We start from the raw sequence: 139358 nt of genomic DNA, 5'->3' as shown, positions 1-139358 counted from the left end.
CAAAACATTATTATTATGGTAGTGATGGGTGAAAATAGCCTTTCAAAGCTTCGAAACAAACCCATGAGCTATCTGCACAGCTAGTATTCTTCAGCATATGATAAACTTTCGGTAAAAGTGGTCCGATCACAGCGAACGCCATTTTACATTCTAAATACACACTACCCTGCCTTTGTGTGAGGTGTGTTAAGTGTTCATCATCCTGATAGCCTGAGGGAAGAAGTTTTCCTTCAGTCGGCTGGTGCGTGACCGGATTCTGCAGAACTGTCTGCCTGAAGGTAGCAGAGAGAAAAGTCTATGGCTTGGGTGGATAGTAGTGATGGGTTGTTCATGAACGATTCGTTCATTTTGAATGAATCTTCAATATGACTCAAGAACTACGAGTCCTCTCAGAAAGTGATTCATTCATCCACCTGTGCGCACATTTGTGCAGGTGGTATAATTCATTTCAAGTATTTTGAGTCGTTCATCGCAGAAAGGCAGAAGGCAATCATATGCGTTTAGAGCCGGAAAAAGGATTGATCCATTCATCTCTCAAGTCCTCTATTGCCTTTGAGTCATTAGTTCCTCATGGGCTAATCTTTGAGTTTAGAGCCGAAAAAAAGAATTGAACCATTCATCTCTCGAGTCCACTATCAGGTCTGAGTCATTTTTTCCTCACAGGCCAATCATAAGTATTTAGGGCCAGCAAAAGTATTGAACCATTCGTCTCTCGAGTCCTCGGGTTTGAGTCCTTCTGTCACGTGATGGACGAAAGACTCAAGAACCAGAAGACTTGAAAGGTGAACTAATAATCATGGCTCCTATCGACTCAGACTGTGTACGTTGGTTAAGATTATATGTGACTGTCAGTGTAACTTGAACTAAACACTGACATTTGAGGACATGAAGAGGTGAGCTGAGCAAAGAGACAACAATACTTTCATAGACAAAAGAGCAGATAAACATTGAATTATTATTATCTCCTTATAGTATTCTATTTATGCAGACTTGCCAACCCTTATGCATTTGGCGTGAGAGTCACGCAATTGACTGTATTCTCACGCTCTCATGCCACACATCACTTTTCTCATGCAGTAAAATCATCTCCGTGAAATATTTATTCCGTTATAACAAAGAGGGTTTTAGAGACATTTATCATTATATTAAGATGTTATTCTCTCTTTGGAACCGAACCAACACTGGTGAAAGCAATGTAATCAAAAACAAACTGACGCATGCGCGCAGAAAACATCGCACCGTGCCTCTCGCACCGCTCCTGCTTGACGTGCTGCTCGCGTTCCGTCTCCTGATATAAATCCTGGTCACACAGCACAGAAAAAAATATGTGCTGCTCACGTGCCGCTCATGCCTTGTGCTACAGGTGTTGTGCCGAGAAATGCATCCCTGCAGTAGGATGCACCCCTTTCAAACTTTTATTAAGATTCTCAGTCTACATAAAAACCAATGTAGGCCATAATTGATTAAAATGTAATATGATTATCTTGATGGATAAAGCAAAAACAACAAGTGAAACGCATTTTAAAACGCACTAGGTTCACAAATAAATTCGATAGATCAGTCCTTCTCCACACACGCAGCAATCTCAGATCAGTTTATCCAGACATTCTAATCTGATTCGCGAACTTGTTTGAAGAACCAAATTAGCGAGAGATCAGTTATCAAGATTAAAAGATCCAGGATCTGCCAAATCATCTTAGATCATTTAAGCGAGGTACGAAAAACGGACCCCAGGGGGCTATTTCATAAAAGTGGTTAAGAAAACCACTTTTATGAAAAAAAGTGGTTAAATTAGAACACATTTCTATAGTTCCTAACTAGAAATGTGTTATACATGCAACTACAATCTCACATGCCCTAGGTGGAGTCACTCTGAGATGCTTCAGGCACTGGAACCTTGACTTGATGAGCCCAAAAGCCATCTCTATACGACCTCTTGTGCGTGCATGTGCAATGTTGTAGTTGTGCTGTGCTTCTGTCTGAGGCTCTTGATAGGGAGTCAAGAGATAAGGCAAACATGCATATCACTTGTCTCCCAGAGAATTACCTGTAAAAAAAGCATTATTTTTATATATTTTTTATTTAATATTTGACTGTTTTTGCCATCCTTTAAGTGACAAACATACTTCTTGTCATTTTCTGGGAGGGAGAAGAGGCCTGAAAGATTCTGGAGTCGTGCACAGAACCCTGCCATTTGGCCTCTACGTTTGTTATTATGCAATCAGCATCACAGATCATCATAAAAAAAAAATAATAAAAAAACATGTAGGTGACTACACTGGAATTATGTTATACATATAAAACATGAGAATTGTTATTACATTTATTTGTCATGAACAGAACACTAGTGCCCAGCTTATACACAAATGCTTAAGTAAAGCCTTTAATAGCATGTCAGTGGGAATGCACCTGTACATTGACGCTGTGTGCTGATTTTCTGTTCACAAAGTCTGCTTCGTGTGGTCCAGACGGGCACTTTCTATGCACATGGGTGCAGTCCAGTGCACCGATAACATTTGGGAAACCTATAGAAAAATTAAATATGGAATTTAAAATATCATGTGTAACATCAGCAGTCAATGAATATATCTGTGTTGACTTATTTGAACTTACCAGCAATTCCATAAAAGGTATGTTTAATGGTTCGAACTGCTCTGTGCCCAGGGAATGTAATGAAAATATTGAGGTGTCTTTTTAAAGAAAGGAACACAGTTCGTACAGAGCGGCAAACTGATGCTTTGCTGATGTCCTCTGCATCTCCAACAGTGTACAAAAATGTTCCACTGGCAAAAAATCAAAGTGCAATGCACACCATCTGCAGCACTGTAAGCGCTCTATTGCGGCATGTGCTATTTGCAATGTATGGGCTCAGTAATCTACAAATATACACAATCCCATCTCTTGAAAACCTATACCGTTCATATAGGTAATTGTCATAAAACTATAATGGGTCTGACCTGTCCCTGGAAGTTCATTCTCTTTGAAATGCCCTTCGCACGATAATGGCTCCCTCATCCACAACCTCATCAATGGAAGGACACGTCATGGTTAAGTTCAGAAACATGAACCCTGAGATCCCTTTTATACACTTTTAATTAATTGGCAAACTTACACCAATTAAACACTTTAACTGCTAAACTTTTCCTTGTGTTTTTTTAATTAACCTTGTAATTTTAATTTGGTACAATTATTGGAGATATTATTGACAATTATTAGTAAATTGTTTCCTTAATTGTTGTTTTTGTCATTTATTACTATTAGTATTAATAGTGGTTAATTGAAATAAAATTGTATGAAATTACCAGCAGGTGAGCTTTAGTGTTCTGGTTAGGCTTAACCTGACAGTTAGCCTGCCCCCGACCAGGTTAGTTTCCCAGCATAAGTTGTCATAGTAACTGAGCTTGAACTATCGTAAATTTGATTCATGAAACAGAATCGGCCATTAATAAACCTGACTTACCAAAATAAGCCTGGCTTTTTCTGTAAGCTTGGTTTATGGAATAGCCCCCAGTTCTCTTTGCAGTAGGGATTACAATAGTAAACAAACTTATAAACATTGTATTTTTTTTTTACAAAATAATCACTGACATAATGTCTTTATGATGCCTCTATGATGATTTTAAGTGGATGCTTTAGATTGTGTCTGACATGAATTTCACACAGAGCCAGGAACACTAACCAGAAGTGACTAAACAGGAAGTAACTTACAAATAAAAGTATTTCTTTTTACAAATATAACTGATTAATTAATTAGTAATTATGAGTTTCAAATTTTAACAAAATTAATATGTATAAAACAATATTTAAAGAACATACTTTAAAGCAAAACTCCTAAAGGGCAACACACACATAAAAAACAATCAGAAGCAAATTACAAATATATTAAAGGGCACATATGATGCAAAATCAACTTTTGTAAGCTTGTAGTTGTAGTGCGTTCCCAGTCACATTGTAGTGATAGAGACAAGTCTCTGATGTAGGATTTTAATTTTTTCCACCCAACTAATTGTTTGACAGGAGTCTATTAACATGTCTCTATAATAACACGTATACACGTCCTAAAAGAAATTGGGATTAAAAGATCTGTTCAACGCTCCATTATCAGCTGCACCTCAAGAATGATTTTTACAAGATTACGAGTGCTTTCACCATTACACTTTTGTTTCGGAACCTGTCTCATTTGCCCAGTTAGCGTGGTTTGTTTGGCATGTGTGAAACCACCAATCGCGCTAGGATCTGTGCCAAATCAATTGCTCCGAGATCGCTTGAATGAGGTGGTCTCGGCTCGATTGAAACAAACTTTGGAGCTGAACGATTGCAGTGAGAAAGCGATACGATCTGAGCGCGGTTATATCACAGTGTTTTATGGATATGTAATAGGCATACGGCTATATGAAGAAAAGCTTATGAGTAGGGCGGGAAGTCTCCCGGATGCGTATAAACGAGGCATGATCTCCCGGTAATCTTGCATCTCCCTCCCGGTCCTCAAAACCCTTCTTACCCCTCCCCACCGCATCTCTCCTCACTCTTCAGACACATCGCACGCACCTTGTCAAACACCACCAAACCACCACCTCTCCTGACAGCTGAGCAGGACTCTGCAAAACAAACCCTGACACTGACCAATGTGAGGAGAGTTTACTCACACGTGACTTGTTTTAGCTCTTTTGGTCTGCTTAGAAACTTTGCAGTGTGAAAGTGAACCGCTCCAAGAGCAAAGAGCAACAATGGAACAATTGTAATCTCTGTTTCGGGACAACTGAATCTATTCACAGGTGTGAAAGCACCCTAAAAAAGTGCATGTTTGTAATAAAGAAGAGAATATCAATTCGATATTCACTGGAATCACCACAGCTTCTTCAGAGGATGCTTCAAACATGAAACAGGAGTGTAACAAATTATAATGTAGATTACAGTGCTCGCGTATCTTCTGCACCATTATATATAGCGGATTAGCTTAACGGGAGGAGGATTCATTTAAATGGGGCTTCAAACGAATCGACTCTTTAGATCCAAACAAACGAATCATCCATCGATCATTTGAGTGGACAGTCCTTTTTTTTATGGCTATTGCTATCAAAATAAAAACCCATTTATGTTTGAGCAGGGTAACAAGATTGAAGTTTTAGACATTAGATTCATAAATATACACAGCACCTTTCTTTACACAAAATTTAACTTTATTGACTAATCTAACAGAAACTAACACCTAACACAAACACACATTCATACAAGCGTAGAGAAGGGTAAAGAAAATTAAGAGGTTGAGTGAATGTAATAATGGGAAAACCTCGGATTTTGTGAGAGCAAACCAAGCGAACCAAACATAATTTAACCTTTCTAGGGTCTCTTTAGGGTTACATTTAGTTTACACCAGTTCAGGTGGAAGTGTACTTGTGTTTGTTCGTGATGTATAGAAGCTCCCTTTCTCGAGCATGTGGCTGGCTGGTTGTTTTTTTTGTCCTCGCGAGGTAGACTCTCGATGGAAAATAAAGAAAAGGTATCTGAAAAGTGAATGTCCGAGCTGTGTAATAAACCCTTTCCGTCTGGGTCTCCGCCAGCTTTCTTGGAGGTTTCTCTGCTTAGGTCTCGTTCTTAGGTCATTGCTATGACTTGAAGAGTTGAAGAGAGAGTTACTTTTTAGAAGAAGAGTTGAAGATCGAGATGAGTTGCAGAGGGAGAAGAGAGGAGAGTTGAAGAGAGCGTTGACTTGCTTAACTTGAGAAAAAGAGAGGTTAAAAAAGAGTGGGCGTTGCTTTGAACACAAGCTTTATAGGGAGGGTTTGTATCCACCCTCCATGGAAAGTTGACCAATCAGAAACTAACTTCCCTGAATCATGGTTTCTCTTTGTCCAAAGTAGAGGAATTTGCATAGGCAAATTTGCAGAAGAGAGAATAAAGTTTACATTAAAACATCAGTCTTAGAAACTTAGAAGCTTATATAAATCCTGATCCGGTCTCTGTTCAGGGCTGTGTGGCACAATCCTTTGGGTCATAAATACCTTGGGATCAGATTACAACTGAACATCTAGTCTTCCCTGAACAAAAGTTGGCTCATTTGTTGAATAAAAGCAAAATAATTATGTGTCTGGTGGGCCATATTTGTTACAGGAGTCTGGGTTTGTGGATGTTAAATCTGATTTGTTTTGTACAGTAGCATAATGGTACAGCAGTCTACATACTGTACATCTTGTTATATTTGCCTGAACTAGACATGGAAAAACAGTGTTAAACGTTGTGCAAACTTTGTAACTGCATTTGTCTGTGACTTATTGCAAAAAAAAAAAAAGATGAAACCTCACAACAAATACATCAAATAAACCACACAGAACATTTTATTTTGGTCTGTCAATAAATGCCATTTGGGGATTCATTGTCAACTTTACCATCTTGTCTCAACATCATTTCACTCTCCCCGGGTGGAGAATGTGAACCATTTGAGTGAAATTACATACTTTGTTTACATTGTGTGTTACAGAAGATAACGCCCGCTCTCTCACCTACCCTGCCTGATCCTTGCCAGCAGTAAAGAGGAGGTAATATTTATTCTTACGTCATTGACAGCAGGACAACAGCAGTTTGCTGAACAGCTGGCAGTGCAGCAAGAAAGGACAGCAGACAGACGAAGGACAGAGCAGACAGTAGAAAGACTGAGGCATGCAGTTGTATGCACTCTGCTTATCAATCCATGCATCATCACCCATTCACTTAACAAAATTCAGTGACCTGGATGAGACTGAAGCTTACCTCCATACCTTCAGGATTACTGCTGATCACTGGGACAGAGCTGAGTGGGCACATTTGCTGGCACCCTTTTTGACAGAAAAAGCAGAGCTTGCATGTTAATCTTTACAACAATATTATTGCATATTAATCCATATTACCCCCCGCCTCCCCCCACAGGGCAAACACAAATTGGAGCCCCCTGAGCAGTAAGCAGACCCGCAGTCCCCAGTGTATCCATACGTGACCAGCTTTATAGTTCTTTGCTAGATTCCCACTGGAGTGCCCAGACTTAGGGAGCTTCATTACCCTAGTGCAGCCCAGTATAGTCCCATCTCAGCCAAAGCAAAGTCAGCATCCCCTCAACTCGTGTACATGAAGACACTCGCAGCTTTCCAGGCTCGTAGAGTATTGATATCAGCCATCTCGGGATCCTGTCGGTTGGAAGTCGGAGTGGTGAAAGACTTATCCATCCCTCTGCTACTGGGAAGAGACTAAAAACAAACTTACACTTTGGTAAGTTGTGACAGAGAACAGTTAAGAATGGGACCTCATGGTTTCCTACATGCTCTTTGGAGTATGAGACGATTTAGCTGGGTTCAGCACCTTCAAACTCCTCGTCAGCTGGCACATTTGAAGACTAAATGACTACAGACTGGTGGTGCAAACATCTGAAGGACATCACCAAACCCTCACTAGACTCTCTTCAGTTTGCATAGAGAGCAAAAAGGTCTGTGGATGATGCAGTCAATATGGGACTGCATTGTGCTCTGCAGGCAGACCAGGGACCTATGTGAGGATTTAGTTTGTTGACTTCAGCTCGGCTTTTAACACTATTATCCCAAAACTTATCCTGTTTATAACAAATTAACTCAACTCTCTGTGCCAAACTCTGTCTGTCAGTGGATCAACAGCTTCCTAACGGACAGGCAGCAGCTGGTGAAGCTAGGAAAATTCTCATCCAGTATCCACACTGGGTGTGTCCTCTCCCCACTGCTCTTCTCCCTGTACACAAATGACTGCACTTCAAAGGACTCCTCTGTCAAACTCCTGAAGTTTGCAGACGACACCACACTTTCCACCATCTCATTCAGGACGGTGATGAGTCTGCTTACAGACAGAGGTTAAGGAGATGGCTGTCTGGTGCAGTCACAACAACCTGAAGCTCAACATGCTCAAAACAGTGGGGATGATATTGGACTTCAGGAGATATCTCCCTGCTCTCCCCTAGTGAGCATAATGGACAGCGTTGTGGCAGCAGTGGGGTCATTCAGGTTCCTGGGCACCACCATCTCTCAGGACCTGAAGTGGTACACTCACATTGACTCCATTGTCAAAATAGCTCAACAAAGGCTCTCTTTCTCAGTCAGCTGAGGAAGTTCAACCTTCCAACACTTCCATCATTGAATCAGTCATCTGCATGGCAATAACTGTCTGGTTTAGCTCAGCTACTAAATTCGACCTCAAAAGACTATGTCGAATAGTTCAGACTGCTGAGCAAATCATTGGCTTTACCCTCCCTACTCTTCAAGAATTGTACTTATTCAGAGCGAGCAGAAGGGCTGCCAAAATCACTCTGAACCCCTCACACCCAGCACACTGCCTCTTTGAACTTTTACCTTCTGGTCAACGCCACAGAGCTCTGCGTACCAGAACAGCCCGACACAGAAACAGTTTCTTCCCTCAGGCAATCCATCTCATGAGCACTTGACGAAAGTAATTGTGGAACAAACACTGCCACTTGTTATACACTTTATATACAAATATACACTTGTTTAACAACACACTTTACATGCTAACTTGCACACAACAGCTGCACATATAACGTTGTATACAGTAATTACATACAAGTGTCAATTTGTATATTAGCATTAACTACTTCTATTTTTAAAATAGATTTATTATCTGTTTTTTGTCCTGTCTCTAATTTGTTGCACTGTAGAAGCTCTGTCATAAAAACAAATTCCTCTTATATGTGAACATACCTGGCAATAAAGCTTTTCATGATTCTGATTATATATGTTGCAGGGAAACATGGAAGTACAGGAGCCCACTCCACAATGGTCAGTCATTGAGCATGTGTGGAACATGAAGGAATGCATTGATAAAATCATGCTATTGTCACAACACCTGATTTCCAGCAAGCTCAAAAGTGGTGGTACCCTCCACTTCTGCAATGATTTTGTTGGTAAAGTGCTACCTATGCAGTCAGTATTGGAGCGTCAACTGGCAGGTATAATCTCGATAGGGTGATATTGTTGCATCAACAGGCTTTCCAATTACTTGTCGCTGTCTGGCAACTGTACGGGACCTCCTGTAAGTGTCTGTGGCTGAGTAGGATCGGAGCTGAAGAACTCACTCATTAAAGGGATGCCGCCACACCGGAGGACGACACCTCTGTGAAGAGCTGTGCACCCTCTGGCAGTAGAGACCCAATCAGGTTCTCATTGCCCTTACCATTAGTGTCTGAAGTAACTCCTGTCCCACCTATCCCGTATTTGGCTATGTCTGTACTCCTGATAGACCAACTATCAAAGCCCATCACCAGAGCTCCTGATGGATGACCATCTCCTTCTGGTACTCCATAAGGTGGTGGGTTTGAGTCCTTCCCTCTGCTTTCTCTAGCTCGGCCATCATGACCATGGGTATATTCATCCTCACTAGAGCATTGCAGGGATCGGGCCCACCGTCTTGCACCCTGATTCTGTGAACCCTCGTCAGCTGACCCCTCCCTACCATCAGTCTCTTAATTATAAGGACCATACTGGTTCCACTCACCAGGGTAACCTGCACCATCATCGTTGTCGTCGCTATCATCGTCGCCTCTGCGTGGTCCTCATGGATAACCTGGTCACCTTGGGCAGGGCGGTTGCCGTGGCAAGTTGTCTAGGTGCCTATCCATGCGTGCCATCCCGTCCAAATTTGCTGGGTACATTGCAACCTGATCAGCCATTGCTGCCTGGTGCATGACCTCTTCATCTGTCAAGAGGACGATCTATGTCCACGCCTTCCTTACACTTGGCGGCAACATAAGGGTCAATCAATCGTCTCCATGTTTCAGATCTCACTCTGTCTTCAACAAAGCCCTGATATCTATCCAACGAGCAATCCCCCAACGCCATCAATAATCGAGATTTCTGAAATGAACAGCACGCATGTCCGTCAGATCTCGCCTATAACCGTAGTAGGGGTTGTTACCCACCCGTCGCATGGCTCTCCCCGCATTATCCCACTGCTCGGGATACATCCTTTGCAGTATGACCCAGGGAAAGTTGGGATTCTCGTAAATGGTGGCCGCAATCACGCCTAACGAAGTCAGTCCTGATCCCGCAGCCTGCGCTAGCACCACTCTAATAAGCACTGCATGTGCTGGTACAAATCCCAGCCATCGTCTCAATATACGCGGCATTGCACGGTCATCCACTTAATGACCAAAGTTGGCCCAAGTTAGATAAATATCAGTGACGTTTAGCGCTTCACCGATTAACGGAGATGTTGGGGTGAGCTCCATTATGATGCGCGTGACCTTGGCTGTTGATAGTGTTCCCCACACTGCAAAAGACACACAATGGTCAATTTGATCGAGCCTACTGCGATGTCAAGGCAGCGATTGTCCAACAGCATTCCTGCTATCAAATACCAGAAGCTTCCACCCTCTGGCTTTGGCCTACGTCCCAGGCATCGACGCCCAGTGGAGCATTCTGTCCTGCACGTCTAACTTGCTCAAGACCATCCGCGAACCAGAATGACTCTATCAATGCCACCACATTATTAAGCAGATGTTGAGGCTCTTCTTGTGCTGGTCCCTCTGCTAGAATGAGCTCCTCAGGCAACTGAGGGACCATAACCTCCATTATCAATTGTTGCTTTCTAAGACTAGCCTGACCAAATCTTAGATAGCAGAAATAAACTTGCAGTAGTCAGTCCTTGAATGTCAAGAAGGTTATTATTAATGACATCTAATGTGAATGGTTCAATATCCATGTCGCGAATAATAGACTTCAGGACCCTTTGCGTTGTCTGTGCTATGTGGGGTTGCTTAGTGATCATAAATGCATTTTTTTTTTTCATTTTTGCGCCATGGAAACACCGCGATTCATTCAGCAACTGTTTGATTTGTAAATTTAATTCAGTAAAAAGAATGCTAGAGCCATTTAAGCACCGGCAAGAGCTTTCATTTGAGCTATAACTTGTACATGTGTCATATGAAAAATATGAAAATGAACCCATGTAAAATACCTAGCTCGGGTATCCAAAATACTGTTTATTGAAGTGTAAATAACTTTTGTATAGTAGAGTAAAAACCAAAGCATATGTGCATAAAATAAAGATTCTACACTTTCAAACGAAACCACTTATGGGTGTCTGGTGTAATGCTAGCCCTTTAAATCTTAAAGTGAAAGTCGATGACGTCACGACCCGGTACTGGGTCCGCAGAGTTTATATGGTTAAAGAATATCTGCTGTTAGCATGTGGTACTGTTATTGTTTTATGATCCTGTATTTGACAAACATACATTTGTATATATTATAGATCTCTCTATACATGTGATATCTGAAATGTCATGGCTTTTAATGCCATGTGTGATTAAAGTGAACAAAGAGGACAGCACAGTTGAAGACCAACTCTGTTTCTCTTTTTTATTTTATTTTAAAGACCTCCAGAGTGAGGTCTGCAACAAAAGTGACATCTCCACCTTTGGGGGTTATCCCATGCAATGGGTGGATGTACTTCTGGAGTGGCTTAGCAGGGCCTGGTTCATCAAATTGATATTTGACATGACCAAGGGATATTGGCAAGTTCTACTATCACCTATGTCATGTGAAAAAATTGTGTTCACCACCCCTAGTGAAAGATAAAAAAAAAAAAAAATCGGCACACTGCCACTTTAGCTCTCAAAAAATCTTTAATGTGACAACATTTCGACCGACATAGTCTTCATCAGGTAAAGAATTACAAATGGGAGCACTCAAGAAATAGTGAAACAGCTTTACACAGCACCTGCAGTCAATCATCACAATCAGCTAACAAGCTGATAAACAGAAACATTTATATACAATAATATACACATGACAATATGAGATACATACATATCATTACAAAAAACATTTAAAATCCAAATCCAAATTTTCACTATTGACTTCCTCTGAGACAGAGTATTCAATATATAAATATAGCGCATCACACCTGCACAAAATCACATCAATCAACCACAAGGCCAGTTAGACCTAGGGAAAAAAAAACATTATGTACACATATTTAGTGTACAACAGTATATATTAACACACTTACAAAAAGGATTTTAAACAAAATCCAAATTTAAACCTCTCGGAGATAAAGTGTTTAGTGTGTAAATGTAAAACGCTTCCCTCTGTAATAAAAGTCTGTCAATGACCCCACCCCTTCTCGCCACCTTCACTTGTACAATGCCAATATATCGTAATGTCGCAAGGTTATGTTTCAATGCATTAAAATGAACGGAGATAGGATTTATTTGATTGTTTAATCGTATATTACTTCTGTGTTCAGCAATTTGTGTTTTTAAACACCGTCTTGTTTTACCGATGTAGGCTAAATCACAAGGACATTTAATCATATAGATCACATTTTTTCTGTTGTATGAAATCACACCTTTAATCTTTAATTGCTTACCTGAATGGGGATGACTAAAAAACATTGACTAAACTGACATTGGTTGTAAAATTACACTGTGCGCATTGACCACATCTATAATTACCTTCAGGGACTGCAAAAGGATTATCTGACTGATCGGAACCTTGATCTGCTCTCACTATCATTTGTGGCAAGTTAGAAGCTCGTTTAAAAACAATTCGTGGAGGATCTTTACAACAATGTTTCATAACAGGATCTGAATTTAAAATATGCCAATGTCTACGTACTATATTTGCAAACTCATTACTTAAAGCCGGATATTAGGTTTTGGTGTTTTTTGAACCAAGGCTTCTCTGTGATCCATATTTTCGAAACTGGCCGCAGCTTCTTTTATCCATTTTGTAGAATAACCTCTATCATAAAATTGTTGACATAGTTACTTATGTTGTTTATCAAACATTTCCGTATTAGTACAGATCCTTCAGATTCTTTTAAACTGACTAATTGGCAAGCTTTTCGTTAAATTAGTAGGATGGAAACTCAGACCAAAGGTATTTTTATCGGTGGGCTTTCTATACAAATCTGTCACCAATTTACTCTCATCTTTTATTATAAGAAGTCCAAAAAACTTTCTTGCGAGGAGTTGTACTTGATAGTAAATTTAAGATGTTCACTACTGTGGTTTGAAAATTGCTGAAAAACAAGCAAATCATTTTCTAAGCCACACCAGATCATGAAAATATCTATATATTGCCGCCACAGAAGAATATTAGACAAATACGAATTAACCGTTGGAATAAACACATATTCATGTTCAAAAAAGCCCATATACAAATATGCATAATTAGGAGCCATAGTGCTCCCCATTTGCAGTACCTTTAATTTGTAAAACAGTCATCTTTATACATGAAATATATTTTTGTAAGTACTAATTTAGTTAATTTTTTAAGATATTTAAGACATAGGTTTCTTATCACTTAAAAACTCACAGAGAAAAAAATCAATTGCTTGTATACCGCAATCATGTGGAATGTTGGTGTATAACGTTTCGACATCTAAGGTCACCAGTAATGTTGGATTTTGTGGCAGTGAGACAGACTGTAGTATTTTAATCATATCCTGTGTGTCCTGTACAAAAGAGGGAAGATTTTGAACATGAGGTTTTAAAAAGGAATCAACAAACACTGACATTTTCTCAATTAGAGAGCCCATACCAGCAATAATGGGTCTTCCAGGTGGTTTCGCAAAATTTTTATGTATTTTAGGTAGAATATATATTACCGGTGTAATTGGATAGTCAACTTTTAATAACTCAAATTCTTTGTTGGTCACATCTCCTCTTTGAAGAAAAGCTTGTAAAGAGTCATAAATTTATTTTTTAATTAGTCGTAGGATCACCTCTTGGTTTAATATAGAAAGATTGATTTTGAAGTTGTCGATAATTTTTTTGATATGAACAATGAGTATCCATCACCACAATTGAACTTAACAAAAACAAAGCATTCCTTTGAGCTACAGGCAGATTGCTAAAATCAGAATATTCTCGTTTTTTGTTAAGAAGTTGTCTCACATCTCTTAACCAATCTGCAATATGTCTCAACAGAAAAGTTTTTATTTTAGAAAGTAAAAAAATTTGATTTGGTAAATGAAATGCATTTTTTTTTTTTTGCTGTTTGGAACAGAACAAACACTCATTTGAGGGATGGTGGGTCTCTAGCACAACAAAGTCAGTTTGATGGGGTTGGTGGGTCTCTATCACAACAAAGTCAGTTTAAGGGGGATGGTGGGTCTTTGGAACGACCGCTGGCAAACGCTATGGATGCGCTCACCAGGGGCGTTGACAAAACCCAGGCCCGAGCCCACCAAGCCATGCCTGAAGATAGACCACCTTTCTACCACCTTTCTCGGCATGTCCTGCGCCTGGAGGTGCGCGCGTGACGGTGGGTTTTTCTGACCTACCGTCGAGGTTTCGGTGAATGTGTAAAAACGGGCAGGCCAGCAGCCCCAGGAGGCGCGCTCGAACCCGGGCAAGGCAGGTGTGCGCGTCCCTGGGAGTCAGGGGCCCGCGGCTAAGCTGTTAACCCACGCCAAAGCTTAAGTATCCCCGCAGGTCAACGCGCGTCCTGGCACTCTTAGCAGGGGGTCTATGGCCCGGCGTCCGTGCCAGCTTGCTCCCATCAAACGCACTAATCCCCGTCACCAGGGCGAGTCAAACACAGGATTTTATTATCCCTTGAAGCAAGAACTACATGCCGTTGGTGCCCCATCCACACCCCCAAGGCCAGTTGGGTCACCAGTGGTACATCCTGGCCAGTTGGGTCACCAGCGGCACGTCTGTCTTGCCAGTATGGTATGGCGAAGTCAGTGTCCCCAAGCTTAAGAGTGGGGTGCCCGGGCACTGCTGGTGATCAGGTGTCAATCCAGAGGGTCCTTTGGAACCAGCGCTTGCCCCCGGAGAGTGGGGGGTCCCTGGGCAGAGAGCGTGACATAAGTCCTTGGAGGTCAGTAGCTCCAGCCCAGCGTGGAGCTTGGCTGCCCGGAGAGCGTGGGGGGTCCTTGGGCAGAGAGCGTGTGACATAAGGCCTTGGAGGTCAGTAGCTCCAGCCCAGCGAGGAGCTTGGCTGCCCGGAGAGCGTGGGGGGTCCCTGGGCAGAGAGCGTGAGACATGGGTCCTTGGAGGCCAGTAGCTCCAGCCCAGTGTGGAGCTTGGCTGCCCGGAGAGCGTGGGGGGGCCCTGGGCAGAGAGCGTGAGACATGGGTCCTTGGAGGCCAGTAGCTCCAGCCCAGTGTGGAGCTTGGCTGCCCGGAGAGCGTGGGGGGTCCCTGGGCAGAGAGCGTGAGACATGGGTCCTAGGAGGACAGTAGCTCCAGCAGTTGTTCACCAGCGGCACCGTTTACACATCTGGAGCGAGATAGGTCCAATAGGAATACATGCTGCCAGGCGCTCACCGGGGCGTTGTTTAGGCCCAAGCCCACCAAGCCATGCCCGACAGGAGACCACCCTTTCCGGCCTACCTGTCGGGACGTCCCGCGCCTGGAGGTATTTGCCCTGGTACTGATTCGCAGGGAGGTCAGAGCTCTCATTCGTGGCAAACGCCAGCGTGTCGTCGCGCACGAGGTCAGAACCAAGCAGGCGAAGGAAAGCAGACTGATAGCTAAGGTCAGCCTGGTGCACTGTCACCAGGCCGCTGGAAGGAAAATCCCTGCCCTCCTTGGTATGTGAGCTGTCCACCGGTCAACGTTTCCACCTTTTCGTTCCTCCGTTTCTGCTCCAGGGGACCAGCAGCTCTTGGTTAAACCAGCCACATCAGCCCGCCCACCTTCCCCCCGAATGGAAGCCCAATCTGTTGTGGCTGGTTTAGCTGGGTGAACCAAGAGCTGCTGGTAACCCGGAGCAGAAATTTTTTTTTTCCGCCCCCCCCCCTTTGCTTTAGGGCACCAGCAGCTCTTGGTTAAACCAGCCACGTCAGCCCGCCCACCTTCCCCCCGAATGGAATCCCATTCAGGGGGAAGGTGGGTGGACTGACGTGGCTGCTTTAGCTGGGTGAACCAAGAGCTGCTGGTAACCCGGAACAGAAATGGTTTTTTCCCGCCCCCTCCCTTTGCTTTAGGGCACCAGCAGCTCTTGGTTAAACCAGCCATGTTAGCTGGGTGGACTGAGAGCTGCTGGTGCCCTAAAGCAAAGGGAGGGGGCGGGAAAAACAAATTTCTGCTCCGGGCCGCCCCCTCCCTTTGCTTTAGGGCACCAGCGGCTCTTGTTAGGTTAAACCATTGGTGGTCTAATTTGTCTAACCTTACTGCCTTCAGATAGCCTGGAGTCCAACCCAAACACTAGGCAACAATGGCGCTTTTATGGCTTTCTGACTGGTTACCTAACCTCCATCTTGGGGCACCGCTGTGGAGTCTTCCAGAATTTGACCATCCAGGAGGTTAAAGAGCCCTTAAGAAGCCCGGACGAAGGCTCTCTGATTGTTCTCTGACGCCAGATCACCACGCATAAGAAAAACAGAGCCTTTGGGGCGGCGCAGTTGTCTCTAAGCAGGGAGGAATACAGCTGGTTCCGCAGGTTCTTGGCGCTGCGGTCTGGTCTCCCTGGAGGGAGACAGGCTACCTATTTCTTTTTCACTTCCAGAGCCAGTCCTTGTCAGACCCCAAACAAATACTTTTAATCTGCGTGGACCAGCATGGGGCTTCCCGGCAAACCAACCTTTACTGACGTACGGACTGCCATCGCAACCCACATGAGTATGCATGTGATGCCCCTGTGACTACCACCAGCAGCTTTGATCCTAAAAAAGTTCTGCCTGTCTGTCTCTCTCCGACGCAGGGAAAGAATGCACAGTCTTCAGAGGATCACCGGAAAATGGCGCAATTCATGTACCATGACACTTCAACCTCAGATAAGTTCTATCCACTTCACCTCAGACCTCTCCAAGCACGTGAGCGCAGCAAACTATTTGAAAAGGCCCTGTTGGAGGAGGACGGGGAGGAGGAGGGGGAGGCAGCGGGCACAGAAAGCCCCTCGCGGTAGGGGCGCAACAGGACAGAGATTCCCGGGTCTACCCTGGTAAATCAGTTTCTTTTTGCCATGCATGCAGAATGTGTGGCATTGGCTAATTGGCCTTTTATGTGTCTCTTTTCCAGGAGGGAACCAGCAGGAGGATGCTGCCATGGCGGCCTGCCAAGGGGAAAAGCCAGGGGGCTCGCCCACTCGAACCAACAGAAGACTCTGAATCGTCCTGAATAAATATTATACACAATAACGGTCATATGGTGTTCAGTGTCTTTATTATTCCTCTATCTTCCGGTTTGAAATGAATTTTTGAAGCTGCGTCACGGCCATGATATAATAGCGTTGTATTCCAGCGTGCAGACTGGAAATCCATGCCAGAGTGTGTCTTATTACGTCTTACAGTGTGATGCATTAATGCATGAGTAAGGCTTGATTCAAACCAATCAGCGCGCTCTATTGTGCAACTTCATTAATATTCATTACTGTCACAGTGTTTAGACGACAGACACACCCCATTGTATTGGCAAAACAAGCGTGATGTGTTGCTTTTATAGTTTGCTGAAGTTAAGTTTTGTTTTCATTTTCTCTCTGTGAGAGCGCAGCTGGAGTTATGTGTGGATTACAGTGTACGTGACGCTCGACAACAATAACTTACGTGTCTAAGGAGGATTATTGTTTACCTGAGAGCTGTTCTCATCTGCAAACGCAGAGATCCGGATTCGCTTGAAGTCTTCTCTTAATAAAGATGCGGCTCTAGTTGCTGGTAATTGTCCTGTCTCTACAGATTTGGTAAGTGAGCGACCAGTGCTCTTTGTTTATTCAGTTTGTTCGTATCGAACTAAGTTAACTATTGCACAGAGTGTAAACATGTTAGCACCACAACCAAACTTTAACCTCGTGTAGGATTTTCACTGCATTTTGTGACCGGAATAACACACGCAGCTTTCTGACGCTACCTGCTGTGTGCTTCTTAGTTTCCGGGAAATGCGGAGGGTTTTTTTTTCTCTCATTCGCCGTGCGGTATCAAACATTGCATGAAAAATACACGCTTTGAGCAGCTCCTCGAATCAAATATATTGTTTGTCCCGAGGGGCATGAATGAATTCCCTAATTGAAAGAGCCAAACTGCTGTTAAAGTCCACCATTTAATAATTTGGCAAATACTTCGACTACAGATGTCCATGTAAACACCATCACTTTCTCCTGTGTGTGTGTGTGTGTGTGTGTGTGTGTGTGTTTGTGTTTTGACTCTGAAACTCGCGCGTGCCCAAATAGACACTCCCACACCATCCCACTTTAGTTCCTCCGACACTCCCCCCTAAACAGAGCTGGACACGCCCACTTTTCTGACTTTTTCCAAAGTAGAGGTGTGAAAACACCCTGCTGAAACAAGGGGGTTTCATGGCCCTTTAAGACATAATATTTAAAAAATGTTTTGAAAATCTAGAAAGACATTAAATTCATTACAATATGTAGTAGGTACAAAAGACAAACCTTTCTCAAGAGCTTGTAAACAGTCGGATGGTAAGGGTTTACTGGAAAGGTTCACTACATTTTGACAGTTCAGTGAGGAGGCAACTTGTGACGTGTCCCGTATTGGTGATCTCTTCTTACCCCTTCTGCATGCCTTCTTCCTCGTGCTCTGCGAGGGTGATGAGTGAAATGAGAGGCGTGCCTTTTCATGTTCTCTCCTGAAAAAAGATGACGAGGAAGAACCTATGCTTTGCGAATCAAAGTCTGTGTCGTTACCAGATGTCAGTTCGGGTTCAATCTTTCTGTGGTAGTTTCATGCACCAAGAGTGAAATTACCTTGTCTCCAGGTGTAGCCCCACTGCATCTTGTAGTTTTCTGCATCTCGATGGATTTTTTTCCTTGCCTTTAAATTGGCTTCAAGTTGTGTTTTGTGTCATTCACATTCAGCAATGATATCTTTAAGTTTGTCTGTATCATTAAAAGAGTTCTCAAAACTTTCCTGTTTCGACTTGATATCTTTACGAACGTCAGACAGCAGCTCAGTGATTTCTTGAATAAGCAGTACCATCAAGTCAAATGAGCATTTGTTTGTGATCTCACACCAATTGTCACAGAAGGCCGTGTTGTCCATGCCCAAAGTCTGTCCTTTTTGAATTCTAAATCCTCGTGGAATTCTTTTATTTCGAAGATAATCACTCAATGTCACTGCATGCAGGAAAAGTTTTGTTTCTCTAGTGAAAAGATGATTAAATGTGCTTTTTACCTCTTCGTTTCAGGGTTAACTCAAATGTAGAGCTTGATGCCAACGTCACATTAAAGATTTTTTGAGAGCTAAAGTGGCAGTGTGCCAATTTTCTTTGGATCTTTTGCTACAAATGTTTGTTTTCTGATCGATCACCTGCCTTCATGATTTTCTAGATGTGCGCACATTTCTGTTTTTTGCACCACCCCTAGTGGTCACTGGCATTATCGTGTTCTACCATTGGGTCTGGAAGGGGCCCCAGCCACATTCCAGCGCATGTTGGACATATTGCTAAGGCCACGCTAGGAGTACAATGCTGCCTTATGAGATGACTTTGTCATTCACTTGTCAACATGGGAGGAACATCTGGCCAAGTTGCAGAGGGTGCTATTGGAATTACTATGGGCAGGGCTCACCACTAACCCCAAGAAATGCAACCTAGGACAGTACCTGGAGAAAAGTACCAATTTATAACTTACCATTCGTATTAAAAATCCTAGAGAAGGTAGCATCTATTCAGCTATTACAATTTTAGAGCTAAATGAAGACTTCGAATCTTTTCAGTCTGGTTTTAGGAAATATCACAATACAGAATCTACTCGTTAGGATTTCCCAATGCCATTTTGTTATCTGTTGACTCAGAGCATTCAGTAATTCCTCTGTTGTTGGATCAAGTGCAGCCGGTCGATCATGACATTCTTTTTTCTCAACTTGAACATTGTGCTGGTATTAGAGGTGTGGCTGTTGGTTTAAATGAACAAAAGAACCTTTTCATTTTGTGTTAATGGATGTTTATCCTCTAAAGCACTTTAACTTGTGGGGTTCCCCAAGCCCTGTATATGCTTCCTTTGGGCTCAGTATTTAGGAAACATGGAGTATTTTTCATTTTTATGTTGATGACACTCAAATGTATGTGCCCATCAAACAAAATGATAGTGCTGTCAAAATTAATGGCTTTATAACCCTGCTGAATTTGAGAGTAATACATGCATTTATCTTCACGCTTGGACGACTGGAACAATTTTGTATTGGTCAGCCCTAAATAAAGTGCCTACGAGTGGTTCAAAACACAGCTGCTAGACTTTTTACTGGCACTCGTAAATTTAAGCACATTACTTACTGCACTAGTTGCCGAAGTTTCAGAATAGAGTTAAAATTTTCGCTTTTTGTTTTTAAGGTTTTAAATAGTCTGGCACCTTTTTATCTATCTGAACTTATGCCTGTTAAAACATCTGCTAGATGTTTAAGGTCATCAAGTCAGAAATTGTTTGAAGTTCCCAGATCAAAGTTAAAGAAAAAGGGAGACGGGGCCTTTTCCATTGTGGGCCCCAATTTGTGGAACGGTCTACCTCGTTTTATAAGAAGAATCTCTACTAAATGTTAAATCGTGTTTAAGGGGAAACTGAAACTTCTTTTAGAAAAAGCTTTTATACTGGAGTAAACTGAGCTTGCTGTTTTCTGTTTCATGTTGAGTATTGTATGTTGTTTTATTTCCTTTGATCTTATTTGATAATTTTTAACACTTTATCACAGCACACTGGACAACAACTGTTGTTATATTGCACTTTATAAATAAAGTAAGTCTAAGTCTCATAGTATATGTAACTAGAATGCTTATTTTACCCCTGGTTTACCATACATTAACATTTATATCACTTGGGAATTGGTGAATTTATTTGTATTAAATCCAGCTATTAATCTATGCACTCCACAGCATGTGTGTCCATCACCCATCATAATATGCATCAACACATTTTTGTAACAACACAGCTTGTCACAGATCTAACATTAGTATTAATTATTATGAAGATGTTTAATATACATACATACAATTAATTCATATACCATGACTGTCTAGCTGAACTGCATAATTTCCATGCCTCTAGGCATTAAATTACTGGCCACTTGGTATATGTCTGAGTGGTAACCATGGCTACCGCCTATTAACTACCAGTGGGTTTGGTTTTTTTCAGCTGATGAAGAGGCATTTATTTGTAGGACATATTGTGTATTAACATTCCTGTAGTAACCTTGGTTATAAAATTCCATTAAATGGGAACAAGTCATTTTGTCATACTGAATGTTTTCATAGCATCAACATTAAGAAGCATGATTTCATCCCAACATCAGAGAACTAGGTTTTATAATCATTTGACTTTTTTTGTTGTTGTTGTATAAATAATTCATAAAGGATTAATTTTTGTTGTTAAAATCAGTACAATTTTCTGCACTAAAACTTCGTACCTGCGGGATCAAGGGGTGGTCCAGGACCAAATTTTGCAGGTGCTCGCGATGGCGGGCAACACCACCAGCAACAGGCCGGCCCAGGCCCTCGTCGTCCCCGAAACTGGCAAAATGCGGATGATGAGTTTACCGACCGCATGCTCGATATGATGGCAGACCTACGCGTGAGAGTGCCTCGCACTGGGTACATACGCACCGCCTGGGAGGGGCAACATCACGACCCACTGACACCGCATCAGCATGGCCGTGTAGCTATTGCACCTGCAGACAACCCTATCATCTTTGACGCTATCGGGGGGGCTGGTCGCAATCTGCGATCAATGTTACGATACCTAGATCTGGCGCCATTCACTCTGCAGGTAATGACCCATTATCAAATGGATGTACTCACGCTTACAACAGCAAGTTTTATCTGTTACCTGAAGCACAACCGTGCTGACTTAAGAAAGCAACAGCTGGTGTTAGAGACAATGGTCCCCCAGCTTCCAGTGCGTATGATTCTGCGATCGGCGGCAGCCCGTGAGGAAGTTGGTCGACTGCTTGATAATGTGCAGGCACTCAGGGATGCCTTCTGGTTTGCGGACGGGCTGGAAGCCATCCGCCGGGCAGGTCAGAATGCTCCCCAGGGTGCAAACCTATGGGACCGACAGCTGGCGACTTGGCAGCCTAGGATTACATTAGCAGGGAAGCTTCGATTTCTACATCTGATGGCTTTCATGCTACAGGAACATCGCGCAAGGGAGGTGGCTGTTGGGGCCATTATCCTGACACTGGTGTCATTTTCTGTTCGAGGTAACATGTCCGCTGCAAAAGTGACCCGTTAGGTCGCAGATCAGTCCGGGAAGCGAGTGCCAGCCGAACAAGTGTCACATAAATGGACTTCGCATCAGCAACCGTCAACGAGTGAAGATGATTCACTTCCAGTTGTGAGCACTCCTCATGATGCAGCAAGAGAGCGACTGGCGACTTACCCTCAAGTGACAATGACCACACCCAGGTCTGCAGCCGTGACAATTCGTAGCGCAAGCTCTGTGATTGATCAGGTAAGACCTCAGGTAAGACCAGAGGTAAGCATGATCGAACACCCAACGAGGGGGGAGTGCATGCTCAGAGCCTGGGAGCTAATTAGCAGGCCAATCAGAAATAATAAATAACACCTGTTTATACTAGTGATTGGGCCGGATACACACCCTTCTTAAGGAGAACAGAAGGAGCAGCCGGGGGAGGAGAGAACACACACACACACACACCTACCTCTTGACATATTGTGTTAATAACGAAATAATAAAAACATTTATTTACCTGAATTGCCGACCCTGTCTTCTTCCCTCAACAAAAATTTTTACTACAGTCAGCTTGGTAGAGCTAACGAGTGTGGCCGATGTAGTCATTGTTTACAAGCTTAAGTGTAAGTTAAAGTTGTTGCACGTCTGCTGGCTCCTGCCTTTAAATGAGCGAGTTTGAGCCACATTACTTTAACCCTCTGGGGTCTGAGGGTGTTTTGGGGCTCTGGAGAAGTTTTGACATGCACTGACATTTGTGTTGTCTTCAGTATCTTAAAAACATATTAATGGCTAAAGTGTGATAACACTGTAAACAGCACAAGTTGGGCTACAATTATAGAAGGCGTGAACTATCATTACTATGCAGTGAGTCACACCTGAGGACAAAGAACTGCATAATGAGCTGCATAATGAGCCATCAGACAGGTACAGTATGTGAGGAAGAGTTTCAAGAAGGAATCAGAGAAAAGTTTATATACTTTTTTGTTTGCAGTTTATTTCAAATATATTAATCACACAAAATAACTTGAGATACTTTTGTGAGAATCAGTACACTCTATAAAACTCTGCAAACTTTTAAACTTACACATAGCAAATCTACTTTTTTTTTTTTGTAAATGAAGAGTTTAGTTGCAAAATGAGATTTATCCATTGTGAGAAATGTTGTTTTTTTACATTATTATTTAAGACATCAACAGTCAAGCTCATTCACAATTTTATACATTAAACTATTAAGCTCAGTGAAGTCCAGGAACACAATATTCTTCAAAACCCAGGATATTTTTTTATTTAACTTTATGTCTATAAATAGTTTATAATTAAGTAAAAAAAAACATGCCAAAATGCAACATATTATCTTAATATTGTCAAACATCTTAAATTGGTTAAAAAAAGCAATACATCATGAATATATGGAATAGTATATAATTTTTTTTTTATTATAATAATACGATTCTGAGTTAGTTTTGGTAATCTCATATTAGAGCAATGTTATTTTAAAGAATGATGATTAATCCATAATAACAAAAATAACTGAGCAAAAGAAAGCAGGTGAAAAACAACACCATGTGCGATAATGAAATCTTTTAAACAGTCGAGCGCATCACAGCAGCTTTTGGTGCAAGTGATCATCCTCTCATTCAGTATTCACGGTAATTATTTAAAGAATAAACTTACAAAGGACACTTAGAAATGTAGTCTTGCAGACAGGTATCTTGTGATGTGGAGGGGTGCAGGAAAAAGGCAGTATTTCACAGTAACAACTGGCCTTCGTCTTGACATCAGCGGAGACTCATACGCAGGATTATTTGATCCTGGTCCACTTTTGTAGTGTTTTTATACATTTTTGTAGCGTTGAAGGCTACATCTTCATCTAACAGTTTGTCGGCATAACACAGACCATCATTACTCGCATTATACTGACCAAACTCGGAGCACTTCTTGTCTACTTTAGCTCTCTTTGCCACTGGTCCTTTACCTCCGTTGTTTTCACATCTGGATTTACATATGAAGCGCGCTTACTGAGAGGCGGGACCACGCTGCTGTAATGAGGCGATATAGGAAAATCGGTACAGTCCTTACTTTTATAGGGATTACATAAAAAGAGATCATTTGTTTTCGACTTGAATTGGTTAATGCAAAAGTAGACATATCGAGCTTTATATAGATATCATAAATCATAATTTTTGTTGACTATTTGCTGAGTTTCCTTTCATTTTAGTGACGTGTTTTTCTGACCACAGTCTGCTTGCGTCTTTAGACGCTTGTAATAACAATGCCTCTTGGGCATGGTCACATTAAAACTAATGAGATCAGACTGAGAAACTAGACATAGCGTTGATTTCATACTGATTACTTTATCAAGCAATGTTTGTTTTCAACATGCATAGCTACGTTTAAAGGTATACACTTTAAGCTTTCTAGAAATACATGTCTCATATGTGTGCGTTTTGTATTCGCAGAGTTCCAGCGCATTTTACTGATGCGTTTCTAAAAGCAGTTTACGAAGAGAGAAAAGACAGAATGCCTACACTGTTTGTTTTCCTTATTTTGCAAAAGCACACACGTTTGTTGTTGTTGTGAGTGTACACAACAAAAAGTAGACACATAACAGATTCGATTGATGTATTGATCTTGGGCCTGTTTCAGAAAGCAGGTTAAGAGAAAACTCAAGAGTATTTTAACCCTGAAATGAGAGAAACTCTGGGTTTTCTGTTTCAAAATGGCAGGTTTGTTAAACTCGAGAAATCGGGGTAAGTCAAACCTGTTTCTGAAAGAGAGGTAACTTTAACTCAGAGTCAGTTACCGTGGTAACTTACTCTGTGAATCTAACCTAGTCCGGAGCAGGTTTTATTCTCTAAACTCTGAGTTTCTCTCGGTCTCCTCCCCTTTTTTAAAGATGAAGCGTATTTCTCGCCTTAGCCTTACATTTCTACACACCTATTTTAGAGCTCATTTTGGAGATGCCCATAAAAATGATTGATGGAAACGTCATGATTCACATAACTTTTGAAAATACGCATAATAAAACATGTGCATAACTGAGTAGATTAAACTTTTATTTGATAAGAAAAGATGTGCATAAACTAAGTGCACTTAACAAATTACAGTATGTGCATTAAAAAAAAGTTTTTTTAGAGATGATGATAAAAATGTGTGTGAATGGACAACCCAGCAGACTGAGTACACTGTAGAACATCTTAAATGTTGTTTTGGTCATTCTAAAATGCCTGAACTGTTTCAGTATTAGTGTATATTATTACCTCCGAGCGTCTGGAGCGTGTCAAGATCTCCGCGTCTGGCTTCAAACGCCCCCACGTGTTCATTGTGTGTCAGCATTGTCTTCTGTCTCTGAGGCGCAAGTACATTTATTAAATAAATAATTTATTGACGCAGCTTCTTCTGCCACAGTAAATTCTGTTTTTACTGTTGATATTTGGCTCAAGTTAATCAGGAGGTGACGATTGTGTTCTCTTTGACTCATTGGATAAAAACGCTGCTTTATTCACATCCTTTATGCAATATTCCAGTTTTGCACAAATTTATGTAATATATTTTGATGGAAACTTAGATATCTCCTACATTTTTATCACACACAGAACAAAGTCACGTACGAGGCTTGTCCTTTTTCATAAACAATTAGCTTAACCTTTGACATGTACTGTAACTAGATTAAAGGGATTATTATTCTTTTTAAAAATTATTTTTAGCACTTACCTTCTAAATGTTATATCAACCTCTTTCACTTGATTAATAGAAAGGCAGACACACAAGTGCACTTTTAAATCTATTAAAACTGATCAAAGTGTATAAAAGTTTAGAAAAATTTTATAAACGTCAAACATTATATTACTTATTTTATTATACTTAAATATTTAGATATTTTAAATTACAAAGTACGCATTAACTTGAGCAGCTGTTTTCCCAGGCTAATTGTCTCTGTTTCACTGATGGTTGCTTATTTTCAAATATATACACTCATATTTGCTATAGCTTTGCATGAACAGATCAAATTCAGCCGGAGAAAGAAATGCTGATCTGTTTTTTTAAGATGTTGCCATGGTCACTCGTAATATCTGCGCTCCATTGATAATGCCTTTTTATAGTCACGGTGTGCGCGCTTAACTCTGAGTTGGTCTACTCAAAGTTGATTGACCCAGCTCAGATCCGCTATTCTGAAACTGAAAACTCAGAGTTTTTAATCTCTCGGTAAATCAACTCAGAGTTCAAGTTTAAACTCCGAGTTGTTTGAACCTCCTAACTGAAACAGGCCCCTTATCTGTACGATCAAAACTGAAAATGTAATTTAAGTTAATTTCAGCAGTTTGACGACACCACTGGTCAAAACGCGTATACGCGGTTTTCGACCCCAGAGGGTTAAGGAAGCATTCAGAAAAAAAACAAAATACCAGCAAAGAAATTTTACACAGAGGAACACAAACACCTCACTGCCAACCTAGCGTTTCGGAAGTGTTATTGCAGAGGGACACAGACAGGGCTGAAGGAGTTGGATTTCTACCTTCAAATCAATCTCAACAAATCAATGTTTATACTTTTTTTTCAACATCCTGTTTCTCATCACTTTTTATTAAATTTGATTATTTGAATGAGTGTTTAACTTTGAATTGATTTAACTAATGAATAAGTTAACACTGCTTTACGTAAGAATATTCAGTGCATTTGGCTGTCTGTGTAACTTTTTCAGGAGCCACCAAACTAGGTCAGAGGTCACGGATACCTTGCGTGGAACTGAGGGCTGAGGACTGGAAGCAACTGTTTCTATTGTTATTTCTAGTAGTTATTACTATCTAAAATGTCTAAAGTGATTTTGCTATTTTTACAGTTAATTAATTTTAAAGTAATTCCTTTTTATGTTAGATAGATAATGTGTATAGTGAGGATATTGTATCCGAATGTTGATGGAACCAGTCTTAAAACAGTTTGATAAAACATCTGAACGGACAAGAAACAACCTTAAGTTTCCACAACTGATTATCTCTTGTGTCTATTGTGTCCCTGGTTTAGCTTTTCACATGTCGGAGATCAGCTCTTAATAACTTAGGGTTGGCTTAACTCCCAGGAACCATGTCGCCATCCATATCTGGAGTTGTGTATGTGTATTTTGTTTATTAAAAATGTTTAGACTCCAAAAAATCTATATTTCCCGAAATTAAGCTGAGCCAAAGCATCATTACTTACGTCATTATCCAGCACTGACCCTGAAATTTGGCCCCTTGATTAGATTGTAAACAATGCGTTTCGAAAGCGAACACAGCTATTTCAAAAGATGTGAAAGAAATTTGAGGAATTTCAAAAACCTTGGTCTCACTCTGTCTAACAGACATCAGATGTTGCAGGCTTAACTATCAGTAGGCTGTCTTAAAAATTAAAGGTGGTTCTCCATTCTACTCAACACTGTACAGTAAAGGCATTCAGGATGCAGTCAGACAATATGGATTGACTGATACCAACACAACAGTAAGTGTAGAAATGGTTTTTAAAGGAACAGCCTACGAGAAAGGTCAGTTCCTTGTCACAGGGGATACTGACTTGGTAGAGTTTGGTGAACTTGTGCTTATTTTGTTACAAAACAACACTGTTTATCTTTTGGTGTCAATGTACACAGCAGAGTTCCTTCCTCAGTAATCTATGTACTCAGCGAGGAAAAACAATGAAAAGATGCAGTGTTTTAACATCTGTGACATGACTGATTTCTATCCATTGGCTGCTTACATAAAAGATGGACAATGACTGGTTCCATTGAAACACAGTGTTGTGTCACACCAATGATGTCTTGAGCTGTCTAAGTTGTTGAGTCTTTTTTTTTTATACTCAGGATAGATGACATAGAATCAAGCAACATAAGTAGTGTCATTACTAATGTGTAATGAGGCCTACCAACCTCAATTCTAAATATTGTATTGGAGACATTACAGTCTTTAGGTGTGGGAACCACTGAGGATTTACAGTATATTCAGGAAGCTGATCTGCTTACTAAGACCAGTTCAAGTTATAAAACTGTTGGCTGCCTGGAAACAATCCAGTAAGTACATTATGCAGAAAGTTAGCTTTATTTCTAAATTAAGATAAAAGAAATGTCATTATCTACATTTGAATTTCAACTTATTTTACAGCAGAGACAACTGAATGCCATAGTCAGTCAACATTTACCTCTCCAGTGTCCTCGTTGTGCTCCTCAGTCTGTCACCCTCACCCAGACACCTGATTGCTACTGCAGATTAGATCGATAGCTTCCAGATTCTATAAGAGAAGCCCCAGAAGCCTTGATGCAGTGTTTGGAGGGAGGGAAAAGGCCAAGCCCAAAGTTATGCAGAGAACGGATCCGGGTTGTAGTTTCTGAAATGATGCATGCCTCTTCTTCTCCTGGTAAACAATACTTCATAGAGGTTGTGAAGAAAATGGGTGCAAAGTATCCACTGTCGCTGCAAGATGTTATAGAAGGTGATGTGGTAGGAACAGGATATCACTCATTTGTCAAGCAGCTGCAAGCACAAATTGAAAATGGAAAGCGGTCTTTAGTACCAAGAATATTGAAGCGCAGACGGGGGTGAGATGAATTTGACAAAGATGAAATCTCAGCTGAAAAGAGGGCAGCTGTTCAGGACACATATAACTGTGTGGCAAGGTGTGCAATTTTGGGCTTGGTCAGCGTGTGATTGGTAGACCAATGAAGAGCAAGCAGTCTGACTATTTAAGGACTATTTCTTCAGTAATGTAAAAAAAGGAAACATGTTTTAAACTTCATCAGAAGTGTTTGTACAGAAAAAAAAGTAAACATGTTTTGCAAGCGGTTACAAAAGCTGAAAATTCTGAGAGGACAGCAGGAGGGATGCTCAGAAGACGTAAGAGATCCGATGCTCCTCATCCTCTCCTATAATGAAAAAGAGGAGGACTTGTTTTTTATGTGGGAGAAACTTGCATGACAAAAAGAAGTGGAAGTGGAAGGTTTGCCTGTGATACCATGCATCATTGTATGTGGTAAGTTGATCTGTTTTTCTGAAAAACCCATAGCTTATGTAAGGAAATACTATATGTGTATGTCCTGACTGTTGTGCAGTTATTTTCTAACTGTGTTTTCTTGCAGGAACGTGTTGACCAGAAAATTGTCAACTAATTCATCCCCACCTTCATCTCGGCTGTTTGCACGATGTTTGCAACCTACTACTGCCTCAACATTCACTATCCTGTGGGTCTGGGCTCCACACTTGAGTTTATTCAGAGGTAAATTATTTTATTTATTCATTTATTTATTTTAAAGAAATCGCCTGATCTAGTGATTAATTTAGAATTTTAGCATTCAAAAGGTGTTTTTTCAACATCAATCCTGAGAAGGGCACAAAAGCGGAAACTAAGAAAAACAAGAAGCAGCTAACAGTCAATCCAAGAGTCCTCACACTCATTGCAGATCTCTCAGATCATGATTCATGTGTGGAGAGAGGCGTGTTAATTACGGACTTTCAGTTCATCATTTGAAGTGTTAACACAACACTTATACAGCACTACCCGAGTTTTCACTTTACATTATCAGTAACACTTCACAATAACAGTGACTGTCACAATAACAATGACTGTTATGTGTCGAGTGTTTCGTGTAAGAATGGTGGTATATTTCCTGTCTGGTATTTTTGTGTGCAGTTCATTTGACCATGTATTATTTTTGTTTTCTTTATTTAAATGTGTATTTTGTTTATTTATTTGTTTCTTCAGATTTACAATGTCATGTTCTATAATGATTTGTAACAAGCTCACACACACACACACACACACACACACACACACACACACATATATATATATATATATATATATATATATATATATATATATATATATATATATATGTGAAGTCAGAATTATTAGCCCCCATTTATTTTTTTTCCCTAATTTCTGCTTAACGAAGAGAAGATTTTTTTTCACCACATTTCTAAACAGAATAGTTTTAATAACTCATTTCTAATAACTGATTTATTTTGTCTTGTTCATGATGACAGTAAATAATATTTGACTAGATAGTTTAAAAGACACTTCATTACAGCTTAAATTGACATTTAAAGGCTTAGCTAGGTTAATTAGGTTAACTAGGCAGGTTAGGGTAGTTAGGCAAGTTATTGTTTAACAATGGTTTGTTTTGTAGACTATCGAAAAATATAGTTGAAAAGGGCTAATAATTTTGACCTTAAAATGTTTTTTTTTACTATTAAAAACTCCTTTTATTCTAGCTGAAATAACACCAATAAGACTCTCCAGAAGAAAAAATATTATCAGACATACTGTGAAAATTTTTCTTGCTCTATTAAACATCATTCGGGAAATATTTGCCCTGGCTGTACCCTTGACAATACAGTTTGAGATTTTGACAAGATTCTACTGAAAAAAGAAAGAGTGAGACCTTGAGACAGATGCTTGCATTGGCAATAAAACAGCCTGGACTCATTTTCCACTGAGGTGTTGCCTAGCAGCAGTAATATGTGCTGTATTTGTGTGTTGGTCTGTGCAAAGCATGCATGGATATGTCAGTGAAGTGATTATTGGCAGTAGCCAGAGATGTGTTCATCCTTTTCATTCTGAACATGCAACACAGCAAAGTTAAAAAAAAAAATTAAATGTGCCTATATGCAAAAATGCTGCAGTGTTTTACATTTACTTTAGTTTGTTTTCTTTCGTTCAGTATCTATAAATGTGTAGTAATTTAGAGTATATGTTACAGTATATGTTAGAACATTGGTGATTTACCTCACCAATATTATTTTTAAATGGCAGAGTTTCTATTTTAAATATAAAAATATTATATCAATTACAGTCTGAAGTCTGAAACGCATAGACATCATCAGACGCTGGGTTTCATTTCCTGGTGGTGCTCTGCCAGGCCTCTAGAGCAACCGTCTTTAGTTCCTGCTTGTTCTTGGGACATTTTTCCTTCTGTTTTGTCTTTAGCAAGTGAAATACAAACTCAATCAGATTCAGATTAGGTCATTGACTTGGCCATTGCATAACTTGGGTGCACGGAGGCTCAGTGGTTAGCACTGTCGCCTCACAGCAGGAACGTTGCTGGTTCAACAAACAAACAAAATTACACCACAACCCCCCTCCAATAAACGTTACATTTGACACAAAATAGTCAGGCAAGAAACATTCTCCTGGCAACCGCCAAATCCAAAGTTGTCCATCAGGTTGTCAGGAAGTACGATAACTTCACTTCAGAAGTCCAGAAGAATTCAGTGGCACCATGCTTTGCATCAGTGCATTACACTTGGTGATATAAGGCTTGGATGTAGCTGCTCAGCCATGGAAACCCATTTCATGAAGCTCACTATGTACTGTTGTTAAGCTAAGCTAAATTACACACTAAGACTGTTTCTCAATTCCAAGAATGCAGAGAACGGACTTGCATTCTCATGGAGGCTGTTATCTTTGAAAACAAACTAGGGAGGCCGCGAGAACACACAACAAATCCTCTGAGAAATAAGATGCTGTGTTCTTCCTGAGGGCTACATGACCTTCACAGATTTTTAACAGAAAGTTATTTAAACATTACAGCATTTATACAACAATTTTTTGTTTTTATCCTTTTTAATATATATAACTTGCACAAAAGCCATACAAATATGCATTGCATAAAACAAATAAAACAGACTTTAATATGAATTTCAGCAAATAAACACCCTTAATGTGTTTATGCACATTTATTGATCTCATTTTGGGAAGTTCCTGAAATAATTAAATTATATCTCTGAAATTTATCAATAGAAATGCTGCTCTTCCCATCTCTTTTATTCAGCTGCAATCACATCTGGGACTTCTAAAATGAGTACTGTGCTGATGCATCTGAGTACATTCAAGGTCCTCCGTTCTTCTTGAGTTTTGGAACTAAACTTTAGCTGTTGATTATGGCATTACACAAGAACACTAGGACACAAGAACGGATAAGAATGCATATTGAGAAACAGATAAAGTATGGAGGCCTGTATATATTAATTTAGCAAGAAGTTGGGGACTTATGCACACTATGTGCCTCAGTGTGCACTTACGCTAGTCTGTGATATAATGCTTTGAGTAATACATTGCAAGTAGCTGTTGTTCCCAGTTCTTCCACATTGTTATAATACTATTAACAGTTGGCTCTATAGTATTTAGTAGAAATTATAGATCACAAATGGACTTTTAATTAGGTAGCCGCCTATCATGGCAAGGTAAAGTTTAATGATTTATTTTTTTTATCTCAGAGTAAAATAAATATCTGCATGGAACTTCATATCAAAGATTTAGCTTTGACTACTTATGTATTATATTGATAATTATATTATATAAATTGGAATATAGAGGCTTAATTTTCCAATGAGCCAACATTATCTGTATCACTGTAGAGTATTAACATTATGGAGCCAAGAAAGAATCTAGTAATGGTGGTCTTGCACTGAATGAACAACTGCAATGAACCTCAGAAGGCCATTTGTTGATGAATCAATTCTCTTCACCTGCCTCTGTGTTAAATGGGGTTTGCGCTGGTTTCCAATCAGCTGATTAAAAGCATTGATTTGGCATTCTGGCACATATAGATATTAGACATTTTCCATTTTTCTGAAGATGTATGCCCATTCCCTTTTGATTCATTTCAGTTTATGAAATTATCAGAAATTGTTCATCCCCTCTGGTGGTAGTATGGTTTAAGGATTGAGAAAAGTTTTCTGCTATCACCGTTGACTGAAATAATGTCATTACATTATTACTAGTGTTGGGGTGGGGGAAGTGGTGGAGAGGGTTTATCATGTCAGGATATAAATCCAGTAATTGATTCCCATTCTTTGTTGCTCACATAGGGGAAAAAATCCTACAGTCAAATGTAATTCCAAAAGATCACAAATGGTATTTAGTTAATTCATGGATTTCATACAATATTATTTATGGTCTCATTTATTTATGGTTTAATTTTGAATATTACAACATCCAAAATTAAAAGACTAAAAGGGATTATTAATATTTCTGACTAATTACTACCTTATTGTATTGACTGATTTTCTATAACTGTTTCCCCAACCTTTTTTTTAATTTGTGGCCCATTAAATCTGTCATGCCTGGACTTTCTCAGGAAGGCAAAGGATCGCAAGAGTTATCAAATATGTAGAATTATTTACAAACACTTACTAGAAGGACACTGGAAACACAGGAGACGGAGGGAGAAGACAAGGAGGAGGAGTGGTCGCTGACTCCAGGGGGCTGACAGTAGGAGACGCCATAGCTGGAGGTGTAGCCCAAGGAGGTCCCGAAGGGCCGGGGTGGAGCGGTCTGCTCACCCAACCGAAGCGTCGTCACAGGACCGGAAGCCCGCAGTGGAGCCAGAGCAATAGAGGACCAAGGCGTAGCTGGAGGGATGGAGTAGCTCAACGTACCTGGCCGGACGGAGGAACGAGGCGTAGCCAGAGGAGCAGGGTTCAGAGGTGGAGGCAGTGCGACGACTGACCAAACTGGATCCCAAGGGACGAGGGAACCTGGTGGAGCTGATGGGCTGATGGCCCACAGAGGAGAGGAGTGAGAAGAGAGCCAACATGAAGCCGTAGAGTCAGAGGGCTGAGGTGGAGATGACGTTGGGCGACAGCCTCTGGTAGGCGATGCAGGTAGGCAGACCCTCAGTGAGATCTACTCTCCTTCAGCTAAAAGATGAGCTAGGGGACTGGCTGACTGTTTCATCGCAGAAGTGGGCTGCATCGCTGTAGCCGGTGATATCAGCTAAGGTGAAGATGGTGGGATTCTCCTCATTATGCTGAAGCTATCGTCCTCTAGGATCAAAGGGGCAAAAAGACTATAAAAATTAAATGGGGGGAAAACACGCTGCACTTTTTCTGTTTGGGTCTGGTATTGTCTTGTCTGGCTTCTGTCTAGAAGTCAAAGGATAGCAGGAGTTATCAAACACGTAGATTTATATACAAACACTCACTAGAAGGACACTGGAAACACAGGAGACTCAGGAATGACATGAGGTGTAGACAGAACATAATGCAGAGTACCGGACAATAGACTAACTAAACACAGGGCTAAAAATACACATGACTTGATAGAACTAATGACTAACAAGGGTGAGTACAGGTGAAACTAATGAACATTATGAAACGGCGGGAAACAGAACAAATGAGCACTTGGGGAAGGTCGCATGATGAAAGCATAAGCACATGGAACACAGGACCAGACAAAACCAAACATGTATGTTTTCATGAACCCCTTTTATATTTGTGGCAGGTTAGTTAGACAAAAGACTGTTAAATTTCTTTAATGATTAAACTCCCAATGATTTGAATAAAAATAAAATGCACACAACATCTCTGCAAACCCAAATAGATTCATGCTGAAGGTTTTTAAATAAAACAGGAAAACCAAAATACAGGCAAAAGTAGGTTGCCCATTAACAGAGCAGTCAGGAACAGACCGTGTGGGTTTGGACTGGACCTGTGCAAGACCAATTTTTTTTTTTGCCTTGTTACATGCAACAACCGTGTAAGATTTTAATAAAAACAAATGTGACCTTCTTGGGATGAGATCGCTACCAACTAGAATGCTCTCCTGCTTCATCACTCTGATTCAGCAACATTGTTTTGAATACAACCCTTAAAAGATAACCATTTTGTCTTCCCTGTGCGAGATCATGACAGGATACCGGCCCAGAAGACATACACACGGCTATGGAGACTAGCGCTCTGCTAACTGGAAGCTGCTACTGGAACACTGCTTTCTGCTCCCTTGAGCGCTGCTACAAACCTGGTGGCCATCACGAGCACGCCTCTTGCTCGTCCTGTGAGCTATTTGGGCGAACCAAGCACCTGCAATGGTTTACTCCTACAATGCTCACTTTATATGGAAGCTAATGCTCACTAGTTCCCCAATGAAAAGTTGCTTTCATAATTTCCTTATTTACAAGACAAGCTCTACAATGGGCGGATGCTCTCCGGAATGCCGGCAGTCCGGTGATGGCCCCCTCCCAAACCTTCATCAGTCACTTGAAGGAGGTATTGGCAGTTCCACTCACCTCACTCTCAGTACATGATGAATTAATCAACCTTCGTCAAGGAAATCTATTGCAATTCCGAGCACTCGCCACAAGTAGTATTTGGAAAAAGATGGCTCTGCTTGCAGCTTATCTGAAAAGTTTGAAACCACAAATTTGCGAGCAGATGGTTATTCACGATGACAGTGCCAATTTAGAGACTTTTATCAAGAAAACCATCAGTGTCACAACATCTCTCTACCTGTCCCACTTTTACGTCTATTAACCATGTGTCACCCATCAGAGCTCCCTCACCAGCACTGGACACAGAGGATCAAATGATAACGGATGCATAGTGCTTGGAATATTTCGAATTTCAACGTCGGATTCAAAATCGGCTCTGCCTGTATCAGGGCAGTTGTGTGACTCCTTTTAAGCCCTGGGGTTTCAATCCTTAGACCGGCCCACCTCAGTTCACGACTGACTTTATTAAAACAACATCATTTCCTATTCAGTTTCTAATGACACTTTCACGTCTTTTTCAAGGAAACAGCTGCTTTAGAACTTCAAAATTTCATACATATGACAACATTAAAGGGTAGCTAAATCTCCAACACTTCTTTAAAACAGGTAAAACAAAAGGCAAAAAATAAAATAAGTAAATAATAGGGTCAGAATGTGGTAAGATCTGAAAGTGTGGTAAAATCCAGTTGGCCATGAAGGCTAATTTTTTTCAGGGTTGGTTTTGAAAATGCTGTTGGTTGGGTTTAAGGAAGGGGGTGGGTGGGTGGGGGCATTGGTCCGTCAATCAGTTAGTCTGTTGACCAGCCTCTGGTGAATTTTAATAAAACCCTGCATCATTGACTTTAAAGCAGCTTTTTGTTGGTCTGGCCCAGTCTATTTAATTTGCCTTAAAATAGCATCAACAACGTGCCTTAACTCGCCTCATTTCCAGTCCAGCATGCCCATAAGTGGATAAAGTGGTGCAGACGGATTTGCTTTTAAAACAATAGCAAAAAATCATGTCCTACACGCCTGGCATCATATTGCGCAGGGTGTATGATTGGGCACTATGAGTCGATAAAACACAGGAGACAAAGGGGCAAGAAGATAAAGTGGCCTGGAGATAATAAACTCATAATTCTCTTATAATAAACAAATCCTCTTTGTTTATCAATTGCTGCAAATCCACCTCCAAATACACTGTGTTGCCTTGGTTTTCCATTTCCATTTCCTAGTCTCCAACCTGGGCTCCAACTTTATCAGCTACAACTCTGTCAGTGGCTCTTCCCTCCCTAAACTTCACTGTGAGCCACAATCCTGGCTGCTCTCAGAGTCCTCACCTGGATCCTTCAGCTCCTGGCTTTTTCCTGATTCCTTCTTCCATCACCACCCTTGATATTATAGTTGTAACCTGGACCTCAACATCAACCAGCCCTTCTTACTTTTACTCTTGTGAAATAAAAGGTTATCGTGATGGTTGTGCCAGCAGTACCATTACACAGCTTCAAAGTATGGTGTGTTATGAGAAATGTGATGGCGTGTAGGCTTAAAGAGTCATTGGGGCGGAACCCTAAGGTACTAAGATGTACAGTTTAGAGCAAAATAAGTTACAGCAATTTTTACAGTCATTTTTAACTTTTTAACCTTGTATCATGATGTTCTGCTTCTCTTACAAACCTTGTACACTTTTTTGTAAGTGGGCGACACAGTGGTACTGTAGGTAGTGGTTAAATGGTTGCCTATAACTAAACTTTTCTTTTGACATTTTGTGAATGGAGCATTGACTAAAACGCTCATCTGTTTTCTGTCTTTGGCTTTCACAAACAAGGCACAGCACACACAGAAGGCACCATCAAGCTTAGAACTGTACACCCACCACCAGCCATATTCTTCCAACCACCCATACTTGATTGCCCTGTTGCAAAAAGCAAGGAATTGTATTGGGAAGATGGTGTTCAGAAGGCCTTTTGTGGTTCCTGAGTAAATTGTATTTTCTGGCCATCAGACTTTTACGCACACTCTCTAAGATTTCATCAATTTATTTCGGGGCATGAATCAAAAACCCCAGATCACCAAACAATTCATCTTGAACTTTAATGACAAGGAGTGGGTCCTCCTGATTTTCCTTGAGATGTTGTTTCCCCCTTGTTCTTCCCTGAGATGCTGCATTCTCACTTGTTCTTCCCTGAGATGCTGCATTCCCCCTTGGTTGTCCCTGAGATGCTGCATAACACCTTGTTATTCCCTGAGATGCTGTGTTACCCCTTGGTCTTCCCTGAGATGCTGCATAACCCCTTGTTATTCCCTGAGATGCTGTGTTTCCCGTTGTTCTTTCCTGTATTGCTGCATACCCCATTGTTCTTCCCTGAGATGCTAAATACCCCCTTGTTATTCCCTGTAATGCTGCGTATCCACTTGTTCTTCCCTGAGATGCTGCGTTCCCCCTTGTTCTTGCTGAGATGCTGCATAACCCCTTGTTCTTAACTGAGATGCTGTGTTTCCTCTTGTTCTTCCCTGAGATGCTGTGTTTCGACTTGTTCTTCCCTGAGATGCTGCATATCCCCTTGTTCTTCCCTGAGATGGTGCATACCCCCTTGGTCTTCCCTGAAATGCTGCGTACCTACTTGTTCTTCCCTGAGATGCTGCTTTCCCCCTTGTTCTTGCCTGAGATGCTGCATACCCCCTTGGTCTTCCCTGAAATGCTGCGTACCTACTTGTTCTTCCCTGAGATGCTGTTTTCCCCCTTGTTCTTGCCTGAGATGCTGCATACCCCCTTGGTCTTCCCTGAGATGCCGCATGCCACAGCCATGTCACCCTGCAGCCCAAGACCGTTTACTCACTGAAGCTAAGCAGGGCTGAGCCTGATCAGTACCTGGATGGGAGACCACTAGGGAACACTAGGTTGCTGTTGGAAGTGGTGTTAGTGAAGCCAGCAGGGGGCGCTCAACCTGTGGTCTGTGTGAGTCCTAATGCCCCAGTAAAAGTAATACCCCCTTGTTCTTCCCTGAAATGCTGCGTACCCACTTGTTGTTCCCTGAGATGCTGCGTTTCCCCTTGTTCTTGCCTGAGATGATGTGTTCCCCCTTGTTCTCTCCTAAGCTGTTGTGAATCATCTGTAATACATTATAAGCATTAGTTATGTGTAGTGCACTTAATTGTTTCATCATCTGGAATACACTTGTATGTTATTTTCCATTTTCCATACACTTGTATGTTATTTTGCATAAATAACTAAAACTTCTCTACAAATACTGTACACATCACAAATGCTAGACCTACTGTAAGGTGATATTTTTGTTTTATTTCATGCTCTGCAACTTGATTTAAAGTCAGTCAAATTATATTGGTATTTTCTAGAATCACTAACATACAATTTGTCTGCAAACTATGCTTTAATTATGTTTTAAACAGTAAAGATGCTTTAAAACTTTGCCTATTGCATGCATGTACATGTACAACAATGGAGCCCTGACATGTAAAATATAATTGAATTTAATTATATATTGTATGTTGATGTTTGTTTGTTAAACTCACATGTTTTACATATTTTACTACTTAAGTTTAACATTTTAAATACATTTTTAATTATTTTGAAATATTTAATCATTATCAAAATATTAGTATAAACTGCAACTGTATCAGTACCAGCTGCAACTGAAATTACATTTACTTACTATTGCCAATAAAGTATGCAAACATGTACTAAATATATTTTCTAATAAATCTACAAAGATGTACTGTATTAAAGTTTTATATTACTGCAAATAATATGTTAAGATTAGTGTTTCAAATATATACGTTTAAATAACTACAAAGTGTGGGTATATATATAGTATAGTGACAATGATAAAACAAAAGAAAAAGGTTAAAAAAAATCGTCAAGGGAGCAGGATTAACATGTCACTAAACTAAAAGGTGTGAATGTTTATTGTTTTATGTTAAGATGTTCAGGCAGGTTTTTTAAGATATACATGCTCAGATGTTTTTGTAAGTTGGCTCTTTTTTTGTGTGATAATTCTTCTACAATAAACAATAAACAAGAATAACCTATAATATGCCTCGTATTCAGAATAAAGTGACACTTTTAAGTAGACTACTTGTTACTTTAATTTCCCAAACAGTAATTTTTGGGCAAAGTATCGGTATTGGATTGGTATCGCCGATGTTCATCTTCATTTGAATTGATATCGGATCGGATAGGAAACCAGTGGTAGCACACATCACTAGTGCTGTGTCACATGTTATAGCTGTCTGTAGCATCCAGCTTGTTTTTTTTTTTTTTTTTTTTGGAGGTTGAACCGCTATATATTTTACATTCTTTTTTGGCCCAATATAACCTCACCACACACTAAGCATGGGCCGGTATAAGATTCTGACGGTATGACAACCTTGGATAAAAATATCACGGTATCATGGTATTATGCTTATTATATTATATTGCTCTAAAATATATATTTCTTAAATGTCTGGGTAAAAAAAACTAAAACTTTTTTCCCTTTAAACACAATACATTTTATTTTTTGAAGGATTTATGATATTTTGGATCAGTAAACATGTCAGGCTAAATAATTCAAATTAATCATTGACTTCTGTCTTCATTAGTTTCAAAAACACAGATTTCTTTACAAATTAAAATGGCATCTTTGGAGATAAAAAAGAAAACAAAAAAATATAATTAAAAAAATCTTACACACACCTTAGAAACAGTATAATAGAAAATTCTGTCTGTTTTAAAACCTTACTTTTCTAAACCACGGTATACCTTGAAAATGGTTATCGTCCCATGCCAACTGTGCACACACACACACACACACACACACACACACACACACACACACACATATATATATATATATTATAGCATTGCTAAAATATTATTGTAATTATTAGAGGACTTTACTTAATACATAAACCTCTATTTATAAACTTATTGATTTATTGACTGCTTTTGGTGTTTGACACTTTTATTAATAGTTTTTCACAAGTCAAGTTGTAAAAAAAGTAGGGATACAGAAGCCTTTGTGCTTTACTTATAATAAGGCAGGCTCCATGAGTACTGCCATTATAGGGTCAATTATTTTTTGTATATAACATTATCTTCCCCCCCAAAAAAATTGCTTTTAAAACAAAACATTATATTGTCTGTTATTTTTCATCTGTTTTCAAAGAAGTACAAGTGCATGCTGCACATTTGTAATGTAGTGTTGCCATTTGATATAAATTGAAAATTTTAATTTTATCATTTCAGTATACTACAAATAAAATTAATTAAGTGAAAGAAAAATATTAACAAAATGCAACAGATAATTAAACAAATTAAAGAAAAAAATATGATGAATTAAGTCAAAAGCCAAAATAAAAGCCAAATGTAGTTAAATTTCACAGGTTATTTATTTAAATTTTTTTTTGGCAGATGAAGAAAAGTTAGAACACATGTTTTGTGCTTATAGTAAATATGTTTTTAATAGAATTTTGCACACTTTAAGTATGTTTGGCTCTACAGGTTTTTCTCTAACAGGCGCAGATCAGATTTTTTCCAGATCATCATTTATTTTATTTATAATAATTTTGTCTAAAAAATGATTAGACCTGTCCAGTTTCATCTAGAATGCATCCCAGATCACCTTCTGAAGTTGTTTGAGCGATCGGATTTATATTCCAAACAGACTCAAAAACACAGACGTGACAGGACTAGCGCCTTTTCCTTTGAAGTGACATCTGACGGCTGAGGACTTCGCTTGCCATTACAGTCTTCGTCGGACAGTTATTTAAAAAATAATGGCAAAAATAGGGAAAGGCAGGGCATGTACTGGACAAGTCAATAAATACACAGGACTTCCCAGCTAAAGCAGCCAGTTAGCCTAGAACCTAATGGATAGGTACAGATTCTCATTGGAAGTAAGTAACATTACCCTTACCCTGTTTGGCAGTCTTTTTGAACATATATTCAATATTTTGCGATAAACACGTCGCTGCCTGCTTTCTTTTCCGCCTCTTTTGCTCTTTTCGACCGACAGCGTTACTCAACATGAATGAGGATTTTGCATCAAAGATTCAAACATTAGCAGCACTCGGTGGGTTGTGACATGACTCGCGTCACATTATTGTGGCTTTGAGGCTCTATAGGATTCGAATTACTGGCCAGTTATTTAAAGTTACACTTCATTATAAAATATAAATATTTTTTAAATTACATAAAATAATGAAAAGGACAAATTCTGAACCTTTTGTTCAAACCACCTGAACCCCCCCTGGCTATAGGCATGAGGTCATTGGTTCGAGTCTTGGCTGTGTCAGTTGGCATTTCTGTGTGAAGTTTGCATGTTCTCGCTGTGTTTGTATGGGTTTCCTCTGGGTGCTCCGGTTTCCCCCACAAGTCCAAAGACATGCAGAGTAGGTGAATTGGGTTAGCTAAATAAAAAAATAATATTAATAAATAGTGTATGTGTGTGAATGAGAGTGTATTAGTGTTTCCCAGTGAGGAGTGGCATAAAACATATGCTAAAACATATGCTGGATAAGTTGGTGGTTCATTCCGCTGTGGCAACCCCCTGATTAATAAAGAGACTAAGCTGAAAAGAAAATTAATGAACATAAGTCTAATAAGTTATAATTTTTTATGATTTAGGTAGTTTTAATTGTGGCAGTCCTTTCCGCTGTGGAGACCCCTGATAAAAGGGATTGAGCAAAAGGAAAGTGAGTGAGCTAGTTATAATTGTATGACAGGAAATGGCTGCCTGAAGGCATGAAAGCTGAGTGAACTGACTTGACGTCAACAGGATTAAAGTCAAGGATTATTCTCTAATAAACCTCTCCTCCAGTGGAATGTTTGTAGTTAATTTGGAATATCTCAATGTTGATTCATTCATTACTTAGATTGAATCAATCTGACTACCTTTGTTAACTGGATCAGTCTCTTCACTGACAAAATAAAACCTAATAATTGTTTTTAATTTAATTCTTATTACATTAACTTTACATTACAATTTAGTTGTTTAACATTACGAGTCAATTGTTTGTAATTTCAATGCTTTACAATAACTTAAGTCAGTTTCATTACAAGAGAAACCAGTATATCCTTTATCTTATGGGGGTGATTGATTTTTTTATTTTTTCATGCAAATTAACTTTCATGAAATATCCTTTACACTTTGCAGTATATTCAGGATTAATTGAAAATTTCATGATGCAGTTTCATCATTCTTCAGCTCTGGGAAAGAAAACATTTCCATTATGGGCACTATATATTCTACACTATAAATAACTGACTCATGTAGATTTTAATTCTGTACAGCAACTCACAGTGTGCAACCACTATGTGTAATTGTTTATCACACCTCATGACTGTGTGATTCATCATTTGTCCACACTTGTCGATATTAGTTTTTTTCAAAGTATGAAGCGGAACATTCTTATGCCAGGAGCAATAATATGCTTGTATTATACTGTTTCGGAAAATCAGTGAAACTCTTTGTGTCTGCTGTGCAAGACAAAGGCATCAAAAAAATCTGAAAAACGGTAAAATCTTGTTCAAAATAGTTAAATAATTCAAAAGTTCTAATTAGACTGTTTGGCTTTATGAAATTTCTTAGAATGTGTTGTCATCTGTGATCTGAAAATTAAGTCATGCAAATTTTGTCTAGAATACTGCATTCTATTCGAAGTCAGGTGTGTATCAGACTTCTTAAAATGTAAGTTTTCTCACTAATTATGTCGCAATACACTTCACATAAAGGTCACATTGACCCCTAACCTGTTCTGGCTTAGCAGACTTTTTAGAAAGATTTTGACCACTTCTTTAGATGTCCATCACTTTAAACTAGCAAAGGCCAGCCTTCCAGTATAAGCTTGGTAATGTAATAATACCGCTGCAAACCTAATTTCTTACAGATAGCCTTGTACCTGACTCACTGTATGCTTTCAAAGTGGTTTGCTTACTAATCAAGAGCACAGGAATAAAGCAAATGAATTTTTTTTAGAAAAAAGCAGTGCACTCTAATATTACTAGCCCTCAGAGAAAAAAATGTTCCTTTGCAAAAGAAAGAGCTGAGAACCACTTTTCCAATTAAAGTCCCTGAATGAAATCTGTGGCAGTGCTCATTTGAAAGTCTTGATCTATAAGAGCTGTCTGTAGCCAGCGGCAGACACTGTGACTCACTGAAGTCCAGCAGCCCACTGTTGAAGTCTGAAATCAAACCTTGCCAATGGTGTCTATATCCTCTGTCACATTACAATGTGAGATTTGAACATCAATATTTTATCAAAAGTGTTTTGCTATTCTTATTTTCTTCAGAAATTTACTTTTCCTTTATTTGTTTCTGTGACATTGCAAGAATTTTGCGACGATAATATTCATTGTAATTATCCTTCCATGTTGAATTATGACACACGGTCAAATTTATTCTTAGTACGAGCATTAAAAAGCTCAATTAATGGGAATTGCAAGTACTCTGTGATTAACTCTAAGAATTAATAAAGGCACTGTCACATAAAAACTAGGCTGACCCCATTAGCCTGTTTTAACAAATGAACATTAGGCCTGGGCAACATTGAGCTATTGGTCTAAATGAGCCTCAAAGAGCTTAGAGGAGAAAAGAAGACTGCTCTGTGTTCAACTAAAATCATACTGAATTTAACTTAATTTATGCGTCGATGGATTTCTGCCCTTGAACTTTTATTCTACTGTTCTAGCTACTGTGCAAAGCACAAAAAGTCAATAAAGCTTGAACATGCTCCGCACAACATGAAATTGTTTGAAATACAACATCTAAAAGTTTTAAGTATTTCTGATTTAGATATTTATATATTTTAACAGTGTAATTGAATCACATGGTGGCACTGTTTGACAGTTCCTTAGAATACAATGTTATACAATTACAGTTTTATATAGATTGTTTTCCATCATGCTGATGACATCTGCTTGAGAGGGCTTTGCGTAGATGCAAGGTAAAAGCTTTGTGTAGGATTGCCAGGGACAGATACTGAAGGGTGAAATACCTGTCCAGGCAAGTGGATCATTTGATTCAGAAAAGGTTAAGAGTAGGTATAGACTGTAACAATAGTTACTCTAATCTAATCTAATGTTACTGCCACAGCCAAACTGTGTGGAAAACAAAGAACAGTGCAGATCTTCTTTATTAATTCTACTGTAAAATTGACCATGCAAACCAAAGTGTAAGAACAGAGTAAGAAACTTGCCCTAAAGGTACGGCTCAGTTGGTACACATACTGTGTGTATATGCACACATGAAAGTTCAGAGGTCACTTAAAAAAGAAAATGTGCACGTGTTTCTCAGACTTGACTGACTAACTTTTATTCAGTATTATATGACCTAAATTCATTTGCATTTGATTTTGTCTATTTTGAGCACATCTTGACAAAAATTGCCACAACTAAACAAGTTTCTTTGTGTAGATGGCCCACATCTAACATAATATTATAAGATTTAGGCCCTAATATATATATATATATATATATATATATATATATATATATATATATATATATATATATATATATATATATATATATATATATATATATATATATATATTAAGGGTGGAGCCGAACCCGAATACGGTATTCGGAAAGGCACGAATAGCGTGTTTTTACGAATACTTAATTCGAACAAATACTTGAAAAATTATTTGTATTCGGGAGCAAGAAAAACACTATATCAAAAAGCAGCGTTTCCTCATGAGACCACAGTGCATGCCCGCATGAGTGAGAGTGAGTGAGTGAGTGAGAGAGAGAGAGATAAGAGAGAGAGAGAGACGCTCAGTCAGAAGTCGGAGGGCGCTTCTCCACAGCAACAGACAGAAGGCTCGGCTGAGTGAAAAAAATACTTCACTGCATCATCATTTTTGTTAAATAGATTTTTGTACCTTAACTGGGTTCCAAAGGCAGTTTATAAACTTGTAGCGGAGTTGAAGCGGAGTTTGATCGGACGTCTGCAACCGGGTGCTCTGTTTACGCAACGTTAGCTCTGTTAGCGCGGTAATTTAGACAATAGACTGTTGCCAGAGTAACGTTAACGTTCGTTTATAAAGGTTAAAACGATGCTTTTGCAGTTGTGTCGAATAGTATGCACCTATGGGAGTTATATGGTACGTCTACATTACTGTCTTTTGCAGACAGCAAGATATATGCTATAGGCTAGTTAACCTTAGCATAGCTTCCCGTCACTTTTTATTAACTTAAAACTCCTCAAATACATTTTGGCACTATGAAAAAATGAGACTGCTGCTGAGCCATTTCTTGGTCCTCCACCAGTCAAAAGAAAAAAAAAAAACCTTCAGGTTCTGTGTGGAAGCATTTTACAGTCAGTGGTGCTGCAGATAAAACAAAGTGATACTGTATAATGTGTGCAAAAGTGAAATCAGCAGAGGCAGAGATATTAAACATCTGTCAACATCTTCTATCCATAATCATTCATTAATTTCTTTTCGGCTAAATCCCTTTATCAATCTGGGGTTGCCACAGTGGAATGAACCACCAATTTATCCAGCATATGTTTTACGCAGTGGCTGCCCTTCCAGCTGCTACCCAGCACTGGGAAACATCCATACACTCTCTTTCACGCACATACAATAGGGACAATTTAGCTTACCCAATTCACCTGTATTGCATGTGTTTGGACTGTGGTGGAAACCGTAGCACCCGGAGGAAACCCACGCCAACATGGGGAGAACCCAGTCGGGGCTCGAACCAGCAACCTTCTTGCTGTCAGGCGACAGTGCTACTCACTGTGCCACCGCGCAACCTTCTATGTAATGTATTATCACATGTACTAAAAGCATCCTCTCCTGATACTGTCTGTGAACCCCCCACAAGCATCAATCCCCTCAATCAGCACAGCTATGCTCTGGTAAATCCTCCACAAGCACCAAACCATCAACAAAGCCACATTCTGCCCCAGCAAGTCAGTTTCAAACATAAAAAAAAAAAAACACTTTGTGTCTGTTTTGTGGCAGGCAGATGACAATAGCAGGGCTGTATCTTTTAGTATTATATAGAATACTTTTGTTCTGCCAGATCTCCCAGGCAGGGTTTTATTTAGATTTATTTAGTTAATTTTAGTTTTTGGAATTCTGTGCATTGGAAAGAAGTTCTTTCAGAAGAAGAACAGTTTTTTGAAGTATTATTTGTTTTTATTCTGTCTATTCAGTTTCAAGAACGGTGGTGGTGGGGTTCATAATATTCACAATGGTATTTTATTAGTTGTTGGTTTAACCATGGATGAGGTAATGTTATTTTCTTTTCAATGACATTTCTTGTCACATGTTCAAAAACAACAACCAATATTGCATATCTATAATTTATATAATGGGTATAATTAAACAATAGTTTAACTATAACGTAAATTAGAAGTGTTATAGAAAAAATATATATTTTTGTGCCATTTTGAATTTTACTCGAATACAAATACAAATACTTTTCCCCCCTCAACAAATACAAATACCGGCTGCTCCGCACATCCCTAATATATATATATATATATATATATATATATATATATATATATATATATATATATATATATATATATATATATATATATATATATACATATATATTGCAGTACCTTATGTAGTCTAGTAGTTATTAAAACCGCAAGTCGCTAAATACAACTACATAAAAATTATAATAATTCAAATATATATATATTAGGGATGTGAGGAGCAGCCGGTATTTGTATTTGTATTTGTTGAGGGGGGAAAAGTATTTGTATTTGTATTCGAGTAAAATTCAAAATGGCACAAATATATATATTTTTTCTATTACATTTCTAACTTACGTTATAGTTAAACTATTGTTTAATTATACCCATTATATAAATTATAGATATGCAATATTGGTTGTTGTTTTTGAACATGTGACAAGAAATGTCATTGAAAAGAAAATAACATTACCTCATCCATGGTTAAACCAACAACTAATAAAATACCATTGTGAATATTATGAACCCCACCACCACCGTTCTTGAAACTGAATAGACAGAATAAAAACAAATAATACTTCAAAAAACTGTTCTTCTTCTGAAAGAACTTCTTTCCAATGCAAAGAATTCCAAAAACTAAAATTAACTAAATAAATCTAAATAAAACCCTGCCTGGGAGATCTGGAAGAACAAAAGTATTCTATATAATACTAAAAGATACAGCCCTGCTATTATCATCTGCCTGCCACAAAACAGACACAAAGTTTGTTTGTTTTTTTTTACATTTTTTTATGTTTGAAACTGACTTGCTGGGGCAGAATGTGGCTGTGTTGATGGTTTGGTGCTTGTGGAGGATTTAGCAGAGCATAGCTGTGCTGATTGAGGGGATTGATGCTTGTGGGGGGTTCACAGACAGTATCAGGAGAGGATGCTTTTAGCGCATGTGATAATACATTACATAGAAGGTTGCGCGATGGCACAGTGAATAGCGCTGTCGCCTCACAGCAAGAAGGTTGCTGGTTCAAGCCTCGACTGGGTTCTCCCCATGTTGGCGTGGATTTCCTCCGGGTGCTCCGGTTTCCCCCACAGTCCAAACACATGCAATACAGGTGAATTGGGTAAGCTAAATTGTCCCTATTGTATGTGCGTGAAAGAGAGTGTATGGATGTTTTCCAGTGCTGGGTAGCAGCTGGAAGGGCAGCCACTGCGTAAAACATATGCTGGATAAATTGGTGGTTCATTCCACTGTGGCAACCCCAGATTGATAAAGGGATTTAGCCGAAAAGAAATGAATGATTACGGATAGAAGATGTTGACAGATGTTTAATATCTCTGCCTCTTCTGATTTCACTTTTGTAAACATTATACAGTATCACTTTGTTTTATCTGCAGCACCACTGACTGTAAAATGCTTCCACACAGAACCTGAAGGTTTTTTTTTTCTTTTGACTGGTGGAGGACCAAGAAATGGCTCAGCAGCAGTCTCACTCTTTTTCACTCTTTTTCTGGGTGCCCAAATGTATTTGAGGAGTTTCAAGTTAATAAAAAGTGACGGGAAGCTATGCTAAGGTTAACTAGCCTATAGCATATATCTTGCTGTCTGCAAAAGTAATTTAATGGTAATTAAATGGTCATTTAGACGTACCATATAACTCCCATAAGTGCATACTATTCGACACAAAAGCATCCCAGATAGCAGGCAGTAATCGGCAGTAAATATATATATATATATATATATATATATATATATATATATATATATATATATATAATTGCAGAAGTATAAAGTCAAACTTATTTTTAAATAAACTTGAACAGAAAAAATTGGACAAACAGCAAGACATGAGTGAGATGATTATACATTTCATATATATACACGTCTTTTGCAATTTTATATTTATAATTTTTATTGTATTACGTTTATAGATAATTTATCAAGATGTTTCTTCAGAATTTGGCGCGCACACACACACACACACACACACACACACACACATATATATATATATATATATATATATATATATATATATATATATATATATATATATATATATGTGTGTGTTTATTATTATTTTAATGTTTTATTGAAAAATGTTCCAAGATGTTTCTTCAGAATTCTGCAGTTCTTTTTACAAGTTTGACTTGTATATTTTACGGATTGTCATTGGTATTTTTAAGATGTTTCTTGCTATATCTTAAATTGGTTTATATAAAATTTTGCTGTTTCAAGATGTGTCTTGTACAAATTTTTCATTCAAGTCTATTGGGAAAACAGGGTTGTTTTAAAAACGTCTGTGTTTGTGTGCAATTTTTAGATTTTTTGTTTAAATCTTAATGTGTGTCTTTATTACCCTCGGGCCGATTCCGGCGTGGATGCGGCAGCGTCGGCTCGCTTACAGCCGCCGCATCTGGCCCAATTGATTCGGCTGAATCAATTGAATCGAATCCGGCTGCCGAAGTCGGGCCGAAGGGTAAGTCTCCGGCAGGCGACAATCTAGCCGGAACTGTCCCGAGTGTATTTTGCTATCTGGGATCGTTTTAACCTTTATAAACGAACGTTAACGTTACTCTGTCATCAGTCTATTGTCTAAATTACCGCGCTAACAGAGCTAACGTTGCGTAAACAGAGCACCCGGTTGCAGACGTCAAAAATGCAGCGTAATGGAATATCCCGATCAAACTACGCTACAAGTTTATAAACTGCCTTTGGAACCCAATTAAGGTACAAAAATCTATTTAACAAAAATAGTGATGCAGTGAAGTATTTTTTTCGCTAAGCCGAGCCTTCTGTCTGTTGCTGTGGAGAAGCTTGTGCCAGACACCTCCGCCCCGCCCTCCGACTTGTGACTGAGCGTCTCTCTCTCTCTCTTTCTCTCTCTCTCACTCACTCACTCACGCGGGCATACACTGTGGTCTCATGAGTAAACGCTGCTTTTTGATATAACGTTTTTCTTGCTCCCGAATACAAATATTTTTTCAAGTATTTGTTCGAAATAAGTATTCGTAAAAACACGCTATTCGTGCCTTTCCGAATACCGTATTCGGGTTCGGCTCCACCCTTAATATATATATATATATATATATATATATATATATATATATATATATATATATATATACAACAATTCTGTCTGGTTCTTTAATCTGATTGGCTGTTAACTGTGCAATATTATGCAAAAACAGCATTTGTACAGCCTCCTCACTCTTCTGTATTACTTCTGCCCACATACAGCAGTTTGACTTTACAGCTTGACAATAGGGCTGTAACGATACACCAAACCCACAATTCGGTTTGTATCACGATTTTTGACCCACGATTCGGTTCGTATCACGATTTTTTTATTATTATTTTTTTCGTGTGGGGTGGGAAAAAAATTATTTTTAAAACTATTTTTTATTAAATAACATTTGAAAAATCTTTATAAACTAAACATCAAAGAACAATATTAACTATGCAAATTATTAACAATATAAATAGCCATATATAAAATAAATAAATAGCCAAAGCTATATCACTTCTGTTTTCTTTGTAACAAAATACTGTTGAAAAACCAAACAGAACTACACTCCATTGTGTAGATGGTTCAAGCATGTTGAAAATTCTTTTTCAATCAAGTTCTCTTACATAGAAAAAGTAAATTAAATAGCTACTAGGGATGCTCATTTCGTTAATTTTGCTAACCAACAACCGCCGCTCATCAATCGGTTATTACCGGTTAACTAGTCAGATTACTATTAATTTTATATTAAACAAATTGACATGTCTATTTTGTGTCTGACACTTTAAATATTGCATTTTAAAATACTGATTTATTTTTAAATGTTAGAATATCAATAGCGGAACAGAACAACAGAGCATCTTCACGCACCTGCAGTGTTTAACACAGAAGAGCAGAATAATCTAAATAAAATGAATAAAATAAATAGAACTGCCCTAAATTATTTTCACTTAAATAATTAATTTATATTACAAAACGAAAATACTGACTCATTCTTTTTAATAACCGGCATAGGCTTTTTTTCCAATCATATGCTTTTTTCTTCCGTCAAATAAAAATCGCAGACTTCCTCAAATTGCCCGCTTCACGGAAAATATGCATTTATTTAATGCCCCGCTGTTATTATTATAATAACAAAAACATTTACATTTTAATAGAAATCATTATTTTAAAGATTATGTCCTGATATAACCTATGCTATCCTCTCTCTCCCTCGCGGTTCAAGTGCGCGTGCTGCGTGATGAAAAGACAGCAACAATGCGCTCAGACTTTCTGTAAACAGTTTTGTTGTTTAAATATGATATTGCATTAATCTGCGTACATGCTTTATAAGCTGTAAAATAAAAAGTAAAGCCTATTTGTTGCGTTTATTACGCAGATCCAGGTCAACATAAGCGCTGGTTAAGCATCAACAGGTCTGTATCAAACAGCAATATTCTTCTTCCATTTTGCTTCTTTGGCAAATGTGTCTGTAGGCACGGGTTACACGTTATGGTCCCGCAAATTAAGTATGCCTTGCAGTTAAACAAGGGGCCGAAAACGAGGCGCACCTCACTGCCTTTATGTTGACAAGGAAAAAAGAAGAGGCGCGGTCCTCTTATGAAACAACTGAATCAGCTGGGTATCGATTGTGCAAAAGTGTTGCTGTCTGTGTTGCTACAATTGTAATATTTAATACTATTGTGATATTCAAGATTTGTATATTCATACAGCTCTGGATAACTTAAAACAGCGATTAGACCTTCAGAGCGGCGTTAATGCGTCCTGAAGTAAAGCGAAACGGCTATAAACTCCAGCAGGATAGAGTGATTATATGCAGAGCCATATACCTTTATCTCTAAATAAAGTATAACTATAGCAACTGTGTTCATCTTAACTGAAAGCTTTGTCGTGTTTTCTGACCTCACGCATCGCACCTGTCAGTCAGCACTCTCAAAGGTTCAAACAGAAAGCGCACAGCACGGTTACAGAAAAGTTTGCGCTGTTACCTGACATCTGGTGAACGCCCATCCCTCTCTGCGCAGCCACATTAACAGTGTGAGCAAATCATCGTATATGCGCTGAAAATCCGGCCGCTTTGACAGCATTGGTAATGTTTCTGGTGTTATCGGTTGTCATGCGGGGTTAAGTTGGTTTTGTTTTTGATATCCCATTCAGACGGTCCCTTACTAAGAGCTCCGTGCGAGCTCTCCTGGCTAAATATTGCGAGGGCTTAAACGGAGCAGTGCTTGTAATGTCAAACGAAAAAAAGTGTTAATTAGCTCAACTTTTGCAGGCATGCGTGACGTTATTGGAAAGGTATCACGGGGTGTGTCGCGATTCTCCCTTATCACACCGCGACACAGGATCGTAGATCTGAGTGTCACGATTTCGATTTTATATCGTGTATCGTTACAGCCCTACTTGACAAATATTGCAGCTATTGGACAACATAATGTACTTTTGAGTTTTTTTTAGTCGAGAATGTAGTTGTTTAAATTGCAACTATGCAGTTTATTTATAAGGATAGTGCCTATTTCAAAATATTTATAATTTCTGAAAGACAGTGTATGAGAGGCTTAATTATCATATGCATTTGTTTATATGGAAAAACATGTCTTTTTGACTCAAGAAGGTGCATACTGACTCTCCCTCCCTCTGTGTCTCTCCTTCTACCTCTGGTAACTTTAATTTTACATTTAAGCTGGGTATAATTTATGTCATATATTTTATCATTTCATATTTTATCATTTTATACAGTTATTTTGTAATTAATTTAGTTGTAACCAGAGAATTATTGTCATTAAATCATCTCATCTTCAAGTATTTGTGAATTACTTTTGATTTAACATCAACATTTAATTGTTCCTTGTTGCAATACAATACAATCACATAATATAAACGCTCTCCCACATTTATAGCTATTAATACTGCTCTTATTTCCGTTTTTGGTATGAGATTGCAGAAGAATGGTTGGACTAGAATGATCAGTTTTTTGCCATCATCACTGATAACTTTTTAGTCGCTCGGCAGAACTACAGTTCAATCCGCTGTGGTTAAAACCCATTTTTACAAGCGCATCGTTGTCCATTAGACAAAGACGGTTGATGTTGTCTATCCACAAGATAGCACCAGGACCGCATAATAAGCCCTTGCTTAGAAGATTAAAACAGCATGCTTTCTAACTACTGCTGATCAAATCATTATTAAACTGGTAAGTGATATTCTAAGTCAATCTCTCTCTTCTGTATAGATTGCAACTATGCAGTTTATTTATAAGGACAGTGCCTATTTTAATACGGTTACTTTCCTATCCTGGTTCTCAACAGTGTTATTCAGAGACCTCACCCCCGAACTCCCTGGTTTCTGCTGTTTTGACATCAGCTGCAGATGTGAATGAATGGCGGAAGAAAGTAGTTCCTAATACAAAAGGGTTTTTAGACTCCATGTTTGATTTTCTTTTTAGATATATACGATATTTTAGATATATTTTAGATATATTTTGAACAGTTGAACAGTTGTATAAACGCAATATCACACTCGTAGCAGTGCGAAATGGCTGTATATCAGCACTTTTGGGATGCTAAGGCACTCGACCTGCGGCCTTTATGCCAGTGCATGGCTCCCACCAGTGCTGATATACAGCCATATCGCACTGCTACGAGTGTGATATTGCTCATATATTCAGTTCAATTCAATTGATCTTTATTTTACAATGAAGATTGTGTCAAAGCAGCTTACATACATAACAACTTACAAACCATATCAAATTACACTGTTAGTCCAGTTTTCAGAGTTGAAGGTCAATTTAGTTCAGTTCAATGTGGTTTAATTTTCACTGCTGAAACTGTGTTTGCAGTGTCCAAGCACTGAAGAGCAAATCCATCGATGGGCAAGCTCTACAAGCCTGTAGAGAAATCAGGCTCAGTTGGGCATGACCATTTTTACTCTGGAAAACTTCTTGTGCAAAGCTGCAGTCTAGGCGCTGGAGACTGGAGCATGTTGAATGTCCATAGTGGAGAAGCTGCTGTATATACTGTTTAGTTTTACTTTCGGCTTCTATCACTGTACAAAGTCAAGTAATATAGATGCAGTTTCTTTCTGTAGCTGAGTTAAATATTAAAACCTTAATATAAGTCTGAAAGTGCTTTAATTTTACTAGCTCTATTTTTTTGTGTGCAAATATTCAAGGGTCATTCTAATATTATCAGTTTTACACCACCTGTATTTTGTTGTACAAACATCATTATATTAAAGGAAGCGCCATCTCTCTGTTCATTAAATGAGCTCAGAGCTTGCAGTTTCTTTGGTTGTGGTAAACTGCAAGACTGTGTTACCTTTTTTTAAGGATGTTGAACTATAGATTAATGAAGTGAAATTGCAAGTCGACCCAATGCCTTTTACCCATTTAACTAATTCTGAGATCCTAACTGACCTTCCTGCTTGCTGTGTCATTGACAGAGGATTCAGAGTTTTCCTCAAGTTCTTAGAGATGTACCTAAACAAAACAATGTGCCTTATGACAATATTGATGTTCACAATGCCAGTAATGCCCATAAAGCAACGTATCATTTGGTTATCATTTCAAACTGTTAAGTAAACTGCCATAAGGCAGGAAGTAGACTATTTGTTGCATGAGGGTTTTGTAAGACCAAAGCTGCGTCTCAAATGGTACACTACACACTATGCATTCATGCACTGTGTACTTATGCACTTACACACTCCACAGGATAGTATATGTATGTAGTGTCGTCCCAAATGACACACTAATGTTTTTTTTTTACTAAGCGGAAATTCAAACCGTTTCCCTGATGACGTTTGACGGTCGCCAAATCAGTGAAATAAATTACCAAATTATAAAATAATACCTGCCATGAGTATAACAGCATTCAACATCAGAAGGCGCTATAACCACTCTCATTGGAGAATCTTGCTTTCACCATCCAAAATAAAGTTATCCAACATTTGCGCCCGATAGCTCCGCCCCTTCTGTTACGTGAGCAAAACAGGGGTCCTTGAGTGTGTAAAGTGTCCATAATTACACACTTTATTTTACTGGCTGAATGAGTGCATCATCCAAGTAATTAAAGTAATTAAGTGCACTTATTATTTTTAGAGTTTTCAGTGTTAATGCATTGCTTACACTATTTATACTACAAAACAGCGTAGAATAGTGCATAAGTAAGCAATTTGAGATGCAGCTCAAATGGTAATTCTTGGAGTTCTCCATGTGTGTTGGTACCAAAACTGATGGAACTTTTTGATTCTGTACAGATTGTCTTAACGTTAATTCTGTAACTGTACCTGATTAATTTCCACTTCCAAGGAAGGAAGACTGAATTAACAGTGTGGGCTCTTTTGTCTTTGTTAGGAAGCTGGATATGCTTAAAGGCTTTTGGCAATTATCATTGACACTAAGAGCTTCAGACATTTCAGCTTCCATAACACCCAATGCCTTTATCCAATATAATGTTATGTCCTTTGGCCTGCGAAATGCTCCAGCAACGTTTCAAAGGTAAGTTAACATGGTGCTAGCAGATGTATCTAATTGTGAGGCATGTCTGAATGACCTGCAGTAGATACTTCAACCTAGCCATTGCACTTGTCTGTGTTATCTAAAGTTTTCCTGCAGCTTGCTAATGATTCTTTATCCTTGAACTTAGCACTTTAAACTCCTTGGGTTAAATGCTAGAAAGATTCATTTTTACCTGTTGAAGCAAAAGTTGCTGCCATTCAAGAATTTCCAGCACCCAGTACTGGGTGTAAGTTAAGGAGGTTCTTGGGTAAGACAGGGTATTACAGGTATTACAGGGCATTTTTTCTCTGTTGCCAATTCCCTGACTGATCTGCATTTATTTGTTTAGTCAGCGGAAAGACAGGCTGCTTTTGAAATTATCATGCAGTTACTTTGTAGTTCACCAATGATATTAGCTCCAAACTTTACTCTTCTATTTTTTTAATTAGAGGTAGATGTCAGCACAGTGGGGGCAGGGGTTATGTTGTTGTAGGAGGATGGGGAAGGCATTGACGATCCAATTTGTTTCTTCTACTGAGTTGGTACCCCTTCAAAAGGTTCAAATTTGTACCTAAAAGTTCCATATTAATACATCAGGGGTACATATTAGTACCTAAAAAGTACAAAAGTGTTCCTCCTAAAATTTGTAGGTACTAATATTTACTTTTGGGGTACCAATATGGACCCTTTAACTACAAATGTGTACCTTTTAAAAAGATACCACCCCAGTTCCAGCTCACGTACCTTTATTTCTGAGAGTGTAGGAAGTTTAATAAACAACTGTAACTATGAACTTTGGTGATGTTGTTGGCATTACAACAGGTGTACATTGGTGTATATATATCCAGTGATCGTATACACAGGCAACAGTCTTTGTGTCAATGTACAAGCAGAATTACAATCCTTTCTTGTGTCAATGTACAAGCAGAAACACACGCTGATGTGGTGGGTTTTAGTGGTTCAAAATTACAACATTGAGATTTGACTCATGATTCAAAAGGAGTCGACAACATTGTTGCTGATGCACTTTCTAGAGGATAATTAAATCCACATTCTGTTGTATGCACAAACATTATTATTAAGTGTATAATTATAAGGGGTGGGGTGTTCTTTGCTGTTTCCTTCTCCTCTTTGTGCGATTATTTACTGTCTGCTATTCTTTTAAAAATCAAGGTGTTTTGAGTTTTCAAAGGTGGAACCATGGGGAATGGATGGGTGTCATTTAAGTACTCCAGTGACAACTCCGACCAGACTGGGAGAAATCCTTCATCTCTTGTCACCGCTCTCTGCCTTTGTTTGATTCTTGTGCATAAGCTGCTTTCTGTGGTTTGCTTCATTGTTTTGAGTTGCATATTTTTGAGTTGTATATGTATATGGAAAGTCCTAAATAAACTTCTTAAGTCTATTAAGAGGAAAGTGAAAGCATGTCACATTACTTACATCTTAGGGTAGTACTCCACCTCGGCTGCACTCACACTGTATTTTACATACCGAGCCTAAGCATGTTTACGTCCTCGATCATGCAACTGCTCAGTTTAACAGAAAGAGAAGTACTCTTGCTCAGTACAGTAAAGATAACTTTAATTAGATTGTTTTCTATTACTTTAAGTCGTTTGTGATGTGGTGACACACAGGAAAGTATTTTGCTGAGAAGATCCACCACCTTTCATAAATTCATTGTGCTGCACATATTAGGAGGTTTCCTGAAGGTGGCAGCTGATGTGCAGCGAAGGGTTTGCACCTTTGATTATGTTTGACAGTTTGTGTTCATTGAAAAGTAACAATGATTCATAAATCCATATGATACAGCCCTTAAAAGTGACAGGTCTTTAGTATCACACTCAGGCATGCTTATGCTCAGTGCCATGTAGATGATTCGCTGTTAATACATTAGATAAAAAGCATGTGCCACTCTCTGTGTTTGTTACCTTTTTTTCTTCTCTTCATTTATTCAGAGGTGGAAACGGTTTAGTTGATGTGTGTTTAATTTTTTTTTTTTTTCTTTGATTTGGCACCACTTATTTTTCCTCCCTCTTAAATGTTTCTTTTAATTAGCTTGTTCAATTTTGTTTAGCATTTATTGCACACATTTGTAAATATACTGTGCTGATTGAACATTAGGGCGAAGCAGTGGCGCAGTAGGTAGTGCTGTCGCCTCACAGCAAAAAGGTCGCTGGTTCGAGCCTCGGCTCAGTTGACGTTTCTGTGTGGAATTTGCATGTTCGCGTGGGTTTCTTCTGGGTGCTCTGGTTTCCCCCAAAGAAATGCGGTACAGGTGAATTGGGTAGGCTAAATTGTCTGTAATGTGTGTGTGGATGTTTCCCAGAGATGGGTTGCGACTGGAAGGGCATCAGCTGTGTAAAGACTTGCTGGATAAGTTGGCGGTTCATTCCGCTGTGGTGACCCCGGATTAATAAAGGGACTAAGCCAACAAGAAAATGAATGAATGATTGAACATTATTATTTTTCTTTCTTCTTTTTTCTTATTGTAAATAAAGTGAACCACTTTTTGCTATGTCCATAGACTGTTTTGATTCATAGCAACTAATGTCTGAGAGGAATTTAAAAGTTAAAAACATGTCCTTTTCCATCCTCCAAGCCGCATGGGGTATAACACATTATCAGGTAAGCCCAACTTTAACAAAATAAAGCACAATCTCCCAGCAAAAACGAATATACATTTAGAACATATCTAAATACCTGAACCCATCCAAAACACCACAGAGACTGACTTCAACTGAGAACAATGAAAAAAATGATGGACCCTCTCTTGAGACTGGGTTAGTTACAAACCATTTAGTTACGTTTCCATTACATCACATGTTTACCTGTACAAGAACCTGTGGACAAGTAAAACAGCCTGTCAAGTGCAATAATTGAGTAGTTTTGTTAAGGACTACTATTCTGAAGAAAAGGATTTTCCTATATGTTCACTTCTGTGGCAAACTGTAGGCTGTTGTGTTTCTGTTGTGTTAAAGAGATAAACTGCAGCACACAATGAGTAGTTGGACAGGTGTAGCTAATACATACCTGTCAACGTTGGGATTTAAAAATAAGGGATATGCCCACCATCATAAGGGATTGCCCCGACCCGAGACCAATAAATTGAAATTAATTTAAATAATTAAATAATAATTAAATTAATAGCTGTTATAATGAAATAGAATCAAGTTATCAAATCTCCCAAACCAAATCTCCCAAGCCAGAGCAACAAATGAATCTCTTATTTATTCAGATTTTTTTTTTCTGTTGGATTACATTTAATAACAGAGATATCATTTTAAAAATGCACAGATCTAACGTTATAATGCAAGCATTCGATTGCTTTCCTAACTTTTTATGCTCATTTGGGACAAAATTAGTTGTGTTTGAAAAATAAAAACCCACCAAGATCGACATCTTTAGATATTACTTTAAATAATTATGTGTATATGTCTGTTTAAACATGCACCTACTGTAAACCTCGACCCTTCAATCAGCTTCAAATCGCGTGTACAGCATGCGTTTGGGAAACAGCATCTGTTTATCGCTATGGAGCGCATCAGCTGACAGTCATGCATTTTGAGGATTGCATATGAAGGCGAGACGGCAGCTGTAGTGTAAAGGAGAGAGAATTCAGTCATTGTGATATTTATTTCAAAGTGTTTTCATGCCTAAACAAACCGAAAACACAGAACAGACTCACATTTAAGAGCGAGGGGTGGCCCCTGGTGGTTCGGCGGTATGGGTTGTGTATAGGGAGGCTCGACTCTTTAATGTTTATATGCCACCCTTCAGAGAAAGACTAAAAATAAGAGAGAAATGCAGGAAAAACCTTTACGGGGTGATAACAGGATTGAACTTTAAAATACGGGAGAATCCCAGGAAAAACGGGAGGGTTGACAGGTATGACATAATAAGGTATGACATTTTTCTAAAATGTTTGTATGAAATGTTCCTTTAAACCTTTATTTATTAACAAATATAATACTATATATATCATACTATATATATATATATATATATATATATATATATATATATATATATATATATATATATATATAACAAAATCCAAAAATTATAATAAAAAATTAAGTAGGGGTGTGACGAGACACCTACTGAGACGAAACCAGACACAAGATTGGGTGCACGAGAAAAAGACGGGATTTTTACACTATTTTAAAGAAATCCTTAATGATGAAACATATGAATGGAATAGTCTTCAAATATTTTGCTAATATATCAATTGAAAATAGCTTTTTATATAAAAAATGTTTTTTAAATCACAAAATGCAAAACAATTTAAGTGTTTTTATTTTTCCTGTATTGAACTTCCATTTTTTAAGGATGCAATTTCCATAATTATTCCCATACTAGTTTATATTGAATTCTATGCAATGAACATCCAAACACTGCAAAATATTTGTTAATATATAAATGGAAAATAGCAAACTCTATTGACTGGCGTTTGCCCTATAGAATTTCAGAATATTTACATTGCAGATATTGATGGTCAATTCGAATTTTTTGACAGTATCTAATTTTTTTGATGACCTGCTTACATTTATTATATTTTAAAGGTGACTTGGATCCGATTTTCTGCATTTACAAAGCACACGGCAAAAGGCGCAATGACCAGAAAAAAAAGAGCAGGCGCTGACTGACAGCAGATAATAAAAGAGCGCTCTTTTCTCTATTCCTGTGTTTATTCTGTTCGCATGGTTTCATTTTTTAATTTTCTTTTTGACAAGATGTTTTCCTATAAATTATGACAAGCGCTCTCATTTGGCCATATTCTTTTTTATCTAGGCCTTTTTAAACCAGTAGGCATCTTAATGCAATGCCCATAGCGTGATCTATGCACGTGATGCATCCAACAGTATTTTTTTAATATTGGTTGCGTGGTGAATACTGCGCTCTTTCTATCTCGTGAACATGCTTAAATACTTGTGGTACATGACAATATAAAAGCGTTTTTTAGTCCTTGTGTAGAATTTGGTCACTTGAACCATGAAAAGAAACATAAACGTGTTTGGTAATGATGAAGGTGCGTGTGTTGTGTGTGCGCGCTTAAATATGTGTGTAGGTGCCGAGAATGTAGTGTCAAACAGCTGTGTGGACTGTGCTGTCGCAAAATGCAGCTGGAAGTCCTACACGATGGTAATAGTTTGAATGAGGTGTTTACTGTACTGCACTTCAATAATGCGGCTTTCTGCACATCTCACTCCGGTGAGAAAAAAAATAGATTCGTCACACCTGCCCGCCCAACCGAGTGACATGTGCATCACAGAGGCCAGCCTTACCAGGTGTATGCAAAGCACTTGATTTGCAGTTCAAATTCAATCCTGCTTCCAAACTTCAATGCTGATTTCCCCCTCACGCTCCATCATGCTACCATCTCAACTCAAAAGACAACTTTTTACCTTGACGAGAGATTTCGTCGCGATTTAGTCTCGTGAAATCTCGTGACACCCGTAATATTAAGAGTTAATTTTAAGGTATCTCGCGGCCCACCTGCAGGATCGTTGAGGCCCACTAGTGGGCTGCGGCCCACCAGTTCAGAATCCCTGATTTAAGTGACTTTTAATGTGGCATGGTTGTTGGTGTCAGATGGGCTGGTCTGAGTATTTCAGAAACTGCTGATCTACTGGGATTTTCATGCACAACCATTTCTTGGGTTTACAGAGAATGGTCTGAAAAAGAGAAAATATCCAGTGAGCAGCAGTTCTGTGAGCGCAAAGACTGGTTCAAGCTAATAGAAAGGTCAGCTAAGAACAGGAAACTGAGGTTACAATTCAGGCATTCTTACCACAATTGGACAATAGAAGATTGGAAAAATATTGCCAGGTCCAATGAGTCTCAATATCTGTTGCGACATTCGGATGGTAGGGTCAGAATTTGGCTTCAACAACATGAAAGCGTGGATCCATCCCGCCTTGTATCAACGGTTCAGGCTGCTGGTAGTGGTGTAATGGTGTGAGGGATATTTTCTTGGCACATTTTAGGCCCATTAGTACCAATTGAGAATCGTCTCAACTCCACAGCCTACCAGGGTATTGTTGCTGACCATGTTCATTCCTTTATGACCACAGTGTAGCCATTTTATAGTCTCCATAGAAACAAATAGCCTCCATAGTCACCAGATGTCAATCCAATAGAGCACCTTTGGGATATGGTGGAACAGGAGATTTGCATTATGGATGTGCAGCCAACACGTTTGCAGCAACGGTGTGATGCTCTCATGTCAATATGGACCACAATCTTTGAGGAATATTTCCGCTACTGGGGTTGTGACGATGAGGAAATTTCCCCACGGATTAATCGTCATGTGACAACACTGGTAATACCGGTATCACCGTGGGGGTGGGGGTTTCCTTTTTACGTCTTTTTTTCTGCTTTTAAATTTAAATGCATGCGTACAATACTTTCACTTTCAGTTTCGCGGGAATCGGTGTCAATAGTTTGAATGGACAACTACAAAGAAAAAAAAAACACTTTTTAAACAACAAATTTTTATTAACATAAAGAAAAAACTGTGGAAGTTGGAACCATCAAATAACAACCATAGAACATTTATTACGTAGCCTCTGTTAGAATGTTTTTAAAACTAATAAGAAAATAAAATAGAAAGATAAATAAATAAATTGCACAAAGTTTAAATAAGATTAAATGAATTAACAATAAATAAATATAAAAGAAAAACTTCCAAAATTAAATTAGGCTACAAAAAAGACAAGTCAGCAGTCCTTAAATAAATAAACAAAAACACTGTAAATTGGCATTAATTATTATTAACAGTGCAATCTACATGTTCTTTGCCAGGAAACCCAACATGTTGACCATCTCTGGCTTAAGATGGGATCTTGTGGGGCTAACTATGTTCCCCAGCGTGCTAAACACTCTCTCGGATGCGCAGCTTGTTGCGCACATGCAAAGATACTTTTTAGTTACCATTGCCAAAAGGGGGAACCTACTTTGGTTGACTTTCCACCAGGCCAGAGGATCCTGCTCTGCGTGAATGGGGGATTCCTGAGCATAGGTGGAGATTTCTGACACCACCATTTCTGTAATAGTCAATTTTGCTGTCACAGTGTCTGCTTTTCTTTTTAACAAACTGGCCAACATTTTTTTTTCTTTTGGGCTGTGGGTCAACCACGATGTCGGCTTCCTCCTCAATTTGTTCTCCCTCTTCTCTCATGGAGTGCACTGACTGCGCTTTCCTACCGACGATGACCGCTGATTCCTCTATCATCTTCTTGATCTCTTCAACATTCGGGTCGTAGTCACCTTTGTAGCGTGGGTCCAGGAAAGTTGTCTTGCGCATAAGCTGCTGGCTTGCTTCTGGCAGAGCTTCATATTTCTCGTCTAAAATAGACACGATGCCGGCTTTAAGGTTAGCTGTCAGTTGGCTGTCATCATCTGATGGGGCCAACGTGTCCTCTTTGATGAGAAGCAGCACGGAGAAGAGATGACGCGGTTTCGTAATTCTCTCTAGACATAATATCGGTAAACTAACTTACTGGCTTTAACGCTTTGTTCAGCGATTGCAACACATCCTTGTCCTGCCATGAGATGCTCACGTTGACTTTACAATCTTCAGCAAGCACTCGATTGATGGCCGTCTTTTGCTCTAGCATCCTATCAATTATTTTTTGCTTAGAGCCCCAGCTAGTTGCACAGTCCTCAAGAGGGAAACTTTATTTTATTTACAATATGTTTTATAATATTTTATTTCAGGCCCAGCGCTAGGATTTCATAACTGAGATGATTTACATAAACGCAACGGATGGCTTCAGTGCCAAATGAGTGGTTTAAATGACTTATTCTCCTTATTTCTTTCCGTTTTATTTTGAATAAGATAAATGTTTAAAGTTTTAGGTAAAGATATCAAACTATGACCACACATCCAAGCTAACCCAAGGATAGACTTTAACCGCTAAAAAATATAGTCAGCTTAACCTGCAGTAATCATGCTTCACGTATTGCCTCTTACCTAACTAACCATCTATCAGTGTTAGGAAAAAGTTAAATGTTACAATCTAATGTCATTTTAAAAAAGTAGTAGCTAACTGTGTTACTTGGTTACATTTCAAGTGTAGCCAGAAAAATACTTTAAAAAAATTAAAGGTAAAAATAAATATAGGCTATTATAAGTGGGTTTTTTTTCATGATATTGTCATTTGTAAAAACACCACCATAAACCATTAGACTATTAGGCCTACCCATCATTTTATTTATTTATTTAGCTTGTTAATAACTTGGGTTTCATTTTTGGGGCCATGTGCTACAAGTCAAAGCTTTTAAAATGGGCCTACAATATGTTTTAATTTCGCATGAGCATATAGCAGTATGGGCTATATTAAATATTTTTAAGATTATCATTCAGCCTACCTGCAGCGCATGTGAGAGGTTGTTCCGTGACAAATGCACTTAATCACGCACTGTATTCCTATTTCATTTATATCACTGTTAATTTCGCAAGGCGATCATCTTTAAACTCAATATATTTTTTTTTTAAGTGTCCTACCTTGCTGCTGCATAATAGGATGTTTCTTTTTACAACTGCTTTCTCCGTCTTCTTAATAGTGTTGGACACAGCTAGGTTCAGGTTATGCCCAAAGCAGCTTAACCAGGGCTAGCCTAACTTACGAACAGCCGCTTTAATGTTGCTTCCACTGTCAGTCGTGACACAAGACAAATTATCCTCTTTTAATCCCCAGTCATGCAGAGCCTCATCCAAAGCATCGGCCAAGTTAGCAGCAGTGTGGTCCTTTGGCAAAAAACTTGTTAGGAGGCATTTTGACACCAGCGTCCATTCCACGTCAATGAAATGGAAAGTTAGCGACATGTAAGGTGTCATTTTTGTACTCGAACACATATCTGTTGTAAGTGAAAAATACTTAACTGTGCTGGAAATTGCCTGTTGCAGCTCACCGAGTGTGTCGAGTGTGGTTACGAGGTCTTTGAAAGACTGTTTTTCAACCGTGTTAAAAGACACCATATCTTTGCAGACATACTTGGTCACTCCATCAGTGCATTTGTTCCACCTCACACTGTCCCTCTTATATTTTGTGCATTGCTTAAATGCATCACTAATTGATAGCTGCACCTGTTCGTCTAGCTTCTGCGGTCGATTTTTTACTGCATTGCCCATTTTAGCAGCCTCATTCTTGTGGCGCGCTTGAAGGTGCGTGTATAAATTAGTTGTGTTTCCTCCAGATGCTGCCACCTTTGTCCGGCAAAGTTTGCAGATTGCCTCACTGACGTTTTCAGGTTCTCTTTTTGCATTTGGTTTGAACCCAAAATATTGCCAAACAGGTGCTCTTGCATTGCGTTTTGACACTAAATCGTCCGCCATTCTCTTTCCGGTAAATGCGACTCCTCTCGTTCTCCTCACGTAATGAATAAATGATGCATTGTAGCTATGTTCAGATTATAATTATAATGCATGCTCTCGTCTTAAGTAAATTATTTAGAAATATATTTCCCATTTAATTCAAATAAACATTTAATTAAAAAAAATAAATACTTACAAAACAAGACAAATGTGAGAACGGTATTACGGTGAAAAAGTGATGTCACCGGTGTTGCGTCTTAAATCCAGTAACACCGTCAACACCATCTATCGTGGCAAGCCTATCCGCTACCTTGAATCTATTCTATGCCACGAAGGATTAAGACAGTTCTGAACACAAAAGTTGGTCCAATACGGTACTAGAAGATGTACCTAATGGCTGGTGAGTTGAAGTCCTTTCCTTTGATTTTTTTTTTTTATATATATTTATTTAAATATATACCTTATTAAATATTAAATAAGGAGATTTTCACAGTAAGTCTGATGATATTTTTTTCTTTTTTTTTCTTTTTTTTCTTTAGGCTAGAATAAATGCAGTTTTTAAATTTTTTTAGAAAACCATTTTAAGCTATTTTTTTGATAGTCTACAGAACAAACCATCACTATACATTAACTTGCCTAATTACACTAACCTGCCTAGTTATCCTAATTAACACAGTTACACATTTTATGTCACTTTAAGCTGAATAGAAGTGTCTTAAAAATATCTAGTCAAATATGATTTACTGTCATCATGGCGAAGATAAACTAAATCAGTTATTAGAGATGAGTTATTAAAACTATTATATTTAGAAATGTGTTCTAAAATATTTCTGTTAAACAGAATTTATGTAAAAAAATAAACAGGGGAGCTAATAATTCTGACGTTAACTATATATATATATTGTAGCGAGGCAGAGGGAAAACACATACACAGTTGCGTTAGGTTACAAACAAGTCCCCGGAGGGTGCTTTATTTACAAAGTGAAAAGGGGTGAAATACGGTGCTCTTCTAGGTAATGGTGCTCTGTTGCTCCGGGGAGAAGGTGAAGGATAGTGAGAAGTCAGGTGCTGGATCGTCACGAGCTGGATTCCGCTGTGGGAGAGACAGAGAGACACAAGCGTTAGCGCAGGGAGTCATCTGAGAATGAAGCTCGTCTTCTTCCTGTGGGTGGCTGGCTTTTATGCCTCTCTGGATGATGAGCTCCAGCTGTGACCGATCCGGTGCTGATTAGGTGCCAGCTGGGGTGAATCCTGTTCCAGGGCAACGTGGCATTGGTATGCTCGCTACACTCCCCCGCCTTGCCTCTGAACTTCCTGCCCAGAAGGTAGTATTTAAGCTCCAGGATTGCCCACTTGATCGCCAGGGCCTCCTTCTCCACAGTTGCGTATCGGGTCTCTGCGGGGGTAAGCTTCCGACTCAAGTACATGACGGTGTGTTCTTCATCACCGTGGACCTGGGAGAGGACCGCGTCCAGGCCTGAGTCGGAAGCATCCGTTTGAAGGATGAAGGGGCAGCCAAAGTCAGGTGCGTGCAGGACCGGTAAGGATGTGAGGGCCGTCTTCAGGGCTCGGAACGCATCTTCTGCTGCCTTGTGCCATCTTATCCTCTCCGGCTGCCCCTTTCTGGTCAGGTCTGTCAGTGGGCTGGCTATGTATGAGAAGTTAGGTATAAAACATCTATAGTAGCCCGCTAACCCCAGAAATGCACGTACCTGGGTCTTAGTGGTGGGTTGTGGAGTTTCTTGTAGTGCTTTGATCTTGTTCTGTTGTGGCTGTATGAGACCTCTTCCAATGTGGAATCCGAGGTATTTTGCTTCAGCTAGCCCAAGGGGGCATTTCTTGGGATTAGCTGTGAGCCCAGCCCGACGAAGATCTAAGAGCACCCTCCGTAACCGGGATAGATGTTCCTCCCATGACTCGGAGTGGACGATTAGATCGTCCAAATACGCTGCTGCATATGGCTGGTGGAGCCTCAGCAGGATGTCCATCATTCGTTGGAATGTGGCTGGGGCCCCGTGGAGCCCGAAGGGAAGAACCCGGTATTGCCAGTGCCCACCGGGTGTGGAGAAGGCGGTTTTCTCCTTGGCCTGTTCACTCAGTGGTAACTGCCAGTAGCCTTTGGTGAGATCGATGGTGGAGATGAATCGGGCTCCACCCAGCCTATCCAGCAGCTCGTCTACCCGAGGCATGGGGTATCCGTCAAACTTATTAAGATCTTATTAAGTTTCCTGAAGTCGTTGCAGAAACGGAGGGTGCCATCAGGTTTGGGAACCATCACTACTGGGCTGGACCACGGGCTACGGGATGGCTCGATGATTCCTAACTGTCTCATCTTTTGGATCCTCGTTGATAGCAAGCCGGCGAGCCTCTGGTACTCGATAAGGCCTCTGCCGGACGATGGTGCCAGGTGGAGTGATGATGTAATGCTGGATGATGGTGGTTCGGCCCGGTTTCTCTGAGAACACATCCTTGAACTGACCAACCAAGGCTTGCAGCTCCGCCTTCTGATTTGGTGAGAGTTGCTCACCTATGTGGACGACGGGAGAACTTTCTTCTGAAAAGGCAACTAGATGGCCTGGAGCTGCAACCCACTTCTTCATTAAATTGATGTGGTATAGCTGTTCTTCCCGTCTTCGTCCCGGCTGACGGATTCGATAGTTTACCGGCCCTACCCTTTCTACCACCGTGTATGGTCCCTTCCAGGTTGCGAGGAACTTCGACGTTGTGGTGGGAATTAGGATCATCATCTTGTCCCCTGGGTGGAACTCTCTGGCTTGGGCGGGCCGATTATATAATTTCTGTTGGGCGCGCTAGGCTTCGGTCAGGTGTTGTTTGACGATGGGCATGACTTTCTCGATGCGTTCTCTCATGTCCCGTACGTGTTCAATCACCGACCGTTGGGGGGCTGGCTCTTGCTCCCAGGCCTGACGAGCCACAAAGCTCGCGGGGTTGGCGGCCAAACAGGAGTTCAAAGGGGGTGAAGCCTGTAGAGGCCTGGGGGACTTCCCTGATTCCAAATAACACGTACGGGATCATGAGGTCCCAGTCGCGCCCGTCCTCTGCCACCACCCGGCAGAGCATCTGCTTCAGCGTCTTGTTGAACCTCTCTACAAGGCCGTCAGTCTGTGGATGGTACACTGATGTCTTTATTTGCTTTACCTTGGAGGAGGTGGCAGAGGTCTGCCATCAACCGGGACATGAAGGGGGTGCCCTGGTCGGTCTGTATCTCTGCTGGAATTCCCACTCGACTGCATAGCAGAAACAGCTCCTTTGCGATCGCCGATGATGTGGCTTTCCTCAGGGGAATCGCTTCAGGGTATCTGGTGGCATAATCGAGGATGACAAGGATGTGTTTAAGTCCCCAGGCCGACTTCGGCAAAGGCCCTATCAAGTCCATACCAATGCGGGTGAAGGGCACATCAGTAGCCACGTTTCCACTATCGCGCCTAAAGCGAGCAAACCAGGGCGAGCCAAGGCCAGTGGCGTTTCCACTGTCACTTCCGGGGCCTAATCGGGCCAAAGCGGGGCTTTCTTGGGGCCAGCGGCCGGCCTTTTTCGGCCCGCCGAATACCTTGGGCCAAAGAGGGCCAGCCGGGGCTTCGGGGCGGAGTGAAAGGAGAGGCGGGCACAGTTTTCCGATCGCACACGAGTACATGCGCCAAACACATAAATAAATAAATAAGAGAAAGAAAACATCTGGAACAAATTATAGGCTGGGGTCTTTTTTCATATGATCGCCCTTATGTTTCTCTTTTAAATGTAAGGCTGTTGCATAAAATGATCTTTCTTTGCTGCATCTTTGATGTTTCAATAACGCATAATAATCTTTACACCATATTAAAGACACAGCAGACAGTAAAGGTTTTCAAGAGGTTTTGTCAAGTTTAATAAGTGTGTTTTTGCACGTTTAGATGCCTGTGTGTGTGTGTGAGACCGAGGAAAAGAGCGCTCCCTTCACAGCTCTGTTGATGCCGCGAGCGGCTTTTTTCTTTTATTTTTATTGTTTTAATATATTCTGGAGATAATACACTATATGAATACAACAGAAAGACATTAAACTTTACAAATTTAATGTCCACTTTTGTAGGCTCAAAACAATAGTGTCATATCTAGATAAAATAGCCAAAGCTATATTGAAATAATTTAAAGAATTACAAATATTAGATAGGCCTATAATAAAATCACATTAAATAAATAAACCAATATAAAACTAACAAAAGCTATAGCTATAACAATTAGGTACTATATCAAACAAATTTATATTAAACTTTCATTTTTCAAATGCCTCTTTGAAAAAAATATTTTAGATATTTTCTGAAATAAATAAATAAACACCGGAAAATGTTTTAAATATTATTTTTAAAGTATTTGGATACGATGAAATCAATCAAATCATGCAAACAGAGCATTTTCGGGGTGAGTGAAAGCAGAAATAGGCGACCTTTTTTTCTGTCTTCCAGCTGCGCAGCACTTTTTTGACGGGGAAAACTGCAAGTTCAAAATGTGTTCTGTGTCCTCAAACAAGTGTGTATGTTTTTATATAACGTAAAAAAGGAAATTTTAAATACATAAAGAGCTTTATTAGTGCATAGCTGCTGAGCGCAACGAAATATAGGCTATATTTTATTACGTGCTGCTATGTGCTGAAACACTGAACACTTTCCTTTACTTAAGATATAATAAGCAACATCTTTAAATAAAGGGAATCATCTATTAAGTGTCATAAAGCCTATAGGGGAAAAAATCATGTTTCAGTTCTCTCCGGAGCATTTGGGATGAATGTTGGACAGATTCTGTCTAGAGGATGTTATAAAATACATTTTATATCGAGTTATTAACGGAGAATTTTATATATGTGGTGTTATATTATGGATGTGTGCGCTCCCTGCGCTGGGTCCCTCCGTTGGTGGCAAGACCACTGGATTTCGATGCCAATTGTCGGTCGGCGAGTAAATTAATATGATGAATGAAAACACACAGGCATGTGCGTATAGACATGCGTTGTACTGCTGTACAGGAACGTGTCATTTGTTTGTTTTGGTTGTCCTAATTTTAATAGTTTTCGTGATGATGTGATGGTGTGCTTTATCTGCATGATTCTCGCTGAAGTGGGCGGTTTGAGTGAGGTTCGATTCGGGGGATGTTCTGAGGGCGGGGTTTGCGTGACGCGCTGCGAGCTACTAGCCCCACAGTGGAAACATGATTTCGGCCTCACTGCTCAACCTCCCGGGCGATTGGCCCGGCCTGGCCCGATATAAGCCCTGGCTCGCACTGGCCTGATAGTGGAAATGCGGCTAATGATGGGTAGGGGTAATAGAGGGCATGCCTGACAATACCTCTTCACGTCTCCATCCAGACCGGGCCAGTGGAAACGATCACGGATTCTCTTCACTGTGTTGGCAGCTCCCAGATGTCCAGCCATCGGGTGGGTATGTGCCAGCTCTAGGATCGTCTCCCTGTTGGTCCTTGGGACAACCAATAGTGTCTTCTTTCCCCCCGCCTCTCTGTGACACAGTACAGCAGACCATTTTGTACAATAAAATGTGGGAGGGGGTGAGGGCTGGGAAGCCGTTCATTACTGTCAATAACTCTCACTTGTGGCCAGCAGTGTTTAAGCGTTTCGTCTTCCCGTTGTGCTCTACCGAAGTTGCCTCCTGCGGTTATCTGTTGAAACAGATCAAAATATAAGTTAGCAGATGATGACTCACCCCCTCTGTCGCTCTCGGTGGCCATCAATGCTGGTTGGCGGTCCCGCTGAGCCCGTCCCTTGTTCTTCCTTTTAGGATAGAGCTTGATGGTGGGTGAGGAGTTCGTCGAACCCCGGCCAGTCTCTGCCCAGGAGGAGGGGCACAGGAAGGTCCGGAACCAGTCCGATCTCAACGCGCCAGCTGCCCGGTTTAGCCGCGATGGTCACTCTCTGTGCGGGTACGTGGCGGGTATCACCGTGCACACATGTAATCAGGATTCGACCTTTTCCTTCATGATGACATTTTAAGGTTTTTGGGTGAACCAGAGTGATGGCGCTTTCTAATGTATCTAATGTGGCTGTTTGTGTTTTCCCGTCTAGATAGATTTTTCGGGTGGGAGCTTCGGGAGGGATGTTACGGTGGACCACGCAACCCGCTGTCCAGGCCGGGGTCGAGTGTGACGTCGGCTCTGTGGGCATCGGCTCGTCCACTGGGCTGGGGACCGCAGGTCTGCTGCCTGGTCGTGCTGTGCCCTCCACCGGTCGCCATGGTACGTTCACTATCCGGGTTGGCAGAGCCGCTCTCTCCCCCATCTCCCTGGCAACGTGAGCTCCACCGCCAGCTCCACCGTGGAGCTCCACCGCCTCCACCAGGGTGGCCAGCGATTCAGGATTTCTCATGCTGGTAAGGGTACGTAGTCGTCTCGGTAAAGCCCGCATCATCTTTTCTATCACCACTTTCTCAGCGACCTGGACCGCCGAAGGATCTCCTCCTAACAGCCATAATCTCCCCAAACGAGAAAGTTGAGCTGCTTGGGTACGTACCGGCTGCTTCTCATCATATGACCATTGTGAGAATTGCTGCGCTGCGCTGATTGCGGAGAGCCCCATTCTGGCTAGTATCTCCTTCTTCAACGCTTTGTAATCTTCATTTTTAGGTGTCTCAAGTGCAAAATAAGCTTGTTGAGCTTCTCCAGTGAGGAATGGCGCCAACATCCTTGCCCAACTTTCCTTCGGCCAGCGTTCTCTTTCGGCAATCTCTTCGAATGTGTGTAAATAGGCGTCGATATCATCCAGGTCGCTGAGTTTAGTGATTTGATGATGGGCACTCACTTCAGGGAACTGGCTATGTCTGGCCACCTGGCGGAGCTGCTATTCCATCCTGTCTTGTCTGGCGGTGAGCTGCTCTGTTATCACTTGTTGCTTGCTGGAAATTTCCGCTAGATGGCGTACCACTTCTTCCAGCGACATGGCTCAGGGGATGATGACAGCCGAGCAAGAGAGCGTGAGTGGTAGAGAGAGAGCGGATGCCTGTCTGTAACACAAAGAAAAATTCCGCGGTTATTTCTCCTTACTGGTAAGTGTTTCTTCTGAATTTTTCCCTCTGCAATGCCTGCATTCTCCACCAGTTGTAGCGAGGCAGAGGGAAAACACATACACAGTCGCGTTTAGTTACAAACAAGTCCCTGGAGGGTGCTTTATTTACAAAGTGAAAAGGGGTGAAATACGATGCTCTTCTTGGTAATGGTGCTCTGGTGCTCCGGGGAGAAGGTGAAGGATAGTGAGAAGTCAGGTGCTGGATCGTCACGAGCTGGAGTCCGTTGTGGGAGAGACAGAGAGACACAAACGTCAGCGCAGGGAGTCATCTGAGAATGAAGCTCGTCTTCTTCCTGTGGGTGGCTGGCTTTTATGCCTCTCTGGATGATGAGCTCCAGCTGTGACCGATCCGGTGCTGATTAGGTGCCAGCTGGGGTGAATCCTGTTCCAGGGCGACGTGGCATTGGTATGCTCGCTACAATATATACAATATATATATATATATATATATATATATATATATATATATACATATATATACACACACACACACACACACACACACACACACACACACACACACACACACACAGTTGAAGTTAGAATTATTAGCCCTCTTCAAATTTTTTTCTTCTTTTTAAAATATTTTCCAAACGATGTTTAACAGAGCAAGGAAATTTTCACAGTATGTCTGATAATATTTTTTCTTTTGGAAAAATTCTTATTTGTTTTATTTCAGCTAGAATATAAGCAGTTTTGAATTTTTTAAACACCATTTTAGGGACAAAATGATTAGCCCCTTTAAGCAAATTTTTCCTTTGATAATCTAACGAACAAACCATCGATATACAATAACTTGCCTAATTACCTTAACCTGCCTAGTTAACCTAATTAACCTAGTTAAGCCTTTAATTGTCAATTTAAGCTGTACTAAAGTGTCTTGAAAAATATCAAGTGAAAAATTATTTACTGTCATCATGGCAAAGATAAAATAAATCAATAATTAGAAATGAGTTACTAAAATTATTATGTTTAGAAATATGTTGAAAAAAAACTTCTCTCCATTAAACAGAAAGTGGGTATAAAAAAAAAAAAACAAGTGGTCTAGTAATTCAGGGGGGTTAATAATTCTGATTTCAACTATATATATATATATATATATATATATATATATATATATATATATATATATATATATATATATATATATATATATAAGAAAATCATTTAAATTGAACAAGCCACAAACTGAATAATAAAAATTAAAATATACATAATAATATAATAAAAATAATAATAGAGTCAAAAACTAACAGAAAATAAACTACACAAGATAACTAAGCTCTTAAACTGACTGGAAAGAATAGTTAGTCAGAAACACTAACTAGAGCTATGACAGAGCTACAAAAACATAAAGAGTAGAATGCTTCAAATGTGTCTAAAAATACCTACATGGATGTAATATGTATGTCATGTGATGTCATGCTCTTCACGTCCCTCTGGGCTGCACAGCTTAGTTAAGATGTTAGTATGTCAGTAATAAACATGAACCACAGAAAAAGTACATTGTGTCACAAAAATACACAAGGAACAGTAAATAGAGTTGAAGTCTCCCCAAATCTGGTTCTTCCCATCAACGGAGGTCAAACAAATCTGCCACTAAATCTGCTAATAAATATTGATTGTTGTAAATGATATTTTGGTGGGGAAAATATATGGTTACTATGGAAGAAGTAAGAGTAAACAATCACCCCCATGACCTTTCACTCATGTGTTAACAATGAGACATTGTGGGTTGGTTTTTATCAGCACTTATTTTAGCCATCTTTTAAAAAGCCCACAGAGAACAGATGATGCTAAAGTGGAATTTCCCCTCTGTATACCAGTAAATCACTTCCTTATTTTGATTCTCTAGTTTAGTAAGACAAAACACTCTCTGTTCAAATACATAAAATCAGTCTTTTAAATAATTACTCACAGTATCGCTAGGCTAAATGTGTTATTCCCATTAGGTTGTTATTCATTTGCCACAGTCATACAGTTTAGATATAGTGTATTGATTACTGTGACACATTACTTCCTGCTCTGCGAACTTGCATGTCAATGAAGGGGTTTATAGTCGAACTTCCCCTCCAGTGGAAAAACAGCACAGTATCATGCTGCCCTTGGGCTGTGAATGTTACATCATTTCGATTCGGGAGTATAAGACGACGGGTGGATTGAAAAACAGATTTTAATCAGTTGAATTCAGATTTGAAAAGGTCATGGAAGACAGTTCAAAGACTTCATTGTCAGAAGAGGATCATTCAAGCAAACATCCCTCTTTACCTGAGGAGGAAAATGACCATCAGTTTGAGTGGGTATCAGTTTACTATTGTTCAACCTCTAAACTTGCTGCTTAAGTTAACTTCAACAGCCACCCTCAGGCATTATACAGTGTAGTGTGTATATAAATGGGATATTAAATAGTTTAAAAAACTGCAAGCAGGAAGTGTGCTTACTGTAATATGTTTCCTATAATACTTTCTTCCTAACACATGGTTCCAGGTATTTAACACATTTTCTATTATGAAAAATTTATAAATAATGAAATGATTCATTTTCTTGAATGGAATGATTCATTTTTCTTTTTTTTTTTTATATTTCCTAAATGATCTTTAACAGAGCAAGGAACTTTTCACAGTATTTCCTATAATCTTATATAGAAAGTCTTATTTTTTTTATTTCGTCAAGAATAACAGCAGTTTTAATTTTTTAAACCATTTTAACATCGACATTATTAGCCCCTTTAAGCAATATTTTTTGATTGTCTACAGAACATAATACAATGATTGGCCTAAATACCGTAACTTGCCTTATTAACCTAGTTAAGATTTTAAATTGCACTTCAGGCTGAATACTAGTATATCCGGAAAATACAAAAATATCCAGTAAATTGTTATGTTCTGTCATCATGGCAAATATAAAAGAAATCAGTTATTATAAACTGTTAGTTATTAAAACTTTTATGTTTAGAAATGTGTTGGGAAAAAATCTTGATTCCGTTAAACAGAAATTGGAAGAAAAAATATAGGAAAATAATTCAGGAGGGCTAATTATTCTGACGTGAACTGTATATTGTTCAACTTTGATAATTTACTTTATTATTGTTTTAATATATATATATATATATATATATATATATATATATATATATATATATATATATGTGTGTGTGTGTGTTTGTGTGTGTGTGTGTGTGTGCGTGTGTGTGTGTGTGTGTTTTATATAAATATATATATAAAACACGGTTGAAGTCAGAATTTTTTAGCCCCCCTTTAAATTTTTGTTTCTTTTTTCAATATTTCCCAAATGATGTTTAACAGAGCAAGCACATTTTTACAGTATGTCTAATATTTTTTTTCTGGAGAAAGTCTTATTTGTTTTATTTCGGCTAGAATAAAAGGAGTGTTTAATTTATTAAAAAACATTTTAAGGTCAAAATTATTAGCCCCTTTAAGCTGTATTTTTTTTTTTTTTTTGATACACTACAGAATAAACCATCGTTATATAATAACTTGCCTAATTACCCTATCCTGCCTATTAACCTTCTTGACCTAGGTAAGCCTTTAAATGTTACTTTTAGCTGTATAAAAGTGTTTTGAAAAAAGATGTAGTAAAATATTATTTACTGTCGTCTTGTCTAAGAAAATAAATCATGAATTAAGTTATTACAAATAATAAGTTTAGAAATGTGTTGAAATAATCTTCTTTCTATTAAACAGAAATTGGAGAAAAAAATAAACAGGGGGGCTAATAATTCTGACATCAATATCTTTTGTAGTACAGTTGATAATTATAACATATCTATACAATAATGACATTTCCATTAACCGTGTTATTAATATGATGCTATATTTTATCTGTTAGTGTATATAAAATCCTGTGCATTTTCTGAGAAGACATGATTATTTGTTACTCCATAATCATAGATTCAGTATATTTTTCAGCATCTATGTGACAGTATAAACGAGTTAATACAGCTTTACTAGGCCCGTAGCCAGCCTGGGGAAAGGGGTAGTTCTTTTTTCTTAAAATGTGGACCTTTTTCAATTTCTATTTAATTATGAGTTTTAAATACTACATTTCAGGAGCAATTAAAGCACTGTTTTTAGCTGGATTAGGTTGTCAGATGGTTATTATAACCACACTTTTTAATGTACCAAAATATTTCCCAAAGATTAAGAATAAAGAAGTTTAAATAACTACTTATTTTAAAATATGAATTCATTATATCATATAACATTAGAAAAAATAGGAATCTGTTAAAGTTTTAAATTAAAAACTGTGGCCTATTGTCATTTATTAGGCAAATAACAAACTGGCCAGCACAATTATTTTTCCTCAGTTACAATTTGGCTATTTAAATAATGAAAAAGATTAAACATAATATCCTAATAATGGGTTGCGGCTGGAAGGGTATCCGCTGCGTAAAACACATGCTGGATAAGTTGGCAGTTCATTCCACTGTGGTGACCCAGATTAATAAAGGGAGTAAGCCCAAAAGAAAATTAATGAATGAATTAACTATAATAATAAAAGAGCTTCATGATTTTTTTAACTCTCTTGTAAAAATGTACATTTGATTGAAAATTTGTGTATAAAAACAATAGACAAATTAGTATTCAAATTCATTTTAATGTGGTTAAAATGCTCTTATACCTTTTTATCTGTCATTTTTTGTTTTAAGAGTATAATGTTCAAGATTTAGAAAAAAATACCATCAAATGTTTTCTCTATTTAAAAACAATTGTAAAAGATGACTTATTTAGGCTACAACCGATTTCTTGCACAGCTGGAGGTTGAATTCATGAAAAATAATAGTTTGCCTTGAACAAAACTGATTAGCTAAAGTCACACCAATGTGATGGTTAACTGAGAATTCAGCTTGGTCTTATAATCGTTTTTGATGGGTTACTTCAACAACCTCACAGCAATTCGTAACTTTTTGATTTAGTGCCTTATTTGTATGAATTCGTACGATCTAATTCGTGCAATTTAGTATGATTTGCTTATCCCCCAATGATGGTTGGGTTTAGGGGTGGGGTTAAGAGCCACGCCTCCTTTTTAAAATCGTAAAGTTTTGTACGACTGAACTCATATGAATTCGAACGAATTAGCCACTAAACTAGCAAAACGTAAAATACTTCCTTTTTCTCGTGAGATCAGGCTGGTAACTTTCACAATTTATGATGATGCAGCAGTCAAAATAGGACAAATGAGCTCATGTAGAGGACAAATTATGGACCTTTGTCATAGAGAGTTGGGTTATAAGAACCCTGCCTGGCTGGCTACAGGCCTTTCTATACATTCTAAGATGGCAATGCACAGATTCAGGCTTAAATTGCTTTATACAATACAAGACAGGCCTAAAAAGAAAAAAGTGAACTGAAATTGAGTTTTGAGGCAATCGTTAGCTTTGATTACAGTGTACAGTGTTTAGCATAAATCTTGTATAAATTATTTAAAAACCACTCATTCAGGTTTAATCCACCATTAAATATTTCAAAGATACATTTCATGATGTGAGTTGGTGTTCATGTGTGAAAATGTGTCTTTGTCATCCTCAAATATGACCATTCTTATTAAAAAAAATGTAAAAGCTGCACATTGAATGATTTTGAGTTAAAAGTTGCCAAACAAATATTGCCAAAAACATTAGTTGCTGCTGTAAAAACCCACCCAGCTCAAATTTTCCAAACTCATTTTCATTTTCGTTTTTCTGAGACTGGGTAATTCTTTTAGTTCTTTTTGTGTCATAGTTTTTTTAGCATGAGTCATTAATCATGAGGATGTAACACGTTTTTGGATATATTTTCAGCACATCTATGACGTTATTGAAGCTGATTCAGATTCCATCTATTAATTACTCCTTTTCCACTGTGATCCTAGCTTCTTAATTTACAAAAATATTGTGGCCTAATTATATATTTGTTATTATAATAGTATTTCATTTAAAATGTTTAGCTGTATTACACATTGTAATTAATATAGTCATTAACTGTATAGACTGTATTACCAATTGTAATTAACCATAAATAATTAATTTAACTGGTGCTGAATAGCACAAGTCATCTATTACTATTCGCAGGGGAAAACCTTTACCAGAATAACAAAATCTAAAAAAACAAAAGGCTAACTGGAAAAACAAACATCTACCAGCTTTTCTAACATTTCCAGATAAGTACTTATACTGTAAGTGTAATTCACTGCAGATTTCAGGTTTTCACCTGAGACAAATACTTTTGGTTAGTAGTAACATTGGAAGATAAATTTAAATAAGATCAAATTCTGGGTCATAGCACTATTTATGATAATCTGTTTCTATATTGGCGGTTTATTCCATTGTGGTGACCCTTGATGAATAAAGGGACTAAACTGAAAGAAAAATTAACAAATGAATGTTTCTATATTGTAATTGCACATGCACAGAGTCCTTGCATAAGCCAGCCAGCACATACCTCCCAGCACAAAGTTGATTTACATAACTGCCCTAATGTAGGATTTATTTTCTGTGAATGTTGATTTAGAATGTTGATGAATTTGAATGAGTTATTTAAAGGTCAATGTTTGCTAAAGGATTAATAATTTGTTGGAGCACTGCTCCCACAGACAAGCCTGTTAGATGTAAATGTAATTATCAGCAAACACTTACATGTAGTTCCTTGCACAATATCATGCTTATCACCTCAAAGCAGTTTTACCATAGAGCATGGTTTGTACTATGAACTAATTATTTGTATACAGTGTTGAGGAATCCTATAATATGCATGCACTGTAAAAAATCCAGCTTTTTTGTAGGTTTAGCAAAAATCAGTAAAAATGTCTGTACCACTACATTTAACATGTTTACTTAACTTAAATCAAAATGTTCTTTATTAGGTTAAAAGGATTAGTTTTGTGAGCAAAATTTGCATCAAAAATCAAATGCTTAAACTATATTTCAGTGGGATGAACCATTTTCTGAGCTAGAATGAGCTGGAAGCTCATAATGGACTGATTACTATAAAGACACCTCATTCACACAGACTCTTTGCTGAGTCTTGTTTTTCATTGTGAAGGATTACATATCATTTTCCCCTGTTTGTCCAGCCTGATCTCACAAGGAAACGTAAGTAGGGGGGGTTGGTGCGGTGGATGGCGGAGGGGTGTCGCAGACTAAAGTGAGCATGGCAGGGGTGTCGTGGACGAAAGTGAAGAGGTTTGGGGAGTTGCAGATGAAAGTGAAAGTGAACAGCAGACGGGGATGAGGGCGGTTGAGGAGGGGGATCGGTAAAATGAGGTGCCGGAACAGATCCGGTGTGTTCCGGCACAAATTAATTCCTGAGTACACAAGAAAAACCACCCTCCTCCCCGTCCGCTGTTCACTTTCACTGTCATCTGCGACTCCCCAACCGTCTTCACTTTCGTCTACAACACCCGTTTTTTTTGTTTTTTTACTGGTTTAACATTTTTTACAGTGCGAGTACAACTGGCATTATAACTTATATCAGTAGCAATGTCGAGACGGCTGTGCACAGACTCAGAGGGCCAGGGGCTTAAGTGGAAAAACAGGGCCTTTCTCATGTTTAAAAAAAACTAAATTGTAAATATATTAACACAATTCTGACTTACCAGTTTATTTAAATTCCCTCACTCTCCCTCGATTGATACATGTTGTTTCAATTAAAAAAAAAAAAATCAACAAAATAATCAGTTCATAGTGACCTGGAGACCACAGTCTTCTTTAGCATTCATCCATTTTTGTCAGAACAGACAAACCGACAAGAAAAAGCAACAATAAACAAAACTAAGCCAGAATGTGCATTTATTCTACTGTATGCCATTAGACATAATTTTCTATGTCTTTACTAGTTTCTAAAGCTGCCTTTCCACTGCACACGACAAGCAACAGAACAGGAGTCATTAATTTTTCTAATGGAGAGTAGTCCAGGAGCTGCATAGAGTTCTGGTCATCTCTGAAAGTGGAAAATTATGATCTGATATGAGCTGCGGATCCATTGAAATACTTGAACTTCTGCTATTATGCTATTATGACCAACCGACCGATTGACCGAGAATTAGTAGTTTTTGTTATTTTTTTACAATTATTATTTTTTAATGCTGCCTTTACAATTATTCCAAATTTGTTGTTCTATATTATTCCTTCTTTTATTTTTAAATTATGTCCGTGAAATTCTAGTATTCATTGATTTATTTATACAAACCATGGTGAACGCACTGAGAGTAAAGGCTCTTGCTTTTGGACTGCTTTAAATTTTTGGACACCCCAAGAATTAGCCTCTCTACCATGGTGCATGACAAAACTGAAAATTCTGTTTAACTACTACTGTCGGGCTATATTCTGACAGTCGTATCATGTGCAGTTGAAAGGTGTCTCAGGTCATTAACTAATACCTGGGGAAATTCTGTGGTGGTATACTTTAATTATTTAGTTTTATCTGTAATGCCTTGTGTCAATAGTAATTACTTTAAAACCTGATTTGCATTGCAATGTGACAATTCTGACATATTCATCTAAATGTAAAGTGTCATTTACATATCGTTAACCTGTGTGCCCATGATATATTGCTAAACTAGCCCACGAGCCTTGAATGTTAACAAGAGAAATAAATTTGATTTGTCTTTTGGATAATTAAATGTAAATTTAAAGCTGTAAAACCACCACAAGACAAACACTACTAGATTAGTTTAACTTCACCTTCGCTTCTGCACTCCCTTTCTATAATAATTGTCTGTTACTCTGTGCTAGCCAGATTTAGCCAAACAAGAAAAGTAGGTAAATAGCAAATGCTGCTGCTGTGTCTCTAGATAATACTCAACCGGGTCTCAACATTGCCCGATCTGACCTTTTTTATTTTCTTAATTTGACAGAGAAATTTGTGTGCAAACTCAAGCACACACACACACACACACACTCTTTAATTAATATATTAATTTCAATATAATACATATATTTTTTAAAGGTTCATTTGTCTATGAAAGCTCAAATCTAGTTGAAACCCTACAAAAACAAATGTGTGTGTTTTGTCTATAGGCAGGTGGAGGACGTGGGACAAGATGAGGTAATTTTCTCTGGGGAGGAGCAGTTCACCCTCATCACAGAGAGCATGTCAATTACTTCTGCAGATGAGGAAAAGCTTCAACTCCTCAACAAAAACACTGAACTTCGTAGACTCAACAAAGAGGTAGAATAAATGGCATTTTTAATACTCAAAGTTCTTCTGATTTATAACCAGTGCTAGCTATAATACTTATAGATTGTAGTCTGTAATTATCCACAGCATAAAACATAAGGCATACAGTATGTTCATTCTGCTGTGGAAACCCCTGAACCCCTAAATCAGGGAGTAAGACAAAGGATAGTGAGTAAGTGTAATCTCTAATGGATTTCATTTAATAATTCAAAAATAAATGAATGAAATCTGAGCTGCCAGACATCTCTGGCAGGTCAGACAGGTCTCCTGGGAACCTATTCAGTGGCCATTTTTAGAACTCAGGTGGCGGCGGCCATTCTAGTGACTCAATCAGCAGAGGCTATTCTTGGGGCTCAGGTGGTGGTGACACAATTTTGGGACTCAGGTGTTCATTCTTGGAACTCAGTAATGTACCTTATAGCATATATTATATACAGTTAGGTCCATAAATATTGGGACGTCTACACATTTCTAACATTGTTGGCTATATACACCAACACAATGGATTTGTAATGAAACAAGCTAGATGCGATTTAAGTGCAGCTTTAGTTTGAGGGCATTTACATCCAATTCAGGTGAACACTGTAGGATTTACAATGGTTTGCATATGTACCTCCCACTTGTTAAGGGTCCAAAATGGGCAATTGGCTTCTAAGCTGTTCCCTGGCCAGGTGTGTGTTATTCCCTTATTATCCCAAATTACAACAAGCAGATAAAAGATCCAGAGTTCATTTTAAGTTTGCTATTTGCATTTGGAATCTGTTACTGTCAAATCTCAAGATGAGATCCAAAGAGCTGTCATAAGTAAAGCAAGCCATCATTAGGACAATAAAGCAAAACAAACTCATCAGAGATATAGCAAAACCATTAGGTATGGACAACACAACTGTTTGGAATATTCCTAAAAAGAAAGAACACACCAGTGAGCTTAGCAGCACCAAAAGACCTGGGGCCTCATGTATCAACGCTGCGTACGCACAAAAACTTTGCGTACGCCAGGTTTCACGCTCAGAATCGCTCACGTTTGGATTTACTAACAATGAACTGAACGTGGGAATGTGCGCAGCTTCACGGCAGCTTTCTGGCAGGCGTACGCACATTTTTTGTGCGTGTCTGTTTTATTTCCATTGGCGACTCCTAGAGACAGTTGTGTTAAATTCCTCTCTACAAAGTGTCTGAGCCTTGCAATGGCAGCTGTATAAGACAGGTTCAGCAGGTATATAAGGTTTCCATACCATACATTTGACCAGCTAAACATTAAAGCACAATTTGCAGCAGTCGCCTGTTTTCCCAATGTAATCTGAGCGATCTACCGCACGCACATTGCTATAAAGACACTATCTGAAGATGAATTTGCATGCGTGAATCAGAAACATTTCCATTCAATAAATGTGCAAATAAAATATAATGCTTATTGATATGAACTTGTTGATGATTCCTACTTGTCTTTCTCGTGATAAATAGTTGGCAAAATCTGATATGTAGCGGGGGAAAAAACAAGAAAGAGTTCATCAATTTATGATCAACAAGCGTCTTACGAGCGCGCCACTGAGACTGTTAAGCGTCCTGCAACATTTTACAGATATAAACCACACTATTTCTTTTTTTAATGCACTCAGTGCGATGTTCAGACCCAACTGTGTTGACCGCATCAGCTAAACTCTCCCACTCTATTTTTTTCTTTTGTTGTTAATTCCGGAGAACAAACTTGCAAATAACACCGCTTTTCTCCGGTCTGCCTCCGAAAGCAGCACCTCCAATTCACATTCTGTTCAAAGTTTCTCTTTTTGCTTGCTTTTGACATTGCTTTTTCGTTGGGTTTTGCCATTAGCATAGTCATTAGCATATTCATACGGGGGAGGAGGCAGGGAGGGGTTTTGTGCTCATGCATGTTGCGCTCAGTTTCACGTTCATTCAGATGTACAAAAGAATATGCGTGAGATTCGGCGTACGCAGTGTTTCATACATCTGAAATTTTTTCTGCGTACGCACATTTACAGCTTTGTACGTACGCAATGTTTTAGTAAGATTTCCACGCAAGTCTTCGTACATGAGGCCCCTGGAAGATCACAGAAACAACTTTGGTGGACGACCAAAGAATTCTTTCCCTGGAGAAGAAAACACCCTTCACAACAGTTGGTCAGATCAAGAACACTCACTAGGAGGTAGGTGTATGTGTGTCAGAGTCAGCAATGAAGAGAAGACTACACCAGAGTGAATGCAGAGTTTACCACAAGATGTAAACCATTGTTGAGCCTCAAAAAACAGGAAGGCCAAATTAGAGTTCTAAAAAAGATTCACCATGCTGGAACAACATCCTATAGACAGATGAAATCAAGATCAACTAGTACGAGAGTGATGGGAAAAGAAGTTTATGGAGAGGGAAAATAACTGCTTATGATCCTAAGCAGTGAAGCATGGTGGTAGTATTGACATGGTGTGGGCATGTATGGCTGTCAATGGAACTGGTTCTCTTGTAATTATTGATGATGTGACGCTGACAAAAGCAGCATAATGTTTTCTAAAGTGTTTCAGGCAATACTTTCTGCTCATATCAAGTCAAATGCTTCAGAACTTATTGGACAGTGCTGCACTGTGCACATAGAGAATAACTCAAAGCATACTGTAAAAGCTACCAAAGAGGTTTTGAAGGGAAAGAAGTGGAATGTTATACAATGGCCAAGTCAATCACCTGATCTAAATCCGATTGAGAATGTATTTCACTTGCTGAAGTCAAAACTGAAGGGAAAATGCCCCAAGAACAAGCAGGAACTGAAGATAGTTGCTGTAGAGACTTGGCAGAGCACCACCAGGAATGAAACGAAGCGCCTGTTGATGTCTATGCATTCCAGACTTAAGGCTGTAATTGTCTGCAAAGGATTTGCAAACAAGTATTAAAAAGTGAAAGTTTGATTATTATTCTTTCCAATTACTTTTGGTTCCTTAACAAGTGGGAGGCAAATGCAAACAGTATGCAAACAGTAATTTCTACAGCGTTCACCTGATTTGGATGTATCAGTATCAGTATGGTATCGTATCAGTGTTCCAATATTTATGGACATAACTCTATGTATATAAATGTATTGTGTATTGTCATACACCCAAAGCACTTTACAATTCTGTGAGAGGGAGATGTAGGAATTTGTGAGGGAATTTGGCCCTACCCCTTACAACCCTATACTTTACAAAAAGTGTGATGATCCATAGGATATTTAATAATCACAGAGAGACAGACCCTCAGTTTAACCTCTCGGCCAAAAAAAAAAAAGGTCCTCACTAACATTATAGTCTTCCCATTATAGTCTACTATACTGAGGCCCTCACAAACCACAGGTTGACTACACCCCTCCTAGGCTCATTATTGTTTTGTGTGTAAGATTTTGCTGTTTGTGAGGATCAAATATCCATACATTTACAGGAAGCAATCCTCCCTGTATGGACAATGGATTAGTAAAAGGGCCAAAAACAATGTGTAAATTGAGTCGGGGCATTTCTGTGTGGGGTATGCATGTTCTTTGTTAACTGGAGGTTCAAAAAGTAGTGTATTCTCAATCCTGGGATGTGGCAAAAAGGGCAACAGCCACATAAAACAAACAACAGAGTAAATGGTGGTTCTCTGGGCTGTGATTAATAAGGGACTAAGCTGAAGGAAATTAAAGTGTTGGGTTAGGGTGCACCAAATACAATGATCTCAATGTAATTATAATACAAATCAAAGGAAAGTCCCCAGATTTATATAAAACCCATTGTGTGTGTGTGTTTGTGTCAGCTGATGAAACTGAACGAGGAGTGGGATCATATCTACCACAGCACAAGTGTGGGCCTCCAGCAGCGTGTGGTGGCCCTTGAGGAGGAAAGCACAGCCCTCAAACAGCTCAACAGTCGACTGCTGCTTAAAGTAGAACACGAGCAGGTACTGTATGTGGGCAGAAACACACTCATGGCACATTAAGTGGGAGTTTAGCATCACTACGTCACTAGACAATATTGTTATAGTTCTTATATTCTTATGTTTCAGTTTACTATATTCTTCTATGTGATGCTGCTTTGACCCAATCTACACTGTAAAAGAACTATACAAATAAAGGTGAATTGGATTGAATTATAAAAATATGGTTATACGGTATTCAAGATTTGAAGTGGATCAAAAAGTTTTTCAAAATTGTTTTAAGACAAAAATGAGTGTTATTCAATAGATTTAGGTCAACTTTAATGAAAGATTTTGATCCACTTTAAATCCTTACTATTCTTTACTAATTATTACACTCGGTCAATGGCTCTGCAAACCCCACAATTTTTCATACAGTATCACCACATTATTAGTATTTATATTAAACCACTTTAAAAGTTGTAAACATTTTGTGAAGCTATTTCTATGTATTAAAAATCAATAAATTGAATATCTACATTTTTTTATAATATTATAAACATTACATCAAAAATAAATTTATATTAATATAAAGTTCTATAAAAATTGTTTTACTGACTAAAATGTTAAATGTTTGATGTTTGTTTGTTGTTTGTTTAGACTTTATTAATCACAATGGGGAATTCAAATCACAGCAGTGCTCCCTATATACAGTAAAATAAAATAAATTACATAAATATACTATAAATCTGTATATATAAATCTGCTTCAAAACAATGTGATTGTTAAATATAAATAAATGTAAAAGATAATTAGGAACATTTCTATAAGTAAATCAGATTTAAAAGTTAGAGTTTAACAGATGTTGAAAGCTGAATAACTTGGTGTCAAGTGCATAAACCCTGGTACTTTGAGAGATCGGAAAAGCAATATGTGTGATGAGTCATCTCCTGGCTGCTTTATTACATCAGGACCGCTGTTTATTTAAAGAAATCCAAAGGTCATAATAGGATGTTTGAAGTAATTAGTTCAGATGATGCTTGGTTGAGAGCCAGGAAAATTAGTCTCTTTTGTTGGCTGTGATTATTTGACAAAAAGAAAGTTCAAAATAGTACCATTTATTTATTTATTTATTTATAGATTATAAATGTCTTTACTTTTACTCACAAACCTTTTTTGTTTTTAAATGAAAGAATAAAGGATGAAAGATAAATAAAAGTAAATATACGTTTAATGGTACTTTAAATGGTACTGTATTGCAGTGTCAACTTAAATATTGTTTCGAACAAAAACAGTTTTGAACTGATACTAATAATAAGTTTTTTGTAAGCACCAGGTCTTCATATTATAATGATTTCTGAAGGATGATGTGACACAGGAATAACTTGAAATTTAAGCTTCATTTAATATGAAAACATGGCTCACGGCCACATTATTAGTTACACCTGTCCAACTGCTTGTTAAAGCAAATTTCTAATCAGCCAATCACATGGCAGCAACTCAATGCATTTAGGCATGTAGACATGGTCAAGATGATCTGCTGTAGTTCAAACCAAGCATCAGAATGGGGAAGAAAGGTTATTTAAGCAACTTTAAATTCAGCATGGTGGTTGTTGCCAGATGGGCTGGTCTGAGTATTTCAGAAACTGCTGATCTACTGGGATTTTCACGCAAAACCACCTTTAGGGTTTACAGAGAATGGCCAGACTGGTTCGAGCTGATAGAAGGGCAACCGTAACTCAAATAACCACTTGTTACAACCGAGGTATGCAGAAGAGCATCTCTGAATGCACAATATGTCAAACCTTGAGGCAGAGGGGTCACAGCAGCAGAAGACTACACCGGGTGCCACTCCTGTCAGCTAAGAACAGGAATCTGAGGCTACAATTTGCACAGACTCACCAAATTTGTACAATAGAAGATTGGAAAAACGTTACCTGGTCTGATGAGTCTCGATTTCTGCTGCGACATTCAGATGATAGAGTCAGAATTTAGCATCAACAACATGAAAGCATGGATCCATCTTGCCTTGTATCAACATTTCAGGCTGGTGGTGGTGGTTTAATGATGTGGGGATATTTTTTTTTTTGCACACTTTGGGCCCATTAGCACCAATTGAGCATCATGTCATCGCCACAGCCTACCTTAGTATTGTTGCTGACTATGTCCAACCCTTTATGAACACAGTGTACCCATCTTCTGATGGTTACTTCCAGCAAGATAACACACCATGTCATAAAGCGCAAATAATCTCAGATTTTTTTGAACATGACAGTGAGTTCATTGTACTCAAATTGCCTACATAGTCACCTTTGGGATTTGGTGAATGCAGATGCAAATTGCCGCAATAGAAACTGCAATCATTTAATAATGATACTATGATTGCTAGTGTTTTGTTTGCTGTAATGTAACACATTTTCATTATTTTTGTATGTGGCTATTTTGTTTTCTCATCACTATGATTTAGATACATATGGACACACTGACATCTGTGTGTTGTATTTGTGTTTGTAGAACAAGAGGGAATATTATGAACAAACACTGATGCAGGAACTGAAGAAGAATCAGCATCTCCAGCAATATATTCGATTGCTGGAGAGCCGATTGCACCAAACAGATTTTAATCAATGGACTAGAGGAACAAAGGTGAGCTTTAAAAACAAAGGTAAACGATTTATATTTTGATATGTGACTATGCTTTACATGAATGTTTTGACTTTTTTCTCCATTGGAAGATTCCAGATATCAGTGAAACCTCAGACTCTAAGCTGCTCCAGCAATCCTCTAAGCCGTCGATGGACGTTCGATCAACTGTGTCTTCGGGCACAAAATCAAGTCTCAAAATGGCTGGCACAGAAATGCAGATCAAGTCTGATTCCACGAGAGAGGTTCAGGATCTTAAAGAACAGCTGGAGGCACTGCGGTGTCAGGTTAATTGACAACATCATAACATTTAATAAAATTACCAAGAGACTTTTAAATAGGCGTACTTTCCTGTAAAGGCTGTTAGATATTACATTGTAGAATATAAATAAATATTCTTATACAATATTTCAAAGTTTTTATTAAAATATTGTTCATATACAAAAAAATGGTAAGAGGTTAAATTTAAAGAGGAAAAACATTGTATATATACATACATACATACATATATATATATATATATATATATATATATATATATATATATATATATATATATATATATATATATATATAAATAAATTTACATGTATATATATATATATATATATATATATATATATATATATATATATATATGTGTGTGTGTGTGTGTGTGTGTGTGTGTGTGTGTGTGTGTGTATGATACCTTAAAAGTACAACAAATGCCATATACATAAATGCATACAAGTATCAATCATCACTTTTTTATGTAGTATTTTATGTATATTATTTCAGTACTTATATTTTCATTTGTAATTTAGATTGAATGTGTGGATAGTGCAAAAAACAACAAGTTGCTTAAATCCTGTAATATTATATTAAGATGTTATTGACAATTTAAAGGTATTATTATGGGAATATAATACTTTTATAAGATAAAATATATAAATAACATTTTATTATAAGATAGTATTGACAATTTAAATAATATTCAAAAATATTCAAATATTATTATGTTTACTTGTTTAAAATCTGTAATGATTCCATTGAAAGCAAAAGTTTTAAAAGCTGAAGTTTGAACTTTTTTATTTAATTATACTATAGGACCTTTATCTTGTTTAAAACCTATAAACTATAAATTAAACATGAAAGAATGTAAAAGTTTACCTGATTAATATATACTTTATTATGAAAATTTTACAAGTGCAGTTAAAGTCAGAATTATTAGCCCCCCTTTGAATTGTTTTTTTCTTTTTTTTATGTTTCCCAAATTATGTTTAACAGAGCAAGGGAATTTTCACAGTATGTCTGATAATATTTTTTCTTCTGGAGAAAGTCTTATTTGTTTTATTTTGGCTAGAATATAAGCAGTTTTAATAAAAAAAAAATGTCAAGGTCAAAATTATTAGCCATTTTAAGCTATATATTTTTTCAATAATCTACAGAACAAACCATCATTATACAATAACTTGCCTAATTACCCTAACCTGCCTAGTTAAATTAATTAACCTAGTTAAGCTTTTTAATGTCACATTAAGCTATATTAAAGTGTCTTGAAATATATCTAGTAAAATATTTTTTACTGTCATCATGGGAAAGATAAAATAAACCAGTTATTAAAAATGAGTTATCAAAACTATTATGCGTAGAGATGTGCTGAAAAAAATATTCTCTCCATTAAACAGAAATTAGGTAAAAAAAAAAAAAAAAAAAAAAAGAGGCGCTAATAAATGAGGGGAGCTAATAATTCTGACTAACTTTATGATATAATGTAAAAAAATATGTTAAATTAATAAAAAGTGAATACAAATAAGTATAATAAAATAGGATTTAAACAAACATTTTATGTATGTATGCATGTATGTATGTAAGTAGGTGTGTATGTATGTATTTATTCTAATGCTTTTTTTTTTTTGTAAAACTACCCAGACAGTTGTATTTGATTGCTGTCATAAAAAGCTTCATAGAACTATAGTTTACAACAAACAAGCAGTAGTTATATTGCCAAACCTCATTTAAATTGTAAAATCTTAGTTGATTTTTACTATTTTTTTCCACAGACTAAAATCTATGAGGCTGATTATAAAACTGAGCAGAAGGACCACGAGCGTATGCTTCAGGAGAATAAGAGACTGCGGCGCAGAGAGGGAGAGATGCGGCAGCAGATGCTGCTATTGCAGGAACAGGTGAGCGCTGAACTGCACTCTACTTCAACCAAAAAGATACACTGTCTGTTTTGGAGTTATACCGCTGGGTGGCACACGTTACTAGATTATAACTTTTCTGTCTGTTGTGAATGTCTTCCACTGGGTGGCGCAGGTTACTAGATTATCTTTATTCTGTCTGTTATAAACATCTTCCACTGGGTGGCACAAGTTACTAGTTAATAGCTATTTTCTGTTTGTAGAGTCCAAAAGTTCACTTAGTTAATAAGGGGGAAATACAATTCCAACTTGTTACAGTAAGGATATTATGAATTATTTACAAAAATGAATCTGCTTTATGAAAGCAAGTAAAGTTGTGAAGTGAAGTTGTATATAATTTGACAGATTTATGTTGCACTGTTCCTCCATAGTCCAAAGACATGCTGTATAGGTGAATTGACTAAGCTAAATTGGCCGTAGTGTGTGAAAGAGTGTGTATGGGTGTTTCCCAGGGTTGTGGCTGGAAAGGCATCCATCCGCTGTTTATAACATATGCTGGATAAGCTAGCAGTTCATTCTGCTGCTGTGACCTCAGATTAATAAAGGCACTAGGCCAAAAAGAATATGAATGGAAGAATATGTTTGTTATGATAAGACATAATTCGGACGTGATACAATTTTTTAAAATTTGTATCGCTTTTAAATTTGTCCAAATTATTTTCAGTGATCTCAACTTGAGGGCCTGCCTGGCAACCCAGTACCCATAAAGTGAGCAAAGGGAACTGTTACACAAAACTGGCACCCCAAATGCTACCCGAACCCACAATCCCTGGCTTAGGTCGCCATCTTAAAAAGGAACAGACGTCATCCATAATAAAAGTACTTCATGAGAATGCTGAACTTGCTGTGCAATCACTCAAATACAGTTTTATTTACTCTTCACTTTCATCAGCGATGTCACACTCCCCAAAAAAACCCCCCACAAAACCAACCACAACCCCCCCTCTCTTAACTTTCAATGCATATTCAAAAACGTTGGAAATGTACAGGGAACATGATCGTTACTTAATATTAAAATATTCTTTCATTTTCCTTCATCTTAGTCTCTTATTTATCAGGGGTTGCCACAGCAAAATGAGCCGCCATATTAGAACATTTTTGGCATAAAACAAAATCTCATAATTTTACCCATAAAATATATTCTTCACTTTTTCCCACATAAGTTATGTTACAGCCTTGTTCCAAAATGGATTGAATTAATTTATTTTATAAAAATTCTATACACAATACCCCGTATTGACAATATCCCATAATGACAATAACCCATAATGACAAGATCTCTGCAGAGAATAGGATTATGTATATATATAGGTCTGGGCTCTGGCTGGGCCACACAAGGTCATTCACCGAGATGTTGTGAAGCCACTCTATTGATATTTCAGTGGTGTGCTCTGGGTCATTGTCCTGCTGGAACATGAACAGTCAACTCGGTCTGAGGTCAAGAGCTCTCTGAAGCAGGTTTTCATTCAGGATGTCTCTGTACATTGCTGCATTCATCTTTCCCTCTATCCTGACTTATTTTCCAGTTCCTGCTGCTGAAAAACATTCCTACAGCATGACGCTTCCACCATGCTACACTTTAGGGATGGTTTTAGCCTAGTAATAAGCGGTGCCTGGTTTTCTCCAAACGTAATGCCTGGCATTCACTCCAAAGAGTTCAATTTTAGTCTCATCAGGCCTGAGAATTTTGTTACTTATGGTCTAAGAGTCCATCAGATGCCTTTTGGCAAATTCCAGGTGAAGAGTGGCTTCCGTCTGGCCAGTCTACCATACAGGTCCATCTGTAAGGTTCTCCTCTCTCTATAGAAGAACGCTGGAGCTCAGACAGAGTGACCATCGGGTAATTGATCACCTCCCTGACTAAGGCCCCTCTCCCGAGATCACTCAGCTTAGATGGCTGACCAGCTCTTGGAAGAGCTTGATAGTTCCAAACATCTTTCACTTATGAATGATGGAGGCCACTGTGCTCATTGAAACTTTCAGAGCAGCAGAAATTTTTCTGTAACCTTCGCCACCCTTGTGCCTCAAGACAATCATCTCTCTGTGGACTACAGACAATTCCTTTGTCTTCATGCTTGGTTTGAGCTTTGACATGCACTGTCAACCCTGGCATCTTATATAGAAAGGTGTGTGCCTTTTCAAATCATGTCCAATCAACTGATTTTACCACAGGTGAACTCCAATTAAGCTGAAACATCTCAAGAATGATCACTGGAAACAGAATGTACCTGAGCTCAATTTAGAGCTTCACAGCAAAGGCTGTGAATACTTATGTTCAGGTTTTTTGTTTTTTTTTATAAATTTGCAACAATTTAAAAAAATCTTTTTTTACTTTGTCATTATGGGGTATTGTGTGTAGAATTCTGAGGAAATAAATTTAATCCATTTCTAAATAAGGCTGAAACATAAAAAATGTTTAAAAAGTGAAGCGCTATGAAGGCTTTCTGGGTGCACTGTATAGTCAAAGAATCCAGGTGTTTTGATGTCATAAGATTTACAAGCTTTACAAAAATGTTGATAATACCCTTGTATGGTTTTATTGGACTGACAAACTAATATGTACCTATGATAATATAATTTAACTAATTGTCAATTTGTTCACTAAAAATCATTGTTATTGTTTAACTATTTTAAGTTATGCTAACGGTAGCTTATGAGGTGGTAATCAGAAAGCTGTTGGGATTTAAATGAAATCTTTTTTGTTTTGTCAGCTAAAGGTGTATGAGGATGATTTTCAGAAGGAACGCTCAGACAAACGAATTCTTCAGAGGCTTCTGATGAAAAAATCTCCAGCTGAAAAAGATCCGGTTCTGGTGCATCGCTGCAACAATGATCAGGACCGTCCCAGGACAGACAGGCGGAAACAAAGAGGAGAGCAGCGGGGTGGATATATTTGTCCAAATCACCGTGACCACCAAGGCAAGCTGGAGTTTCCCTGAATGGGTTAAAACATCATAATAAAAGAATGTAAAAAAGCTAAATTGTGTCTTTTAACTGCTTTATTTATTTAATGCAATTTCCTCATTTTTATTGCATTACTCTGTTTTTATACTTCAAGAATTGTGAACTGGCTGACATATGTATTGTGTATAGTCTTAATATGAATTGGTCTCAACCAGTTTAATATCTGAAAGCATGAACCTCAAACAATTCTTGTCAGAGAGCAAATACTATAATCTTTATAAGCTGGTATATATTTTCCTGTTAGTTATTTTAAGAGATTACTAAGAGGAAACACATTTTTCTACACCTTCAATTATAAGGAAACAAATCCCCTTTGGAATGTTCTGATTTGAGCTCATTCTCAATGACTAACTAATTGTTTCCAGGATATTTGCTCTATTGTATTTACTCATTCATTAGAAATGTCGTTGTCCATTGGTGCACTTGTAAATGGCCTCTAATATAATACATTTTTTGTTATTAGATAAAATTGTCTTTTAAAACTGTTTTAAATGTTTTATTTTATTAAAATATACACCAGTATATAGATGTTTGTACTTTACGGTTTCTATTTCTTCTTTTTTATAGATGTTTGGATTTTGTATTTTATGTTTGTGAGTACTTATCATCAATGGTAAATTGATTCAGAGTAAAAGTTCTGTAATTGATAACAGCTATACTGTATTTTGGCTCTTCAGAGTAATAAAATATAAAAGACAAAGAATATTTAAAAACTATTGCTGCCTTGGTGTTTTTTGTTATTGAATAAAAAAATGTGTCTGAAACTTAAATGTGACTGACGTTTCAGGAATATTGTCATAACTAAAATAAAATGGGAGGAAAGGGCAACATTTCCCAGTTTGTTTTAGCTTCATTTGATGCACCAAAATGACAAACTAAAATGAATAAAAACTATATATTTATAATGAGTGAATAAATATATTTATTTATTATAAAACTGTTATCAAAATAGAACATTATAAATTAAATAAAATGTGCGGTTTTATGTTATAAATAAAAAAAATAAATAAATGTAATTCTCTAAAAATCATTTGATACACCAAAATGACAAACTAAAAAAAATTAAACTACAGTATATATTTATTATGAGTGAATAAATATATTTATTATAAAAATGTAATCAAAATAGAACATTATAAATTAATTAAAGTCTGTGATTGTATTTTATAATTTAATGATTATAATTCTATAAAAATCAGCTCATCAAAAGAAAAAAAACTAAAATATAAGGTAACACTATCATAACTACACACAAGGAATCATTTATTAAGCATTAGCATCTAGTGAAATTATTATTTGTTGGGAATTAACTCTAATAAATGTTAGTAAGCAGTTTATAACTGCAGATACAAATGCTGTATTCTTGACTTATAACCACATTTATAATGTTTTATAATTGTACTTTCATACTTTGTGACTGGTTGATTTTTCATTACTAAATTAGGTATTGCATTATTTTACAAACCATTTGTATTTAAGAGTAGTTGGAGGTTTGTGAGATCATTCAGAATAAGTTAGTAAATGATTAAACTATTGAAATTAAAGTTTCTATATCTTATTATTCAGGCATATGGTAATGCTATATAATGTTACTATGTATGTTAATAAATGCTTTATTAACTCAACTTCATCCAGTTTTGACCTGAACTAAAGTGAGGACTATTTATGCTTTATAAATGACAATTAAAGGCTTGTTATCAAATAAACAATAATCTTTGTAATCTTATCTAAAACATAAAATTACTGTAAAATAACAGGAGTGTCAAAATAGGACATCCAATTTGATAAAACAACAACAATATAATAATTGAACAATATAATAGGATGCAATGTTTAAACGGAACAGTCATCTTATTTTAGTTTTAGTTTGCAAAGATTAATTTTTTATTCGATATAGTTTCATTTGAGTATCTTTAAATGAATAGAAAGTACTGAAGTCGTTTATTTTATTTTTTCTGTTTAGAATTGAATTGACTCTTTAATTGTCATTTATTAGGGATTTATAAAGCATAAATAGTCCTCACTTTAGATTAGGTAACAAAACTGGATGAAGTTGAGTTAATAAAGCATTGCGTTCTGAACGATTTTGAGATATTAAGCTTCAATGTTTTTGCATTCCATATAGTAAACATTTATTTTTTTAAATAAAAAGTCTTATAAAAAACATCCCATAATGTAAATGAGTTTTCATTTAAAAAGAATGTCAAAACCTCAATTTTGACAAAAATATCAGATAGAACCTTATAATTCTAAGGTGACAAAATGCCTGAATAATAAGATATATAACTGTTAACTTTAATAGTTTATTAATCATTTACTAACTCATTCTGAATTATCCTAAAAACAACCAAGCATGCTTAAAAACTATTTTGTAAATAATGCAATACTTCATTTAGCAATAAAAATAAATCATTATTAAAATATAAAATTACAATTATTAAGCTCATTATAAAGGTGGTTATAAGTCAAGAATACATAATTAGTATCTGCAGTTATAAACTGCTTACTAACATTTATTAATGTAGATTAAATACTTAACAGAAAATGAATACACTATTTGCTAAAGCTAAATAAAAGGTTCATAGTGTGTAGTTATTATTAAGTGTTATCAAATATATGCATAGCAAGTACTGTATAAAGTTTCTTTTCAGGAAAAAATGTTTTTTCTTTATCATGATGTTGTCATCAGCAGGTGAATATGTAGGTCACGTTCCACACGTACTATGAGATGACAGCATGTTCCATTGTGTACAGTTCCATTTACAAAGAAGATTGCTCACAAAAGGAAATGCTTTTTTGACTTGGAATTTCCAGCATCATCTACTGACAAGCTCAAGACATTGCACCATAAGTGAAATACAATGCCTACACACCCTAGGATGTTTTTAAAAGGTGGTTAAAAATTAACCAGGAATCTGATCAGAAATACATGATGTATTAGAGGAGGAGTCTAACTCTCAAACGATTATAAATAAACATAGACTGACTGTAAAAAACATCAAAATCTGGGTAACAACAGCGTGAACAGCAGAGAGCGGGTATTACTTATTATTATTGTTATTATTATTATTATCTTCATGTCATTTAGATTAACATTAAAGTTCCTGTACTTTTCTCATTTACAAGTTTGTTTTTCAGATTTGCAGCAACCAAGACTCAACAACTTTCTGACGAAGACTCAACACACAGAAATCAACATCTTTCTGACTGAGGTGTGTGTTTGACTCCATGAACTTGAGTTCTTCAGGAAAATAAGCAAATTAAATAGACACCTGAGTGTGCACTTTTAGCTTCACTCCACCCTTATGTGCTTAAGAGTAATATGTCATTTCCTTTTAATTGCTCATGGACCATTGCTTCCAGGCACATTATAGCTCTGTTCCTGCACAAACAACCCAGAATAAATGTGCTATATTTAAAGGGGGCAAAATAAGAGCCAAACAAGGAGGTTTTTAGAGGATGGAAAAGGAAATGCCTTAGTCAGACAGAATGTAGAAGCAAAGTTGTATTTCCAATCTTTCCCTCTCGCAATGTATTTCTCTGTAACACATCATATAAAAACAGCTTTTTCTCTCTTTGTGCAGAGTTTAAGGTGAGCACTTGTCAAGAAAGTGAGACACGAAGTCCAAGGCACATCTGCAGAAGGCAAACTCCGTTTTCAGACATGAACAAAGACGTTGCTGATATTCAGGGCCAGTACAAGCAGGATGGGTATCTGACTGCGCTTCCTATCCTGAGTCCAGAGGAGCTGCAGCAGGCCCGCAATGCCTTTGCTGAGCTGGAGAGAAAACATGGTGAGCTTCAGTGAAACTGAATTTGAAATCTAAGACAGGTTTGGAATTGAAGTAATCAAATTATTCTCTTGCAGGCGAAAGTTACACTGCTTACAGTCTTCATAACATCCACAAGGAGTATGACTGGGTGATGGCCCTCGCAAAGCATCCTAGGCTTCTTGAGGTGGTCACAGGAGTTTTGGGGCCTGATGTCATTCTGCTTGACTCCAGATTTATTTGTAAATATCCAGTGGGCAGACAAGCTGAAAAGCAAGAAAGCAATGGGATCATCCAGTTGAGCAATACCTGTAATAAGGCAGAAGATTCCAATGAAAAGGAAGAAATGCCATTTGTGGCCTGGCACCAGGACATGAAGTAAGCACAATTACACATAATGAAATGAATTCTATAAACTCAAGTTTTAATTTCAAGTACTGTAAGCCATCATATTCTGGTCTTTAGGTATTGGGGTTTTGAGGGAGGCCCCGTTTTGTCAGTCTGGCTTGCCCTTGATGACTCACTTGAGGATAATGGGGCACTCCAGGTTATTCCAGGTAGGAACACCGTTTCATTGTGTCATTGTGGCTGGCTTGTAATGGGAAACGTCCGAACTTTCTTTGTTTTTTTGCCAACAGGAAGTCACCACTATGGTCTTTTACCCCATCACCAATCAAAACGAGCTGGCAACATGTTGAGTGTCAATCAAGAGATCCCAGAAGAGCTAGTGGAGACAGAAAAGGCCCTCTTATGCCCCCTGCTAGCTGGTCAAATGTCGGTGAGTATTTCTTTTGTCTGAAAAACAATATGCAGTGAAAGAATTGAGGTACACAGCCAGCCAATACTGAATATTAAATAAAATTACTCAATTACCATTTGGCAAAATCATACCCATCCTGTATTTTGGTTCCATAAAAATAAGTAATTTGGATATACATCCATAAGGACTATACGCATTTATTGTCTGATTTTTACCTCCACACAGGTCCATGATGGACTTTTGGTTCATGCTAGTGATCCCAACACATCTAACAGGAGGCGTTGTGGCTACGTGATCCGATATGTTCCGACATGTACTTATCCAATCCAGGTAAAAATCTTTCTCCATTTACAAAATGATTGCACTTGTACATAACAGACACTTTTATCGATTTTTTCATATTTATATTTATTTATTTGTATATTTATTTACCTTACAGGATCCTGAGCGCCCCAGGACATTTCCTGATACAGTGCTGGTCAGTGGTTTTGACAAATACAACCACTTCTCCAAGAAAACATCCAAACTGTGACTCATTAAGACAGGCTGTTTGCAGTAATTAAACTCTAACATTGTATATTTTCTTAAATAGACCTATAAAAGTAGACTTTGAGTAGACCTTAAAGTAGCCTAGCTTAACAAATTGTTTGTTGTTATTAACATCAGTTATTAATATTAATATTGACAACCTATCTACTTTGAAAGTGATTATATACAATATACTATACACATTTTTCATTGTTACTACACTAGAAGTATTTAAAAATGTATTTATCTTTCAAGCTTTAAAGAAACTATGTTTTATAGTATTTTCATCTGTAAATGTAATAATATATTTCTGTATTATTTGTTCTTCTGAATTGTCACATTCTGAACATGGAAAACCAAATAAACTGCTTAAAGAGGCCTATGGATGTTTAGGTCATTTGCTGCTTTTAGAAAATTTGTAGGTCCAAAGTTATAAAAATGACAGTATTCCACATACTATCAGACAAAAAGATGCATCCACTATCAGTTTGTCCAGTGAGAGTGTTACTTTAAATGTTGATGCATCTTGTCATTTGATACTTGAATTAATACTGACATAAAACAAAAATTAAAGAATAAACAGTAAAAATAGACGGTAGGACAGAAAATCCACATACAATATGTGTAAAGTAAAAAAATAAAGTATTTGAAAAAAAAAAAGCTTCTTAAATAGCAATAATAAAAAAATGCATTGAGTTAATAAGACTGCTTATATTTTAATGACTTGTCAGAATTTTTATTTTTAGGTTCTGAAATTTAACATAGCTGGTTATTTAAGTTGTGAATATTTGGTAACATTTTACTGGAAGGAGTGTTCGTAAAACTCTCATTAAATTTATAATCATGAAATGACATGTAATGGCTGTGAATGAAATTGGATGCATGCTCATGCAAATTGCAATTAAGTATCATTTGCTCAGTTATGACATGTTAAATGCATAGATGACAATGTTAGGACAAATTGATTTAAACAAATACATAACAATCTGTTATTATCTTTGAAGAGTTGACATAAAACTTGACATAACCAAGACAACAAAATTTGTCATAAATCTGTTGTGAACATGTCATGAAGTCATTATACATCAGAAATAACGTGCAAAACTTTGTTCAGTTGTAGATGAAATATAGGCTAAATTATAATTATACTCAACAAAAGGGACAGACAGAGATGAGTTGCATTTTAAAGCTGTAACATATATAAAAACAGGTGCAAATTTATATTAACCTCTGCATAAACGGATGGTATAAAGTGTAATGCTGTTCTTTCAACTTATACTGCCTTTGTTTTGGCTTTGAAACGTTCGATTACAGGTACAACTCCCTAACCATTAGACCACAACATGCACTGAAAACCCAAAAAAGTTAACTGAACTAAATTAATTGAGTAAACTCGTTGCCTCAATTTAATTAATGGAGTCTCCTAAAACTTGCATATTTAAGTTTATTTAACTTGACAGTTTTGTAGAATATACTTAAATTGATCAGTTCACAAAACTTAGTACTAAAAAAAAAAAACTGGTCACTGACTCGGAGTAAAAAAATATTGAGTGCGTGGAAATATGTTGAAATATGTCTACTTTTGCATCGATTTTTCAACTTGCAGATAATTGAGGAATGAAACTTAATAATGATAGAATCCAAAATGTCAAATCTTATTCAGGCAGCATACCAATACATTTTCAAAACATTAAGTTATCTGGACAATATGGAAGTCCTTAAGCTGAGCTTAAAATGCAAGGTTTCCCAACTAGGACTTAACAATACAAACAATTTGAAGTAGCTCCAAGGAACCATAGCTGCGTCCCAAATTGCATACTTATGCACTATTCTACGGCATTTTGTAGTATAAATAGTGTAAGTAGTGCGTAGTACGGAGGACGCGTAAAACTTCCCAGACGTGTTTTTGATATCGAGGACACAACGATGCAGACTTGAGCACCGAACTCACTCTGGAAGTCCCAGAAGTCGTTGCGACTGGAGGTGGGAAGCGCAGCATTTTATTTAGATTTATTATTAAAGTTCAGAGATATCACTGATTTATCTCAAGAGTTTCTCTAAATGAAACAGTGAATATAAACATTACCATGGACATCTTAATAAATAAATAAATACACTAAGGATGTTTATTTGCTGAAATTCGTATTAAAATCTGTTTTTTTATATTGTGCAATGTGTATTTATACTGTTTTTATGCATAGTATATATTATGAAAAGGGGAAAAACAATAAATTGTAGTATGAAGGCTGTAATGTTTAAATAATTTACCATTTAAAAAACGTGAAGGTCACATGACCATCAGGAAGAACGCAGCATCTCATTTCTCACAGGACGCGTTCTCTACCCTCGCGGTCTCCAGAGTTCGTTCTTCTGAGGACACCTGGCAAAACCGGTCTCCACAAGAACGCAAGTCTGCAAGGAACTGAGATACAGCCTTTATTTTTTATTTTTTTGGATGGTGAAAGCAAAAATCTTCCATAGGAGTGATTATAGCGCCTCCCGATGGTGAATGCGGCTATATTCATTGCAGGTATTATTTGATAGTTTGGTCATTTATTTCACTGATTTGGCAACGTCAAACGTAATCAGGAAAATGGTTTCAGTTTCTGTTTAGTAAAAAAAAAAACATCAGTGTTTCATTTAGGACAACACTACATTATGATTTTGAGCTCACTACACTTTAAATCTTAAGTTTATGCATTTTTATGGTACATAAGTTAAATTAATTCACGTTTTTAAATTATGGCACCAAAATGCAACATTTTAAAGGTCTGTTCAGTCAACTTTACTAAATTGTTTAAGTAAAGACAACATTAGGGTTTTCAGTGTGTGTCTAAAATAAATAATTTTTTTCCACCATAGAAAATCCACCATAGAAAAGCTATGTCTCAATAAAGTTAAACCTATAAAAATGACAAGCACGAAGAAAAAAATATCAATAACACTTTAAACCAACAGCACAAAAATAATTATATTGATTTTGAACTAATGAGTTAAGGTTTGCTCTAATTAAAAACTTTAAATACACTACACTATCACTATAATAAACTTAGGTTTATGTAAATAATTGCTACCTTAATTACAGATTAGTATATGTTTGTTAATTAATGTTTTAATTAACACCTTAATTTAAGATAATTTAACTCTATGAGAAAAAAACTGACCTGTTAATGTATCATTGTCATGACTTTACTTTAAGGGGCTCATTATTATTAACTCATTCTTAACAACTCATGAACCCCTGTATTTAAACGTAATGGTCATGCACGTCTGTCAAGAGTGTTTACATCAGAAAATATAAATTGTCACCTTGGAATTAAAAGGTTTTATCTGCATTCTGAATGATTTTGAGATTTTGAGCTTCAAAGTTTTTGCATTTCATAGCAAACAGTTTGTGTGTAACATTTGTTTTTTTTTTTATAAAAAAGTCTTAAAATGTAAACAACTTTTATAAAAAATCCCATTATGTAAATAAGATGTCATTTCATAAGAACATGTAAATAACTTAATTTTGACAAAAATGTCAGATAGAACTTTTTAATTCTAAGGTGACGAAATGTAGCAGAATGGAAAGGAAAAACACATTTTGTTTGAAAGAGCCCTTCACTGTGGCTGTACACATTTTGCTGAATGCACTTTTTGTCATTTTTCAAGCAAACTCAAAGAGCTCTATTTTGACGATCCATGCGCAAAGTGCAAAACGCAGGGCGCAAATGCATTTAGGACGTGTCAGAATCCACTTTTGCTAATATGAGGATGGAAAAATCCTTTTTGCGTCATGGCGCATGGTCTAAAAGGGTTGAGTTTATTTTCTTAATGAGGTATGGGTGTGTTTTGAGAATAAACTAAACCAGGCAGAGTCTCATCTCCCATTCCCTTTAAGAGCCAGTTGCGTCGTGCCATAGCACATTTGCTATTTACATGACGAACTTTGTAAGTGAAAAAACTGAACCCTTCACTTGAGAGAAAACAGTTAAACAGAGCAACTACAGCCCGAGAATGACAGATGAGCCTCCTCATTGTTTACTTTCGCTTTCACTCTCGAGAAACAAGTTAACAAGAGTCTGGAAACACGTTAACAGGAGTCCACAACCACAGCAAAACATATGTTGAAGGATAAAGATATTAAAACAGACCCAATCATATGTAGTCCTGAAAGGCTCAGTTAGATACGTGTGATTGATACATATGAACAACCTTTTGACTACACAAGTTCCAATCCTGTTGTTGACATAAATTATTATTATTTTTTAGATTAATTTTGGTTATATACTGTTTTGCTACACAAATATTAAAATCAATAATGTTTATAATGACACCGACACCAAAGGTCCGTTCTTCGTACCTCATTTAAATGATCTGAGATGATTTGACAAATCCTGGATCTTTTAATCTTGATAACTGATCTCTGGTTAATTTGGTTCTTCAAACAAGTTTGCGAATTAGATTAAAATGTCTGGATGAACTGATCTGAGATCACTTTGTGTGTTGGGAAGGACAGATCTATCGATTCTCAAAATCATGATCAGTAATGCAACGATTGGCTGACGGCACATCGGCGTAATGACATCAGATTAATATTCAATTATCCATGTTTAAAGTCAGGTATGCATCTTTTAATCTTAGATTTATCTTTGAGAATTTGATGTCTTGTATTGATCGTTTATGAACTGACTGAATGAATTGGTATAATACACATTTGCCTGACTATTAAATTGTTATGTTTGAACATATTTTGCTTACTCTGTAATTATTCATTCTAGTAGATTACGCTGTATCCTTGTTTCTGCACTTCCTTTGTCAGGTCAGTAAACGGACTAAAATCCAGTTGTGATGGAGCATTGGGCACTCTAATTGCATTTAAGGGATCGACTAACTCTTGATATTGATTCAAGTGTACTTAGGTGGAAAGGGCGTTAACTTCCGTCTAGGACAGCATGGAGTTGCACGACTAACCTAGATTGGGTACCCGACCTTTGTTTGAAAGTAATGTTACTCTAAATTAAGTTCATATGGGAAACCATGGGCTTGGTGAAACCAAAATTATTGTAGAGTACAGTAGTCGGTTACATTTATAATAATGGCCCTAACCTCTGATTGGAAATGATATTGTCTTTGCTCAAGGGTGTACATCTAGGGAGGACTATTTAAAAATACTTTAGAATGACCAAGCATGGGAACGGCCATCTTAAAGTAGTAGTCATCTACCTCTGTTTAATGTTCAAGACTGACAAGAGTGTGACAATGAGGGATGCCATCCGCCGGGGCGATCTCACTGAGCGACATGAGCACCCGAATGAACAAATGTAATAGTTACGAGTGAAGACAAAAGGCTCAAACATTTATCCAAATTATATATTGATATACTCTTCTTAATGTTTTATGATTGGAGTCAGATAAAATGAAAGATAAATATATTAATATTCTAAACCACCTCATATTCAAATTGAAGTCAGATATGAATTAAATTTAAAGTAAATCAAGATTATGCACTGGAAAGACCGAACAGGCATTGAACCTTCATCCACCAGTGGACACCTCCATTGGACCAACTGGGTGGACCTTACAGTAGATTCTTTGCTCTATGTCTGTTTTTTAAGATTACTATTTTGGATTTGCCCCAATACTGTCACTTCCCCCTAAGGAGGTAGTTCACACAAAATTAAAATATACTCACTATTTACACACCCTGAATACAAAAGAAGATATTATAAAGAAAGCTGAAAACCTGAAACCACTGACTTTCACAGCAGGAAAAACTACTATAGAAGTGAATGATTCAGGTTTCACGCTTTCTTTAACTTCTTGCATGTCAACTGAAGAAAGAAACTTTGTCTGGAGGATATATCAGCTTGAATGAAAGACCATGAACAAAGACCATGACCTACAGCTTAATCTTCCCTGTACCTCCATACATTCAACACAATTTCTCAATTTTATTGGAATCATCTAATCATCACCTCATGTAATTCAGTAAGCAATCTTGGACTAATTCTGAATGATCAGCTGTCCTTCAAAGAGCACATTGATAACACCGCTTGATCATCCAGGTTTGCACTTTGACCCTTCCAAACAGATCGTGCCGCACAACTTTTAGTTCAAGCTCTAGTCATTTGAAGACTGGATTACTGTAATTCTCCTTTGCAGTGAGCCCAAGAGAGCCCATGTGGCACCGGGGCCTGTACTTTACTTAATATAATAAAATACTGGTCGACTTTAATACCCACAACTTCAGGTGTTCTCCAAACAAATGGAAATGTCAAGCAGAAAGTTTTACAAACAATCTTCTTTTATTAGACTCTTGAAAAGATTTTAAAAATGTAATCATATAAAACATGTAATCCCTTACAATGAGTCACAAAACAATACAATTCTGTTTGTATAGTAGTTGTCAGTGGCCACTACTAAATCACACTCAATATGACACAGGATATACCAACATTTGGGAAAGATCAAGGAAAAAAAGAAAACACAATACTTCAATGCAAATAAAACCCTCAAACCAAAAACAAAGCACTTCTTACTACTAAAGAAAGATAAACTAACTGACACTCCAAATAAACCACCCGCTTAACAAACAAAGCCAAAATAAAACAACCCTCCTCATATAAGGCAATTCTTGTTGTTAATATCGAAATTGAAGAAGATGATGAACAATAACAGCAGCCATTCACAATTTACACAAACAAAAAACAAACCTACCAAATAGTTGGATTACAACACGTGCACACATCAAAAGAATGGGCACACCCTCGCACCATAAGCAAGCACACACACACACACACACAACCACACAATCTAACTGCATCCGAAACCGCATACTTCCATACTATAAATTATGCTAAAATCATTATGCGATCCGAGTAGTATGTTTAAATTAATAAAATTCAAAAATCAGTATGCGAGAAGTACCCGGATAACTTACTACTTCCGGCGAGATTCTAAAGTGCACATCCCATGCATGCTGTGCTATCCCATGATGCCCCACGAGCACATTCATGAACGGGAGAAAATCGATGCAACTTATGCAGGTAGGTCACAAGACCATGACAAAATAGCGGATGTTGTACGTCCAAATTCCATTCATACTTTTCATATTCATACTATATAGAACGTACTTTTCTAACGACCGAGTAGTATGTTTAAATTCAAATGCAGTACCTACTGTAGGCAGTTTCGGACGCAGCCTCTGGCTGTTTCTCAATATCATGTATGCAAAGTTCGGACTTGCATCCTTGGAAGTTCAGACTTGCCAAGTTCATACTTGGAAGAACGAACTACCGAGGACACAAGTACACAAGTCGGTTACTTTTTCAAATGGAACGGCAGTACTTTATAATGTCACTTACCTCACCATGAATTCACTGTAAAATGATTTAATTATATAAAGCACAACCCTGTCCTTAATAATATATTAATATTATAAATCTCCATTTTTGATTTAAGAAAATGTACACATAAATTCATATAAATGTTAAGTAAAATTAGTTATTATACACAGACACTTCTCTTTATCAGATATAATAAACTACAATGGTAACTATACAAGTATATACACAATAAGAAATAAACACATATACAATAAGAAATAAAGATTACGTCAAACAATTTGGTAAACGAATACAAACAGCGTACAACACGGTAACATAATTAAAGTAGTGCTGTCAACATTAGTGCGTTAACGCAAGCAATTAATTTGAAATAATTAACGCGTAAAAAATAAATTTATGCAATTAACGCAGTTGCAGGTTTATTTTTTTATTTCCTGTTGTGGTGGGCGTGTGTTCAACATGCAAGAAATATGGATAAGACCAAGGAAGCACTTTTTGAAGGGAAGTTTCAGTATAAAACGATTAATGTTGCATCACCAAACTCTCCAGAGTTTCATGTAATTTCGGGTGTTTCATTTTTAACTTTTAATGGAATTTGATACCGCTTGGCGAATGGAAAGAAAAACCTCTGCATTATGTGACTCGGTGGTCCTTTAAAATAATCCAAAAATTGCTGCTTACATGGTAGGCCAGGGGTGGGCAAACTTGGTCATGGAGGGCCGGTGTCCTGCATAGTTTAGCTCCAACTTTAAATAAACACACCTGCTTAAAGATTTCTAGTGATCTTGAAGACACTGATTAGCATGTTCAGGTGTGTTTAATTAGTGTTGGAGCTAAACTGTGCAGGACACCGGCCCTCCAGGACAGAGTTTGCCCACCCCCGTGGTAGACTCTTAATAAGAGTATTATCTTAATCATATTAAAATCGTATCATTGGTGTCCATGTACATGTACTCAGAATGTGTCAGATGAAGTTGCAAGATGTCAAAGACAGCGCATTCCTCTGCCTTTCAGCATGAGCCCTCAAATGTCATTATATTTGCCGTGTTTCCTCCTTAAACGCAACGAAAGCATATGCTTCATGTTGTTGTGTCAAAATCCTTGTGAAATACAGCCATACTTTAGAACGCTTAGTTTAAGCAAATTTGATGACTGCGAATCTGTGTTGAATCTGAAGGGCGTCGCTCCGGCTGCCCTGTCCTGACCTGCGCGCGTTTTGTGTGTGTGTCTGTGTCAGGCCCATGCACAAAGCACAGACCTAGGAATGTGCACATCGATGCTCGAGTATCGATATATCGATACTTAGAATTGTCTAATTTGGTATCGATTTTTTAAAGTATCGTTATTTCAACTATATTTTAATAATTACTGCATAAATGTTTTGCATTGTGATATTGTATACAAGACAATACACCAATCAATCTGAACGTCACATGAGCAATCAGATAACTTACGTAGTCAACACACGTGCTCATTAGCTGAAGAAGCGTTGCCCAAGAATTATTTGTGATAAGAAAGGCGTACGCAGCAACAATACAAGCAGCCTTTATAAACACTTACAGACAACACACCCTGAATCTTATAAAAAAGCGGAACAAAAACAAGCTGTCCCGTGTTCATCAGGGGTCCGTTCTTCGTACCTCGCTTAAATGATCTAAGATGATTTTGCCGATCCTGGATCTTTTAATCTTGATAACTGATCTCTGGCTAATTTGGTTCTTCAAACAAGTTCGTGAATCAGATTAGAATGTCTGGATGAACTGATCTGAGATCGATGCGTGTGTTGTGAAGGACAGCTCTATCGATCCTCGAAATCATGATCACCAATGCAACGATTGGCTGACGGCACAGCTGCGTAATGACATCATCTGATTAATATTCAATTATCCATGTGAGCAAAATTACATGAAATTAGCAGTAAACGGTTTGTTAAATATGACACGCAATAACCTTCCACATTTGTTGTGAGCTGCAGGCTTTGCACTTTTATTTGTCAAGACAAGATTATTCATCATGTATTTCAATGCAAATCAGTGTATTTAGTTCTACATTTAGAAAATATTTTCTTTATTATAGTAGCCGTTTTTTAATCGGTGTAAAGAATAACTGGTTGTTTACAAAAGCGTTTTCATATTGGTAAAGGCGTCTGCAACTTCTGTGAAGCATCAAATCACTGGCATATTAACTATCAAAACATGTTTATGACTGCATAAATGCATTATTGCTTTAAAAAAAAGTCACATATTGTGCATTTCTATTATACACAATTTGTACTAAAGCGATCTAAAAAGTTCAGATCAATAAGTTTTCTCTTTGCACCACCAGATGGCAGTCTTTGTACTTTCATTTCGAGGGTGCATCTTGCATAAGTTTTATTAATATGTATAAATTTATTTATTTTATTAATGACTATAACTTTATATATATAGTTAACAAATATGTACCATTTTCCCAAGTGTATATAACTACTACTGTAAGAAAATATCAGAATTCAGAACAAACTTTCTGTATTATCTTTGCTTGAACTGAGCCGATCTAATCCTGTTTAGATGAATTGAACCTGCTTCCGATCAGGTTTGAGCTAGCAGAACTGTTGCTATGACAACAACTCTCAGATCAGCTTTGAAGAACGAAACGATCCTGGATCGTGTCAAATCGTCAATATCCAAATCCAGCTAACTGAGTAATCCATGTACGAAGAACAGACCCCTGCTCAGTCTCCCTCTGTCTGACAAAAGACTATTTTCTGACAAAAGACAATTTAAAATAATAAAATCAGAATAATAAATCAGCTCTCTTTCTCTTTACCAATAGGTGATTAAATATAAGTCTGTGTGTGTGTTTGTGTGTATGTGTCTGTGTCTGTGTGTGTGTGTATGTGTATCTGTGCAGTGTGTATATACAGTATGTAAGTGAATGCAGTGTGTATATGCAATATAATCGTGTATGTATATTTACATGTAATGATTTTTTTTACATTATTTATAAAAATTACATTACTTTTTTTTAACAAAAAAATTGGTATCGTATCGAATTTAAAAATTCTGGTATCGCCCATCCTTACACAGACCCTTACAGGGGCAGGTGCTTAACAAGATCGGCAAGTGAAGTGCAAGTGCCTCCTGAGAGGGGCACCTCAGCCAATAAGGGCAGAGGGGCAGTGGCTCTAATCACCGGGGCACTCCTTTGTGCATGTTCCTGGTCTTCTTAGCAACAAAATGCCTAAACGTCGTTGTCTGTAGCCACTAAATTAAAAAGTTACGAATTGCAGTGAGATTGTGTTGCACTCTCAGCTCACTTCATTTAAAAGAAAAGGTCCACATTGTCCCCCGATAATGTCAACAAACTGGACTCTCATAGCCTGGCCCGTGCAGAGACCGTCCAAAGGGCATGTGCAGGATAAATTTTTTGAAGGGGGGAGGGGGGTGTGGGGTGTTGTTGTCGCGCGCGTGCTGAAGAGCGGTATTGTCGCGCGCGTACTGTAAAGCGGGGGGGGGTTTGGTGTTGCACGCGCGTACTCAAGATCAGTGTTGTCGTGCGCCTACTGAAGGGCGGGACGGATGGAGTGTTGCGTCGCGGGGGCACTTTTGATCATTTTGGAAGAGGTTGAGCACAGGTTTTGAACACAGGTTGAGCCCTATGTGTGCACGTGCCTGCTCATAGCAACTGGATGATTGTAAAGAAGGACTAAGCAAAACTGTTTCTACTTCATAATTAATGATTTCAACTCACAGCAATACAACTTTACAATGAGTAAAATTGTTCGTATTAAATTCCTTATTGTTATTATAATTTTTCATTTTCCATATCTGTAATAGCTGTGTTTTTTTTTTTTTTTTTTGCAGTATAAATAATTTTTTTTCTTTATCGCCATTGATTGTTTTACAATTCAAATGGCACTAGCATGCCTGTGTTTTTATTTTAGTAATAAATATGGCTGTCAAGCCAGGATCTTGATGGTTTATTGTGGGTATGTTGTTTACATGAAGAAATCTGTGTTACAAGTTAAACAAAAATTTGAATAAACAATTATATTTTGAGTTTAAATAGTTTTTGTCTTGCGTTTACTTTAATTTTACATTTGAATAGCTAAAATTACAAGTTTCTGTCTTTTAAATGCGATTAAATTTTTAAAAAAGTGTGTCCAATTAGTTAATTTTTAAATCGATTGACAGCACTAATATATATAATATATATATATATATATATATATATATATATATATATATATATATATATATATATATATGGATCCAAAAAGATTTGAACAAATTATAAACTATAAACGGCAAGGCACATACCGAGTTGGTATAAAGAAGGAGCAAAATAATATTATACGCTGGCGTTCTTCCAACTTTCAAATTGCTAATAAGCAAAGTATTTTAAAGTTGAGATTAAAAAAATATTTATTCATAAAGTATTTAAATAACAATAATACTGTTTGAATAGATGGAAAACTTCACCACCTTTAAAAAAATGATGTGGATTAAAAAAAAAAAAGTGGTCATTGGGGAAAAAGAAGCAAATGAAATTTTTCAGGATTTTCATACAAGCTCCCATGGAGCACACTGTGGAACTGAGAAGACAAAACTTGCCATTTAAACCCGATTTTAGTGGCCTGGAATGGGGGTGGATATCCATAAATGGGTAAGATTTAAATAATTTCTTTCAAACTTGTTATGAGATCTCAGTGGATTGTTTCTCATCTGCTTATTTCTGATTTTCAGGTTTTGGAGTGTGCTCAATGCCAGTTTACTGAGCCATCCATAAAACAGTAGCCAGAATATATTCCATTATTTGTATGAAAGCTTGCTCAATTTTTCTAATACAAGGTGTCACAACATTCACATTTATTTGTGCTGTTTTTCCTTCCTAAGGTGCATAGGCCACTAGAATTGTTGGGTATAGACCTGGTGGGCAAAGTGACCAAAACCGACAAGGGCAACAAATACATAACGAATACGTGTCCTTGTCGATTATTATACCAAATGGTCAGAGGAGTATCCAATACCCAACAAATCAGCTGCAGTTGTGTCTCGCTGTATTAATATTTTTTTTAATATAAGTTTGAGGCACCAAAGAGGATCCTAACCGACCAAGGCAAGAGTATGTGAACCAGGTTTGCAACTTATCAAATTACATTCAGAAAATAAGTATAAATGTTTTGTGCAAATCAGAATTATACAAACCTTACATATGTTTTACTAATAGATCAAATATAGATCACTGTGACTTCCTCTGTGTGGAACGAAGCCTCTGTGCCCCATACCATCCACAAACTAATGGCCTTGTGGAAAAACTAAATGGGACCATCCAGAAGTAAGTTGGCATTGTGGGAATGCAATATTGATGTAACATTGTAAATCCTTGCATTTGTTTCCTAATACCTTCCTGCTCCTTTTTGTTCCTCTAGAGCAGGGGTGGCCAACCCTATTCCTGGAGAGCCACCTTCCTGCAGATTTCAGGAATTTCAACCCATATCAAACACACCTGGGGCCTCATGTACGAAGACTTGCGTGGAAATCTTACTAAAACATTGCGTACGCACAAAGCTGTAAATGTGCGTACGCAGAAAAAAATTCAGATGTATGAAACACTGCGTACGCCGAATCCCACGCATATTCTTTTGTACATCTGAATGAACGTGAAACTGAGCGCAACATGCACGAGCACAAAACCCCTCCCTGCCTCCTCCCCCGTATGAATATGCTAATGACTATGCTAATGACAAAACCCAACGAAAAAGCAACGGCAAAATCAAGCAAAAAGAGAAACTTTGAACAGAATGTGAATTGGAGGGGCTGCTTTCGGAGGTAGACCGGAGAAAAGCTGTGTTATTTGCAAGTTTGTTCTCCGGAATTAACAACAAAAGAAAAAAATAGAGTGGGAGAGTTTAGCTGATGCGGTCAACACAGTTGGGTCTGAACATCGCACAGAGTGCATTTAAAACAGAAATAGTGTGGTTTATAAATGAAAAATGTTGCAGTAACCTTAGCAGTCTCAGTGGCGCACCTCATAAGAAGCACGTGATCATGTTCTGACATGTTCGAGAATAAACTCGGCTCGAATCTAGCGTCTGACGAACTCTTTCTTCTTCTTTTCCCCGCTACATATCAGATTTTGCCCACTATTTATCAAGAGAAAGACAAGTAGGAATCATCAATAAGTTTGTGCATCATATTTTATTTGCACATTTATTGAATGGAAATGTTTCTGATTCACGCATGCAAATTCATCTTCAGATAGTGTCTTTATAGCAATGTGTGTGCGGTAGATCGCTCAGATTACATTGGGAAAACAGGCAACTGCTGCAAATTGTGCTTTAATGTTTAGCTGGTCAACTGTATGGTATGGAAATCTTACATACCTACTATATGAACCCGTCTCATACAGCTGCCATTGCAAGGCTCAGACACTTTGTAGAGAAGAATTTAACACAACTGCCTCTTGGAGTCGCCAATGGAAATAAAACAGACACGCACAAAAAATGTCCGTACGCCTGCCAGAAAGCTGCCGTGAACCTGCGCACATTCCCACGTTCAGTTCATTGTTAGTAAATCCAAACGTGAGCGATTCTGAGCGTGAAACCTGGCATACGCAATTTTTTTGTGCGTACGCAACGTTGATACATGAGGCCCCTGAACCAATTAATAAGGACCTGAACCCCACGTGATAATCACAGGCAGGTGTGTTTGATATGGGTTGCAACTGAAATGAATGAAATTGGATGAGCAGCTAGATGCAGTGATGTTTGGTATAAGAACCAAGCCACAGCTGACAACCAAGTACTCCCCATTTTTCCCGATGTTTAGCTTTGAGGCACGATACCCTTCCGAGGTGCCTGAGACATTACAAAGTGAATACATTTCTAAGTGCTATATTTCCTAAAAGATCAACTGCACAGTGGAAAATGCATTGACAGAGGACACGGTGTCAGGTACCATTTCTCTAAAAGAGAAAATTGACTACTTAGTGAAGGAAAATGTAAAAAAAACAAAAAACGGGAGCGCAGACAGAAAGTGCAAAATCAAGCACTGTTCTCTGTCGGTCAAAAGAAACATAAGGTCTCAGCAGAAAATAGGAGGCAAGCTTGAGCGGAGCTGCCTAGGACCCTTTGAAATCCTCCAACTCCAAGATAAAAGTGCTGATCTGAGGGATGGGAAAGGTCACGTTTACCCCAAAATAAGCACAGACCATCTTAAAATATTTAAAGTTGATGGACCTTATGTAGCCCACAGGATCCTAGCTGCACCACAAAATGAAAGACCTGACCAGCACCCTCCACCTACATCTCTAGACCTCACCATCAAAAAATAGCAGCCCCAACCCTAACCCAACCTCACCAAATGCACGACAACTTTCTCCCTGTGTCTCCCCCAAGTCTTCCTCTTCACTGTCTCCACTCAATTTAACTGTCAGTCTGTCCTCTCCTCCATCCCACACCACTACAGTGGAAGTGCTTACACAGGCTGACACCAAGGATGCAGAACATGGCTGTAAGTGCTGATGTACTAACAAATCAAATGCTATATTAAAAGTATATTTTTTAGGTGTAAAACTATATTTTTCAAATTGCTGCTTTTATTTGTTTATAGACCTCGAAAGTGCTTAGGAAGGCAATAAAAGCCATATACTGCTGTCTAAAGTGGGACCATATAAATTATTTTTTTCCAATATTTCACGGCTTAGACCTGGCATGGAGTTGGAAAGTGAGGTAAAGATTTCATTTTTTATGTCACGTCAATCTTTTATTTAATGTTATATTAACGTTATATTTTTTCATTGTTTGACAAGGTAATAAATGCTTATCTTACCCTGAAAGTGAGGCAGCACAATAAGAAGTCAAAACGTAAAGCCTTTGCTTTTTCACCTTCACAATGACTGAGCTCTGGAAAGGAAAATCTCAGCGGTTCAAGATCTGTTGTATATTTTGTGTGCTTTTATTAATACATTTTTTTTCTGACCATGTGTAAAATTAATGACAAAATGGGTCTTGCATGCTTTGTTTAGCAAGATGTGTATTTAATCTAATTTTATTTTCATTTATATTTATTTGGACCCAGCAAAATATGAGGTGTTGGTTGCTATTGTGAATGAATGTCACCACTAATTGTTGGTGGCAAGTGCTTGTTATTTGAAAACGAACTCTTCTTAAAACTTTTCTTATTCTAAAGTTTTTATTTTATTTTATTTTTTGTTAAATCTAGGCTGTATACCCATCCCAAAGGAAAGCTCTTCTTCTTGACTCCCTTGGAGAGACTGAGGTGAAGAAGAAGTGTTTGGGAACAGCAAGGTATTTTAATTCGACATAATCTGATATTGAAAGTTGACTGACAGACAAAAAAAAAAGAAACAACTTGTTAGCAGAAAAATAATGAAGAAACTTCCAGTTTCACAATGGGTGGTACGTCGTGTGATGTGTTTGCTTTGAAAGTATTTGTCATTGGCCATATAAAATATTAATAAAAATTGGACTGTTTATTTATTGTTTTTGTTTTTGTCCAGTTTGCAGAATACATTCTTAAATAAAAGGAAATTGACTTGTGCAATGCACCACAATAAGTAAAAACGACTCCGATTAGAAATCGCATCCTCCTTGACCAATCTGGTATGTTTTTATTTGTTTTTAACTTGAAGGTTTTGAATGTGCTTATGCATTTTCAGTACTGATTTAAAAAGTTCACAAAAGAAAATTAAACATGGTTTATTTTATTTTATCACATAGATGACCAAAGTGACCTGTGTCACTTTTGTGGGGAGGCAGAGACATTTGATGAATTTGAGAATGTTTTTGGGTAACCATATTTGTCTTTTGATTGCAAATGCGTTGTAAGCAAATGTTCATTTTTTAATCATATTCTCTACCATGGTGTAGAATATGATTGAATAATATGAACATTTTGCTTACAATATTGCTTCCCTTTTTATTATGAGGCAGAGGTATTAATAATACCCCCCCCTTTATTTTTAGATTTCCTGTGACCAATGTGGGCGATGGTTCCACGTGGCCTGTGTTGATAATCCAGCAACAGAAGAAGACTACAAATGCTTTTCCTGTTAATAAAAACAAAATGAAATGTAAAAAGTTTTATTTTCTTGTTTATATTTGGAAATTGATAAGTTATACCTGCTGTAAAATTAGTCTCTAAAATGTAAACATGCCGATGGCAAGCAGGCTGTCTAAAATTAAATTCCGCTTAAAGTGGAATAAGGAAAAACCTTCTATATTATGTTAAGAAGTTCTCTTTTTATTTTCAGGTTCACAAAAAATACAAACTTTAAGAACCACTCTGCTTCCCGTACATCCAGTAGTGCTTCTAGAGTACGTTGTTTGCGGTCATAGGTATGGTACCTCGGCAACAACGCAAAACATGTAGGAACATGGGGAACAGAATCGATTGCTACACCGGGTCACACACAATCAGGTGCCCAAGAATAAAAAGTGAATCGCTTCTCTGTAGCACAATCGGTTCGCCAGACAGAAACAGGCACGCTATAAAACAACTGTTCATTAATCATTCGCACATTAAAGTTTAAAAATAACATTTCTAATTAAAAACACTTACAAACTCTCAATTAGAAACTTACCCGCCGCACAGTTAACTGGCTCTCAACACAACCCTAGTAGCAAAGATTTCTGGCCCAGATTTGGCATAAAGTTGGCACAGCCGGCATTCATACGGCACTGGCATACAGCATGTGGGCCAAACATGGCCTGGGTTTGGCAGAGGTGGCACCGTCTTTAAGGCGGCACACAAGATTTGGGCCAGATGAAAAACGTAGTATTTGGCCCAGATTTAAAAATTTGATAAGTGGGCCATGTGAGTTTGGCCAGTCTTGACCCACATTTAAAATACATTAAAATAATTTTTGAGTAAAGAAAAAAAATTCTACCAATCAGGTCACTTCGAGAAAAAGCGTGCCCATAGTGTGCCTAAAGCGCATGACTCCATGAGTTTATCAATTTCATTGCAATCAGGACACACCAACCTATCTGGCCCAGTTCAGGCCCAGTTATGAGTTTTTAACTTGGCTGAGACTTTGCCCAGATATGGTCATTGTTTGGCCCTTGTCTGGAAGCCAGATTTGGTCCAGTCATGTACTGTAATTCACTGCGGCATGAGGGCCAAGCAAAACCTGATTGTGTGGCCCAGAGCTAGGCCAGAGAAATTTTGCTATGTGGGAAGTGGCGAGTAATCCACCGATCACACATTGATACCGCTAAAAGAATGATTTACTATTAATTAGCAGCACTAGAACTCACTAGAAATAACCAGAGACATAAACAGAAACATAGCATTGCACGCTGATGCGATTGCACTTCCTCAGGCCCATGAATTACAAGCAGAATTAAAGAAATCTTGTTCAGGTTTCTATGAATACTGCAGGCTTACTGCTTAATGCACATCAAACAGTTTGGACGCAATCAACACACCACTGCTATTTAAGAGAAACGGAAGCAAAGGGAAACCTTCGTTTTTTAAATGGACGATGAGCTAAATTTCCAACTCCATTCACCTACTTATAATTGGAAACCCCTCCCCCTTAGGGATCCCCCATTACACACATACAATGGGAAACCCCTCCCCTTTAGGGATCACCCTATTACACATGTAACACCTCTATTTATCTCTCTGCATCGGTTTCCGTTTGAGGCTTTTTATCAAGTTCAAATAATTGATGCCTGCTTACAGAAGCACCACTGGCACTGCACCCTCTTACCAAAAGAACAGTGACACTGCACCTGCTCCTAAAGGTCTACATCCCCTCCCTCGATCAGACAGTAAGTGCTGCCTTATGGTACCATCACAGAAAAGCTAGAGCCACTTTCCAAAACATTCAATGTTTCTTGTTGGAGGAATGATATTCCTATTTTCAAACTGCTGATTCACTAGTATCTTCCAAAGACGACTAAAATTCCATCTCTTCTGGAATTACCTGAACCCCTGTGAAGAAAACCAGGACCCCCTCTTCTGTCCCCCAACCACACAACAGCTTTAAAATATTATGCAATCCTGAGTGTGCCTCACACAGGTAAGTGGGCTTGACAAACCATCTAAAGAAAACACAATTTTACCTCTCTAAAATTTTAAACAACACTTTCACCAGATTTGCACATTTACACCAGACACTTTTTAACAATCAATACATATCTCTAAAGGTTTTGGCCTTGGTTTTTATTGGTTCTCCTCCTATTTAAAGGTAAAAATGTATTTTTGTTTTTTTTTTAATGTTGGACCGTTGACCTTATTCCCTTAATCCACTGTAGTGTTCCACAGGAATCTATGTTTGGCTCTCTCTTGTTTTGTTCACTTTAGGCTCAATACTTTATGCAAACATTACATAAACAACTACTGCTATGCTGACAACCTCCAATTATATTTAGTAAAGTTAAACCACATCTTTCTTAAAAGATTTTGAAATTGTAATTCTTTAATTTTCTCTTAAGACTACTTTAACCCTCTGCCGCAGCCATTTGTTGACAGAACACTTGATCCTTCCTGACAACTACATACATATTAAGTCTCACACCCACAGAGACAGATTGTGCACAAATAAAAAATGAAGCTATTGTGGTAAGGTTGGTACTTAAATGGTTTAGTCTGTATTTACTCAGATTAAAGTTTACTGTGCAAACAATCTAGCGTTTTGAGTGTGACCAGAGGTTAGGTTTACAGACTAATCATTTTTTCCCTCTCTTTCCTCTTTCCCACCCTTTCTCATACACACACATACTCTCCCCTACTTCTATGTTATAACAATAATCATAATACTTTAATATTACAATGTACTCTAATACCATAATAATAATAATAATAATAATAATAATAATAACCACCACAGTACTCTTACTCCTGGGTTTACTTCTAATACTTGGCTATAGTTAACGCTATTGCCTTTACCTTCTATTATAATTTAAGTTATTTTTTCATTTATTTTATATTCTGTCATAAACACCTGTTTCTCTCAGAAACATTATAAGTATTCTGGTCTGAATCCTGTCCTTTGTATTAAGTAAACTTTTTAATGTTATTTCCTGAATACCTATCTCCCTTAGATCATTTCTCATTTCCTCCCTCTGAGTTTCGTACCTTTTGCACTTTAGTATCACTAAACGTTTTACTGACTCCTCTTTACTACAGCCCTCACATTATCCAGTTTCATGCTTTCCTATCAATTTAAGTGTTTTATTTTATAAACAATGACCCAGTCTTAATCTTGTTTTCACAATCTTTTCTCGTCTGTTACCTCTACTGACTCTGTTTAACAACCTGTTTAATTTCATACAAATGCCTTCCTTTCTTTTCTCTGTCCCACTTCTCTTCCCACTTTTGATTTATTCTTACCCATATTAGACTTATCACTTCTGCTTTACTAACCTGTATTTGCATTTCTACATTTTCTCGTTAATGACCTTTTTGCTAATTTGTCAGCCATTTCAATTCCCTTTATCCCTTCATGACCTGGAACCCATATAAACTTCCCCTCCTTTCCCTCACTTGTTATTTTTGTTATACACTGGAATACTCCATACAAAATATTTTGTCTACTTGAAAAAAATAACCTTAGACTTGCAAGAGTCTGAACATACCAATATTTTTTCTGTTTAGATTAAAACTGCTCAGATTCAACTACAACATCCCGAATACGCCAGGCTTTACTCCTAATCACTGATCCCAATCACCTGAGTAATGAGTTCATACACACCTGGTCACCATTCCCCAATCAGCACCACACTGGATAAAAGCACCCCATTCCCATCCATCATTGTCTGGTGTTCTGTATGGATAGGACTCACATCCTTGTCTTAGGCTCTCAGCTGACTTATGATCCAGCAATCTTGATCTCTTTTGTCTACTTCCTGTGTTCCTTCATCTCCACATCGATTGACCAGCTCCAAGGAATTCCCTGTCATCATCCTTCTCTTTAACTCTGATAATCCAAAGACTTTCATTGATCATCACTGCTTTTATCTATCTGTAAAAATAATCTGCAATAAACCCTGTTTAGTAAAATAAATCTGTTTGATACTAACATCTGTCTGTCATGTTTATCGTAACAATTGTGCACGTCTTTAAAAAAATCAATGGAAGCAAAACACTGGAGAAGGAGGACTGCATGTTTTGCTGGATTCATTGTTCAACAAATTCCTGATTTAGGAAATGTAATATGCAGATTTAATCTGTCAGCAACTGAAACATTTAATTTTCTTTCAGTTTAATCCCTTTATTTATGAGGGGTTGCCACAGCGGAATGAACTGCCAACTTATCTAGCATATGTTTTACGCAATGCCCTTCCAGCTGCAACCCAGCACTAGGAAACACCCATACACTCTTGCATTTATAGACATACATTATGGCCAATTTAGCTTATTTAATTCACCTGTACTGCGTATCTTTGGACTGTGGAGGAAAGCAGAGCACTCAAAGGAAACCCACGCAAACACAGGGAGGACCTGCAAACTTCACACAGAAATGCCAGCTGACCCAGCAGGAACTCAAATCAGCGACCTTCTTGTTGTGAGGTGCCACCCACTGAGCCACCGTATTACTCGCAACTGAAACTATACACTAAAAGACAAACATCTTATGCCATATTGGTCTCATCGAGCAGATGTCCATGTAGCCAATTGGCTGCCAGTGAAAGAAAAGCAGATCCTGGTCCCAAAACTTATGCATAGAGAGTTAATTGACAGGCTGCATCTAGGGTATTAAGGTATGAAAAAGTGTATTGCAAGAGCACAGCAGTCAGTATAATGGTCTTTTGTAATAATAGATGAAAGATGGAGAGATGTGACCATTGGTGCAAACACCATTACCAGTGAGACAATAACAATGGATTGCAGCAGATATATTTCAATTGCATGTAGGCTATTATCTGGTTGTTGTTGACAACTTCTCAAGATATATTAAAGCCACAAACCAACCAAATCTTGTATAAGCAACAACTACCGGAAAGTTCATATTTGCCAGATACAGAATTCCAGAAACATTGGTTACAGACAACGATCTACAATTCGCATATCTAGAGTTTGCTCGAGTCACAAGTAGTCCACAATATCTTTGTGAGAAATGGAGAGGCAGAACAAATAGCCGGAACAAGGCTGAGACAGGGTTTCTGGCTCGCAGAGCTCTTGATTGGGGTGTAGGATGAAATCAACACTCCCAGTCACTCAGAAGTCACTTGTTCCTAATCAGGGCATTGAAGGTTACTGGAGTGGTATACCGAAAAGAATCAACACCTAGATCCTAACAAGTAGAAACAGACTTGGGAACACTGAGAAGGAACAGAGGTCATCTTACAGTTCTTCCTGTACCAAATCACCATGGGGTCAATGGAACAGTGACAAGTTTGGGAAGGATTATTTGTCACCCAAACAGATTCAACTTATAAATCGAATATTACCAATAGGCAACCTGCTACCAAGAAAAAGGCAGAATAATCCCTACAGCAAAAGTCTGGAGTACCCAGGTAGTCTATCCTGGCTTCCAGCTCAGGAAAGTTCACGTATTAATTTTCTTTTCAGCTTAGTCTCTTTTTTATCTGGGGTTGCCACAGCAGAATGAACTGCCAACTTATCCAGCACATGTTTTACGCAGTGGATGCCCTTCCAGCTGCAACCCTTCTCTGGGAAACATCCATGCCAACTGACCAAGCCAAGGCTCGAACCAGTGACCTTCTTGCTGTAAGGCAACAGCACCACCTACTGCGCCACTGTGTTGCCTGCTATTCGGCTTAATCACTATATTAAGAATCGGAATCAGAAGTTAAATGTTATATGTTATGGAGATGTTGGTTTCCTGAAAATTAAAGATAGTATAGTTTATTTAAATTTATCGAATACTAATAAGATATGAGGGTGACACTGTGGCTCAGGTGTTAGCACTGTGACCTCAAAGCAAGAACTTTGCTGGTTCGAGTCTCGGCTGGGCCAGAAGGCATTTCTGTGTGGAGTTTTCATGTTCTCTCCGTGTTTGCATGGGTTTCCTCTGGGTGCTCCCACAGTCCAAACACATGCAGTACAGGTGAATTGGATTAACTAAGTTGTTCATACTGTTTGTATGTGAATGTAAGAGTGCATTAGTGTTTCCCAGTTTTGGCTTGTGGCCGGAAAAGGCATCTATTGCGTAAAACAAATGATGGAATAGTTGGTGGTTTATTCCGCTGTGGCCACCACTGATGAATAAAGGGACTAAGATGGAGGAAATTGAATGAATGAATAAAATATGTTGTAACTGAAAAGAGGTTGTGTAGTAGCACCCAAAGGACAATAGAGGGCACTCCAATATCATATGGGGTATACAAATATATGTGAAAAGATTAAAAAAAGAGGCATAGGGGGATCAAGTTGATGTCTATTCTATAGCGCCTGTACGATAGCATGTTTAAATCTTTCTTGAAAATCGAATTCATTAAAGAGCTGTTTATTATAGCAAAGTAAGGACCAGTTGTGTATAAAACCTTTCTAAACAGACAACAAGCCAGTACATCTCAATAAGTTTCATCTGAGAAATTATTTTAAGATGAAGACACTGGTATAAATTACTGGGTGGAGAAACCAATTTAGAGTAATTTATGTCAAGAGAGAGGTGTGATCTGATGTACTTTCTGAACAAAAAAAAAAAAGAACCTGTGCATTCCTCAAGTATTGCAACAAAATTGAGCAAACAATGGGATTAACAATGGAATTTATGGTTTTAAAAGAGGACAGTCAGCCTTTTACAGGTTTAAACAACATTTAGTAGGTGACCTGGAGCCAGCTGGGGCTTAACCTAACCAGGGCTGAGGGCCTGTTTAAATGGAGCATCTATATTCAAAGCCAAACAAAAAGCAGAGTTAAAAAATTTAACATAGCTCTTCAGTAGTTATACAAGATGACAGAGTTACATTACATTTGCAAATAATAAACAGCAAACTCAATAGCAGTGTTTGCAGGGAAAACACAGGAGTACAGACTGAGAAAAGATGGTCTGATTATATTAGATCACAGGCTAACGACCAGAGTTCAAAATAAATATATTCATTAATGCATTAATTTTCTTTTCAGCTCAGTCCCTTTATTAATCTGGGGTCGCCACAGCAGAATGAACCGCCAACTTATCTAGCATATGTTTTACGCAGCGGATGCCCTTCCAGCTGCAACCCATCACTGGGAAACATGCATGCACACTCAATCACACACATACACTACAGACAATTTAGCCTACCCAATTCAACTATACTACACATGTATTTGGACTTGTGGGGGAAACCGGAGCACCCGGAGGAAACCCACGCAAACACGAGGAGAACATGCAAGCTCCACAAATAAATATATATAATATATACAAATAAATAATATATAAAAATATATGCATACACATGTTAATGTTTATGTCAGTTATTTCTATCTTTAGTGCAGTGTGGCAGTAGGAAATTTCAGATTACGTTTGCAAACATTTTCACAGTTACTCCACAAAAAATGCAGTTACTCTACAAAAAAAATGTTATACGATCATTTAGTCGTGCTCAAATCACTTGCACTTTTCAAAATCCTTTCGAAGTATTAACAAAAATCTAACCTTTCATTGAAATGAAACAAATGAGAATGATTAAAGAAATCTCATTATGGAATAAATGTGTGTGTGACTAGGCGTTGTTTGCTTTTTCTGGCCCCATGAGCTGTACTCCTTGGAGAGTGTTTTGCAACTCAAACGTTACACCTCACCAAGACAATACTAACACCTTCTTTCAGGTAGAACATCTCCATTTTATTATAATGTTGGAAGTGGACATTTTCAATGTTTTACCTACTTACTTTCAACCGTATCCATTTTGTGAATAGTAGTTTGAGAGAGTGTTTATTTTACTTGCTCATCAGATCTGCACACTTTGCTTTTACTCATTAAAAATAATTTTTGTTGGAGCAAAATTAAAAAGTATGGCATCATGTCAGAACTTGATTTGCTCCACCATTTAAATGACTTTCAAACACAAGACCTATTTTAATATGTAACAAAACAGTTTCTGTTTCTGTAGCACTTTTTGCAATGCAAATTACATCAAACAGGCTTTACAAAGAAAACAATTGTTAATCAAAAATCTGAAGTAATTATTCTTCCTTCTTTCTCTACATCCCCCCATTTCATTTTCAGCCTCTAGTCCTCAGTTGAATGTCATCTCAGTCCCTGCCCTGTCTGGGTTCAGATTAGGCGTGGATGGGTGTGATGTGGGCCCAACATCCTAATGTTCCAATGTACACAGCAAATTCATTGGTGTTAAATTTCAAGTGTTGTGGTAATTCAGAGTAAAGTGTTAAAATTCTAGAGTTAGATAAAGGTAAAATAACCCTCTCAGCGTTAGAAGCTGATTTGCCTTCTTGTCATACAGAGTAACATTTATCTACCTTTGTAGAAAACCCTTGTATTTGAGAAACTAATCAGAGTGTCTGAAATCTCGCCACACCCTCATTCACCTGGCCCTTAAATTGGTCAATTAGTTTAGTCCACTAGACAGAGCGAATGACCACAAATAAGTGAATTCAGACACCTGCTGTTGAACACCTGCTGTTAACAAGCACAATGACTGAAGGAATAAGAAATTGAAGGAAGAAATAAAACTACAGACACAGCCTCACACCAAACCAGCTGAATTAAAACAGAGGATTAAACAACTCCATTAAATAATAGCATAAGCAGCTTCACTGATTACAGTTTGACTTAATTTCTGTAAGAATATTTGACAATGAACAGAGGTTATATTTTTTTTATTAAAAATATTTCATTCAACCTCACCATCATAGAGATCAGAGGCTGTTTATTTGAGTTCTTGAAGCTTTACTCTTATACCCTAATGTTTCTCTGACTGCTATAGCCGTGTTTCTAAAACTCATTAGCTATAGCAAGAAAGGTCAAGAGAAACTATACTGTTTATGCTTAATTGTTATAGATTTAATTTCAGGTGTTTATTAAGTTGATTCATAAAGATATGCAAATGTAGTTGTATTAAAGCTGCATGGGACAATACTACTGGCATTCTGCTGCTCTTCAAAGAAGATTCAACCAACAATTAGGATGCAATTAATAATTAGAGTGTCATGCACTAAACATTCAAGATCCAGCTTGCTCTTTATGACACATAGGCATCAAGAATCAGGACATGAACCTCAACCGTGGTTGCTAAAAAAAAAAGCTGCATAGTTCATGCCGCAATGCATGCTGGGTGCCAGCATAGTACAAAGCTCCCAGCATGCATTGCAGCATGAATAAATTATGCAGCTTTATGTTCTTACAATCTCTTTATTTTCCTTTATTTTGTGTTGTTTTTGGGAGGTGATATTTCAGTAGTGTTTTTTTTTTTTTTACTTGATTTTTATTTTTTTGTTTGTCACCATTATTGAGATTCAAAGACTAATTACTGATGTCTGGGTGTTTATAAGTTTTGCCATAGATCAAACATTTTCATTGTAAATATTGTTTTTATTTTATTAGAGTTTCAGTGGTTTCATTTATGTACATTATTTATTTCTCACACATAACTAATATGACATTGAATTAGAAAACAAGCAGGAAAGGATGGCTATGTTATCATTAATAATCTCTTCAGACTGACAGTTTAATGTTCCTTCGGCTCTCCATGCTATATATTTAAATAGTGTAATTAACACTATCTATAGCAGCCAAAATAAAAGACATTTATAGTAAGAAGTTGAAAAGCCCGACTAAAGCAGACTCTGTCCTCTATCATGGTGACTTCAAATGAACAACAGAAATTTTATTAAGAGCTTTTGTTCACATGACAGAAATAAAGTCACTGGTCAGTAATAGGTGAAGCTCCATGATAAGTTGTTTAATTTGATGAGTTTTTTTAAAGATGTTGAAAAATAACATTTTTTATTGTGTAATTTGTTTTATTTTTATTGATTAATATTTTATTTATAGTTTTTTTTTCTCAGTTGATTTCATCTTTGGTTTTGGCTTGTGTTTTTCTGTCCTTCAGTGATTCTGCTCGTTAACAGTTGTTCATCAAAAATTCTCAATCCTCCTTTAATTAGACACTTAATTGTCTCATTAACTTCATCACTGTCTAAGTGTTCAGCCCTCTGTAGTGAGGACACTAGTGAGGATTTTGCTCTGGAATTTAAGGCTTACGTGTGTTCGAATGAAAAATACAAACAATGTGATTTGTTTTTAACAGAAATATTCTGGAATCTAAAATGTTGAAAACAGCAGATTACTGGCAACCACTGCTGCCAGTATTTTGACATACATTTAACAGATATTTTACACAATAAGAGTTTGCTAATTAACACTCTGGGTGTTAAACATTTTAACACTTTCAAAAATGTTATTTTAACACTTATAGTGGTTCCCATATAAACACTGAGGGAGTGTTAATTTTAACTCTAAGGTAGTTAAATCTACCAAATCTAAAATTTGCAGTGTGAGATCAATAAAAAATACAGACTGTTGAATGTGTTTTAACAGAAATATTCTGTAAACTGAATGAATGTGAAAAACAGCAGATTACTGGCGACCACAGCTGCTGGTATTTTTCCGTAAAATCTAAAAATGAAAAAAAAGAAAGAAAAACAGCAAAACGGTTTTTGTGTCACCATTGTGGAGGATAATAGCGTCTCTGTTTAAGTCCAAGATGAACTGAAAATATTTGATGTTATGCTGCATCTTCTTTTGTGTAAAGGTAACTGTGTAGTTACTAATGCTGTCAAAATCAGTTTGCTACTTGCCATCACACATGAAAACATTATTGCATCTAAAGACTTTACATTTTTTGCACTAAGCTATGATTTTGTAAAATGAACATTGTATTAGTTCATGAAATATGGTTATTATTTGTAAATTTATACAGTTATATAAAACTTCCATGTTTTTCACAAAAAGGTTCTGGCAACTACAGCTGCTGGTATTTTTACGGAAATTTAACAGATATTTTACACAACAAGAGTTTGCTAATTAACACTCTCTTGGTGTTGACAATGTTAACACGTTCAAAAGTGTTATTTTTAACACTTATAGTGGTTCCCATATAAACTCTGAGGGAGTGTTAATTTTAACTCCAAGGTAGTTAAATCTACTATCTAAAATTTGCTGTGTAGGATTATACTGGCTTGGCTCAGGATGTCCTATCCTTGTGTTTTTTTTCTTACCTTCTCTTCCACCGCATATTAGATAATGACATATGCATGCATAAATTTGGGATGCATACAAAAGAGAAAAATGCATAAATACATATACCAAACACACTTAGGCTAAGTGTGACATGGTGGTCTGGGCCGAGCTGGCTTTTTAGTGCATCACAAATTAGCCGAGGGGTGGCATTTGAGCCGTGGGGCACCTCTTCTTGATGACAGACATCACTTGGAATGGGCAGAGTCTGACTTGTGCTGTCATCACGGAGGACCAGAGGCAGCCTTATTATTGTATTATTGCTTTATGTTACTATTATTTTCATCTTCCTAATCCCTCAACCTCCTTCTTTTATTATTATTATTATTATGAGTAGTATTAGTGTTAGTATGAGGAGTATTCTCCTCTTTTTTTGTGACAGTGTTATTTTTTGTTTGCTTACTTGTTTGTTTGTCATATATATATTTAACGGAGAGATTTTTTTCAACACATTTCTAAACAAAATATTGCTGGTTCGAGCCTAGGCTGTGTCAGTTGGCGTTTCTGTGTGGAGTTTGCATGTTCTCCCCGCGTTCGCGTTGGTTTCCTCCGGGTGCTCCGCTTTTCCCCACAGTCCAAAGACATGCTACAGGTGAATTGGGTAGGCTAAATTGTCTGTTGTGTATGAGTGTTTATGGAAGATAGGAAAGGCATCCGCTGTGTAAAACAAATCTGGATAAGTTATCGGTTCATTCTGCTGTGGCGACCCCAGATTAATAAAGGGACTAAGCCGGTAAAAAAATTAATGAATGAATGATTTAGTTCAGTTCAATAAGAATGTCACTGTTGAAGGACGGAATTCACAATATGTAAATATGTTACATTAAAAAAAAATTATTGCAAAGTGTTTCTTATAGATTTTATTTTTATTTTTTTGTAAATGGCTTTCGTGGTGACCATTTATTAGTACATATTGTTTTGTCACATATTTTACTTATCTTGGTTACCTTGGTCTTTACTTATATTGCTGCTACCCGCACCGTAACAAAGGTGCCTAACTATATTCAGTTTTAAAAGCACAGGACCAGCATTTTTTTTTTTTTTTGTATATAAAAAATGTGAAATGCACCACTTTCTCATTTCAATTAATTATGACCAATATTTTTTATTTTGATTTGGCTTTTTGTAGTTTACATAGCTTCAATCAATTAATATACAATATAAATGAGCAAGTACTGTAAGTCAGCCAGTTATTTGGAACAATATGTTTGTTGATTTGTTGTTTATTGTAACAAATGATTTATATAAAATGTATATAGTTTATCACATAAATTTAAAAAATAATTGCTTTTTTTGCAGTAAATTTAGAAATACTTCAACATGTGTGGTTTGTGGGGGTAGGGTGCCAATCTAAATGCAAGATGGAAGAAGTGAAATACTTATTGAGCTTGTCTATAATCATATGAATGAAATACGAAATTCAATAAACAAAGAAATGCATAGATTCAAGTCAGTTTTATTGATAATAGGTTACCTCAAAAACACAGTTTTACTTGAAATTGTTGCAGTATGTAACCTATATTCAATTCTCCTTGATCAAATGACAACATTTTCTGGTTGAAATAAATATGCATATTATTGTAATATTTGAACAATGTCACATAACAGAGTTAGGCTAGTTTGAGAACATCTGCTACCATCAGTTCCAGGCCATCAAAAATCTCATGGATGGGAGCATTGCACATGAATGCACTTGTTGTCACCAGTTTGTTCTTGGTATCAACATGTACCTCGCCAACATGCTTATTGACATGTTTGCAGCCCAGTTCTGCCATGGATTGTGCCACTTGAGCATATGGCCACCTGCAGTTAAGAAAAAAATGACAACGCTTAGTACAAAAGCCTATTAATAAGTAACCACACACTTTTATTAAACCCTTTATCTGTTTCATGTGAACTATTATTCAAATAAATTGACCAAACTTACATTTTACACACTTTGTCATGACCGACGGTGAGCTCACATCCAGGAATAGCCTTCGCTGCCAGCACAGGGGAAATGCAGCAGAGACCAATGGGTTTTTTTGCCTGGTGGAAACCTTTAATGACCTTATCGATCTGAGGTGTGATGGAGTACTCTTTGCCTTTTGTGGCCCAGTCACTCAAATTTTTAGCCACTCCAAAACCCCCTGTATGGCACATGAAGAATTAACAGAATTAACAACTTAAATTTTTGTATTCTTTTAAAATAAATACGCTCATTGTGCTATAAAATATACTGCACATTTTAAAATAAAAATTAAAGTATAATATGAGTTTTTAAACTATGTTCTATTTAAATCCAACCCACTGATAAATCCAGCCTGATCTAACGAGAAAACGTAAGTATTTTACATTTTGTCAGTTTAGTGGCTAATTTGTACAAAATCGTACAAGGAATTGTACGATTTTAAAAAGGAGGCGAGGCACCTAACCCCACCCCTAAACCCAACCATAGTGCATTATCGCCCATAACCTTTTTGTTTTTTTTAATACCTTCATTAACCCAAAACAACCACCTACAGGCTTAATAGTTCAGAATATGTATTTTGAACCCCCCAAAAATCCTAAAATTGGTAATTGAGTGTTGTAAATATGTATGGATTAAGAGAGAGATGCTAGAACAAGATCCTTACAAAGGACGGCAAAGTTTGAAAATGGTCATTTCAGCTATGTAAATGTGTCTGTGCAGGCTTATTTGTTGGTCATTTCTCTGTGGACTCATTGATAAACTTGGTTTGACAAACCAAACCAAGCCTTATCTCCAGACAGCAATTTATGTAAAGTCACACATTAATGACATACAAGGCCTACTGGAGTTTATGCATCGATGACTAATCACTGACTAATCTGTCAACATAGCATGGACATTTGATGGGTTCCTATAAAAGAGGTGCCCAATGTTTAAAGTAGGATAAAATTAGTGAAGAATAATTTCTAAATAAATTCATATGTACGGTATACAGTTTTAACACATTAAGATCAGATTGTTCTGTTAGAGTATTTAGTCATTTATTTGTGGAGTTATATAATGTCATGGATGCTCTTATTACCTGGAATGATGAGTGCATCAAATGCACTGACATCTAGCTTGGCTAGATCTGTGACATCACCACGGGCGATGCGGGCACTCTCCTGCATCACGTTCCTCTTGTCTGCCACAGGTTTCCCTTCACAGTGGTTCACCACATGCATCATCTCAACATCAGGTGCAAATATTGTAACCTACACAGAAAGTTCAACATCGAAGCAAGGCATGAGGTGGTATTTATTTATTTATTTTTAATTGAATAATTAATATTTTTATATTTTAAAAAGTATCTTAAGCTTACTTACAGCTGCATATGATTTATAAGAAATATATAGTGAAACAGTAAGATATTATAGTTATTATAGATATTATAGTTCTGTCTGGGCAGTTTAATCTTTAAGAGTTATTTTTTTTAACATTAATAAAAATGTTATGTTAGAGTTTTCATCGGGTATGATTCTGCTTCTCAGTGTAAATTTGTCCCTCAGTAAATGTTCTACTTTTATAAATATTTGTGTTGTGCAACTATTTTTGTCTGATAAAATGTGATACACTATAATTCAAAATTCATCCCTTGTTCTTATTCATTCATTTATCTTATTTATTAGGGTATATATAGGCTTATTTATATATATGCAATTTATTTATGCAGTTGAAGTCAGAATTATTAGCCCCCTTCAAAAAATGTTCTTCTTTTTTTCAAAATATTTTCCAAATGATGTTTAACAGAGCAAGGAAATTTTCACAGTATGTCTGATCATATTTTTTCTTCTGGAGAAAGTCTTGTTTGTTTTATTTTTGTTAGAATAAAAGCTGTTTTAAATTTTTTTAAACACAATTTTAGGGACAAAATTATTAGCCCCTTTAAGATATTTTTTTCTCAATAACCTACAGAACAAACCCTCGTTATACAATAACTTGCCTAATTACCCTAACCTGTCTAGTTAACATAATTAACCTAGTTAAGCCTTTTAAATGTTACTTTAAACTGTATAGAAGTGTCTTGAAAAACATCTAGTCAAATATTATTTACTGTCATCATGATAAAGATAAAATGAATCAGTTATTAGAAATGAGTTATTAACTATTTTGTTTAGAAATGTGTTGAAAAAATCTCTCCGATAAACAGAAATTGAGGAAAAAAATAAACAAGCGATTTAATAATTCTGACTTCAACTGTATGTGTGTGTGTGTGTGTGTGTGTGTGTGTGAGAGAGAGAGAGAGAGAGAGAGAGAGAGAGAGAGGGAGAGAGAGAGAGAAAGAGACATTACCTCTGCACCTGCTCGACTGAGATGTACCATAATGGCTGATGCCTCATGAACTTCTGTGCCATCATACACGCCACAGCCAGACAGAACTAATGCAACACTCTTCTTTGCCATCTTATCTGTTACATTAAACACAATACAGAAGTTTGCCATTCATGCTGGTCTTTTAAGGTACAGTATTCATTTAGAATATATACATTTCACGACACTCTATAAAAAAATGAAAGAAAAGCAAAGACAACAACAGGTGCCAACTCCTGACACGCTGCTTTAAATATTTATGGTAATGACACCTCCAGAGAGTTTTACCCAGGTAACGCACGATCACAGCTGTTTCCAGGGAACAGGTCAACATGTTTTGAACCCGATAAAACCTCACGTATTAGGAAATCATTTCTACAGTTGCAAAATTATGGTTACACTAACTGTAGCATTAAAGAACAACTAGAACATATACTGGAAATTATGTTTAAATTTAGACTTTAAACATGATTTTACCGTTTTTAAAAATCTGAAACTTTTAGGTTCAAGTCTACAAATGCCGTTGTGAAATTAAATGCAGAACCTACCTCGTTAAAGTAGTTGACTTTACAGTGAAGTGCGCTCTTTTCCTGAAGGTTGCTTTCACCACTCAAAGATGAGCAAGACTGTATTCTACTTATATTCTTGAAAAGCTGAACCGCCCATGAAGGCGTGTTAAAAAGTTAAGGACACACCCGTGAGCGCTTTCTGGAAGGAAATAAAAAAAAAAACTATTGTCCCCGTTCAAACAGGTCGCGCATACCGCTTAGTCATGCCCTCCTTTCTGAGCTCATCTATTTTTATATTGGTGCACATTAACTGATTGTACGTTTCTTATAAATGAAATCATTAAGTTTGGAGTTGAAGGTTGTGAAACTAGCAGACTGTCTTTATTCAATCATTGGATTGAATGTGTGTCATCTGTGGACAAATTAATCCGTTTTCTTTGACTTTTTTTTATCGACTTTTAAAGATTATTGTCACAGATAGACTTCCACGCATATATCAGGCAGGTGTCTAAGTAAACCACTATTTTCCATGTATTATTATTATTATTTTGCATCCAGTTGTATGCTTTTTCGTTTGTCTCTAATTAAAAATGATTTACGATTTCTTTTGCAAAATAAAATTAATAATAATTTTAACAATAATATTATTAACAACAACAACAATAAATAGGCCTATAATTTTAATTAAAATAATAATCATAATAATTATAATATAATTTAAAAGATAATCAGCAAGTTATATTATAGGCTACGTTTGAATTAATAATAAAAAAGGCTACTAAAAACACCAGTTTGCTTAAATCAGAACAGGTTTAAATGTGTTAAATAACTCAAATTATATATTTATTACATGAATTCATTTAGGAAAATGTTTCTAGTTGGCTATACCAGGAAAGAAGGAAATAAAGGGCATTTTTAGAAAGGGCGTATCTGACATCACTATGCATAACGTCAGCAGTGTGTATAAAGCTAAGCGAGAGAGTGAAGAGCGTCAAAAGTGAGGATGGCGGAGACTGAATCATTACACTTATCCATTGGCATTCTGGGGATATCTGGGGGTAGGTTTCTGAAAAAAAAGAAGAAAGTTGTGATTTTTTGATTAGTTGTTTATTTCGAAAGATTTTTAAAACAATTAAAACTGCTATTTAGCCTTTTTAAAGTAAAAAAAATTTTTTTTTGCTATGTAACTTTATTTTAAAATGCACAAAATTATTGTAAATGTTTTACACTTTGAAATATATTATTGCGTATTGTAATACTTAGTTTATTGTGTGTATATTCTTAGTATATTATGTATTTATTATATTACAGACCTGAATAATTATAATTATATATAATTACTTAATATTATAATTACTTGAATATCGAATTGTGCTTATAATAATAATGATGATAATGTTCTGATAGGTTCGTTGTTGTTACTGGTGAACAACTATGCGAGCTCTCCAGACAAATCCCTGATCAAAGACACAGCTTTAGGAATTCTGCTCCTCATATTTGCTTCTCTGCTGGCTTATTCAGGTACTGTATGTGTTTCACATTCACTATTTGATGGCAATAAACCACATAAGATTTTATATACAAAAAAAAAAAAAATCTTTATCGTATTTAAATCAGAGAGTAACATATTGTGGCGATTATTAATTTATTTACAAAAATGCTATTAACATATAAACACTTAATATTTTTAACAAAAATATTGTTACCATATTATTCATGAAAAAGCAACACATTTATATTTATTATATATTTATATATTTATATAATATTGTTGCAATATATTTGCACTTAAAGTCTGTATGATGGTGGTGGGGTTGGGGGGTGGTTTGTTTGTTATTTTTGTCAGTTATTTTTCTGGTAGTGGAAATGCCTCAAAAATTAAACACTTAATCTTCAAACTTTTTATGGTGCTCTTTTTTTTCTTTTCTTTTTTTAAATATTTCCCAAATGATGTTTAACAGAGCGAGGTAATTTTTACAGTATGTCTGATACAATTTTTTTATGGAAAAAGTTTTGTTTCGGCTAAAATAAAAGCAGGTTTTTTATATTAAACACTATTTTGAGGACTAAATAATTAGCCCCTTTAAGCAATTTTTTAAATTAGTCTACAGAACAAACCATCGTTATACAATAACTTGCCTAATAACCCTAACCTGCCTAGTTAACCTAATTAACCTAGTTAAGCCTTTATACGTCACTTTAAGCTGTATTAAAGTGTCTTGAAAAATATCTAGTAAAATATTATTTACTGACATTATGGCAAAAATAAAATAAATCAGTTATTAGATATGAGATATTTAAACTATTATGTTTAGAAATATGTTGAAAAAAATTATCTTTCCTTTAAACAGACATTGGGGAAAAAAATTAACGGGGGCTAATAATTCAGGGGGGCTAATAAAACTGTTTGTCCTCTATGTAAATGTCTTTTTTCTTATTCTTTCTCTTAGGTTTACGACGCAGCAAGACCCACAATGTACTCTTTGGTAGTTTGTGCCTGACAGTGTCTGCCTTATGGTGTGGTTCAGGTTTAGTTTACATACTTGCAGGTGAAAATATAATAAATGGCCAAAAAGGACTGAGAGATGCTATGGTGCCGGGCCTTGCAGCTTTCACACTGGCACTGCTTGTTATTTGTATTGTGGCTGTTGTGTGTCATGAGGTTGTCCTGTCATTCATTGCCCTTACCATATGTTTAGCTTGTGCCCACCAGATTGCTGGCCTTGCAGATCTGGCCTTCGGAAAGGCAGCTACTGCCGTCTGCTATCTGCTGGTCTGTATTGTGGGTGCATACTTTGGAAGTGGTCGCTTGTTGTCTTATATTACCAAAAGAAAGATTCAGCTACCCGGAACATTTAACAAAGATAACAAACAGTTACAGGGTCGATATGCCAACGCTGTTGTGATAATTGGGATAATCATGAATTTGTTGTCAGCTAGTGTGCTAGCCTGTGTTCTGCTTGGTGTTGTCCCTGCTCTTTTCTCTGGTCATGTGCCATGGCTGTGGACCGCTGGTGTCTTTCAGCTGTGTGTGTGTGTTCAGAGCTATAGATTCATGGACCACATGGCAGCTACTTTTTATGGCTTCACATCGATTCTGCATTTCACTGAAGGATACACTGCGTTAGTAGTGCACCTAACAAACCAGGTTCCTTATTCTCCAGTGCCTTTTCCAGTTGTATTCTCTGTGCTGTTTTTCATTCTGGCTTTGTTTAGCTTGCAGGGAGGATTTGTCAATACTATTTACCAACTGTTCTTTGTTGCATACTGTATTGCAGTTGCATCTGAACCCCAGAGCTTCTTTCAGAGAGGAACGCAAGGTGTTCAGGCTGCCATTTTTGTCATGTCTTCTTTTGTGCTTTTTGTTACCCTTTATAACATGGCATCCCCAAGTAAGATACCTACAGGTGCAGGTTTTATTAAGAACCTGTTTAGTCGCAGTAATAAATTTGTCCTACATACCCATGATAAAAATCGGCATGCTCCCTATCTGGGCTATTCCAAATATGCAGATGCTGAAGTGTTGGGCCATGCCTGCAGTGTCCTGGCTGCCTTTTCAATTACAGCCTCACTTTCTAGTGGAAACCCCTTAGCCCTTCTCATCCTACCTTGGACAGTAGTTTCTGGTGGTGTGTTGCACTTAATATGTGGTTCTGTTGCCTTTGCTCGAGGAAAGACCCTAGAGAGCACGACTTTCGTTCTTTATGGTATCATGTGGACAGTGTGGGGACTGACACGCTTTGGCGGCCTCTATGGTGATGTGCGTGGCCTACACCTAGCAGTAGGAATCATCAGTTTCATGCTCTTCAACGTATTAGTGACAGCTGGGTCGATGTTTCTCAGCAAGGCTTGGTTTATCTATACATTCACTTTCCAGCTCATCCTTATTAGCTTCTTACTGGATGCAGTGGGTGCACTGCCCTATGGTTATGATATTGGTGTGACCATAATAGTTGGGCTTGTCAGCTTCTATATGTTTTTGGCCAGCATTTTCAACTCCACCTTTAAAAGTCCACAATTACCACTTGGGGATCCATTCATCAAGCTGAGTGGCTTTGGAGGAGGCAAAGACAGTTGCCCTCACCTCACAGCAAGGAAGTCCACATCAGTTCATCAGATTGCAGGTCAGTAAGTATAGCAAAAACTGAACCAGAGTCGTGGAAAGTTACTTTTAAAAGTAATATTTTACACTCTTACGCACTGCCAAGTAAAAAAAACAACACTTGCTTAAAATGTAATTGAGTTAGTTTTTTAACTCAAGATTTGAATAAATTACTTTTAAAAGTAACTTTCACAAATACTGATTTACACTAGACCAGAGGTCACCAATATTGGTCCTGGAGGGCTGGTGTTCCTGCACGGTTTAGATTCAACTTGCCTCAATACACCTGCCTGAATGTTTCAAGTATACAGTATCTACCTTGATTAGCTTGTTCAGGTGTGTTTAATTAGGGTTGGAGTTAAAATCTGCCTGACACCGGCCCTCCAGGAACAAGTTTGGTGACCCCTGCTGTAGACCTTAGTCAGGAAATATGGCATACATTACACTTTACATGCTCTGTATGAAGTTAAGTCATTTCCAAACCCCTGACTAATATCTATTGGCAAACCTGTTTGCATATACGTGAATGTGTTTAACCAATACATTTCCCATTATTTTATTACAGAGATCATGAAGAATGGGGGAATTTGTGGAATGCCCACAGACACTGTCTATGTTCTTGTGGCAGCCTGTAATCGCCCACAAGCTGTTGAAAAGGCATATAGGTGAAATATAATTTCCCTGTTGTTATTTTAAGCCCAAACTTTAAGAAGAATATTTAGATGTGGTTGCTCCAACGTTGTCACTAACCATATGATCACACATTTTCTAGTGTAAAGAAGCAGGCCAAAGAAAGACCCATGTCCTTATGGGTTGCATCAATAAAGCAGTTGGAGCCAGTCAGAAAACAGATCAGCCCTATTTTATGGGACTTTATGGAAGCTGCTTGGCCATCTTCCATTAGCTTGGTTATAGCTAGAGGTAAGTAGTGTGATTTTCACACTGAATCTGATATTTTTTTTACAAAATGATGTAGAATTGCAACATAGGCTCAAATCTTAGCCCTATTTACATTTCTGGAGATCGCACATTATGTAGCCAGAGCCACATATGGCTGCATTTCGTCTTTAAAACGAATGCTACGGGGGTATGACACACCGTTCCTTTTCGCACATCACAGCTGACCGCTTACCTCCTTATGGAGGCTTTTCCACTGTTACCAGTTTGTCCAGTGGTCTGACACATAAGTTTACAGACTTGAGACGCAGAGCATAGTTGACCACGACAATGGGGTTCTAGTCTGCTGAAAACGATACCAGTCCGCAGGTAAGACAAAAACCAAAGCCAAAAAAATAGGTAATAATAGTAAATAACAATGTGAAAATTTGGTAAAATCTGAAAATGTGGTAAAAATTAGGTTGTTGTAATGACATTTCTTTTTCAAGATTGCTTTTGAAAACACTGCGGTTGGGTTAAGGGAAGGGGGTGGGCGGGCCAATCAGTGCTTTTTAAAACACGGTTGGTTAGGTTTAGAGAAGGGGGTGGGTGGGGGAATTGGTCGGTTGGTCAGTCAGTCAGTCAACCGAAAAGAACAGCTGGCGCGATTTGAGATCTGAAAAAGTGTACCCAGCAACCTCTGGCGGATTTGCGAAAAACAAAAACTGCAAAAAAACATAGCTCTTGGGACATATTTTGCTCTCTCCAGAAATGTATATAGGGGTACGTGATCAGAATGAGCTTGGATTGTAGAATTTAATTGATATTTCATTTTTTAATCTTAGCGCCATGGATGGAATTCTTTGGACTGGGTGACTCATCAAAATATATTGGCACACCGCAGAGTATAGCCATCAGAAACCCAGACTGCACTGTTGCTACACACCTTATAAATGCAGTAGGTGGTGTTATAGTTTGCTAATATTGGGTTTTGTAATAGCAAGGTGCAGTATAAATCATGCATTCTTGTTTTAAAGGTGGGTCCCATTGCAGTCACATCAGCCAACCCAACTGGTGAGGCTGATACTACCCATCATAACCAAGTTTATGCAAAACTTGGTGACAAGGTACGAAAGTGGTGTACTTTTTGATAAGATAAATAAACAAATAAACACTAGAGGATTAAAATATCATTGCCTATAATTTACAGGTAGATGGAGTGCTTTGTGATGGGCCGTCACCAGAGAACATTGCTTCCACAGTAGTAGACTGCACCAAAATCGAGAGTGGCCAGATTGGATTTTTCCGTGTTGGTCTAATTCCCAAATCTAAGGTAGCATGACATAATATAACATAACAAAAACACAAGGTGATCATAAATGTTTATAAACGCCAACTACCTGGAGTTAACAGCAAATCTACATGTTGTGGTTTTCCAAAGGTTCTTCAGATCTTTGAGGAGATTCAGAAGAAGCATTTGCACGGTGAACTGAATAGCGCTTTTGAGACAGATATTGCAGATCCTCAAAGAGATCTTGCGGACTCTCAGACGAGCTTGTCAGACTCTGGGTGTGATCATGTGACACCTGTGGAATCAGAGAGCTCTTTGGACTTCAGCCAAGATGACCATACGGAGCAAGATGAGACTTTATAGATGCTTTCAAACTCTTAAAGTGTTATGTCTTATAATCATTGGATGTGCTTATTTTGAATTGTACACTACAGCTGTTAACCTAACAGCAGATATTTCAGAGAAATTAGTCAAGAAACAAGAAAATTGCACAGGTTTATCAATAATCTTTGTAATTATTTGATTGAAAATAAAAGATGTACATAGGGCTAAATGCTGTATAAGTAGATGTAAATAATATATTTCTTACTGTGTCTGTGTCTGTGTTGGCCATTATGGTACTAGTGAATACTTTTCTACTTATTGTTTGTAAAATATTATACTGTAAAATTGTGTAAATTATTAATGCTGTATAAATGTGTTATTTTATTTTTGTTTTTGTTTTGAGCCTTGTATAAACATTGAAAAGATTCATGCTTACAGTGTTTACCTGAGTTATATTTGAAGTCATGCTGAGAACAGTAAAAGCCATATTCATTATTATATTATTTATGGTTTGCAATGCTATGCTAATACAGACAATACCAGCCAAATAAAGACATACTCAAATGCTGTGAAATTAGCACTGGTTAGGAAGGGGTCTCCTATATCTGAAGCTATTAATTTTTTTTTTTTTTTAATGTGTATTTAAAGCCAAAAGAAAATGAATGAATGGTTGTTTATTTTAATTTATTCTTTGTTTTGACACTTTTTTTTTAAATATTTCGGTCATCAATGAATGACAAAGGAGCATAAAAATCAATGTATAGTTGAAGTCAAAATTATTAGCCCCCTTTTAATTTTAATTTTCTTTTTTAAATATTTCCCAAATGATTTTTAACAGAGCAATGAAATTTTCAGAGTATGTCTGACAATATTTTTTCTTCTGGAGAAAGTCTTATTTGTTTTATTTCGGCTAGAATAAAAGCAGTTATTAATTTTTAAAAAAAACATTTTTGGGACATAATTATTAGCCCCTTTAAGCTATTTTTTTTCCCCGATAATCTACAGAACAAACCATCGTTATACAATAACTTGACAAATTACCCTAACCTGCCTAGTTCACCTTAATAACCTAGTTAAGCCTTTTAATGTCACTTAAAGCTGTATAGAAGTTTCTTGAAAAATATCTAGTCAAATATTATTTACTGTCATCATGGAAAAGATAAAAATAAATCATAATTATCGTTATTAGAAATAATTTTTTTTTTTTAAATAGTATGCTTAGAAATGTACTGAAACAATCTTCCCAGAACAGAACAGAAATTAGTGAAAAAACTAAACAGAGGCCCTAATAATTCAGGGGGGCTAATAATTCTGACTTCAACTGTATGTCTAAAATTACATGAATTAAAAATGGATGACTGCACACAATTAGCAAACAGTGCTCTGCATATATGAGTACACCCCCCCTCCCCCCAAAATCTCTCATTTAAATAATTTTTTTTTCTATACGATGCTTTACAATAATATATTTGTGCATATACATTATTTTATTCAGTACAGAAGCCAAATCTGGAGCTAATCTGACAAATTAACCTTTATAATGATTAAACAATTAGTAGCCCATATTTATATGTTAGGAAAAATATTTAACAAAAATTTTAAAATAAAATAGCAAAAATCAAGAGAAAAAAAAAAAATATATATATATATATATATATATATATATATATATATATATATATATATATATATATATATATATATATATATATATATTTAAATGTAATTTCTAAGTTTTTTTGCAGTATTTTCCATAAATTTAAATCTTTCCTTTTCAAAAGATGTTCTGTAACTAAAACATTAAAAGTATTATTTGAATAAATTTTTCTGTTGTTTTATTCAAATGTAAATTGCCCGTATTCACTGAGAAATGGATGAAAAAAAGTGGTTTACTCATTTATGCTGTGCATTGTATATGTTTTGATGAAAAGTGATTTTGAAAGTGCTTGACTTTGTTGAAATCATCACTTTCCTCTCTTAGACTGCTTGAAACCTGTAGACTTCAATCACATCTATCTTTATAATATACTGATAAAAATGATTCTGCAATGCAGGAAATGTTACAATAATAAATAATGGGAATAATGGGTAAGTTCTATATCAATTCTTTCGAAAAAAAAAAAAAAAAGTAAAACCACTCAGCTTTTTTTAAACATACAGTTGAAGTCAAAATTGAAATTAAAAACTGATTTTATTTTATGAACAATGTTTTAGAAATAAAACAAATAAGACTTCCTCCAGATATAAAAAATATTATGGTAAATACTGTGGAAAAATATTTGATCTGTTAAACATCATTTGGGAAATATTAAAAAAAAAAAAATTTCACAGGAGGGCTAATTATTTTGACGTCAAATGTATGTCTCTGGAGTACCGAGGTCTTTTTAATGACAGCTGGGGTTAATTTTTTACTCAAAATGGTCCATTGGTATTTAAAAAGCATAGACTTACCGTCATTGCGTACTGAACATTGAGATCTCTGTTTTCTGTTGGGTCACTCTTTACCTTTTATAGATCTTACAGAGTGTAATTAACTAAATAAATACTGTTACTTCCTTAAAAGTTTAAAATTTAGTATGATCCTACTAAAATTTAGTATGATAATCTTCAAGCAATGACTTTGAGCAGGCTTTTTAGATTGCAAACAGTTTTCTACACTAAATGATTCATGGCTTAAAAAAAAGGCTGAAGCTTGTTTTTATCTTGTTCTGGTCAAATTGTACAGTTAAGTTACATTAGTTATAATGTTAGACAATGTGTTTAATAACATGATCTAAATATGAACAATACATTTATCAAATTTTTTAATCATGTTCTTCGAAATATACTAATAGATTATTAAAATCCAAAGTTGGTTAACATTAGTTAATGCACTGTGAGTTAATCAACTCATGAAACACTTGGCTTTCAAGGCATATTTTTTTCTAGGACATTACATTTATGTTTTTCTGTGTTTGTATATGGACAAAAAAAAAAAAAAAAAAAAAAAATATATATATATATATATATATATATATATATATATATATATATATATATATATATATATATATATATATATATATATATATATATATTGAACACAATACAATTTTTTTCTCATGACTTCGCAATGTAGATCTTTTTACATTTTTAAGCATGAAACGTCCCCTTTTACT

At 37.3% G+C, this 139358-nt stretch overlaps 4 protein-coding genes across 7 annotated transcripts; 3 read left to right on the top strand and 1 right to left on the bottom strand.

Moving 5' to 3' along the window:
* Positions 1–26565: 26565 nt before the first annotated feature.
* Positions 26566–93076, top strand: si:ch211-153b23.7. 3 transcript variants are annotated; one of them, XM_073922554.1, is made up of 11 exons: positions 27412–27568; positions 28018–28133; positions 28225–29089; positions 29196–29332; positions 54881–55024; positions 80423–80573; positions 84352–84495; positions 86965–87096; positions 87186–87380; positions 89136–89261; positions 91991–93076. In XM_073922554.1, exons 4-11 carry the CDS (start codon positions 29259–29261, stop codon positions 92216–92218), a joined length of 1194 nt encoding a protein of 397 aa, XP_073778655.1. In that variant the 5' UTR covers positions 27412–27568; positions 28018–28133; positions 28225–29089; positions 29196–29258; the 3' UTR covers positions 92219–93076. The 3 variants fall into 3 exon arrangements, with proteins under 3 accessions (XP_073778656.1, XP_073778655.1, XP_001344126.3); XM_073922555.1 differs by lacking the exon at positions 54881–55024 and having other exon boundaries at positions 26566–27568; XM_001344090.9 differs by lacking the exons at positions 27412–27568; positions 28018–28133; positions 28225–29089; positions 29196–29332; positions 54881–55024 and adding an exon at positions 73491–73702.
* Positions 93077–94721: 1645 nt separating this feature from the next.
* zgc:174917 lies at positions 94722–97679 on the top strand. 2 transcript variants are annotated; one of them, XM_017359021.4, is made up of 8 exons: positions 94722–95281; positions 95370–95455; positions 95828–96037; positions 96112–96391; positions 96479–96570; positions 96652–96791; positions 96999–97103; positions 97213–97679. In XM_017359021.4, exons 3-8 carry the CDS (start codon positions 95908–95910, stop codon positions 97303–97305), a joined length of 840 nt encoding a protein of 279 aa, XP_017214510.2. In that variant the 5' UTR covers positions 94722–95281; positions 95370–95455; positions 95828–95907; the 3' UTR covers positions 97306–97679.
* Positions 97680–126234: 28555 nt separating this feature from the next.
* si:ch211-153b23.5 lies at positions 126235–129728 on the bottom strand. Its single transcript, NM_001386233.1, has 5 exons — positions 129647–129728; positions 129081–129196; positions 127831–128002; positions 126726–126927; positions 126235–126601 (listed from the first exon to the last, which is right to left on the bottom strand). The coding sequence occupies exons 2-5, from the start codon at positions 129189–129191 to the stop codon at positions 126409–126411; spliced, it is 678 nt and encodes a 225-aa protein (NP_001373162.1). The 5' UTR covers positions 129192–129196; positions 129647–129728; the 3' UTR covers positions 126235–126408.
* An 857-nt stretch (positions 129729–130585) lies between these two features.
* Positions 130586–136640, top strand: si:ch211-153b23.4. The gene is given in 9 exon segments (NM_001305473.1): positions 130586–130665; positions 131015–131128; positions 132058–133731; positions 134275–134374; positions 134482–134630; positions 135431–135543; positions 135623–135712; positions 135796–135918; positions 136027–136640. Coding segments are annotated over 9 exon segments (2631 nt in total). The 5' UTR covers positions 130586–130610; the 3' UTR covers positions 136240–136640.
* Positions 136641–139358: the final 2718 nt, after the last annotated feature.

Source organism: Danio rerio, chromosome 14 (assembly GCF_049306965.1).
Source record: "Danio rerio strain Tuebingen ecotype United States chromosome 14, GRCz12tu, whole genome shotgun sequence".
Lineage (NCBI taxonomy): Eukaryota > Metazoa > Chordata > Actinopteri > Cypriniformes > Danionidae > Danio > Danio rerio.
Note: the sequence above shows the minus strand (reverse complement) of the source record. Positions and strands in the feature narration are given on the sequence as shown.

Excerpts from the sequence above, each read along its gene's own strand:
- si:ch211-153b23.7 (XM_073922554.1), top strand. The coding sequence starts at position 29,259 with ATGTTTGCAACCTACTACTGCCTCAACATTCACTATCCTGTGGGTCTG. Across the intron at positions 29,333-54,880 it reads ACACTTGAGTTTATTCAGAG|GAAGCTGGATATGCTTAAAG; the intron begins GTAAATTATTTT and ends TGTCTTTGTTAG. Across the intron at positions 89,262-91,990 it reads TGCTGCTATTGCAGGAACAG|CTAAAGGTGTATGAGGATGA; the intron begins GTGAGCGCTGAA and ends TTGTTTTGTCAG.
- si:ch211-153b23.5 (NM_001386233.1), bottom strand. The coding sequence starts at position 129,191 with ATGGCAAAGAAGAGTGTTGCATTAGTTCTGTCTGGCTGTGGCGTGTAT. Across the intron at positions 128,003-129,080 it reads TCAGTCGAGCAGGTGCAGAG|GTTACAATATTTGCACCTGA; the intron begins GTAATGTCTCTT and ends CTTTCTGTGTAG. Across the intron at positions 126,602-126,725 it reads CATGACAAAGTGTGTAAAAT|GTGGCCATATGCTCAAGTGG; the intron begins GTAAGTTTGGTC and ends TCTTAACTGCAG.
- zgc:174917 (XM_017359021.4), top strand. The coding sequence starts at position 95,908 with ATGAACAAAGACGTTGCTGATATTCAGGGCCAGTACAAGCAGGATGGG. Across the intron at positions 96,571-96,651 it reads GGCACTCCAGGTTATTCCAG|GAAGTCACCACTATGGTCTT; the intron begins GTAGGAACACCG and ends TTTTGCCAACAG. Across the intron at positions 96,792-96,998 it reads TGCTAGCTGGTCAAATGTCG|GTCCATGATGGACTTTTGGT; the intron begins GTGAGTATTTCT and ends ACCTCCACACAG.